This window comes from Python bivittatus, unplaced genomic scaffold, assembly GCF_059951505.1.
Source record: "Python bivittatus isolate LINGU-HERP-01145 unplaced genomic scaffold, Pbiv_v1 ctg000430_np1212, whole genome shotgun sequence".
Lineage (NCBI taxonomy): Eukaryota > Metazoa > Chordata > Lepidosauria > Squamata > Pythonidae > Python > Python bivittatus.
This window is the reverse complement of record NW_028277071.1, coordinates 3,560,742-3,692,500: the sequence shown is the minus strand read 5'-3', so window position 1 is coordinate 3,692,500 and position 131,759 is coordinate 3,560,742. Positions and strand designations below refer to the sequence as shown.

Here is a 131,759-nt window from a genome sequence, read left to right as displayed (position 1 = left end):
TGGATGTAGCATTACCAAGATATTCACCTGTCTCATTCTTTTGAAATCTGGCTGATTTTCTTGGTGCGCCTGAAATAAGGAGGTATGGCTTTTATGTGGCTTAAAATCAAACCTTAAATAAGGAAAAGATTTCTAACATAATACTATTACATAAAACCCGCCAAATTACATGTGTTCTTTATGAATGTGCTGACCCATTGAAAAAGGATATAATCCATTTCTATCTAGACTCACCTATAGTATATACGTGTTCAAATAATTCATCAAGTAGTGAAGGTTTTTTTTTTTTTAATGTGCTTCAAATTGTTCACATCTTTTTAAACAAAAGGTAATTCATCAGCAAGCTTATCATCAGTGTTTCTGAGAGATTAAGACTTCTTCCTCAAAGTCTATTCTATTACCACTTCAACAGGAGTCATTCCACAAGACTGAAAGAAAGTCTCATCCATTTACTCCCTTTAGGGTCTATAATTATAATTTCATGAGTAAATTGTCCTTCGAGGAAATCCTTCTGCAGTGATTTCTAACTATTATTTTTCCTACTTTTTTTTTTTTTTTTGGTGAAGCTGTTTCAGAGGATTAGCCTTGTTGGTTATAGAAACCCCAGCAAAGACTGAAATAGCATTTAAAGATCTAAGAAGCACTCTATATTAGATACTGTTAAATATATTATATACTGTGTTCCAGTCACAGAGAATTTGGGGGCAGCGGCATTTGTGAGACATCTGCTTATACAGATACAAAAACTGACCTACAAAAAAATCTCATGGAATCACCAATTCTTAAAAAGAGTAGTAGCATAGGACGAGGGTCTCCCCAAGTCGCATGACATTTTGTCGTTTCATAAGATTTCAAACAGCGGGGGGGGGGGATGTTGACATCTTACATATGAGTTCATATGATTGGAAATCTTTCTCAAACCTTCAGAACTCCATGTGCATTCATATTATGAATAGAAGGCTCCTGAATACCTTCATGTATTAAAGTAACCTGAGAGTTATGTAATGCCACAATGCACGTAACCATTACGAAACAAAAACCCTGTGTGCTTGCGATCCAGATTGAAAATAAAGTAATTGAAATCAATGGCATATAGATGAATTTATAGCTACCTTTGAAATGAATGTTTTCAATGATTATGAAGTATGAAAATGATCCTATATTCATAAAAAAGGTAAAAAACTCAAGAGCCAAAGTGGAAGCCTGAAATTGTAAAAAGGAGGAGGAGCAGAAAATGTGTTTTTTACTTATAAATATAAAGTTAGGCATAGAGCAAAGTAGTGGGAAGAAAATGAAAAGTTCACATAGAGAAGAAGAAAAGCATGAACTAAAAATAGTTAGAAAATTCAATCAGCAGATTATTCTTTGTTTGTCTTTTCAATAAATATCAATGTACAATTCCTTTGGGAAGGATACACATTTTGAACAGAAAACTCTATCTTTCGTATCATTTCCTTTTTAATATTTCTCTTTAGATGATATTTGGTTCTTCCCCAGTAATGAATAATAAAGACGCAGCTCACTTTTTTCACCAGATGTTCCCAAATGCCAGTCATCAGGATATGGGAATTCTCAGATTGCTGCTTCATTTTAATTGGGTCTGGATTGGGGTCATTGCTCTTGATGATGACAATGGAGAAAGATTTGTACAAAATGTCCTTCCTCTATATGCCCAGAGAGGAATCTGCTTTGAGTTCATAGAAAGATGTTGCATTAAATCTGGTTCCAAGGATGGTGCAGAGGTACTGTTAGATTGGTTTCCAATATCCAAAGTCATTCTCACAAGCACTTCCAATGTGATTGTTGTATATGGTGAAATGCAGACTATGATAGCATTAAGAGTGTTGATTGTGTTACCACAAATGGACGATCAAGAAATGAAATCAAAAGTATGGCTTATGACAGCCCAGATGGAATTCACATCACTTCCCTTTCAAAGAAATTGGGATCTAGATTTTATCCATGGTTCTTTGTCATTAGCAGTTCATCGGCAGGAAATGGTAGGATTCCAGACATTTCTTAAAGTCAGAAATCATACTGCAGAAAAAAAGGATGGCTTTGTGAGAGACTTCTGGGAACATGCATTTAATTGTTCCTTCCCTAACTCTAATGAATATGGGGAAGCCTGCACTGGGGAGGAGAAGCTGGAAATGCTTCCTGGATCTGTTTTTGAGATGAGCATGACTGGTCAAAGCTACAACCTCTACAATACGGTCCATGCTGTGGCACATGCTTTGCATGACATGCTTTCACTCAAATCCAAACACCGAACAATCACAGAGGAAAAAAAATGGAACCTTCCAAATATAAAGACTTGGCAGGTAAAGTCCTGAGCCAATCATTTATTTTATTACATTAGAGTTTTCTAGACTCATTAGTCTTGTACTTTACATGGTTTGAACTAAAAACCTCAGTCTCTCTCATAAGGGGTTTGCAAATCAGTCAAGATCCATGTTGAATTCAAGATTTGAAATGGGCAAGATTTGATTGTAACTTGCAATAAATATTTGAAGACAGCAAAACTTGATTTGAATGAACTGAAGGTTCAATTTGATAGAAGAGTGAACCACAGGATGTAATAGGAAAACATTAGACACCTTTAACTGCAACATTTTGGGCAGAATGAAATTTAAATAGGAGGGAAAAGTGATCCTTTAAGACATAGGCACTGCATAATCTTCACAGGACTTCCCTGCCCTTTTGGACTAGTAGTCCTCTTGACTTTGCCTACTACTTCAGCAGTAGAATATATGTGAATTGTTTTCTCTCTCCCACCAAGCAAATAAATTCTAGAAGACAGCAGAGTAACATTTCCTCAATGCTCCAATAGACATGGTTTATGACATGAACATCAGAGAAGCTTTATTCATATATGGAAGAAAAGCCATATATAATTTTTGAGCCTATGCAAAGCTAGAAAGTCTATCATATTTATCCTTCCAAACTGATTCAAAGACTCAAGATACATTTAGATGCATAGAATCAGTTCAAATGTTCAATTCAAGTTCATGCTATCATTGAATATTCTTTTCATTCAATCACTCCACCAAAGCCTCGCCCAGACCTGACCATTCCACAGAAAGTGTGAAAAGTTATGAAAATGGTCTCTTTGTATTTTTGCTGAATTCTTTGTGAATTCTTACCTGTCATTTTAGGAACCATTCATTACTAGACCTTTGCAAATCATTTGAATCATTTGATTTCCCCAGTAGGGAAATCGATGCAGATCATTTCAGGAAATCAATTTGTTACAGTTGTTGAAACTGAATTGTCAAACCAACTCAGTTTGATGCAGAATTCTGAAAAGTTTTGGGGGGAAATGTGCACAACTCCTCCAAATTGATATAGAATCATTGAATTCAATTTGATGATCCAGTCTCAATGTTTGATTAAATTATCTTCAAATGAAAACTCCAAATGGAATATTTGCATAGCCTTATGAATTCTGTCTCCTGTAGGTGGGATTCTGCAATGGACCTGACTATGACTTTTAGTAGTTTCCCTTGCTCTCTATTTCTTCCTTTTCTTTTAGTTACATATTAATAAAGCTCTATATGTCAAACCACAAAAGTAATTTTATATTCCATCTTTTCTCTTTCCTACTCTGCATCTTGGCTTCTTTGCCATGATGATCACAATTGCTTTAATTCCTTGTACCATTGCTACTGTTATTTCTAAAATCTGTGTTTAAACCTGTTGAAATCTTTTAAAAATCTCATCTTGTCACTTAAAAGAGAATTCTTTAGATGTATGTTTTTCCATGTCCTTATACATTTGTTATCTCCCCAACTCAGCTACACTACTTTTTAAGACAAGTATCATTTAACAACAATGCCGGGGAAAAAGTTTCCTTTGACCAAACTGGGGAATTTGAAGCTGGTTTTGATATTGTCAACTGGGTCACCTTTCCAAACCAGTCTTTTTTTAGAAACAAAGTTGGAAAGATTGATCCCATGGCTTCCCCAGAAAACATGTTCACCATTCACGAAGACGTTTTTGTGTGGCCTAAGAGATTCAACCAGGTAGGTCCTGGGTACATTTTGGGGTATCTGAAATAGTTCATCACTGCCTTGCTAAGGAATCAGATTGAACTGGAAAGCCATTCATTATGCAAATATTGCAATGATTCCTTGTGTTTTCTCTGATAGATAAAGCACTTTTAAATAATAGTTTCTAATCCTCTCCCAATTTCTTACATAATAAGATCCATATAACACGGTCTCATATTTCTGGGTATCTGTCAAAACTGGGAAGACATTTGGTGTTTGTCACCCTTCCTTCTACCCAATACTATTCCTTGTGAATAAGTCAAGATAGTATCTATGGAAGTAATATACTCCTCCCATCTACCATGCTGTGGTGCTTAAACATGATGACAATATTTTCTTGAGAGAACTTCAGAACTTATTGCTTAAAATACTGTCACACTCTACTAATGGTAGGGCTGGCCCTGACTTTACCAGATTTATGCAGAAATGTTCTTAGATTTGATTGGCTAAAGTGCTACATCCTCTCATTTTGGAGAGACACTGATCCAAAGAAAAGCATTTTTCCATGTACAGTTCCAACAGCCAAATGAGTAAGGAATGTACTTTATAATCTATGATAATGTCTTTGCCAGATCAATTAACTTATTGGCTATAGCTGTAATGCTAATTGATAAAATTCAAAAGGATATCTCTGTTCTCCACTTTTTCACAGACACAACCTTTGTCTCTGTGTAATAACTATTGTCCTTTAGGTCATTTTAAAGCAAAGAAAGAAGATCAGCCATTTTGCTGTTATGATTGTTTTCCATGTCCAGCAGAAAAAATTTCAAACCAGGAAGGTAAAAATATTTCTAAGTACAATAGCTGAGAATTCTATGTTCCCTAAGAATGTCTGGCCTGTTTTGGGATGGGATGTAGAAAAATGTCAAAGTCAATGCTACCATCCAATAGTGACCTGTACGTGTGAACCCTACATGTGGAATATAGAATTGAACCATATTTCATTTCCCAGAGATTTGAAAGTATTTTCACATGCTAGTACCATTGTCATTCCTGCATTTATTTCACAATGAGCTGGTCCAGGAGGGTGTGAAAATGTCCTATCTTTTTACTGAGCAATCTCCCACAAGTGTTCTGCTGCTTCCTTAGCTTCCTAAAGTTTCCCTCAATCTTTATATCTAAACATCAAGGGAATATTCTCCCATTAGCCTTTTTTCAGATTGGGAATTATAGCCTCAGGGAGGCTTCAGAACAATGGAATGATCTCTGAAACAAAACAACATGTTCCTCTGCCACAGTTCAGGCATAATAGATCCAGAGTTCTGCATCAGTTGATTACTTCCAAATGTTTGGTATCTTGCTTAGTATTATCATAACATTTTAAAACCTTACTCCATTTTTAAGCACTGTATTAATTGACTTACAGATATTAAATCTACATGAGGCAACTTTGGAGCAGGCCCAAAAGAATATTTCTTCTACTATCTTAAATTTCAAAGAAATTCAGGCTGACACATTTCCCTAATTAAATACTGTCTTCTCTGAGATATCCAATATATTCAAAGCAATTCTATTCCACTGAAGGAAGGAAGGAAGGAAGGAAGGAAGGAAGGAAGGAAGGAAGGAAGGAAGGAAGGAAGGAAGATAGATAGATAGATAGATAGATAGATAGATAGATAGATAGATAGATAGATAGATAGATAGATAGATAGATGATAGATAGAGCTAGCCTTCAGGAAGAAGGTGAAATCTTGCTATGCCAGGTGGCCTGGGGGGCTGATAGGGGCACACATCATTGGAACTGGCTCATGGAGTGATTGGTTCTACCCCCCCCCCATCATCTTGAATTGTATAGCCTTCTTATGTATATAGTCTTTTTATCTAGTATGATTTTTTAATCTAATTTAATGTGGATATTTCTATTTTTTACGGTTTTTGATGTGGTGTGATTTTAATTTTGAGCTGCCCAGAGTCACCCTTTGGGGGAGATGGGCAGCATATAAATTTAATAAATAAATAGTAAAACACACACCCACACATAAAACCATAATCAACTTATTTCTTACCAAGGAATATTCCAATACTTTATTCCAAATTTATTGGAAAGTAGTGTCTTATCTTCATAATGCTGTTTAGTTGTTATAAAAGTGACCTGTAGGTTTGGAATTATCCAATACTCTTTAGGAAAATCAATCAATCAATCCTCAATATGAGTATAAACCAAGTTTTCTTTTTCAGATATGACTAATTGTTTTGAGTGCCCAGAAGATCAATATCCAAACAGTTTCCAAGATTCCTGTATCCCAAAAGATATAACTTTCTTATCCTATGAAGAACCACTGGGGATCATTTTAACTGTTCTTGCTCTTTGCTTGTCATTCATCACAATTTTAGTGCTTCTAATTTTCATTAAATGTAGGAACACTCCTATTGTCAAAGCCAACAACCGGAACCTCACCTACATTCTTCTTATTTCCCTCCTTCTCTCTTTCCTTTGCACTTTGCTATTCATTGGCAGATCTCAGAAGGCCACCTGTCTTCTTCGGCAAACTTCTTTCAATATTATCTTCTCAGTGGCTATTTCTTGTGTGCTTGCTAAAACCATCACAGTGGTTTTAGCTTTTCTGGCCACCAAGCCCAGCTCCAAGATGAGGAAATGGGTGGGAAAGAGATTGGCTAACTTTATTGTTCTTTCTTGCTCCTTTATTCAAACCACTATTTGCACTGTCTGGTTGTCAGCCTTTCCCCCCTTCCCAGATTTTGATATGCATTCAGTGACCAAAGCAATTGTACTTGGATGTAATGAAGGCTCAGCTCGCATGTTCTATTGTGTCCTGGGCTTTATGGGCTTCCTGGCCATGGTCAGCTTTACAGTGGCCTTCTTAGCAAGGAAGTTACCTGATAGCTTCAATGAAGCCAAGTTCATCACCTTCAGCATGCTGGTCTTCTGTAGCGTTTGGTTGTCTTTTGTTCCAACCTACTTAAGTACCAAGGGAAAGTACATGGTGGCTGTGGAGATTTTCTCTATTCTCAGTTCCAGTGCTGGGTTACTGAGCTGCATCTTCTTCCCCAAATGCTACATTATGTTGTTGAGACCTGACTTAAATAATAGAGAACAGTTAATAAGAAATAGGAAGTCAATAAACTGATGTTCTCAGGAGATCAATTGCAAAGAGAGCAATGGAAATTATTTTTTTTAATGTAACATTGGTCCATACATTTATGTGGTGGCAGAGAATTAATTGGTATGTATGTATACGTCGGTGCCTGTCTAGACAGAGATATAGATATAAACATAGACATAAACATGGATATGTATATTAACATAGATGTAAACAGTCTTCCAGGGTCTGTACAATATGTATTACAATGATACAGTGACATTGACATATAGAAGGGAAAAATGTCTTTATATCATTTTTATAGATAGATAGATAGATAGATAGATAGATAGATAGATAGATAGATAGATAGATAGATAGATGATAGATAGAGCTAGCCTTCAGGAAGAAGGTGAAATCTTGCTATGCCAGGTGGCCTGGGGGGCTGATAGGGGCACACATCATTGGAACTGGCTCATGGAGTGATTGGTTCTGCCCCCCTCCCCCATCATCTTGAATTGTATAGCCTTCTTATGTATATAGTCTTTTTATCTAGTATGATTTTTTAATCTAATTTAATGTGGATATTTCTATTTTTTACGGTTTTTGATGTGGTGTGATTTTAATTTTGAGCTGCCCAGAGTCACCCTTTGGGGGAGATGGGCAGCATATAAATTTAATAAATAAATAGTTCTTTTGATCAGCAGCCCTATTAAAGGTTTGATGATCCTTAGAGAAGAAGAATGTTTCTGCCCTCTAAATTGGAAATTATTGGACCAGTCGGTTTTTTTTTTTTTTTACATGTTACAGCTACTTGGAGCCACAGGTGGGAGCTGATCATCAGGTGGGGACTAAAGGTGTCTAGGGAGCAATCCCTCCCTGGATATCCGATACACAGGATCAGCAAGGCCAGCCAGGCTCTGGGGTGGCTGTGTACTAGAGTACTCAACCAACACAACATCCATATCTCCACAAAGCTGACACTCTACAGAGCTGGGGTTATCCCTTCTCTCCTATAGGGATGTGAGTCCTGGACTCTGTACTGAAGCCACATTAAACAACTGGAGAAATTTCACATGCATGCACGCTCTCTGCTCCATCCTTAGCATTTGTTGGCAAGATTGTGTCTCCAATCTGGAGGATTGGATTGCACGGAAACTACCAACACTGAGTCCCTGATTATCAGAGCCCAGATGTGGTGGGTGAGACACATCATCAGCATGGACAACCACTGTATGCTTTGCCAGTTGCTCTATGGTGAACTAGAGACTAGAAAGAGACCTCAAGGTCATCCATGCAAGTGCTATAAAGACATTGTGAGGGAAATCCTATGCCACTGTGACATCAAGCCAAGGGAACTAGAAGCTGTGCCTGCTGACAGACCCCACTGGTGAGCCCTGTGCTATGAAGCCTACACCAGCTCTGACAATGGCTACTGCCAAAAACTGATGGAAAACTATGAGCAGCATCACAGAGTAACTCCCACAGTTATTTTAACAATGGACTTCCAGTGCACCCATTGTCCTAGACTCTGTGCTTCCAGACTGGGACCACAGAGCCACCTCCTTGTTCACAGCTGTACTACACAACAATGTGTCTTCTTCAGACCCAAAGGACTACCATATACTATTGCCTGAGATTACTATTAGCCTCAGAATAGTAGAACATTTAGGTCAGAAGGGCCTGATTACATTCCATCCTCATTTGAAGGCAGGCACCGGAGGGAGGCAAAAAAGAGAACTAACGGCCTTTTAGTTACATTAACTGAGATCTGCTGGCTTCATTATTTGACTAAAAAAGTCAGTTTTGCCAGAAAGCGAACCTCTTTCTACACTTGGTATACTAAAAATAAAGGGAAAAGATATGGTTAACAGGAAGGTCCATGCATGTTCTATTTTGTCAGAAAGGAAAGAATCCAAAACTTATGGTTCAATGCATCTGAATTTAATCAAATATAACTCTTCATGGGAGACGTTAAATGGGTAGAAACTAATCTGTGCCATTAGTTTCAATGCAATGTTGCAATAGTACTGCTTGATTTAATCCATTTGGAACACTTTAAGCAATGTTGCTCAATTGTATAACCATCCCCAATCCAGTAGTCAGTTTGTATCATTAGAAAATATATATGAGATGTGTCTTCACTGTAAATGAAACGTTATGGACATAACTATTTTGCAGAAATATCTTTGTCCTTGAAATGGGACAATTTATCCTTCTTTATTTCTTAATCTTCTCCCTTCCCATTTTCTTTTAGACACCAAGAAAGACCCAAAGTTGCTCATTGAGTGAGATGGGCAGTGAATAAATTTGAAATATAAATAAACAAACAAACAAATAAAGCTAAAGAGCTACCTGGAGACTTGGTTGTTTGGGCCATCTGATGAGAAATTGTACTTGCATAAAAATTTGCCTCATCATTCTGAAATCACACAAAGATAAAAACTCAGAAAATATTATTGAGCTGCAAAAATGCTGATTCTTAATATTCTTCTAGACTACAATTCCTTTGCCTAAGTACTGGAACCCTGAACAGGAACAGGTATTTTAAATGAATTTGTGATGGAAACACATAATTGTGATTTTATACTGAGTACAGAATGAGTATGAGAGGCTTACATTGATGCAACTACTGGGAACCTGTGGAATCAAATCACAAGACCCAAAAGCAAATAATGAAGGGTTCACTGCAGTGTTTAGTAAACAGTATGTACTGGAGGGGACCCCACCAAGGGATAGTGAGAGACACCCCTGCAAACAAAAGAGATGCACTGATATTTATACATTTCACAAAAGGGGAAGGAAGCAATAACGCATACATAGTCATATGGTGATACAGGCATACATAAGTCATAGATCTCAACTTTCTTCCTGCTCCTCTGCTATCTACTATGAAAGCGATAGTCTTACTGAGAAGAAGAAATCAATTCAGGGTGCCAAAAGCCAGAAGGAACCCATCCTCCTTCAAGAAAGATTCCAATGTTGCTATAGGGACGTTCTGATCAGGTCTTTACAACCAGCCTAGTTCACCCCAGCTCCAAGGCTGCTGCATGTTCTTTTATGTTTCAATTTTGCTTAATTGCACCCATTCATCTGAAGACTCTGAAAACTTATTTTCCTCACCTAAAAAAGTATTTTCCTCACAGAGTCCTTCCCAATGACCTGTGATAGCCAGATGTAGTTGCATTGGTGGCAGTCAGCCAGATGTTTAGACTGGGTTTGACACTTTTATCCACCTGTTGAGTCCTTCCCAAGGACCTGGGATAGGCAGATGTTGCTGTTTGATGGTGTTAGAGGTATCATTGCAGGATATAAGCTGTTCCAAGTAAAGCTGCCTTTTGCAATTCGTTGATGGTGCTATTTTGGGATTGCACCTAAGCCACCTATAACTATTGGTACTATGTTTCCTTTTTTTTCTCATAGTTCTTCTATTTCTATTTTCAAGTCTTTGGACTTTGTGATTTTCCCCAGCTATTTCTCTTCTATTCTGCTGTCTCCAGGTATTACAATGTCCACTATCCAGACTTTTTTTGTCTTTCTTATCAATAATTGTTAAGTCTGGGGTATTGTGTGGCAGGTGCTGGTCTGTTTTAATTCTAAAGTCCCAGAGCACTTTAGCTTCTTCATTTTTTATTACTCTGTCTGTTTGGTGCTCCCACCAGTTCTTGCTTGCAGGCAAATGGTATTTCTTGCAGATATTCCAAGGAACCATTGTTGCTACTTTGTCAAGCCATTGTTTGTAGTCAGTCTGTGAGATCTTCTTGCAGCAGCTAACTAGGTAATCTACTGTTTCTTCAGCTTTTTTGTAGAGGCAGCATTTGCTGTCTGTTGCTTATTATTATTGTTGTTATTTATTTATTTATTTATTTTATTGGATTTCTCCCCCACCCATCTCCCTCACAACAGGGGACTCTGGGTGACTTACAAAAAACATTAAAATTATAAATACATCTAAAACACATAAAACATCCAAAATTTAAAATTTAAAATTTTATTATTACTATTATTACTTTTAGGAACATTTTTATGGCCCTATTAAACCCACACAAAATGTACAGTTTTTTTTAAACTTAATTTTCCTTTCCTTTCCTTTCCTTTCCTTTCCTTTCCTTTCCTTTCCTTTCCTTTCCTTTCCTTTCCTTTCCTTTCCTTTCCTTTCCTTTCCTTTCCTTTCCTTTCCTACTTGAAATACTTTGAAGATAGGACACACACAGAGACAAAAAAAATTCCTGTCAGGCCAATAACTTCCAAGCCAATGTATTACAACAGATCTCTCTCTCTCTCTCTCTCTCTCCCTCCCTCCCTCCCACACACACACACACACCCAGGCAGAAAGTACATGGATACTGCCAGATGATTGCAATGATGGATTGGACTTCTACAATGATTGCTTTCACCATCAAGATAAAGCCACAATCAACAATTAAAAACAAACACAAAAAAATCCAAAAACACAACAAAGCTTTAAGAAAAATGAACCCTCTCTTTATGCCACAATCTCAGCAGGGCAAAATGAGGTGTCATCCAAGGCTCACAAAAAAAAGTGACATCATAATTGAACAATTTGCCAAAGACAGGGCACTTGTCATCATGAATAACATGAATTATATGAGGGAAGTTGAGAAGCAATTCTTCAACATCATCTTCATCCAACTTCTCTCCTTAGTTCCCACAACAACTTAACACCTAGGCTTTCATGCCTAATGGAGAACCAGAATTCATGGTTTCCCAGTTTCTGGCCCAGCAGTTTCCCCAGTACACCTAAGTGGCTCTCAAATTTTCAGATTTGAGGTAGAGGGATATTAGTATGGATTTTCCTCTACATTAAAAAAATGCTTCTGGAGAATATTGTGAAGGCTTTTGGTTCTTTTTTTGGCAGGGGTGTTACATAGCTCATGGGTTACAGGACTCGAACCTTTCATTTTGAAATTAGTGCACATTATATTAAAACCCGATTTTCACACAGCATTGTCTTCTTGATTAGCTACTCCTTTCTACTCTGATTGGAGTTCAAAATTATTATCTAACATTTCAAACAAAAGATGAGGATCAGTTCTCCAGGTTCTGAAGTGAACTTGGAAGAGATTGTCAGAGCTACTGCCTTGTATGTCACCTTGATGTGCTGATATGAGGAAAGAATACAGAACCTCAAACTGCAAGAAACCAACCAAATGGGCTTTATTCAGGGGGTCTGGTATAAAAATCACTTTCATTTCTTTATTAGTTGCTCCTTCCTATTCAGATCAGGTCTCAGAATAATGATATAACATTTGGGGGAAAAGATGCAGCCCAGTAATCCAGCTGCTGAAGCCAAAATGGAAAAGATCTCCACTGCGACCATGTACTTCCCCTTGCTGCTCAGATAGGTGGGAACAAATGACACCCAAACACTGCAAAAGACCAACATGCTGAAGGTGATAAATTTGGCTTCGTTGAAGCTGTCAGGTAAATTCCTAGCTAGGAAGGCCACAGTGAAGCTGACAGCAGTCAAGAACCCCATAAAGCCAAGGACAACACAAAACATTGTGGTTGAACCTTCATTACATTGTAGGACAATTTCTTCAGCTATAGAGTGCATGTCAGAATCTGGGAATGGGGGAGAAATTGCCAGCCACACTACACAATTGAAGAATTGTGCCAGGGAGCAAGATAGGACAATAGAAATCGCCAGCCTTTTCCCCACCCACTTCCTCATTTGGGAGCCTGGCTTGGTGGCCATGAAAGCAAGAACCACAATGGTGGTTTTCCCCAAGATACAAGAAAGAGCTACAGAGAAGATGATGCCAAAAGCCGTTTGTTGCAAGAGACATTTCCCTTGGTCAGGTTGCCCAATGAAGAGAAAAGTGCAAAGGAAGGAGAGCAGGAGAGCAATGAGAAGAGTGTAGGTGAGGTCCCTGTTGTTGGCTTTGACAATGGGTGTGTCCTGGTGTTTAATGAAGATCGCCAGCACCAGAGCTGAGATGAAAGAAAAGGACACTGCGATCACTACCAAAAAAATCCCCAAAGGCTCCTGATAAGTCAAGTAAGTTATGCTTTTTGGAAGGCAACCATCCCGATCCTTGTTTGAATATTGATCTTCTGGACATGGGAAACAATCATCTAAGTCTGGAAAGAAAGAAACAGGCAACAAAACCTTTAAAAAAAACACTATTATTTTGAAGCAACGTCAGTTCCATTTTTATGAGATAACCACAATGGAAAATTATGAAACAATTCAAAGGTGAGAAATCTATTGATCCTCCTAGTTAGAGTCAACTGATTCATTTTATCATCTAATATCTTACTGAACTATGAACAATTAGTTCAAATAATTCATTGCCGACCTGTATAATATGATGTAAAGTTCAAGATTTTAAGTCACCATAATATCGATTAAAAGTTTAGCCCCCATTTATATTTATTTGATCATTGGTATATTCAGTATATTCCTTCGCTTACCCATCTGGTCAGCTATCTTCCCTTCTGGACACAGTCTACAGTCATAGCAGCAAGATAATTTCCCTTCCACTTTTATCTTGCTATGGCCCAAAGGACATTTCTTGTTACAGATGGAAAGAGGTAATGTCTGTTAATAAATCAAATTGAAATTTTTTCACATGAAGAATTTATGTTTTGGGATTGTTCTTTTTATCGCTTATATATACCCAAACTCTTCATATCTAATCCAAACCTTGGTGCATGATTTTTCAGTTTTCTTTCTGGTTTAAGTTCTCCACTGAATTCCTCGACTCTTCCTTATCTCACACAAATTATACTAATGGTCTGATCATGCCTAACATAGCATCCTAAAGATCTGTTCTGAGGAAATCAGTTCCAGAGTCTGACCACAGACTCAAGAATTTAGTGGGTATGATTCTCTGAAATTATAAGGCTGAACTGGGATATAATGTTCATTCTAAAATTCTGTCTTAGAAATGGAGAAACAGGTAAGAAAGAAGTTTTTTGTGTCATATTCCTTTCCTCATTGATTACTTTGTTTTATTTTTAGGAAAAAAATGCCTTCCCCCTCTCCTTTAATGAATTTTATAGATAGGGTGCAATCATATTTGAAACGTTGCCACACTTTGATTAGATAGATAGATGATTGATTGATTGATTGAGAGAGAGAGAGAGAGAGAGAGAGAGAGATCGAATCTGCCACAGAAAGTCTTTGCTTTTGAATCATATATTTCAATATAATTTGATATATATTTTCAATATATTTGAAACATATTTGATAAACAGAGTTTCTGCAAGCTATTTCTGGAAACCCATTTGAATTCTGGATAGTACGCAATCATATTACTCCACATGGATTAGCGGAACTAGTTAGCTAGTTAGACAGATAGAATCTCCAGCAGAAACCCGTTGTTTTTGGAATATATTCCAGGACGTGGTGGAGTAGGGTCTTAATGACACTGGAGTTTGCTGGCGAGAAATGGTTGGCACTCGGTTCGATCCCAGCTCCGCGTGTCAGGGTGAGCTCCAGTCATTCGTCCCTAGCTGCTGCCATCCTAGCAGTTCGAAAGCATACCATCCAAGAGTAGATAAATAGGTACTCCCATTTCAGTGGGAGGAAACACTGGCAGCGCTTTGTTCGGGGAAGCAGGAACCAGTGCTGGATCCGATCGGCAGAAAAAAGCCAGACGCTGGATGCGACTGACGCAATGGGTGGGAAAAGATCATTGGTGGAAGAAAGCCCAGATGAGCTAACTCCTTGTGACCCTGCTGGCCACAATAGAGTAGGGCTGTAATTGTAATAGAGTAGACTTGTAATTGTAATTGTAACTGTAACTGTTAGATGTTGTACTATGTGACCCACCCAGAGTCCCCATTAGGGGAGATGGGTAGAGATAAATCCAATGTAGTAGTAATAATAATAATAACTACATAGTTTCTGCTCATTATTTCATCTATTTCAGAGGAGGCTCTTAAAAATTTAACTCTAAGGAGATGAACTCATGAACCATGTATATGCCATTTTTTAAAATATTTCCATTCTGTTTCAATAAACTGTTTCTGTTAAGGTATATACTTTTCTAGAGTGTCATTATTTTACTAATGAAGTCAGAAAAACATCTTGCATATTATTTACCTATTTTATTTGTCTATTTAACAAATATATATGGCTGCCCAATTCATATACAGTGACCCTGGGTGCCTTACAAAGTAAAACCCCGAAAAAAAAAAAAAAACATCGACACCCATTCCCTACGGCAGCCAAAAACACAATCAACACAACCACTTGATGGGCTGCTTTTCAGCTTGGGGTTGCATCTTCAGGGCCTTCTAGAACAAGATCAAGGTGGGGGCCAATCTTCACTGAGAGGGAATAACATTCCACAAGGAGGGAGCCACAACAAAAAGGGCCCTTCTTCGTGATCCCATCAGATGTACTTCCTTCAGTGATGGGACCTGCAACATACCCAGCCTCCCCACTCTGGTGGGCTGGGTAGATGTAACTGGGGAAAGATGATTCTGCAGATAACCAGGCCCCAAGCCATTTGTGGGTTTAAGGGTTGTAATCAGCACCTTGGATTGAACCCTGAGGCAGATCATCAACCGATGCAGCTCCCACAAAAGAGGTGACACATGCACAAATCTGGACTTGTGCAGATCTATGCGGGCCCTGCATTTTGAACTAACCAAAGCTTCTGAATCCTCTTCAAGGGCAGCCCCCTGCACAGTGCGTTACAGTAGTCCTAGCAGGAGGTGACTAGGATGGGTAACAGTGAGAACAGCATGTTGGTCCAGGAATGGGTGTGACTGATACACAATTGGTAGTTGTGCAAAGGCCCTCCTGGACATGACTGCCACGTGCCCCTTGAGGAGGACTTGTGAGTCCAGGAGAACCCCCAGATTGTGCACTGGGTCGATCTGGGGCAATGCCATCCCATCCACAAGCAAAGATAGTAATTCTCTGAGAACCAATGAGCCCTAAATCCAAAGCCACTCTGTCTTGCCAGGGTTGAACAGGTTCAACAGGTTGCTCCCCATCCAGACCTCAAGAGCCTCTGGGCACTGTGAAAGGGCAATCATGGCATCACTTAACCCACCATGGGCAGAGATGCATAACTGAGTATCATCAGCATATTGATATCTCAACCCATGTGACAGATGATCTTATCCAGTGGCTTCATGTAGATGTTAAACTGGAGTGGAGAAAGCACTGACCCCTGCGGGACCCTGCAAATCAGGGGCCATGGGTCGGACCTCTCGCTCCCGACCAACACTGATTGAAAATGGCCTCGGAGGAAGAAAGTGAACCAAGACAGCACAGTGCCCTCCATTCCCAACCCCTGGAGTGCTCCAGAAGGATACAATGTTCGATGGTATCGAAAGCCACGGAGAGGTCAAGTAGACAAAGGTTAGATGCACTGTCCCCATCCCACTCCCACCAAATAACATTAAAAACCTTGACCAATGCTATTTCCATCCCATAACCAGGCCTGAATCCTGAAAGGGGTCCAGATAATCCATTTCATCTATGATCCTCTGGAGCTTCAGTGCAACAACCTGTTCAACAACCTTCCCCAAGAAGGGGAGGTTGGAGACAGAACAAAATTTGTCCATCAGGGTGGGGTCTAGCAATGGCTTCTTAAGAAGGGGGCAGAGCACAGCCTCATTGAAGGGCTATGACACCACCCCCTCACTCAAGGATGCATTAAATGCTGCCATTACCCACCCACTCATCACCTCCCAAGAGGCCTTTACCAGCCAGGTGGGGCACGGGTCTAAAACACAGGTGGTTATGCTCACACTCCCTAGGATCCTGTCCACTCCCTTGAGAGAAACAAGATGAAACCATTCCCATTTAACCAGGCAAGAGCCTGCCCCAGGCACCTCCACTAGACCAACAAGAACATTTAAAAAGGGTGTGACCACTATTTCTAGTGGGCTCCTGGATGACCTGGGATAGGCCCATGCCACACTTGATAGCCAGCTGGGCATATTTCATAGAGGAACTCCTCCCTCTGGCCCCAGCCAAGAGTCAGTGACATATGCCAGATCAGTCTTCTCTGTGATGGTCATATCAGCAATAAGGGGGGCCTTATTACACGTTCATCTGGCATTTAAAGCAACACCCTAAGACCCAAGCTTCTGTTGATCTGCTGACAAGGTAAATAGGTTGAGGTCAGGGGACTGGAACACCAAACTGGTATAAGATGTTGAGGTTCCATTCCCTGTGAGCACTGCACCCCCTCCCCCATATTTCCCCATATCCGACACCACCAAAACACCATATTTCCCATATCCAACACCACCGAAACCCAATGCCCTGCCCCCTTCACCCACCAATCTCTCCATCCCCCATCCTTAACCTCTCCTCTCACTCTAAGGGAACCCCCCACCAACACCAGGGGTAGAGGTAAAACCCAACTGTGCCAAAAGAGTAGTTCTCAGCACCTTGGGTCACCACACCCTCCACACGCACACCATATCCTACAGGAGCACCTCCTACCCAGTTGCTCTCATCCACCCAGCAGGGAGCCGCTCCACCAGCCCTTCCCTCCAGCTCTCACACAGAGGAGAGGGTCTAATCACATTCCTGTCACCTTCTTCCACCACTCCACCACCCCAGATCCCCATTAAACCTCCTCACAGGACAAAATCATGGTATTGAAAACAAAGCAGTTTGAGATTAGCTTCATCTATGGATGATAAAATGATGTTATCCTGCAAAATCTCCAGCAGCAAGAGAAGGAAACACATCTCGCAAAAGTTGCTGCAGCTGCCAGCCAATCACCACATGATGCAAAGTCATTCAGATGCCGCCTCTGCTGTCTTCACCAGCTCCAAATGTCTATAGTTTCCAATGTCCAAAAATCAGATGGAAAGTCCAGCCAGCAGCCTACCATTCCCCACACCAGTAGGTCCAGCTGCCCCCCTCAGTGGAGGCCAGGGGAGCTCTTCTTCCCCACTACCTCTGTCGCCTCTATCGCCATCACGCAGCCAGCACCACCTTAAAACAGCCACAGCTTCACTCCGGCTCCTGGACACCAGCCACTCTGAATCGCTAATGCCCAGAGCGTGCTAAGGTAATACTTGTGGGATTCGCAATAGGGGGGGGGGGTACTAAGATAGCTTTGCATTGGAACTAAAGAAATGTTGTAGGTATAGAAACTTTAAACCAACTCTTTCAGTTTAGTAGTTTATATTCATAGCACATCCAAAAGAAAACTTTAGTCTGATGCTGCTTAATAGCTTAATCTAAGTTTTTTTTTTTTTTTTAAGCATTTAGTTGCATGGATCAGTGGCTAAATGATTTCATAAAAATTGAAAAATGAGACAGACCTGGTTAAATATGTGGGGCCAAACAGCATCCTTGGCAGAAATGGTGAGAAGATTGTTTGGGGGAGCTGTGGGGTTGATCTTTCCAACTTGGACTCTCAGAAAGGACTGGTTTGGGAATGTGACCCAACTGAAAATATCAAATCCAGTTTCTAATTCGCCTTTTGGGTTAAAAGAAACCTGTTCTCCAGCACTGTTGTTAAAGGAGACTTGCTGCAAAAAGTGATGGAGCTGAATGAAGAAACAAAGAAATAGAAATATTAACTGGATTCCTTGAATGATAAAGACAAATTTCAGTTCTTTCAGTTTGGCCTATGCTCAATGGAAAGTAAAATTTTGCATCAATCTACACTATAAAAAATCAGAAAAGAAGTGTGTCCCCAGTCACATGCATTTTCTCCCTTATCACCTAATTAAATATTTCAGTTGAAAATTTTCCAGATGAGACTTCAATCACAAAATTAAGAAAGGGAGAAATCCAACAGATCACCTTTCTCAGATCAGTTGAGCAATCCAATTCTGTTTACGTGACCAGGTTACATTCCTGAATTTTGCATTAGTGAATATTACCTGCCATGGTGATCGAACGAAGAAATTCAATCTGTTCTTATCAATTATTTGACCCCCTTTGAGTTTGGAGGAGTGCATGGCCCTCAGAGCATGTTCCACAGCATAGACTGCATTGTAGATGCTGTAACTGATTCCACTCATGGTGGTCTCAAAGACAGAATTAGGAAGAGTCTCTAGCTTCTCTTCTCCAGTGCAGATCCTTTCAGCATTCCCGTCTATCATCTCACTTGAAAATGAGCATTCAAATGCATCTTTCCAGAAATCCCTAATAAAGCCATCTTCTTTTTCAAAGTTTGGGTTTCTCTTCTGCATAAATTGTTGGAATCCTGTCAGCTCTTTTGAGTGTATTGCAAAGGACAGAGCACCATGGAGAAAATCAATGGGCAACTGTCTTTGCATAAGAATGGAGGTGAATTCCATCTGGGCTGTCATGATCCAAACTTTGGCTTTTCTCTCCTTTGGAGTATCATCAGAATCTAAAATATAAATCATTACTCTCAAAGTCACCACGCCTGTAATTTCAGTATTCAAGATCACTGCAATGACTGTACTCCCCATGATGACTTTGTATAATTTATCTGCCTCCTCCACCATTTCAGCAGCTTGATTTCCATACATCGTTTGGGGGATACATTGTATAAAGTCAAAGCAGATTCCTCTCTCTGTAAACATGGAAAGACTCTTTTGAATGAACCTCTCTCTATCTTCCTCATACAGAGAAACCAACCCCACCCAGGTCCATCCAAAATGCAATAGTAAGTGCAGTATTCCTTGAAGCTGATACAGCTCACCTGGGAACATCCATTTGACAAAATGTGCTGCTGCTTCATTATTCATTAATGGAGCTGATCCATATGTGATCTAAATAGGGAAAAAATAGAAGAATACAAGCAAAGAGGTATATTTCAAACGAAAAATGTGCAACATTCATTTTTGTTTTTTGGCACCCTTGCTTAATTTTTGAAGACAGTCCCCAAGACTTAGTATATGCCAACTTTCTGGTTTGGGTAGAAAGGGCATAAGAGCCTTCCTTATCAGTTGACCAACTTAGCATCAGGAAGTTTCATACTGTGTTAAAGAACGGTAGTCATGGTGATCTGCCATGTAGGTCAATAATTGGTTGTATTCTTGCCATTTGTTATGGGATACTTTGGGGAAGAGTTGTCATGAGGACTCAATATCTGAAAGTAATAAAAAGCTCATGAACTTCCCATCTTGCTCCATTTTTGTGTCTCACCTGGGGAAATTTGTAGTTGCACAGAATGGTTGCCATGTTGAGACAGGTCTGAGAACGGGGTCCTCCAATGACAGCCACTGTGGTGGTCTGGTCATTACACTTGTAGTTGGGGATAAATTTATCTTTTGTAGATAGAAACTCCATTGTTAAAAGATAAGTTGAACTTTCCTCCAGATGGTCGGTAGCGATGTGGAAACCCAGGCTAATATTGGGTAAAATCTCAGAATGTTCATTGGTCTCCTGTACAGCAAATGCCAGAGCCAACATGTGTTGGTAATTATGAGTGAGGAACCTTCAGTGAGAATTATAAACTATGTCAATGTATTTCTGGTGCAGAATCCGACATTTGCTATCTTTAATTGTGATATGTATTCACACACACAGAAAATGTAGTACTTATTGTTTACTTTAGACACCTGGAATTTATTTATTTATTTATTTATGTATTTATTTTTCAAATTTCAAACAAAAAGTGACTCTGGGTGGAATATTGGCCTTTAGCAAACAATAGCCCTAGATTATATGGATTGCAAAGCACTGATGTGGCAGGGGGTGGGGGATACCTAACATTGAGCTGAGACAGCTTTTGTAGCCTGGTCTTTCCTTTCATTAAGATTCTTCTTCTAGAAAATTGTAAAATTCATGGTGAGATTTCTCTTCCAGGATTAATTTGTATGTTTGCAATAACATTCCAATTCAGAGTAACAAAAGGGGAGGATTTGTATGATTTCAAACTTATGGACACAACATTCTGGAATTAAATTTAACATTTGGGCCTTGTATCCTGTAAAAAGGGTAATTCAGTTCCATTGTCCCACAGACTGCTTCATTCCCTGGTTAAATGAAAGGGAGAAAAAACCAGAAAATTCTAAGATAGTTTTTCTATTTTCATGACAACGCCATAGCCTAGATTAGTCATATTTTTCCCCTCATGAAGCAGAGGACTGTGAATATTCCTGAGGAAAAATAACCGATGTAGTATTATGAGTGAAAAGAAGGATACTTGCCTCATTTGAGTCTCTACTATTAGGGGACAATATGTTTCTCTGAGCTCTAGAATTTAGACATGACTAAGGGCCTTTGCAATCAGTAATAGAGTAACCATTTTACATTTGAGCAGAAAAGGAAAGTAGAAGAAAGAAAGAAAGAAAGAAAGAAATAAAGAAAGAAAGAAAGAAAGAAAGAAAGAAAGAAAGAAAGAGAGAGAGAGAGAGAGAGAGAGAGGAAGAAAGAAAGAAAGAAAGAAAGAAAGAAAGAAAGAAAGAAAGAAAGAAAGAAAGAAAGAAAGAAAGAAAGAAAGAAAGAAAGAAGATACAGCATTTAGGTGGTGATGGTGGTGAGTATGAGATGAGGATGAGGATACTTACAGGTACTGATCAAGCACATCATGAGAAGGAACACTTTGAAAAGTGACCTCATTTGAAAGAAAGAAGACCTGATAAATAATAGCCCCAATGATTAAGTCTCCAGACTGATAATACTTGTGAACATTTGGAAGAGGATGAGTGAGGTTGCAGTTGTGAACAGGAGAAATGCACATCATCGTAGGAGAAAAGAATAAAACCAGAGTTCTGAAAAGAAAGAACTCAGTATAAAATATGGTCATTGTAGACATCAAAGTGTAGCTCCAATGTTACCATTCAACTGAGGAGCTGGGTTGGAATTAACCAGCCTCTCATGAAAGTGAAGATCATGAAGTATCTCACCTCAAACAGGCATTCCTGTTCTCCCTTCAGGCAGTTGTCTATTTCTGAGCTTATTTTAATGGAATGGATTGTAATGTTTGAGCCTGAGCTCATTGTTTTTTCAGAGTCTACTGGGATTCCCTGGAGACATGGAGAAGGAGGGACAATGGTGATACTAATTTTATAATTACTTGGGAGATAATAGCTTACTTTCAATAGTACTTTCTTTGAAAAATGTCAAAAGGAAACATGTTCGTTTTATCTCCATAGAACACCCGCACTGCTGTTAACTTTTAAAACTTAGACATGAAGCAGAAAGTGCTGCACCGTATGCACAAAGAGAGGAAAACTTTGGGACACTTTTTTTCCAAAGATGCTACCATGTTGGGCAGGTCCATGTCTATAACCAGGTTCCAAACTTTCTTGATTGATGCACCCTTTAAAAAGAACAGAAGTTCATTTGCTGAGGTCGTTTTGTCATTCCTCTGCTTAATGCAGGATCTGCTATGAAGAGTGGCTGAATAATAGGACTGCTTCAGGTCTAGGATGGTTTGAAAGAGGGAAATAATGCTGAAGTCATGCTATGAGCCAATGAATTAAGATGTACTTATGCTCTCCTTAAAGAGCAGGTCTATCTGTGACTCTCTCTCCCTCTCTCTGAAATCTATCATCAATCATCATTTACCCATTTCTCTTGATCTCTAGCTATCTACATATCCTGATAATTAGGAAAGGAAAGAGGTTTATGGAGGAGAAAAGTTCCCTGGACATTGAAAGGACCCTTCAGCCACAAGTGTTATGTGTATCTTTACTTTCTTGGTGCTGTCCAACTTCCTGACTTGTCTGCCTTTCATGGGACTCTTCATGCAGAGGAAAAAAGAGACAAGTTACATTATCTGTCATGGTGTCATAGAGCAAGAGTAAGTTACATACCTGTGTCCTTTTCCTTCATGGCATAGAGTGACCAATGTTTGTGGAAGTGTTCCATGGCGTCACTTTACATTATGGGGGCCTTGACTGGATGCCTAAGTTGCTTTCCATCCAAGAATCTGCAAGACTGAAGGACTGTTGTGTCTTCCTCCAGATAGACCAAGAGAGAGAGATGAGAGGGAGGTAGAGGGAGAGGGAGAGAGATTTAGTTTTAGAGGTGTGTAGGGAGGGGCATATATAGATAAAGATTCCCTGAATAACCGCATGTCCTTAGTAAGATGTTAGTGCACATGTAAGGGTATGGATATGAATAGGAGTGAGTAGGGATAGGAACAGAAGTAGAGATTCATCAAATAATTTCATGAGACAATTTTGTGTACTGGCTAAGGCATTAGGCTAGAAACCAGGAGACTCTGAGTTCAAGTCCCACCTTCAGCATAAATCCAGCTGTGTGACCTTGGGCCAGTCACTCTCTCTCTTGGCCCTAGGAAGAAACCAATGACACTTCCCCATATCTTGCCAAGAAAATTTCAGAGACTAGTCCAGAGAGTCACAAGGAGTTAACACTGAATTGAGGGAATAATAATACAGTAAGAATAAAGATTTCATGTCCTTAATGCTCGTATCACCATTACTTCAAGAGTTATAAGGATTACCACTGGTTTTACTAGGTGCACTTCAAGTAGCTGAATATCATCTATAAAGCTGTCCATAACTCAGAAACCAAGAAAGAGAGACTACACCCTTTTTTTTTTGCAAGGTATCAGTCATACTCCAGAATAGGTATATGTTGGGTCTCCAAGACCTTAACACCATCCATCAAAGAACTACAAGTTCTCCGAATGATTTATGCAAATCACAACCCAATCTCAAAAATAGGGAGCTGTGGGGAAAGACTACACTTCAGGTGAAAAATGAATGATGGCTTATTACTTCATGATACTGTCCTACAAAAATGTAAAAAGGAATTGAATTTCTGCTTTAAAACGAATACAACACCAGGAAACCCCCTTACCACCATATTGGAAACTAGTAAAGCATATAGGAGGGGCCTTTTAACTCAATTAGCGGCTAAACATTAAAAAAGAGAGAGAGAAGATGATTAATGAAAAGAACAATTCAATGCCAAAATAGGAGAATGAAAATATGAGAGGCATGATGAACCTGATGAAAAGGTGATTAAAAAACTTTATGGACATTTACTAGAATTTAGGTTAAAGAAACAATGATTACATGGGGGAAAAATTTTGGATATGGAATTGATTTAGAGAGGTGGCAAAAACTATGGTCTCAAAACTATAAAATGACAATGTCAACTGCATATAAAGAAAACTTGTATAAGAAGTTTTATAGGTGGCATTTACCCCCAGCGAGGATCGCAAGAATGTGTAAGAACAAGTCTGATAAATGTTGGAAGTGTTATCAGATACCTGGCTCATATTACCATATGTGGTCGACATGTTCAGAAGCCAAAAGATATTGGATTAAAATCCACACATGGTTGGAAAAAATGACAAAACAACACATAGACTTTAAACCAGAGACATTTTTACTGGAAATTATACCAGAAACATACAGTAAAGAATTGAAATATCTGATTGTAAATGTCTTGACAGCGGCTAGAATTGTATTTGCTAAAAACTGGAAAAATGAAAAAGTACCTATGCAGGAGGAAGTTATTAAGAAAATTATGGAATGTGCTGAGATGAGTAAATTGACATTTGAAATTAGAGAGCAAGAAGACAAACAATTTTATATGATATGGGATTTGTTTTACCAATGGTTGGACGAAAAGATACAGTAATGTAATAGATTAGGAAATTTTACTATAGAAACTCGATAAATTGATATACATTACTATATATATATATATATATATATATAAATATATATATATATATAAAATCAATGGACAAAAATGATACAAATCTTATAATGAAAGCTATAATTTCTCGTAATAAATGGTGTTATAGATAGACTAGTCATAAATGATTAATAATTGATAACTGATAAATATACAAATATACGTTGCATAGATAACATGAGAATCTATATAAATGGTGAGTGAAGACTATGAAAGGATGGCACAAATGACTGGTAACTGGCTGACACACGGTATAAGATGGAAGATGGTTTTTATGTTTTTTATGTTTTTGTTTGTTTATGTATGTCTGTGTTTGCTGTAAAAAAATAAAAAACTTTAAAAAAAAAGAAAGTATGAGAGGCATACATGACCCTGATTTATAAAGAAGGAAATGAACTGGAGGAACTACAATCACACCACCAAATTTCCCTGATGAATATAGATTACAAAATTATCATAACTAAATTACCTAATTGACTGAAGGAATGTGTCACAGACATAATACATATCAATGAAGCAGGCTACATCCCAAAGAGGAACATTAAGGACAATAGTAAGTTTTTAATCAACATAATAGAACATGTCAAGAAAAGAAAGGAAGAAAGCTGCACTAATTTCTGTGGACACAGAAAAGGCCGTTGAGAATTTGCAGTGGTAATTCCTGCTGGCAGCAGTGAATAAAATGAAACCCGGAGAAAAGTTTCAGTTTTGGGTTAAAAGCATATGCTAATGGCAAAAAGTTAAGATCACGGCTAATGGAGTTCTCTCCACAGATTTTCAAATCACTAAAGGCACAAGACAAGGTGTCCAATCTCACTCATTATTCATCATTGCTCTCGAAATATTGGCAGAAAAGGTCCAAGGTGATAAATAAATATCAAGTCTTAAAAATCTGTGGAGAAGATAAGCTTAAATGTTATGCTGATGATGTAGTATTAACTATCACAGAGTCACAAAGGGCAATGAAACAGTTGAGGAAAACAATTCACAGCTTACAAAATCAATGTCCAAAAAAGAAAAATAATTACAAGATATTTAATGGTAGAAGTTAATCTCTTGCGGGAAGAATCTGGCTGCCAGATAGCCCATTCACTGAAATCTCTTGGTCTGCACTGAGTGGTAATAATGAAGAAATGTATCAAAATAACTATGCCAAATTATGGCAAGAAATCCAAAGTGATCTCAAAAGGTGGAGAAATCTAAAGCCAACTTGGTTAGGATCAATTGCAATTAATAAATTGAATGTATTACCCAAGGTAAATTACTTGTTCCAAATGGCAGCAATTGCAATCTCAGAGAAAATCTTAAAAGAAATTCATAAGAAGTTGTCAGCAAATTTATATGGAGTGAGAAAAGACCTGGAATTAAAATAAAAGTTGTACAAGATGCAAAAGATAGACAAGACCAACAACGTCACCCCTGACCTCCCCTTTAAATGCTTTCCATGTTGGAGACAATTATTGGAAGGAAAATGTAAATTATGTATCCAGAGTTTAAATTATTTATTTATTTATTTATTTATTTATTTATTATTACATTTCTATGCTGCCCATCTTCCCCAGAAAGTGTCTCTATGTGGCTTACAATTAAAAACCAAGGCAATAAAAGCAATAAAAATGTAAATGTCCCTCACTTCCAAACTCCATTGGAAGAATATGAAATCTGATGACATACTTGTACACTAATTTAAATATTCTGCCAAGATATGTCAGAGTGACCTAAAACATTATTTTTTATGAAAGGGAAAATGCTCTTGGGGAAAACATAAAAAAAAAATTTTTTTTCAGTGGATCTAGGCTGGCTGTTATGAATTCCTTTCATTCATTATAAACAGTTTTCAGTAGGAAACAGATGAATTGCTAGAAGGAACATGAATAATAATATTATGATCTACCTTTAATTCTTAGACTTACTTCTAGTCTTTAGTTCTTCTATCTTCCACTTGAGTGTTTCTTTGGTGGGGGGGAGGGAGAATGAGTTTTGAAGCATGCTTGAGGACAAATGATGAATATTACTTTTTTCTGGGATGATGATAGTCCTACAGAGAGCTTCCTTATCCTAGGAAAAGTTGTAGCTGTTTCATTAGGTCATACAGGCCCTACATCCCCATGGATGCTGAAGCAGATGTTTAGAAACAAATTCCAAGTGCTACAGAGCACCATTGTTCCCTAATATTCAGAGAAACGACTGAACCATTAAATGTTGACATTCAGTTAGCTACAAACAGTGATTCAATAGTATAGCATTGATGAATCATTCCACAGTAAGTAAATGAGAAAAGCTCAATACAGAAATTGAATAAAAACACTGGGGAGAGATTTGTCATAACTGTGTGTGTGTGTGTGTGTGTGTGTGTGTGGTGTATTTATTATTTATTTGCCAGGTAAGAAATATCAGTGGGAATCAATCTATATTAGCTTAAGAATGAAGGAACTAACCAGCAAGAAACAGGAGAAATAATTTGTGCTGCAAGTAATGACAGTCATTAACTCAGTCCAGGCATCATATTAGAGAAAGATGCCTGGTTTGAGATGTGCTACAGTTAGGAAGAGAAAGTCTTTACTTGAGCTCATCAACCAGTTCTTCAGATGGATGCCTTGTGAAACCCACTGGGTCAGATATCATGTAGAACTGAGATAGGATACCAGCGAGTATGAAATCCCCTGACAGAAAATACTTGTGCTTAATAAGGTGTGGTTTCCCCACAGCACATACTGTAGTAGCAGGAATAAGGCATGTAACCCCTGACAGTAACGCTGCCATCACTGCCATGAAAAATAACATCTTCTTTGAGAAAACATACATCACCACATATGAACCAGTTTGGTCTGCAACAATGAAACCTAAGAAAAAACTCTCACTAATTAGAATAGGCTGCATATATATGCTTTCCCAAAGAGCAGATGGCTACATCTCTAGCTCTCTGGTCCCACACTTAATAGCTCCTTTCAGTCTTGAGCTGTTCTTTTGCATTGTCCCTTGGAATTCCTCAAGGAATTGAGAAGAAGCTACATTACAATTACAGAGGAAACCAATGGACGTTCAGTGAAACTCCTTGGAGACTTTGAGTAGAAAATAGAATGATGATATTTATGGAAAAAGGCTCATAACTGAAAACAGTATAGGAGCTGGAGAAAAAGAAAAAAGAAAAAGGAAATCCCAATGAACAAATGCCAAACAAGCAACATTTTGCTGGTTCTGTAGCTGTAAAGATGGAATTCTCTGGAACAATAGAATTACCCAACTTACACCGGCTGGATTCTAGGAAGTACATTAAAACATGACTTTGCCAAAGAGCCAAAGAGAAGTGGACCCACCATGTTATAGGCTCCCATCCCCCTTTAGTTTTGTTTGGTGAGATCTTTAAACACTTGGATTTTTGTATTTGCCATTTAATTATCTTATGACATTAGCTTTGAACCTTCCTAACAGAAGCAGGTCTGTAAGCTGCTCAGAGTCCTTTGGGATGGGAGCAGAATGTAATGCTTGGAAAATAAGCAAATAATAAACAAATATCCTTGGAGACAAGTTTTTAATTGGGCTATATTTACAAAGTCAATACATTTTAGAATAGAAAGTTCTAAAACCTGGGAGAGCCACGTTTTTCATTGCTGCTTTTACTGCAAAGTAAAAATGCTGATTGGTTCTTTTCACTCATTTCAAATGATTTTCAATCAATATCCTCATAGTCACATGATCTGGGCCATAAATTTGTTTCCAGCTTGGTGACTGACATGAGCCTCCACCTTATCAAACCAATCAACTTATCCACAATTGATATTTTATAGCCCTGCAGCAAGGCCTCTTGATCAGTGATGTGGGAAATGGAAAGAGTGGACCCATCCTTCAGACTACTCCTTCCTATTTAATGTGGAATTTAATTGGTACTACAAAAACATTTTCCAGTGAGATGGCAGAGACAGCAGGAGTCACAGAAAGACTGTCCTTGTAGTTATATGGTTGCATGGCAAAGGATTCTTTGAATGACACTTACCTGGATTGAGTTTGGACTTGATTTGGACATGGTTTGGCAGTTTGGGCTCTATTCCTGGAGAAGCAGGCCTGAGGATGGGCCACACTTGTTACCCTGGCCATGCTGGTTGCACCTGTGGGGCTGGAGGTGGTTTTGGAGGTGGTCCCTCTGTGCTCTTGTCTGCTGCCATCTCTCCCTCTGTGGATGTCTTTCTTTGGTGGAGGTTAATTGGCAGTTCTGTTGGAGGGATGGTTAGGAGGCCTAGGCTGCGTGCTGGGCCAGCTGGGCCAGTGTTTTTTGTTTTGTTTTGTTTTGGTATGTATGTATTTATTTATTTAGGCCAGCAGCTGGCAGCAGTGGAGGACTGGACTTTGCTTACCGCCAGTCGGCGATGCTGAAGGATTGCAGTTACATGCTGCTGACAGAGGTCCTGTGCTTGCTATGATGTGGTGTGACCCTGATGGCTGAGGCTGGGAGTTGTCCCTTGGCAACTTTCCATTTGGCAACTTTTCACCTGAGAGACCAACCAGGACACTGAGACACTGGAGGTATTGGCAGTGGCTAGGTGCAGGAGGGGGATAACAGTAGAGTGGCAGGCTAGTGTGAAACCTTCCTCCCCTGGAAGCCATCTTGCCTTCCCTTCTATCAGGCCTGGAGAGGAAGAAGAACAAGATGACACAATGATTGTGGATCACTTTGTTGTGGATTCTCTCTACTGGCTAGGTGTGTATGATTGTGGGCTGGCCCCTAGGAAGAGGTACAACTGGTGCACAATATAAAGTTGTGCAACAGCCCTCCTAGCTAGAAATGCCACCTGCTTTTTGAGCAGGAGTCCTGGGTGCAGGAGGATCCCCAGGTTGCACACCAGGTCTATTTGGGTTCACTGCACCCACTCCAGCCCCAAAGATGACATCCCAAAGCCACTCGGTCTTGCCATGGTTCAGCTGAATCCTGTTGCTCCCCATCTAGACCCAGGCACCAGGATCAGATGTCCACGGCATTGGATGTCACATGTATAACCTGCTAGTCATCAGATATCCTACCGGTATAGTGAGCTGGCCAAAGAATGACATGTCACCTCCCGACTACCTCCTGACTGTAATGTATTCTATGTGGGGCTGCCACGGAAGACTATCCAGAAACTTCAGCTGGTGCAAAATGAAGTAGCACGGGCAGTTATGTGGGTTTCTAGAACAACACATCTTACACTTCTACTTTGCAAGCTGCATTGGTTACCAGTTTGTTGGTACATGTTGATGGCATGGATCTTGTTCTTCCCATTGAGCTGGCTCTTCAGGACCTGTCTTATACCTCAATGGTACTTGGATGTTGCTGTCTTCCTTTCCTCTTCATCGTGGTTCCCATGTGACTGTGGGATACCAAGGTACTTGTAGCTGGTCTCTACTGTATGTCTGCTATGTGGCCCACTGGTAGTTCAGCCCAATCATTCTTAACTACCTTCCCTCTCTTTACTACCATCTGCCACACTTCTCCAGTCTGAATGACATCCCAATATCCTCACTGTAGATCCATGTCAGGTGGATCAGCGAGTCGATGTTTCGTTCACTCTTAGCATACAGCTTGATGTCATCCATGTAGAGGAGGTGGCTGCTGGTAGTTCCACTCTTGAACTTGTCCATCTGGCTGAGGGGGCTCAAGCCTATGCAGAACAGCAGCAAGGGCAATGCATCACCTTGGTATATGCTGCATTTGATGGCCACGTGTATGAGCTGTCTTGAGTTGAGTTCCACTTTTCCCTTCCACAGTCCCATTGAAAGTGAGTGTTAGGCAGTCTGGTGGGAGCCTGCTGCTAGCAGCTGGTTTATCTGCACTGCTAGGTGTACATGCACTGCTGTGTAATGGATGGCATGAGCGGGGAAGATTCTGGAATGGAAGTTCAAGGTTGTCAGAAGGGGGGAGAGACATTCGAGGGCAAGCACCTCTGCAGCCCGCAACAAGAATGTGGGAAGATGAAGAGGATGAGGCTGGCCCCTCCCTAGAGTCTCACGGGGTATATCCACTAGTTGCTTTAGCATAGGTTTAGTCTGGCGAGATTCTGTCCATTAGGTGCAAGCTAATAAAGGAACTGAACTGTATTGGATGGCCTTGTTGTTGTTCTTGGGCTGAACCCTGACATCAATCTCGCCATGTCTCTCCCCCTTCCTGACAACCTTGAACTTCCATTCCAGAATCTTCCCCACTCATACCACCTATTACAGCTGTTAGTTTCTTTAGCCAGTAGATGTGGATCATGTCTGGGCCAGTGCTGCCCAGCTCTTCATGTTCTTGAGCCGTTGTTGGAAGTCTGCTACTGTGATGGTGACAGGTTCCTGTTCTTGGAGATTGCTATGGTCTGCTCTCAGCCACTTTGCACTGGTGTTATGTGTCTTCTCTTTCTCCCCTATGTTGTTCCAGTACTGTTCTGTTTCTGCTGTTGGTGGCTCTGCTGTTACTATGTTGTTGCACTGCAGTTGGGAGTACCCCTTGGTTCTTTGGAGAAAAGGGCATTCATCTTCTTGGCCTCTGCTTCTCTAGTTTATCTCCTTAGCCTGGCAGCCAGTGCTATGAGCCTTTGTCTAGCAGACTCTAGGGCTTCAGATAAAGTCAGGGCCTTGTATTTTTTGTTCCATAGCTGAGTCCTATCTCTTCTCTCCACACCCTTCTGTAGTTCCACCAGTTGAACTTCTCTCTGAGTTCCCTTGATCTTAGCATCCAACCTCATTTTCTGGGGGGGGGGGGGTATGCACTGCTGTTCTTCTTGATCATGTAACCAAGCATCTCCAGGAGTACAGTAGCTGTAGTGTATACCAGTTCAGTGGTTTGAAATATGGTGGCAGTAGAGATTGTCGTGAGGTCTCATTGGCATCTTCTAGCATACTATCTGATGGTACTTCTCCACTGAGCCTTGCTAATTGGTCTTGAGGGTTGACTGTAGCTGGTTTATCCATGATCTTATGCCTCATATCAACTGCTGTGCTCTGCAGTGGAGGGGGTGGCAGTGTGTTCCACCTTCAGATGTTGGCTGCACATTAAGTTGTTCTTCCGGGTCTTCTTGAGTCTGGGATGGTATTCTTCTTTCTCACTTTCTCCTCCTTCTCTTCCTCTTAGATGGGAAATTCTTGCAATGTTGTAGAAGTGCTCTGACATTGCTCCTGGGATTTTCCCCCCAACTTTCTAGTTCTAGATTGCACTTTGGAATACTGCATTTCATTTAAACATCCACTTCATGTAAAAACTGCTGCCCCTCCTCCTCCTGCTACAACAACAACTCCTTTTCCTTCTTTTTTAGTCCACTACTAAAATAGGTCGTGTGGATGTCAAACGGTTTAATTTTGGCCAAATCTGATTCTACCTTCTCTAACTCACCCAATGCAGCAAGGGTCCCAAATTTCATAAAATGGAAATGCATACTTCCTGAGAAGATAATAATGCAAAGAAACTCCAAATTCTTTCAAAGGCATGCCTTTCAAGATAAAAAATGTGATTAATGCTTCATTTGAACATGTGTTGTACAGTGTCCTATAATGGTTCCTTACGTGTATTAACTCAGCTGTGAGACAAGATTTAGTATACTCAGATTTTCATATTGTTTTTGAATGATATCTCCATTGCACTGAACTAGACTTCTGGAAAGGAGACTTTGTCTTCAACATTGGAAGGATTATAATGATTATAATGAAACATGGTTACCACTGATTGCAATATTTATGCAGAAATACTAACACATCTACGAATATGTGCCTTGAATTGTTTTATATAGCTTTCTTTCATTTTCTTTTTTTATAACAAGTTGTGTATTATTTTTCCTATTGTATTGTCTTTATTTATGAGAGCAAAATGATGATGATGCTTTCATTCACAGCCTTGAAGATTCTAATTTTTCCACAAAGCCTCATATCTCTGGGATATCTCCTCATATTGAAATCATCTTTTCCTTCTATCCTTTAAGGAGGAATTTGTTTTTCTATGAAATAAGTTGCCCCAGCTGCTTGCTTGCTTGCTTGCTTGCTTGCTTGCTTTCTTTCTTTCTTTCTTTCTTTCTTTCTTTCTTTCTTTCTTTCTTTCTTTCTTTCTTTCTTTCTTTCTTTCTTTCTTTCTGAAACTCGTGATAGCATACAACAATCAAATAAACCAATCATATAGAAACAGTCATTATAAAAACAATAATTATAAACATATGAACAATCATTATTAAAAATTAAAATATTATTAAAAATTAAAATATACAAATACCCCTTACCTGTAAAATATCATTATTATTTAGACACATTCCTTACACTGTGTTTCTCATTCACTTCTTCAGGAAAACCTGAGAGCAGCTTTTTCTGCAGGAGACTAAAGCTAGCACTACAAGAGTTTACAATTTACAGAGCCATAATTCATTTTTCTCTCTTTATTAGTTGTTCCTTTTTGTTCAAGTCTGGCCTCAGCACAATAACATAGCATTTAGGGGAAAAGATGCAGCCCAGTAATCCAGCTGCAGAAGCCAAAATAGAGAAGATCTCCACAGCCACCATGTATTTGCCCTTGGTGCTTAGATAGGCGGGAACAAAGGATATCCAGACACTGCAAAAGACCAACATGCTGAAAGTGATAAATTTAGCTTCGTTGAAGCTGTCAGGTAAATTCCTAGCAAGGAAGGCCACGGTGAAGCTGACCGCAGTCAAGAACCCCATAAAGCCAAGGACAGTATAAAACATAGTGGTTGAACCTTCATTACATTGCAGGAAAATTTCTTCAGCCATGGAGTAAATATCTGAATCTGGAAATGGGGGAGAAATTGCCAACCACACAGCACAAATTATGACTTGCACCAGGGAGCAAGATAGGACAATAGTGTTGGCCAGCCTTTTCCCCACCCATTTCCTCATTTGGGAGCCTGGCTTGGTGGCCATGAAAGCAAGAACCACAATGGTTGTTTTCCCCAATATGCAAGAAAGGGCTACAGAGAAGATGATACCAAAAGCAGTTTGTTGCAAGAGACATTTCACCTGGTTAGGTTGACCAATGAAGAGTAAGCTGCAAAGGAAAGAGAGCAGGAGAGCAATGAGAAGAAAGTAGGTGAGGTTCCTGTTGTTGGCTTTGACTATGGGAGTGTCCCGCTGTTTAATAAAGATCCCCAGCACCAAAGCTGTGATGAAAGAAAAGAAGAGACTTAGAGTGGCCAAGGCAATTCCTAATGGTTCTTCATAGGACAAGAAATTTGCACCCTTCAAAATGCAAACATTTTGAGCTTTGTTTGGGTATTGATCTTCTGCACAGTAAAGACAGTCATCTGCATCTGAAAAATAAAACACTGTTGTCTGTCTTTAAAATTGTATGAGTTAGATCGGTGTTTCTTAAAGTGTGGTCCAAGGAAGCCTGGGTTTCCCCCAAGACCCTCTCAAGGTACATGAATTCAAAATTATTGGCCACATATTAAGGATATTTTCAAAAAATTAAAAATTTAAAACAATGTCACTCTTCTCATTAGTTTTTTTAAATTTATTAAAAATACATAAGTTTTTTTCTTGAAAAATATTTTATTTAGGCTAATACCTTATGTAATTAATAGTTATTCTTTTTTAGTTATTCTTACATGATTCAATAAAGAAGCATTCTATAAATTCATCAATTTTAAGATTTGATACTGTAAATATTAATAAATATAACCCATAAGAATAAAAGCTCTTTTGGGTTCCTCCATAATTTTTAAAAGTGAGAAGGGATTTGGAGAGGAATATGTTTAAGAAACCCTGAGTTAGATGAATTGTGAGTTAAGGAATGTTTTATTTATTCCAAATGAAGTTATGCTATGAAAAACATAGAGTAATTCAAATGGTAATTCAAATGGATTTTCATTTATGTACAGTGCATAGATGTACAAAGGTAGACAGATAGACGGATAGATGGATAGATAGATAGAATTAAACACCCCAATCATCTAAAACAGTTTTGGGTAAATACAATGGACAGGTCCCAAAGAGAATGGCCTTTGGTTATTCTAGCCTTAATCCTTTTATATACATAACAGCAGCAGCATAGACATGGCAGAAAAACACCAAGAGATTCCTCCTCTATTCTGTACCATGAAAGAAATAATTTGGTGGATGGGGATGATGGTGATACAGATGTGAAAAGGAAGAGAGGGAGAGAGAGAACTCCACTCCTCATTGTTCACAAATTCAGAATAAGAAAATAGTGAATATAGCAGATGAAATTTTCTCTATCTACTCCCTCAAAAATAGCAAACATATTCTTGGCTGTCCATGGTATTCTCAGGAGTCTTCTTCAACACCAATGTTCAAAAACGTCAATACTCTTCTTATCCTGCTTCTTCAAAGTCCAACTTTTGCTTCCATAGAGCGTCACAGGGAATACCATGGCTTGCATGATTCTGATCTTTCTAGGTGTAGACACATCACAGCATTTGAATATCTTTTCCAAGACCTTCATGGCTACTGTACCAAATATTAGACTGTGGTGTATTTCTTAAGTGCTTCTTCCTTTACTGTTGATGGTTGATCCTAAATACAGAAGCTATCCACCACTTCAATATCTTCACTGCCAATTCTAAGGCTTGTTGTTGTACCTGTTGTCATTAGCTTGGTCTTCTTTATGTTTAATTTTAATCCCATTTTTTCACTGTGCTCCTTAACTTGTATTACTAGAGTTTTCAGATCCTTTGCATTTTTAGCTATCAGGGTAGTGTCATCAACATAGTGTAGACTATTGATGTTTCTACTTCCAATTTTAAAACCATTCTCATCTTCTTCCAACCCAGCTTCCTTTAATATATATTCTGCATATAGGTTGAATAAATGAGGGGAGAGTATACAGCCTTTCTCACTCCTTTGCCAACCTGAAGCCAATCTTTTTCACCATGTTCATACTGTGGCTTCCTGACCTGTATATACGTTTCTCATGAGGACAATGAGATGATCTGGGATTCCCATTTTTCTGAGCACTTTCCACATCTTGACATAACAAGGCCTTTCTATAATCAACAAAGCATATAATGACTTCTTTTTGGTACTCTTTGGCTTTCTCAATTATCCAGTGTGCATCTGCAATAATGTCTCATGCTCCTTGGCCTTGAACATCTGGCATCTCTTTTTCCATATAGGGTTCTAATCTGCATTGGATGATCCAAACCATTATTTTGCTAGTGTGTGAAATTAAGGATATTATACAATAGTTGTACTCTCTGTTAATTCTTCTTTTTTGGGGGTATTGGAATGTAGACTGACCTCTTCCAATCTATTGGCCACTGTGTCATTCTCCAGATTTGCTGGCATAACTTCGTTAGAAACCTGACTGATTCTTCTTCTGTTGCTTGCCATATTTCAGTGGGTATTCCGTCAGTTCCCATAACCTTCTGACTTGGTAATAACCAGAGTGCTGATCTAACTTCATCTTCTCGTACTAGAAATTCTTGTAAGTAGGGAATATTTTCTAAGCTATTTTGTATGTTGACATTTCTACTGAATGGTGCTTTTTCATTCAAAATCTTTGTGGTTCTGTACTATTGAGCTAGTAGATCCTATTCTTCACAAACAATCAACTGCCCACCAGCTTCACAGATCCTCCCTTGGGCCAAAGCTCTACCTTGTGTCTTATTGCTGTGCTCAGTCTTGCTATGGTGTATGATCTGTGACATGAAACTGTCTTCCACAACCTCACCTTAGTAGCAGAGTCTGGCTGTTCCTCACCCAGTTTTAAGCCTCCTACACAGCTGTTTCTGTTTCAGTTAATGATTTTTTTCAACCTACATATGAAATTGATGATCATTAGCACCTGCTTGGTATAACTGGTTAATCATACACCTGACTCTAATGTTACAAGATCCCTGGCTTTGTGCAAGTGTAAGAACTGATGCTGGTTTAAAGCCAAAGGGTGGTCACACCAAATATTGATTTGATTTAGATTTTTCTTCTGTTTGCTCACCTTGCATTTTGTAAATTGATAAACATAAACAATTACAATATATATTGTTGAAAGCATTCTTACTTTACAGCATTTTTTGCACACCTGCCTAACACTTTTGCACAGTACTGTATGTTACCTGTTTGGTTTGCAATCTTTCCTTTAGGACAACGAAGGCAATCATAGCAGCAGAATGGCTTCCCTTCTACTTTTATCTTGCTATAACCTGGAGAGCAATTGTTGTTGCAAACAGAAAGGGGACATGTCTGTTGAAAATTTAAAAATTGAAAGCTGAAATTATTCTTTAACATTCAAAAATAATCGTTATTCAGTAATCTCATCAAACTCATCAAAGCTTACTTGCTCCATGCAATTAAACCAGGTAGTTCTCCACATATCTTTGAATAGCCCTAATTCCAGTCGATGGGTCTCCAAAAGAGCAACTGTAACCTCTCTGGGACAGCTTCTTCGCTGCCACCATCGGCAAATGCATTTGTGCATCGTTGAGTGGCTCTCAAGCTTGGTGGCAGCAAACAAATCTTACTGACTTTTAAGCAATCTATGATACCTCATATGTTACTTCAAATGAATTTTTTTTCTTGCTACCTTTCAGATTGTTCCAATCAGAGTGTTTCGCAATGGAGGGGCAACCCCTTTTTTCAGCTCTGCTACTGTTGATTTACACAGTCTTTCAGATAAGAAGCCTGTTGTTACCAAGAGTACCTCCTCTCCCTGTTTGTCCTTGGCTAAGCAAGGCCTTGGGAGTAAGGTGGATATGCAGAATGAGGCCAAGTCTGATCTGGATGAAGTTGCACTTATCAATGCCTTTGGAGCCTTGCCCAAGGTCCAGATTTAAGAAAAATCTGTTAGCTATTATTGGTACTGCTGAGCCATTTATTGAACTTGTGTCACCTAAAACTTTGCATCATCTGTTTTCTATGGGTGAGGAGGAGTTGGCTGGAATACACCAGGCTTTTCCAGATGATCAGAGGACTGAGTTCTCAGTCCTTTGCAATGATGCTGAAGACAGCCTCTCAGGTCCTAGCAAGCCAAGCTCAGCCAGAAATCTTGTTGAGCCTTCTCACACTGTGCCCATTCTTCTAATTTTGATATTCTTATAGAAACACACTCCATATCCCAACTGAAGGCTACTCCCCAATCTCAAATTGCATCAAACTCTGCACCAGCTGAGCCAGTTCCACCTGTGAGCAAATGTTTCTCCCAGGTTTCTGTTCCTGCAAAGCAATCTTGAAACACCCCTATCTGCTGTAATCGAAGACCACATGGGCCTAACCAGATCATCAATGGAGGTATTGGACAACAACTGACCCTTTTATAATAATAGCTCAATCTCCATTCTTTCTAGGAACATAGACAAATGCCTCTTTTCTGGAGTATATTAGCTCCTTTGATATTTTGTTGCTCCAGGAAACATGGGCCATGGATGATATATCTCTTTCTGGATACACTTTGTGCATACTCAAGGCACTACCCAGTGTTAAAAATGGAAGACCCTCAGGAGGTTTGAGCATAATGGTCACTACAGCAATTCACATTTCTTTGACTGTGTTGGAGCCATGTGCCAGAATGGCCCTAGCCCTTTTGTTTCATCTCAAGCCACAGAATATGTCATTCATCAATATATATTTTCCCCCATTACACAGATATAATGACAATAATATTTGGGATCTTCTTGGCAACTATATCTCTAGTTTGCTTTGCCAGTACCCAGATGCATTAATAATTGTTGCTGGTGATTTCAGTGCTCATATTGGAGAGTCAGATGCTTTTTTACAAGCTCATTTTAATTGGTCTCTGCCCTCAGATGATGTAGTCTGCCCTTGACAGGCTCGACAATCTAAAGGTGAACACTGTAATATGATCGGCTTCCGACTGGCCCAATTTATAGACAGCCTGGACTTGGTCATACTAAATGGCTCTGCTAGAGGAGACTTAAATGGGGAACTAACCTTCTGGGGCTCCAAAGGAGCAAGAGGGTCAATTATTTTATGGTTCCATGTACTTATGCCCATCTAATAACCTATTTCTATGCAGGGAATCTCCCAGATCTTCCATCAGAATCCTAAAGTAACTATTAAGTTCCTAGCTGTAGCTCACTGTCCCCCCAGGGCCACAACAAAAAGACTCATTTGGGATAAATGGTCTTCTAGAGGGGCAAAAATCACATTCACTCTGTTAAATTCAGAACCCTTCTTTCAACTCTGCTCCCATATTTGTTTAGCAGACTCCTCTGAACAGATATTATCACATTACCAGTCTATTATCCACACTCTCTGGGCCCCAGTATCTAGCGTTTCATCAATTAGTTCTAGCCCCACTCATGTGAGATCCAAACTTTGGTTTGACACAGATTGTATAAAGCAAAAAGGCTTCTTAGTGCAGTCTATACTTTTTGATCTGACAACTCATCAGGTTCCTTTCAATCTCTCGGAGTGCATAAGAAGTTTTATAAAGCATAAAATCTAAGAAAGAACAAGTGCTGAGAGAGGACTGGGGGAGATTAATTGCAGCAGCAATTCAAGCAAGGTGAAGAACCTGCTTGGTTCTGGCACCTAGTTAAGGAATCTCCTGTGGGTAGTCGCTTAGGTCCCATCTGTCAAAATGCTGCAGATATTTGGGAGAGTTACTTTCAGAACATTTTTAATCCAGAACTATTAAATAATCCACTGGTGGTTCCTCACCCAATGGTGACTTCTCCCAAATGGCCTCCTGTGTCTAGAGCCAAGGCTAAGGATCTCATTGTACAGTTGAAATCTGGGAAAGCTCCTGGAGGTGATTTCATCCCTCCAGAGTTGCTAAAAGAAAATAAAGATTGGTGGGCCCCAGTGCTGGCTGCTTTTTTTACTTATATTAATGGTACAGCACGTTTTCCATTTGACTGGAATGAGGCTATAATTCTCTATATAAATACAGGAAGTAGACTTAACCCTGCCAGCTATAGACCAATTAGCTTGGTTAATACAATAACTATATTGTATGCAAACTATTTGCAAAGTATCTTTATTTAAGGCTGTTGGATTGGGTCCAAAGTGAAAATAGTCTTGTTGGGGAACTGGAAGGCTTTAGAGGGGACCATTCAACCTTAGACCACTGTCTGGTCTTGCACCATTTAGCTGAAAAATACCCAAAGGCACCCTTTTTACAGCCTTTGTGGATTCCAAATCAGCTTTTGATCTGATTCCAAGGGAGAGGCTATGGCAAAAACTTCAGGAATCTTCAATGGATAAAAGATTGCTCCTTCTCATCCAGATTCTTTATTCTAACACCTCACTGGGAGTCAGATGTTCCCCTTGGGGTCACCTTTCTGGAGCTGTTTCCACCAGAAGAGGGGTAAGGCAAGGGAGTATTCTAGCCCCCTTACTTTTTAATTTGTACATCATTTCAACAATTCAGTCTCTCTCATCTTCTAATCATCACACTCCAATGTTAGCAGGTCATGCAGTTTCAGCCTTGCTATATGCAGACAATGTACTAATTTTGTCTGTCTCCCAGGTGGGAATGAGAAGGGCATTGGCTTCCTTTTGCCTAAAAGAACAACTTGTAGTAAATTATTAACAACCCCCCCCCCCAAAGTGCTAGTGTTTGCACAACACAACAGTAGGTTATATATATGGCAAATTAATGGGACCAGTAGAGCAGGTATGTACTTATAAATAGCTTGGGGTTCAGTTCCAGGCACCCTTATCTTGGAGCATACATTTCTCTCATCGGACAATATGGAGACAGCTCTATGGAATCCCTAAGCCAGATGCTCCTTTGTTGCTCCTTCTATAGAGAATCAAGGAAGATATATATTTATTCCATTTTAAAGAATTATCTTGGTAGAGAGCACAATACCTATCTGTCACTGCTTCTATCTGACCAGGACCCTGACCTGTCTTTCCAGGTTGCCCAATTTGGTACTATCATTTGTTTTATCTGTCCTACCTACAGTTGACATTTAGCACAAATTTTTGGTGATCATCACTGCTATTTGTACTATAGTTACTATAATAATGTAATTTATATAATTTTATTGCATTTTTTAAAGTTGTATTAATAATTACAGGTCTATTTTATTCTTGTGCTTTCTGGCCCAAAGGCTGTAATAATGGTAGAATAAAAAACATTGTGACAGTCTTTTATCCATGCAGTTGATTTAAGAAGATAACATCACCTGCCCAGAAGTAGCATTCTGTTGAAATGATGAACATTGCTTGATATTGCTTGGAATATTACTTTTTTTTTTTTTTTTGGTAAATATTGACAAAGTTGCCAGTTAAAGAACACCCAAGCTTAAAGGCTGTTTTTTCGGACAGACATATGGTAAGGTGAAGATGTGCTTAGTCCCTGTTTATTTCTTTCTCCTCTGCAAATAAATCATGGATTATGCATGCATTGTTTTGCATGTCAGCAGTTTTGAGATTCTAGTCATGTTACCATTAATAAATGGTCCCCTCTCAAAATATTCTGCACACGCACACACTGTCAGATTGAGAAGTTAAACAAAAAAGAAGCTAAGCTTGAAACAAATGAGAAATTAATTTTTTAAGACATATCAACACATAGCAAATTAGTGGCCTACCAAGAAGCCTTAGATTGTATCCAAGGACTGGACAATTCCAAAACCAGTCATCTGCTTCTATTCATTAAGAGACTAACAGAAGATATAACAACATGTTTATGGGGCTTGTTTCTGATAAACTGTGAAGACTCTGCTGAGGCCACTTTTTGTGTGCCAGTAGAATCCTGTCCTCAATCTCCAGATCCTATTGTTATTGAATTTCTTCACAGCTCTGTTTCATATACTTTCTCATTTGTTCCAAGCTTAGCTTCTTTTTTGTTTCAGATCTAGCTTCTGGAGTGGTACAGAATTAGATCTACCTTCTGGAGTGGTACAGAAGTGCAGATTTTCACAAGGTTTTCCTTTTGGCAAGAAAACAAGGGATAAAGAATTGTTTGTTCTACCTACAGTTGTTTGATTTATCCATAGATACTGCCATAAATAAATTTTATGATCAAGAAATGGAATATCTATCATCTATCAATTAATTTTCAAAGTTTGAATTCTACGCAAACTGATATGTTTCTAAGTATATTCTACACAAACTGATATGTTTAGTGAGGAGATAGATGCTTTTTAAAAGGTAATACATCCTCAAGAAATTGTGGATGTGCAGTCAAGGTATTTAGCAACCCCAACATTCAGAAAAATCTATAATATTAATATGATGAAGATTGAAAACTCCTCAGGTCAGAAACCTTTGGAGATATTTCAGGCATTTCTTGAAAATAAAGCCCTGCCACATTAATATTATGCATGGCTGCAATTTTAAAGGCTGATAAGGATCCTGCCCTTTGTAGAAGCTATCACCCAGTAGAGGTTAGGTAATTTCATATATACAGTTTTTTATATAGTATTAAAATGCCTAGACATGTTAATACAATATCACATATTAATAAGTAATGCTTTTAAAAGAAATGTTATTTTTTAACATTTCTTGAAAATGTTTTTAAACTTTCTTTTTTAAAGTTCAGCAAAATCAGGAGGAGGAGGAGGAGGAGGAAGAAGGCTGCATTCTGTTGCCATGGAATGAAAATTGTCTTATTCACCCTAAGAAATGTAGGTGAGGTCAGGTTTCTTATGTTGTTTTTAACATTATGGTGATCATGCTTATGAGTTACTTTGAGAAAAGAGTCAATTTGTACCTGTAACTCCTGAAGAAACTGTCTTAACATTGAACTAGTAAGTACAAATAAAAGAAAGAAAAGAAATGATTCCCCATGGTTTGATATAGGCACGAAAAGTACCTGGTTAAACATGGTGGGCCAGATTATTTCCTCTGCAGAAATAGTAAGAATTTTATCTGGGGGACCCATTGGAGCTATGTTTCCAACTTTGATTCGATGAAACGATTGGTTGGGGAACGTGACCCAGTTGATAATGTCAAATCCAGTTGCTAGTTCTCCTCTTTCATCAAAGGAAACCATTTCTCCAGCACTGTTGTTAAATGAAACAGTTCTCAGATACCAATGAAACTAAATGGAAATTATTGAAAAGAATATTGAAAGATTGGAAATAATGAGTATTATGTATTAGGTGTGAATAAAGGATCTTTCATAAGCTATGCGTTAGCCTTTTGAGGCAGACCAGTCAGCAAACAAAGTGCAAAGAGTCGACTTTTACTGTTCTAGGCTATAACATAAACTTGAAAGCCTGCTACAGTTTCCCTCTAAGGCAGGATTATTTGGAGTCGCTTTCAATTTCACTTCACTTTATTTACTGTTTTAACCACAGGTCATAACTGGAGTCTCTTTCTCACACACCCTCGTTTCCCAGGAGAAAGTTGTGATTTACTTTCTCTTAACAGTCCTTCTGATGACTTTTGCATCCTTTGTCAAGGCATCTCTGCCCTCTTCTACATTATTTTTAGAATTCCTTTAGCATTGCCATGCATGCAGGAAGCAATAATTTCATCTATGTCAGCTGAAGACACAGGGTTAACCTAACCCTTCATGAAATCCTGGTTACTTTCTAGTGCTCTGGAACTGTGGTGTACTACAAATGTCATGTGTGACTTGCCTATCAGGAACAAAAAAACAACACTCTTCATCCTTGTGTGGTCTGCCTGTTGATCACTGCTCAATGCCATCCTCTTTCTTTTTTATTTCCCATCTCATACTCTCCTCCTCACTGACCCCTACCATCAGCCTTGTCTTCCTCCTAAAAGTCATTTTCCTCTTGAATTAACATTTGATATTGCCTCCTTCTCATCATTGTTGCACACCATGTTTAGGTATAGTATATGACCCTGAACTATTAAGGCAAAATCCACCCCTCTTTGAAGGACTGACATATCACCTTGATCTTATTTGCTATACATCCCAAAACACCAGCTGAACACTTATATGACTGGCTTTTGGATGAAGGGATATTTACATTCATTCCATTTTTACCTGCCATGACTGTTGATTTAGAGGTCTGAGTTCCCAAGCATTTCTTCTTTTTCTGTGTTTGGATTTGGATGAAAGCATGGCTTGCAGAGCATGGGCCACTGCATAGACGGCATTGTAGACACTATAACTTTGCCCAGTTATGCTAGTTTCAAACACAGATTCAGGAAGGGTCTCCATTGCCTCCTCACCAGTGCATTCATTGCCACTGTCCTCATCTAACATAGCATTTGGAAAAGAACAGTCGAATGCACGTTCCCAAAATAGTCTTGTCAAACTGTCTTCTTCAGAAGTAGGCTTTCTCATCTGAATAAAAATTTTAAACCCTAATATCTCCTTTGAGGAAACTGCCAAAGATAGTGTACCATGGATGAAGTCCAGACCCATATTTCTTTGAAAGGGGAATGATGTGAATTCCATCTTTGCTGGCATTATCCAAACTTTATCTTTTCTCTTCATTGGCATATATTCTGAAATATATGGCAACATTCTAAAAAAGGGCATGTCCTCATTTTCACAATATATGATCACAACATTAGCAGTACTTCTCATAATATCCTCGTACATCGTTAAATAGCCATTAATTTGAACGTCAATGTCATTGGCAATGGATTCCTTTGGCATTTCTTCCATGAAGTCAAAACAGATCCCTTTCTTAGAAAACATATCAAGCCTATTCTGAATAAAACTCTTTCCTCTTTCAGGGTTTTGGACAATGAGCCCAATCCATTTCCACTGGAAGTGAAGCAACAATTGGATGATCCCCATAATCTGAAGATCTTCATTTGGAAATAACTGATGGAAGAAAGCAGCTTGTATGTTGCCATTCATATCTGCAGCTGAACCATATATGAGCTAAGACAAATGAAGAAATTGGAGCATATATTTCCAAATCAAAACATTTTTAAGGCTGTGTACTGATACAAATATTAATATTTTCCAAACAAGAGGAGAGTTGATTTCTAATTGCATATTCCAATAACATTTCTATAGAAACTTTTTTTTTTTTTTTAACATGGTGCTTTTCTAAAGCTTCAGAAATACATGAACTGCAAAGATCCATATGAACTACTGGATTATGCTGTATTTAAACATATGGTTCAATGAAATAATTTTCCATGGAATTAGGAATAAGCATCTTTTTAGCATTAACAATGTTGGTTATCCTTTGTTTTGAAGGTTTCCGACAAAAACAATATTCATCATCTAGATAAAACTTTGGAATATAAATCAAACTAAATCAAGCAAGTGACCATAAGTATTTTTAATTTTAAAAAGTGTTCATATATTTTGATTACAATTCTTCTGTTGTTATCCAATAGGTGAATAATACTCTCACATTTTACTTCATTATATTAACTGAATATATAAACTAGGGGATAAAACTGTTCTGACAATTAAAAATTGGAACCTGCCTGATATTTTGGTGAATAAATAAATCTAGTCCTTCCTGAAATTAACTTTAAATAGAATGAGAAAACATACTGATATGCTCCATTTAATATCCGTATGTATTCATATTAAGAAAGGAACATCCATACATTGTATTTGGGCTAGATCTACATTTAACTATATTTAGAGTGAGCAAGTTTATTGGATAGTCCTTATTTCTGTTTCATTTATCAATATGCACAAACCACAATGATCACCTAAATGTGTGAATGGATTGTTGGATTTGACTCCTATCTTAGGTGTGGGATCATGTAATTGCTCAAGGCATCTTACATTGTTGTCTATTTCTTTATTTTTTTATTTACCATTTTCTATGTCCAAACAACAGATTTTCTGTAGTGTACTAATCTTTTAAGAAAATGTCTTACCTGTGGGATCTTGTAAATGCTCAGAATATTTGACATGAACTGACCAATGTAAGCATTATGTCCTGCAATCACAGATATTACATAGTCCTTCAGATCACACTTGTAGTTCGGGATGAACCTTCCCTTTGTAGAGAGAAGCTCCATGGAAGCAAAATAGATCCATCTTGCCAGGATATAGCTATTGGAGATATGGATACCAAGGGTGATATTAGGCAGGATCCAGGAATTTTCATTGATTTCTTTGATTGCAAATTCCAAAGCCAAGATGTGCTGGTAGTTTTGCATATAAAACCTGAAATGAGTGTTAGAACATTTGTTTCCAGATTTGGAATTGGCTGCATCCTAATTTATGTTTTCTAATTGTATCACATGAGATAAGATGATACAGTCCATGAGCACTGAAACAGGTGGGTACTTTAACATTCAAGCAAGGATTTCTTTGAATATTTAAGACAACTAGTCTCAAGAAAGACAGAAAAGTTATATAGTAATAGAAAAAAAAAAAAAACTCTTCCTGGAATACTGGGGTTTAACACTCCACTTTTTTTTACCCATTGGAGATGGCCCTAAAGAGTGGTGATGGTGAGGGCTGAATTGCAAAATGGAGTAATCATCAATAATTACAGAAGTTTTCCTTAATTTAGGGGTCCTGATTTAATTTTACCTCCTACCCTAAAGTTCTACTTCACTATTTCCACCTCCTCTTCCTTTTCCTGGTTCTTCTTCCCCACAGTTGTGCTTCTCAGGGTATTGAAAAAGGAAATTCAGTTGTCACTATATTGTACTTTAAGACACTGGAAATTTCTGAGAACCATTTGATGCAGTATCTGCCTGCAGGACTAACTGCAGTCATGCACACCTTCTACAAATGATCAGTATTATGAAGCAATAAGATGCCATTGCATACATTTATTTCTTTTGTGCTTCACCTCGTTATAACCGCATGAACAAGAAATGTATCAAAATTAAAGTGTTATCTAATAACAATGGATCAGGGAGGAGGGTGTTGGAAGCTATCGAAATAAAAACACATTGGAAAATACTTTGTGTAAGAGACATCAGATGATCATTGAAGTAATAATAGTAATGTTAACAAGAGAAATAATAATGCAGCATAGGCAATCTAGCATTCATACCCCACCCTAACTCAATCATGCCACAGAGTTTAACTATTTCTGTATTTGCATTGCTTGAAACTAATAATTACATACAGGGAATTCTCAACCAGTTCATTGGATGGATTTCTTGTGAATGTTACTTTTTCAGGTATCATGTAAATTTGAGAAGAAATGCCAGCAATGACCAAATCTTCTGAATGATACTGCTTGTGCTTAATAAGAGGCTGGTTTCCTACAGAACATTTACCAAGAGGCGTATGACATTCTACATAAAAGAACAGCATGGCTACAGATGCTAAGAATAATACCATCTTGCAGACCAATTTATCTCTCAGCCCCCTGTTCAGTCTATTAGAATTAGGCATTTGAAATCAGACAACCTGATATACATTATTCCAGGAGGTTGCTTTTAAGTCAGAAGCATACCGTCTTAGAAATCAGAATGAAAGGCCTTTGCCTTCCAGCTGTACCCCTGGGAAAAAAGAATATAATATTTTTGTTGCTGTTGAAATACATTACTTTGTAATATTTTCTTTAATTCTTTAGGGATTGAAAATAATGATGGATACTTGATAATGATTGTACAGATCTATACATGCTCAGGTGCATATCCTAATCAGTGATACACAGGGAATTGAAGCCTGGAATTAAGGACCAAATAATAGTGGCAGGGAAAAACAAAAAAGAACTAAATTCAAAAAGTAAAATGTTTCCTTCTCCAATATCTGTAGTTGGTTTTCCAAGTGAGAAAACAGCTGAATTCAAATGGAAATTTCAGTCATCATGAATTAAACAACAAATTAATTCAAAATAAAATTGTGTTAAATCAAATTTGGATCTCACTCTTAAGAAGTGTCTTTCTCTTCAGCTACTCTAAATAAATAATTAATCAAAGTACAGCTATTGTTTGCATTTTGGTTGGAGTGCATATTTGTCACCAGTGTGTTTATTTGGGGCATATTGTTGTTGCTGTTGTTATTGTTGTAATATTAGCATTTTAGAGAACATGTCTATTGCATTCATAATTCTTCAACTACCTGTTTCCCTTTTCTGTGAAATCAGTAATAGATGCAGAATAACATTGGGGTATTTCCTCCTCTCCTACTTGGGCCCATGATTGAAGCCCAAATCTGGAAGATGCCATTTTTGGAAAAATATCTCTTAACATAATCAGTTAGAACCAGTAATTGATTTATTGATTATATGCCATCAAGCTGTTTTTGACTCCAAACAATGATGTAGGTAGATTTTCTCTATGACATCTGTCCCTAATGTGGTAATACCCACAAGGAATTAATGGCAAATGCATAGCTTTTAGGTATATGCATTAGACATTCTAGATATACTGTATGTGCAAACATATATGTTTAATCTAATATTAATTAGAGCTCAAATAAATAACCTGAGTAAGTAAAGAAGAATGTTCTATAGGTTCTAATATCTAAGTTATCGATTGAGTGTGTATTTCTGTGGGAAATGACATAATTAGGCTTCGTTGATCAAATAAGCAGAGAAGGGGCATTCTTATGAGCTTCCTTTCCTAGATATTTTCCCAGTTATAGGCACCTTTCTCCTATGGGCCACTGCATATTGCAAGAGTGCTTTGCATGACTTGGGTAACAGCCAGTTAACCTAAATCACCAGGAGTGGAACATTTAAGCTAAGCAGTTCATATTTTACTCTGTGTTTGGGACAGCGGGTTCTCATGAGGTAAACAGCCTGATTCCAGATCTGAACATCCCACTTAAAAGAGAAAGGTGTCTAGCCCTTTGTATCACTAGGTGGGAAAAAAACAGACATGATAATTTGAACTTTCATTTCAGCATAAAAAGGGCTCAGATTTGATACATAACAGTTGTGGGAATTATTTTGTAATGGGTTCATAGCTTTTTTATAAAACACCTATATATTTGAGTTCTTTTGTCCATAGACATCTATTTTTGAAGTTTTTGTTTGTCAGCCATGGTAAGCTTGAGACACCACTCTCAAAGCCAATGTCCTCAAAGGCACAGAAATCAGGGTAACTGTATAATAAAGGTACAGGTTTTTCTGCACTGTAGGTCTATCCATTTAAACTTCACTATTGAAAAGAACATGCCAAATCCTCCTCTTTCTCCTTCCCTTCCCTTCCCTTCCCTTCCCTTCCCTTCCCTTCCCTTCCCTTCCCTCCCCTCCCCTCCCCTCCCCTCCCCTCCCTGCCCTCCTCCTCCTCCTCTTCTTCTTCTCCTCCTCCTCCTCCTTATCTCATCAAATTGTTAAGACTTTTATCTCTGAGTCTACAAATGGGAGAGGAAAAGGGATCAGGGACCTTCTGCGCATAATCAATCTTGCATATTTATTCTGGGACTCTAACTGATCCTAAAGAGGAATAGAATCAATTCTATACTGTGCTAAATCAGCAAGGAAAACAAACTCCATCAGTGCAGAAAAAAATAGTGTAATTTCTTTATTAATTTTTCCTTTTTATCCAAATCAGTCCTCAAGATAATGATGTAACGTTTTGGGGGAAAGATGCAGCCCAGTAATCCTGCTGCAAAAGCCAAAATGGAGAAGATCTCCACAGCCACCATGTACTTCCCCTTGGTGCTCAGATAAGTTGGAACAAATGACATCCAAACACTGCAAAAGACCAACATGCTGAAGGTGATAAATTTGGCTTCATTGAAGCTGTCAGGTAAATTCCTAGCAAGGAAAGCCACTGTGAAACTAGTAGTAGTCAAGAACCCCATAAATCCAAGGACAGTATAAAACATAGTGGTTGAACCTTCATTACATTCCAAGACAATGTCTTCAGCCATTGAATGAATGTCAGAGTCCAGGAATTGTGAAGAAATTGCTAGCCACAAAACACAAATTGTGACCTGAACAAGGCAGCAAGAAACAATAATGGAGTTGGCCAGCCCTTTCCCCACCCATTTCCTCATTTTGGAGCCTGGCTTGTGGGCCATGAAAGCAAGAACAACTATAGTCGTTTTCCCCAGTACACATGAAATGGCTACAGAGAAGATGATGCCAAAAGCAGTTTGTCGCATGAGACATTTCCCTTGGTCAGGTTGCCCAATGAAGAGCAAACTGCAAAGGAAGGAGAGGAGGAGAGCAATGAGAAGGGTATATGTGAGATTCCTATTGTTGGCTTTGACTATGGGGGTGTCTCTCTGTTTAATGAAGATCCCCAGTACCAAAGTTGTGATGAAAGAAAAGGAGACTGCAATTATTACCAAGGAAATGCCCAAAGGATCTTGGAAAGACAAGTAAACTATATTTTTTTGAAGATGACTACCCTGATCCTTGCTTGGATATTGGTCCTCTGGACATGGGAAACAATCTTCTGAATCTAAAAACAAAATGAAACAAAACATGTTCATAGAAACACTATACATTTTAAGGATAAAGACTTAACCATAATCTTAATGCATTAAAATCCGGGGATTCATTTCACCTGTAACTTTGGACATATAAATTATTCTAACTTTTCATATTTTTCCCTTAAAAATGGCAAATTCATGTTCCTGTCATTAACATATCATTTCAACTATTTTTTTAGAAATACTTTCTGCTTCTTCCACACAGAAAGAAAGAATCTCGAGCTATGATGTGGAATATGTCCATTTTGGTCCTATTAATGTCCATGGTAGCTTTCTTTTATATATCCATTCATAACTTAGTATAATCTCATTGATAGTTCTGGAATTACTTGAAATATAAGCTAACTGATTCTGCATTTCATTTCTTCCAGTGCACAACAACTGCTGAATATTATAATCACAAAGTATGGTCATATTTTGGAGATTCCTTTGGAAATATATAAAAGAAAATCCTTTTCTTCTGGAAAACTTCTGTGACAACACACATTTATTATGTGCTGCCATGATGTGGATATTGATATTTTGTTACCATTAATATGTATTGTAGCTTCAGATATTAAGACCAACATTCTTTTGGTCAGCCATGCGAGGTAATCCAGACAAGTTTAGACAAGAAGCACACCCAGAAGCACTAGCTCTGTCTTTATTGTAAAGTTACATTAACAGAATCTTGCAAGTCTGAAACAAGATCTCTCCTCCCTCACCTTTACAGCCTAAGATACTAAGGAGGATCCCTTCTGAGGTGTTGCAATGCCCCCATTCTTTCTGAGGGCTCAGCTGCCTCTTATCTGACTGTTGCCTAGTCTGTGTCTCTTCCTTCTTCTTTTTTTTTTCCCAGAAAAACATAAGAAAGAACAATCTGAATCTAATGACCCTTAAGAAAGATAACACTGTTTACAATAAACATATTGGCTTTGTCATCTACTATCTCCAACACTAAACTATGAACAATTAGATCATTTTTTCATTGCTGAACTATATAGCATGATGTAAAGCTCAAGATTGTCAGTCACTGTAATATTTATTAAATAATCCATACCTTCCTTCTCTTACCCATTTGGTTGGCAATCTTCCCTTCTGGACACAGCGCACAGTCATAGCAGCAAGATAATTTCCCTTCTAGTTTTATCTTGTTATAGCCTAAGTGACATTTGTCATTACATATGGAAAGAGGTAACGCCTGTTAATAAAAAAAGATTTAGAATTCTTTCACATGAATAAATGAGTTTTGGGGGTTGTCCTTTTCATTATCTATATGTACATAAAATGTTTGTATGCAAATAAACCACTGAGCAATACATTTTCCAGATTTCTTTCTTTTTTATATTCACCACTGAATCCTTTTACTGTTGTTGTCTCACAGATATTATACGAAGATGTTTCATCAACAAATAGGACACATTCATATTTAATTTGGTTTCCATGTAAGGATGAGTAAATGTGGACTTAATCTAGTATCATAGGTTGGAAATATATTTAAATGAAAGTTGCGATTGGATTTTCTGAGATTCTTACTAGAATTCTTTCTAGACTTAGTTCAATGTAATGAAGTTCACCCAGAATCAGTGATGATGTTGGTTGGCAAGCTCAGTATTTTGTGCAGTATTTGGAGGTCATCTTGGTTAGGTTTATCATATGTAAATATGTCCTATATGGGTCATGCTACACTTAAATCTGGAAATATCGGAAACTACAGTCTGTGGTCTCTTTAGTATCAAATGCAATGAGTGAGTGTGAACGCTGCACCTCCCTGCTATTCATTAAAGCAACCTGACTTTTTTTTTCAAGATGCTTTTGCCTTACTTAATAATCAGATTAACTATACTGAATGGATTCCTGCAGGCAAATACACTGGAGGACCTGTTCTTTGATCTAGTCTAACATCTGTGTTGGTTTTCATGCATTCAAAAATGGTTCATGCCACATAGTGTTTTGAGAAGTAATCTGTCTCAGACAATTTTATCCTGATCCCTTATCACTGCAGCTCTAAAGGTAACAACTTGTGTGAAATCTCGGTTCCATTCATCCATATAAACATTGAAATACATTACTTTTGGAGCTCTGAAATGCTGTTTTCCAATCCGGCAATTGTTTTTCTTTTAAAAATAAATTTTATACCATAGCAGTTATCAAACATAGTAACATGAATGCAACAGATTAAATGGAGATTAAATAATAAGAAAAATGCTTAGGGTGGATTTGTCTTTACTAATGAAATATATTGACTAATAAAATGTACCAAGTGATGCAACTTATAAATAATTGTTGGGTTGGTAAATCTTTTAATTCATTGTATTTCATGTGTTAATTTTTCCATAGACACTAGGAAATTCATGTGTCATACTTTATCTGAAGTTTTGTGAAATGATGGAATTCATCTTATTTTCCAACGGGAGCTATTGTCCAACTGGTTGCTAAGAGCAAGGTACCTAAGATTTTCCTTGACACAGTTGTTAAAATCGACTTGGAACAGAAAAAAAAAATTCCTCTGTTGCAAATGATTTGCAGATTATACTGCTTATTACCACACTCACCTTTTTCCAAAATATATTCATTTTAGACATTCCGACCACACTTAAAAATGTTCCTTCTTGTGGCAGGGGAGGGGGGGAGGAGAGTATGATTCTGTGAAATTATTAAGATGAAATAAATTTATGAATTAGCATTAGAGAGTTTTCCCTTACAAATGTGGGAACAGGTCAGAAAACTTTTTTTTTTCCTGACATATTCCTTCCCAGATTGATTGATCTATGTTTATTTTTTCAAAAAAAAAAAAACTGCCTCCTTGTTTTAAGGGCTTTTATAGATAATATACCATCATGTTAAGAATGGCGTTTATTTTAGAAACTGCTCCACTTAGGTTACCAGTGAGAGAGGGAGACAGAGATTCTAAAACTAAGTAATTTCTGATGCCTCTTCCTTTATTTCAGGGAGCTAAATAAAAAATAAACTCCAAATAGATATATTTTGTTTCAATGTATGGTTTGTTTTCAATTTAGAAATCTCCTAATATATATAAATGTTGAGATGGCGATGATGATTTTACTATTATACTTAGAAACACATTCTGCAGATTGGCATAGCTTTGTAGTGGAATTAAAGAAAACAGTAGGTTCTGTTCATATTTCACCCAAAAGAAAGATTAGTCTGAGGCTGCTTAATAGATTAATCCAACTCTTTTTAACCCCATTTACACTGTCAAAGGTTTAAAGATTTCACAAAAAGTAAACTATGAAACACATCTGATTAAACATTTGGGACCAAATGATATCCTTCTCAGAAATTGCGAGAAGATTGTCTGGGACAGCCATGGGATCGATCTTTCCCACTTGGACTCTTAGAAAGGACTTGTTTGGGAATGTGACCCAATTGAGAATATCAAAACCAGTTAGGAATTCCCCCCTGGGGCCAAAAGAAATCTGTTCTGCAGCACTGTTGTTGAAGGTCACTTGCTGCAAAAAATGGTGGAGCTGAATGGAGAAAGAAAGAAATAGAAAAGTTATCAGGATTCCTTGAAGAGTATGGAGGAATTTCAATGTGTTCTCAGTTTGGCCTATGCTCAGTGAAAATTAACCCGTCAGATTTTGCATCAGTCTACACCTTTTAAATCTGAAAGGGAAATAAGTTCTCTCTCACATGCAATTTCTACACTATTGTTAACCAATGCATTTCATTTAATAAGTTCACAAAATCACAAAATCCAGAAAAGAAGAAATCCTACAGACCACATTGGTCTGCTCAATAGAGCAATCCAGGAATTGTAAACTGAAATACAGACCAAATAAAATTCTCCACCATAGAAAAGGTTGCTTCCTTTCCATCTAGAAGTAACCTTTAAGAAACATTGACCATTGACCATTTTCTATTTTATAAATTTCCTTCCTACCAGTTTATAAGCAAATTTGTTCCTTTTTTGAATGAACCCTATTCAAATATTCACAAGATTTGTTGTCATCTCTTTTACCAACTTAGCTAATGTTGAGAATTAGGAGATACATGTATTAAATAGCCTTAAGGAATTGTTCACGTTTTTACTGAGATGTGGAATACAGTAGCAGCTAGAACATTGTATTATGGATGAGGAAAGACAGAATCCTGGTATTTGGCTTGACTCTCTTTTAGGAAAAATATCCATATGCTCAGCAATGGCTACTTTAGGAAAAATATTTTGAGTTCAAATGGTAACAAATAATGCTGTTAAGTTACATGGTTGTTGTAAAGATTTTACATTTAAAACTGCCAAATATCATATCATGCACTAAATATACATACCAGTTCCATCTCAAATATTCCAATAGTTTGTTATGTTCACCTTTTATATATATTGGACTTTCCATACTTTTTAAAGTAATTCCTTTTCAACTTCTGTCCAACTTCTACCCAGTATTACATGGATGACCTGAACATTTGTAACACCATTGGAGCAGCATAACATGGATGTGTATGTATGTATGTATTTTATATGACATTATCAATTGTTTCCAAGTAGCACTCAAAATTATATGTAAATTACATTTCATATTATATGCAAAAAAAATTATCTCTTTTTAAAGGTTGACTATGGTTTAGCTTGTTTAAGGATGCAGTCTTCTCTCCCTGATTTATACTCTACTACAGGGGACATGTCATGATGACCTTCCTGAATTTTGCATTAGCCAACCTTACTTGCCATGGAGATTAAAGCAACAGCTTCCATCTCCTCTCATGAATTATTCGACCCCCTTTGATTTTGGAGGAGTGCATGGCCCTCAAAGCATGTGCCACAGCATAGACCGCATTGTAGATGCTGTAACTGAGTCCACTCATGGTGGTCTCAAAGACAGAATTCGGAAGAGTCTCCAGCTTCTCTTCTCCAGTGCAGATCCTTTCAGCATTCCCATCCATCATCTCACTGGAGAATGAACATTCAAATGCATCTTTCCAGAAATACCTAATAAAACCATCTTCTTTTTCAAAGTTTGGGTTTCTCTTCTGCATAAATTGTTGGAATCCTGTCACCTCTTTTGAGTGAATTGTGAAGGAAAGAGCACCATGGAGAAAATCAATGGGCAACTGTCTTTGCATAAGAATGGAGGTGAATTCCATCTGGGCTGACATGATCCAAACTTTGGCTTTTCTCCCCTTTGGAATATCATCAGAATCTAAAACATAGATCATTACTCTGAAAGTCATTATGGTCCAAATTTCACCATTCAAGATCACTGCACTAACTGTACTCCTCATGATCACATTATATAATTTATCTTCCTCTTCCACCATCTTAGCAGCTTCATCAGCATGCATCATTTGGGGGAAAGATTCGATAAAGTCAAAGCAGATTTCTCTCTCAGAAAACATGGAAAGCCTATTTTGAATGAACCTCTGTTTATTGTCCTTATTCACAGAAACTATCCCTACCCATGTCCATCCAAAATGTAAGAGTAAGTATAGTATTCCATTAAATTGATGGATCTCATTTGGGAACATCCAATTGAAGAAAACTGTAACTGCTTCATTATTCATCAAGGAAGGTGATCCGTATGTGATCTAAATAAGTGGAGGAAAATATTAGAGGGAAAAAACGATTTCTTCGAAGAAATAATTCCAATATGTGCATACTTATTTGCATTCTGGCTTAATATGTGGAGTCTCTGTATAACCCAATTTTCTGGTTTAGGTGGGATTGGTAAAAACTGTTCGTTAACAGATTTACACTATGTATCTGGAAGCTTAGTACTGTATGCTGAGCATTAAAAGACAGTAGTGATGGGTATTTCCATCCATTTCATAAATTGATCATCATCTGGCTTTAAGGATTTCATGCATTTGGGATACTTCTGAGAAAAAGTATCATGAGGACCATTTGTTTTTTTTTTTATGTGGGGGGGGGGGGGAGAAGAATGGGAAAAAGGCAGAAAAGAACCAAGCATTGGACACCTGATGAAAGAAGTAGGAGGAATATTCCTTCTTAAAATAAATATATTATATTAGTAAAACATTCCAAAAACCTTCAGAAGAAGAACAAAGAAATTACAGTACTTCATTTCTACCATACTACTTTCTGAAATGACATCTGAAATAAATGTATGAAATGCCATCGAGAATAAATTAATAAGTAACTTTTCTTACTTTGTTCCATATTTATATCTCACCTGTGGAAACTTATAGTTGTATAGGATAGTCGCCATTTTGAGACATGTCTTTCTCTGTGGTCCTGCAATGACAACTATTGCATTGTTCTGGATATCACATTTGTAGTTAAGGATAAATCTGTCTTTGGTAGAGAGAAATTCCATTGGTAAAAGATATGTTGAGCTTTCCCCAGAATTTTCACTAGCAATGTGGAAACCAAGGCTAACATTTGGCAAGATCCAGAAATGTTCATTGATTTCCTGATTTCCTCCAGCAAATGCCAGAGCCAACGTGTGTTGGTAATTATGAGTGTGGAACCTTCAGTGAGAGTTATAAACCATGTCAAAATATGTCTTCTTTACAATCTGACAGCAGTTCCATTTTCTTGTTACATACATTCACACCAAAACACTGAGTTTTGTGCTTGATGTTTGCTATGGACAGCTGGAGTCTCATGGTTACTAAATAATAATTTTAAGGAACTGACCTGGTTGTGGTTAGCTAACACTGAGAAAAGAAAGAAATTTCAGCTTGGTCTATGATCTCTTTAGAATTCTTAAACTGATGAATTTCAGGTTCATGGTAAAATTGCTCTGTCAGGATTTATTCAGGATGTAACATTTGCAGTGACATCCCAAAGAAGAGTGAAGGGAAGGGGAGCAGTTATATTTTAGGGACAGAACATTCCTCAGTTAACTTATATTGGAGGTTTGTCTCAATGATAAAGTTTGTAAATCAGTTCAGATATCCCACCATAGACTTGTGATAGATAGAAGTCATTTTTCAAATGCCCCTGAGAGTTTTCTACTTCATTTCTTGATGAGATAAAGGAGAGGAAAGCTTAGTGTGAATCAAAACCCATGTAGATTATTTTGAGGTCATCTGCATGATGTGATCTACATCATGGTTTTTACCTCATGAATAGAATGGTGGGGAAGATGATATAGAAGACTTTAAATTTCTTTGTGGGGGACAAAACATGTACTTGCATGTATAAAATCAGTAAGATTTGTCTCAATCTAGACCAATGTCAAAGGAAGTCAGCTTGGTGTATGCTTGGTAGCTGCTTGTTCATTTGATTGATGATTTTTTTTTTAATATTCTGGATTTCAAATATGTATAGATGGTGTTAAGCATGAAAATGTCTTTGATCTTGTGATTCCTGGCTAAGTAAATAGACCTTATCGGGAAAGGCTCCACTGAATATCTGCTTGTGACAGAACCTAATCACTATTCTTCAAAGAAGTAATTGCAAGATGCTTACCAAAGAAAACTTTATTTCCGAAGTAATAAAGAAGATGGGGGACTTATATTTTAGGAACATCTATAGGATCCTAATGTTCTCAAATAATTTCAAGCCAGTTTTCAGGTTAATATGGTACTAAGCCAAATTCATTCACCTTAATGTATGTCCTATCCAAGGAACCTGATGGGGAGAGTGTAGAATATTTATCCTGAATTTCACAGAGTGTTTGCATTCCTTATCCATGGCATCCTTGTAGATCCCCTTCAAAGATCTTCCACTATAATAATTCCAGTCCTTCTCCTTAAGCCATATTCAGAGAAAGAGGGCAAAATATGATGCCAGGCTGTTGGTTCTATTTTACTTTTCCTCTTGATCTTTGCCTAAAAACACTGGAAGAGTCTTTACAGAGCACTGGAATTCAAAAGCACTCAAATATAGCAATTGCTAATAGCAGTAGTATGACCAACACCTTTGAGCACAAAAAGTGAAAGAAGCAAAATAGTACTAAACAAATATCATCTAGAAGATAATGATGATGAAGATGATGATGGAGGTGATGATGAAAATACTTACAGATACTGATCAAACAATTCATGAGAAGGAAAACTTCGAAAAGTGATCTGGGGTGAAAAAAAAAAGAGCTGATGAATAATGGCAGCAATGGTGAAATCTCCAGACTGATAATACTTGTGAACAATTTGAAGAGGATCACTGAGGTTGCAGACGAGAAGAGGAAAAATGCACATCACCTTAGGTAGAAACACTAAAACCACTCCAATGAATATCACCATCTCAACATAATTTATATATAATATATAAATATATAAAATTCTAGACACCCAACAATGGCTCCTATGCTACCATTCAACAGGTTTTGAGGACCAGGGTCTGAATTAACTAGCCATTCATTAATAGTGTCAGGTTCGGTCAGCACGGGGCTTCGGGGAAGGCATGACCAGTGACTAATACAGCCATGACTAATACAGGCATGACCAGTGACGAAGAATCCATGGGTCAGCTGGAGCACGAGGAACCCGGACTCGAGGAAGGACGGTCAGAGCCACCCGGGAGGGCCGGGGACCCTCCAACGGAGCGGTGGTCGATATGCGTGCACCAAGGGCCAGACAGCTCAGGCATCACGATGACCCGGGGTTCGGGGGCCCGGAATCGCGAGCGGGACGAGAAGCTCGCCCGACTAGAGGAGAGGATCGAGCGGCGCCTAGACCCCGTGGAGGCGATGCTCCAGACCTTGCTACAGAGAGCGGGACCATCGGCGGTGAGCGATGGCACAAGCAACAAGGGTGGCACCCCGGCACCCCAGCTAGCACTGACCATGATGCCCCGGTTGGTGGACCAATGGGCGGCAGACACCCTGAGACTTCGAGGCATCACCGGGAAGTTCTCAGGGGACCCTGAACAGCTGCCGCACTTCTTGACGCACGTCAGGGGTTTCATGCAGAGGGGTAGTCACCTATTCGCTAGGGACGAGGATAGAGTATCCTACATGGCCGAGCTGTTAGACGGCAAAGCGGCTAGCTGGGTGATCGGACTGTATGACGCCAACGCGGCGGAACTGCGGAGTTTCCCGGACTTCATGCAGGCGCTCCGGGACAGATTCAAGGACACATTGAGAACCAAGCAGGAGGAAGACAACATCCTGCAGTTCAGACAGTGGGACAAGTCAGTATCAGAGTACGCCCTGGAGTTCTGGAGATTGGTAGAAAAGCTCACGGACTGGCCGGAGTCCCTGAGGGTGAAGTATTTTAAGAGGGGGCTCAATCCGGAGATCCTAGAGCGGGCACTGGGGCGGGATGACCCGTCCACAGTGAAAGATTGGATCTGGCTGGCCGGAATGGCGGAATCAGCGTGGCAGCAGATTCAACAAAGCATGAGGCGACGGGACCAGACGAGGGACTGGCCAAGGTAGAGACCCCCAGAGGAAAGGCGGAGCAGTCGGCGGCAGTCCACTGGGGGGCGAGAGGCAACCAAAACCCCGAACCTGTGCTTCCAGTGCAGAGGCAGAGGCCACCAAGCAGCGCACTGCCCGATGGAGCGGGAAGGAGCCTCACCACGGCCCGAAGTCAAGCCCCCGCATCCTACCGGGAAAAGGGCCGGCAACTGACTGCGGAAGAGTGCAGTGGCGGCAGTGACCGAAAGAGGATGGATGGGGTGGTCGACCCCAGAGACGGCGTCCTCTGGAGAGGACTCGGAGCCGGCGGGAAACGAGGCACGCTCGCACTGAACGGCGTCCCAGTGGGAGCAGGGGAACCGAGGCGCGCGGACCCAATCGGGGATGAGGACTGCCCTCTGTTCCAGGTGAGGATACACATCCGGGGGGGTGAGATCCGGAGGGGAGGCACAGCTGCAGGCGCTGCTGGATTCAGGCTACACCCACTGCTTGATGCACCCAGCTGTGGTCTCGGGACTCGGACTACAGCTGAGGCGCCTCCGGAAACCCATTGCATTCAGCCAGCTAGACGGCTCGCTGGCGGGGGGGGGGCCAGCTCAGTATTACACCGAGCCGGTCCAGATGATGATCGGGAGTCACCGGGAAGAACTAAGATTTGTGGTGGTCCCGGTGACCGACTACGCAGTGGTACTCGGCTTGGCGTGGCTGCGGCGACGGAACCCACGGGTCGACTGGACAGCGGAGGCGGTGCGATTCGGGGTCGAGAGGCCGGCGGAGTGCGAGAGCAGACGGGACCGGGCCGTGGCGACGGGCGCGACCGCAACCACAGAAGGGCAAGTGGAGGATCCGAGGCACAGGGAGGCGAGATGAGAGCAGACGAAGCCCGAGACCCGGGCGGCGACAGCAGCAACAGCAGCGCCGGAGACCCGGAGACTCGCAACAATCCCAAGGTGTGGGAAGGCAGCGGCGACTGGCGGAACAGCTGCAAAACGAGGGCCAGAGTCCGGGGAACCCACGACGAGCGGCGGAATCCCGAGGCAATATCGAGACCTGGCGGCGGCGTTCGGGGAGAAGGAGTCCGACCAGCTCCCCCCACACCGACCCAGTGACTACGCCATCGAGCTAGAGCCAGGGGCAAAGCTGCCCAAACCGAAAATGTACTCCCTGTCAATGAGGGAGATGGGGGCTCTGCGGGAGTTCATAGACAAGAACCTAGCGCGGAGATTCATGCAACCCGCGAAGTCACCATTAGCGGCCCCGGTACTATTCTGGGAGAAGAAGGATGGCTCGCTCCGGATGTGCGTGGACTACCAGAGGCTGAACGCAATCAGCACCGAATACAAATACCCCCTCCCCCTGATGAAGGACCTAATGTCGCACCTATCCAAGGGGAGGGTGTTCACAAACCTGGACTTGCGCGAAGCTTACTTTAGGGTCAGGATCCGCGCAAAAGATGAGTGGAAGACGGCGTTCAACACGCCACTCGGAAGCTACCAATTTCCCGTGATGCCGTTCGGATTAAAAGGGGCCCCGGGGGTGTTTATGCAGCTAATAAACGAGGTGCTGCACGACCTACTCTACCGGGGCGTCCTGGTCTACCTGGACGACATCCTCATCTACACCGAAACCCTGGCGGAGCACGTGAGCCTGGTGCGCACGGTGCTCCAGAGACTGCTGAAGGCGCAGCTGTACGCAAAGCTATCAAAATGCGAGTTTCATCGGGAGCAGCTGGACTACCTCGGCTACCGAATATCCAGTCGGGGAATTGAGATGGACCCGGCGAAAGTAAAAGATGTTCTGGGCTAGGAAGCGCCACGAACCCGGAGGCAACTTCAAAGCTTCTTGGGGTTTGTGAACTTCTACAGACAGTTCATCCCGAACTTCGCCCAAATCGCCCTTCCCCTGACAGACTTACTAAAAACCAAGGGCAATGGAAAACCCCCCAAGCCCAGCATGGCACTCGCGTGGACTGCAGAATGCCAGGGGGCGTTTGAGGAGCTAAAACGGCGGTTCACAGTAGAGCTGATCCTGCGCCATCCCGACCCAGATCGGCGGTTTATCATACAAGTAGATGCGTCAGACGTGGCAATGGGGGTGGTCCTGCTCCAGCCCAGCCCGGAGGGGGCCATCCACCCATGCGCCTATGCCTCCCGCAAATTCACGGAGACAGAGAGAAGGTGGATGGTGTGGGAGAAAGAGGCGTACGCCATCAAGTGGGTGCTAGCCACGTGGAGGCATCTATTGGAGGGGGCAGCTGAACCATTCGAGGTGTGGATGGACCACAAGAACCTCGAGGCCCTGAAGGCCCCGCGTAAGCTATCCCCCAAACAGGCGCGGTGGTCCCAATACTTCGGGAGGTTCAGGTTCATCCTAAAACACATCCCCGGGAAGCGCAAGTTCCTAGCAGACGGGTTGTCTCGCATGCCCCAGCACGCCAGCCTACGAGAGGAGATCATGGACTCCATCATCCCTGCCAGCAGGTTGGCTGCAAAGGCGGTGACCTGGAGCCAGACCAAGGGGGAGCGACGGGATGCGGCGCCTGAGGTAAAGCAAGGGTTTGCGGAGGCGGTGGAGCGGGACGCTTGGCTCAAGCAAAACCGAGAAGCGCTAACCAGCCAAGAGGGTTTGTGGTGGCATGAAGGGAAGTTGTATGTGCCCGAGGGGTGCTGACGGGGGGTCATGGAAAGAGCCCACGACAGCCGGAACGCGGGGCATTACGGCTTCGTGAAGACGCTCCACTTAATTCGGCGGCAGTTCTGGTGGCCAATGCTCCGGAAGGATGTGGAGGCATACTTGGGGGGTTGCCCGGTGTGCGCGACGGTGAAAGGGGCCAAAGGCAAGCCTAGGGGGTTACTCCAGTCGGTAGTGGACCCCGACAGCCCATGGCAAGAGATCGCCATGGACTTCATAGTAGAGTTCCCGGAGAGTAAGGGGAAGACCGCCATTTGGGTCATTACAGACTTATTCTCCAAACAAGCGCACTTTGTAGTGTGCCGGCGAGTCCCCACGGCAGAGAGGTTGGCGAGGCTGTTCGTGCAACATATTTACCAGCTGCACGGCGTGCCCCAACGGGTCGTCAGCGATCGGGGCAGCTTCATCGCGCGGTTCTGGAGGGAGTTCCTGAAGCGGGTGGGGACGAAGCAAGCCCTTTCCTCCGCGGTGCACCCGCAGACAGACGGAGCCACGGAACGCCTGAACGGGGGGCTCGAACAGTACCTGCGCTGTTACATGGGACACCAACAGGACGATTGGGCGGAGCTACTGCCATTCGTGGAAATAGCATACAATAACGCCGTCCACAAAAGTACCGGCTTTTCTCCATTCAAAGTAGCCACCGGGAGAGACTTCGTCCCCATGCCGGAGTTGCCTCAGCTGGAATCCCAGGTCAACTCCCTGGACGCCTGCTTCGCCCAAATCGACACCACCCGGCGAGCGGCGCACGCGGCATTGCAAAGAGCCAAAGCCGATTACAAAAAACACGCAGATTGCAAGAGACTCCCCAAGGGGCAGTGGAAGGTGGGGGACCAGGTGTATTTGTCAACCAAAAACCTAAAGACACACGAGACATCGAAGAAACTCAGCCCGAGGTTTGTGGGGCCGTTCCCCATTGCAGAGGTTATCAATCCAGTAACCGTCAGGCTGACGCTCCTGAAAAGCCTCGGGAAGATCCACCCGGTGTTCCACTGTAGCCTGCTAAAGCTGCACCAGCCGGGGAATGCCTGGCACAAGGCAGAGGGGGTGCCACCACCCATCATGGTCGGTGGGGAGCAGCATTTCGAGATCAACCAGATACTGGATGCCAGGAGGCACAAGAGGCAGGTCCAGCTCCTAGTGCAATGGAAACATTTTCCCAAGTCCCACAGCGAATGGGTAAGCAAAACCCACATAAGAGCGCCGGACCTAGTGCGGGACTTTTACAACAAATACCCCGGGAAACCGAAATAAAGTTGGGGGGGGATTTGTTTTCAGGGGGGCGGTATGTCAGGTTCAGTCAGCACGGGGCTTCGGGGAAGCTCGCAGCCAGACCACGCGAACTCCACCGGCGGTAGCTAGCGAGGGAAAGAGGAACTGAAAGCACCGCTAATTAATGGGCCACCTGCGCCCAGCCAAACAGGAAAACCGCAGCGGAAGTTTTAACTCTACACTGATAACGGCGCGAGCCAACAATGAACGGGGCCGCAGGCAGCGAAACAAGATCGCCATGCAACACAGAACCCTCGGGCTTGCACGTAACGGAGGGGGGACCAACCCAAGCCGGAGGGGGACTGTCAATCAAGAACAATGGACCCTGACTGAACCTGCCATCATGGACAATTAAGAGGGATTATTGGGGGGCCGATAATCCGCAACGGTAACGCGATCACGGGGCGGAAAAAGCGCGGGAAGGGGGGAATATAACGAGTGATGCAATTGTACCAAGCCAGTCCTGGCTTTGCTTGTGACTGCTACGTTACGCATGAGTAAACCTCTTTTGTGAACCACACGTGTCACGGGAGTTTCTCTGTCGAACGGGGCAAACCTTACAAATAGAACATAAAATGAAGACAGTAAGAGTTCAAGTAGACGAATCCTTCTTTCTGTCTCTACCTCCAGTTCTGTATTTCTGAGTAGATATTAATGTAAGGTTTATTCTGGCTATTCCCTTGAGGTTAGTTACTATACTTAATTTGATCATTACAGGGGAGATAATGACTTACTTAAAGTAGCAGTTTCTTTGCAAAATGTCAAAAGAAAACATGTTTAGCAATTCTCAGTAAACACTACTGAATTCTTGTGAACTTTGCAGACTAAATTATGAAGTAGAAAATGGATGGGGAGGACCATATGTAGAAGAGAAGAAAAATCTGGAACTTTTCTATTATGAGAGTTGGGCAGAAATATATCTAAAACTATATTCAGAAGTTTTTATATTATTATTCAGGTAGAAAATTTTTTTTGTAAAAAAGAGAAATGCATCTGTTGAGGTTGTTTTTCTATCCCTCAGCTTAATGTAGTACCTAAGGTGGAGGATGGTATTATAACATGTGCTGGGAAAAAATACTCACTATAAATAAGAAACCAAAGCAACTGGAGATATATGCAACAAAGTATATTTTTACTGGCATGAACAAAGTACAGTGATCAAAGGGGTTCCTCCCTAAAGAACTGCTGAACAGCCCTGAGCCAAGCAAGGCTACAGATTATATACCCTTGGATTGTTTGGTTATCCTACAGAAAGAAAGATAAAAGGAATAGTGCAAATTACAGTATGACCCTCAGACCAGAATGCTTTTGATAAATTATTGGAATGTCCTTTCTTTTTACACATCTATCCTTTAGATAATATCAGCATGCAGAATGAACAGCACTGTTGATTGTGTCTGTATTCTTTCACACCATTCCATTCACATCCTGTCTGGAAGGACAGCTGTCTGGTTTCTGTTCTCCATGCCAGGGTCACAGCAGTGAACTACAAGCTTTTTAACAGTTCAGCCAATAGAATATATATGATCTATTTCTAAGGCATGAAAATGAATGCACGAATTAGACCTCCGCATGTGATTGCTTAATCTCAAGGAAGGATTGAATCAGAAAGACCCTGCTGAAAATATACTAAGAGAAAGTCAATAGGAAATAGAGTTCAGGGATGAGGCTTCAGCCTGTTATGGGGGGCTTGTTCTCCCCCAAAAGAGAAGGTTTGCATTTTTAGAGTGCCCCTCTCCTGCCCTCTTTTGTTCTCCAGATATGGTACTTTGTACTTGCTGGTGGCTTGTAGTTACCTAAATACTTGAGGGATTGAACCTGTTTATTTGCTTGCCACCCATAGTTCTTGGGAAGCTTGACAGGCTCCATGACCTTAGCTCCAGAGCAACTCTTTTTGAGCATTTCTTTGCAGCAGCAAATAGGCCCAAAGAGCACTGTCTCAAGTCAAGCTGGGTCTGTAAGAGAAGTACTGCATCTTCAGCCCAGAGGAGAATTGAAACATGTCTACTACTCAGTTTTGGAGGATGAATGACTGGATTATTCAATTTGGCTACAAGACGATTAATGAACAGATTAAATAATAAAGGTGCGGAATGCAACCTTCTCTGATACCTATTCTGACTGGAATTCCCACTGTATAGTGTCTATTCCATTGTATAGTGCCCCTTACATCACACCGTCATGCAGGAGTTTTCATACAGTTCATAGATTAGTAGAAGAAGCCACCTGTCTATAAAAGAATTCTTCAGTTTCTCCCATAATTTAGGTCTGGATACTAGGTCATCGACATATCTGAGATCAATAAAGGGAGCATAAAGCACTGAACATGTTCTAAAGTGTATTTTTCTACTCAAAGTTATGGAGTTAAAGCATGGTTTTCTTGCTGTATGGCCATAATGAACATTAAGATTCCGAAGGGCAGGCACCACAACAGAGAAGGCACGCTTGCTGGATCCCCATAGGTGGCATTGTTTAACTGAAGGCATCTAAAGCACATCGACTTTGCCCGATCTTACTGGGTGGGAAGAAACCATGGAGATAGGCAGTCCCTGCAATAACCTGGCCCTATGCCATGAAGGGCTTTAAAGATTATCACCTGCACCCTGATTTGCACCTGGAAACTCACTGGCAGCCAGCGCAGTGCCACATGAGCTATACCAAAGCATATCCAATACTGCCCATGCTGTTGCGTTCTGGACCAGCTGTTGCTTCTGAGTGTTCTTTAATGGCACCCTGATGCAGCGTCCGTTGTATTAGTCCACATGTGAGATAACCAAGGTTGGAATGACCATGAACAGATCTTCCTGACCAAGAAAATGGCACAATGGCATAGACCTGATGAATCTGTATAAAGCCTTTCCTAGCCACGGTTGCTGTCAAACATTTGGTCAAAGATAAAGACATCAACACCAGACTTGTAGACTTGCACAACAGGATATAAAATTTGGGTTCAAGATTCTAAATGGGCCAACAGCTGATCAAATCCCTTTCTAGGGAGGGAGGTGTTCCAGCAATATTGATTTAAACTTGTCTATTTTCCATATGGATTTTATCCACTCCAAAAATGATCCTTTCCTCCTAAGAGGAGGGTAAAAGGAATAAGACATAGATGTTGACAAAATGTTGGCAGTCAGATATTTGTTTCTAAAATAGTTGAAAAAATGTACAAAAATACTTTGTTTTGTATAATATAGGTAGTCCTCACTTAACTACGACAATAGAGACCAGAAAATTTGTCATTATTTGAAGCCGTTGTTAAACGAATCATCACATGACCAGACCCGATTTTACAACCTTTTTTGCAGTGGTTGTCAAGCAAATCTCACAGTCGTTAAGCAAATCTCATGGTCGTTAAGTGAATCATGTTCCCACAATTGATTTTGCTTGCCAGAAGCCTGCTGGGAAGGTTGCAAACGGTGATGAAATGACCATGGGATGCTGCAACCGTTGTAAGTGTAAGCTGGTTGCCAAATGCCTGAATTTTGATCATGTGACCATGGGGTGCTGCTACAGTCATAAGTATGAGGACTTTTCATAAGTCACTTTTTTCAGTGCCACTTCTGGAATTCAGAAATTATTATTGTTGTATATTTCTCCTCAACCCTTATTTTGGATTTCTATGTTGTTTCAAGGGGTTATTCTGTTATTTTAAACCTTTTGAGGCACATGGAATCAAGGGTGGCCAGAGAACATTCACTTATAAACTAAAACAAACATGTTCTGCTTTGCCAAAGACTAAACTTTGGTTTGCCTCCATAATATCAAAACCTCCTCCTTTGCACCTATTTCCATACTTTTTTTTTCAATTATGCACCAATGTCAAAAAAAATGGATGTAATAAAAATAACAGGTTTTTAACTATAAATAACTTGTTTACAAATACAGTGAAATTCCAAAAAGAAGAAAGTGTGATATCATGTATGAAGAAGTGGGGTAAAGAATCAGTGAGGGGGATGCACAGAGGAGGTATCCTAAAATTTTAAAAAAGGGGAGAGGCCTACAGGACTGAAGAGGAGGAAGATTCTGAACTTCACCTCCAATGTCAGATTGTCCTGTTTATTCCTATTTTCTGAAGCACCTCTTCTTCATCTTCAGCTTTGTACTTCAAGGAAATGTCCATTGTACCAGTGATTGTTGTGATTTCTTCTGAAAACAGAAAGGGGACAGTTATTGTGTCTAGGAATTTAAACTTAAAAAAAAAAAAGTTTTGGGGAGGAGATGTGAGTGGTATTTCCACTAAAGGAAAAAAAAAAGGAGATTGTGGGATATTGGGAGGAGTTGAAATATAAGATAAGTTTTTTTAATATACCATTAAAAAAAAGAAATGAGAAGACGAGATTTTTGGCACCATCAGCTCAGAGAATGCTTTGGGTGTTAAGGATGATAAAGAAGAGATTAAAAGGAGAGATAATGAAGATAATAAGCTTCAAGTTGTCAAATCCTTTATTAGGAGATTAGTGCACATTAGAAAATTAACAACTAATTTCAAGTATTTTCTTTATTAACTGTTTGGGGCTCAGCACTATTATCTAATATTGAAAAGAAAAAAAAAATGCAGAGAAGCTGTGTACGTTCAGAAGAGTTCTTCATAGTTACCACAGTGCATATGACCTTGGTATTCTGAAGTGATGGAACAGAGAAGACCAAAACACAACAAAAAACCAACATGATGAAGTAGTGAATTTTACTTCATTCAAGTTGTCTGATAAAAAACAACAACTACACTTTTATTTCTTTGTTAGTTGTTCCTTCTTATTGAAATCAGGTCTCAGAATAATGCTATAGCATTTGGGAGAAAACCCATCAATCCAGCTGCGGAAGTGAAAATGGAGAAAATCTCCACAACCACCATGCATTTCCCCTTCGTAATCACATAAGTTGGAACAAATGACACCCAGGCACTGCAAAAGACTAACATGCTGATAGTGATAAATCTGGCTTTGTTGAAGCTGTCAGGAATATTCTTAGCAGGGAAAGCCACTATGATAAAAAGTTGAACAATAATGGCAGCAATGATGAGGTCTCCAGACTGACAATACTTGTGAACAGTTGGAAAAGGACTATTGACATTGCAGTTAACAACAGGAGAAATACATATCATCATAGGAAGAAAAATTAGCACTAGTGTTCTGAATATAATCATCTCAATATAAACTATGGCTATTAAAAAATGAAACAGTAGATCTTTCTGAGGAGCAGGGTCTGAATTAACCAATCACTCATTACTATAATATGACATGTAGACAATCAAACATCAGAGATCAGACATGAAATGTTGTCTGCCTCTATTTAGCAGATATTAATGTAATCTGGGACCACTGTTTTGTCAGTGGCAACTGGGATTCCCTTAAGAAATGAAGAAGAAAGGACAATGATTATACCTAATTTGATAATTAATGGGGAACTAATAGTTTACTTACAATAGTACTTTCTTTGCAAATTGTCCTATGTATGAAATGTGTGTTTCTTTTATCTTAGTAGAATAGCTGCACTGCTGTGAACTTTTAAAACTTAGATATGAAGCAGAAAATTAGAGGAGCACCATATGCACAAAAAAAGAAAGTGAGGTTAATATATAACTAAAGATCTCACATACACATCAACACAAAAATTGCATGGATACTCCCAGATGAATGCAACAATGAGTTGAATTTCTACAATGATTGCTTTCACCAACAAGCTTTTTAAATATTCCCTTTTATTTTAATATTAATTTTAATATTAATTCCACTTATTTTTTTGAGGGGCAACAGCATAATTACATAATGCCAAAGGCAGGTCAGCTGTCATCCTGAACAAGGTAAATTACATCTGGGAAGCCAAGAAGCAATTCTCAAATACCATGTTCAACCAACTTCTTTCCTCAAATCCCACAATATATCACCTAGGCTGTCATGCCTAAGGGAGGACTGGAATTCTTTGGTTTTCCAGTTTCCCAGCACCTGACCCACTACACCAATATATCTCACAAATTTTCAGATTTGAGGCAGGGGATATTAGTGGGAATTTTCCTGTACATTTAAATTATCATTAGGGAGAATATTGGGAGGGGTTTAAATGACAGATACATCACAAAAATCCATTTTTTTCCCCTAACACTATCTCAAAAAAAAAAAAAAAAAAAGGTAAACCTTTGGCCCCATGCACACTAGGGATGTTTTAGTGTTATGGGTGATAGAGAAGACAGTTTTTCTTTCCTTTCTGGCAGGGGTGTTGTGACACTCCTAGGCTGCAGGACATGAACTCTTTCACTTTGAGATTAGTGCATATTATGAGATTAAAAACTGATGTTCATATAGTATTTTCATCTTAATTAGCTATTCCCTTCTATTCTGATTAGAGCTCAGAATAATTATGTAACATTTGAAAGAAAAGATGAAGAGCAGCTGTCTAGGTTCTGAAGTGAACTTGGAAGAGATTGTCAGAGCTACCACATTGTATGTCACCTTGATGTGGCAATATGAGCAAAGAATGCAGAACCACAAACTGCAAATAATGAACATGCTGAAAGTAATCAGTCTGACTTAATTCAAGAGGTCTGGTACAAAAATCACTTTCATTTCTTTATCAGTTGCTCCTTCTTATTTAAATCAGGTCTCAAAATAATGATATAGCATTTGGGAGAAAAGATGCAGCCCAGCAATCCAGCTGCTGAAGCCAAAATGGAGAAGATCTCCACAGCCACCATGTATTTCCCCTTCGTACTCAGATAGGTGGGAACAAATGATACCCAGACACTACAAAAGACCAACATGCTGAAGGTGATAAATTTGGCTTCATTGAAGCTGTCAGGTAAATTCCTAGCTAGGAAGGCCAACGTGAAGCTGACAGCAGTCAAGAATCCCATAAACCCAAGGACAAAATAAAACATTGTAGTTGAACCTTCATTACATTCCAGGACAATTTCTTCAGCCACTGAATGCATGTCAGAATCTGGAAATGGGGGAGAAAGTGCCAGCCACACAACACAGATTGTTGTTTGCGCCAGGGAGAAAGAAAGGACAATGAAGTTGCCCAGACTTTTCCCTAACCATTTTTTCATTTTGGAGCCTGGCTTGGTAGCCATGAAAGCAAGAACCACTATGGTTGTTTTACCCAAGATACAAGAAAGGGCGACTGAGAAGGTGATGCTAAAAGCGGTTTGTCGCATGAGACATTTCCCTTGGTCAGGTTGCCCAATGAAGAGGAAAGTACAAAAGAAGGAGAGCAGGAGAGCAACAAGAAGAACATAGGTGAGGTTCCTATTGTTGGCTTTGACGATGGGAGTGTCCCTGTGTTTAATGAAGATCCCCAGCAACAAAGTTGAGATGACAGAAAAGGAGACTGCGATCATTACCAAGGAAATGCCCAAAGGTTCTTGGAAAGACAGGTAAGTTATACTTTTTGCAAGGCAACTATCCCGATCCTTGTTTGGATATTGATCCTCTGGACATGGGAAACAGTCATCTACGTCTAGGGGGAAAAAATTGTTGATGGAATCACTATGTGTTTTCAGCATCAAGTTCAACTAAAGTTTTGTGATTTATATAATATATAAATATGCAAATTACTCTAAAGTTTTCTTAAAAATTAAAAAATTCATGGTTCTATCATTGCTAAGTTTGCACATTACTGTAAAAACAGATTTTTATAAAAATATTTCCTGGTTTTCCAAGAGCTTGTGAGAGAATGTTTAGCTAAGATATGGATGTTGACAGTTTGTTCCCTTTAATACCCATGGTAGCTTTCTTTTACATCCCTACACATGACTTGGTAATGTCTCAATGCTTGTTTTGGAACTACTTCAAATGTATGTTGGTTTTCGTTTTGCATTTCATTGTTGTTGTTGTTATCTTGGTTTTGAAACATATGCTGAAAGTTTGGAGATATCCTTTCCTTCTAGAAAACAATCAGGATTATTTTTTGAAGAAAATATAACCCATAATGAGCTACACTGCCTAATTTAACAAAGGCTTGAGTTATACAGCTATTTCCAAATTAAATCTGATACTTCTACTCTCTATACTCCACCACACAAAGAGAAATTGTCTAGAGTAGGAAATGAAAACCAGTAGAAACCAGTTACAAAACTTTCCCGGAACACTGCAAAGAAAACAGAATAGATGCCATAGCATAGCATAGCATAGCATAGCATAGCATAGCATAGCATAGCATAGCATAGCATAGCATAGCATAGGATAATTCTACCGTATAGATAAAATAATCAGGAGTCTAATTTACTCAAAGTTACTATATCTATCAACAAAGGACACTTTCCTGGAAATGATTTTTTTTTCCAGGAAAAATATGAAAAGAACAATCCAAATGTAATAACACTATTGATTCACAGAAAAGTTTACATTCTATAGAATTAACCTACTGGCTTTATCCTCAACTATCTCCAACCAGAACTATGAAAAATTTGTTCAGATTATTCATGCCTGAACTATTCAGCTTGTGGAAAGCTCACAAACTGCAATCCCCATAATATTTATTCAATAATCGATATACTCTACTTTCCCTCACTTACCCATTTGGTTGGTCATCTTCCCTTCTGGGCACAGGACACAGTCATAGCAGCAAGATGATTTCCCTTCTATTTTTAGCTTGCTATAGCCTAAATGACATGGGTCATTGCACATGGAAAGAGGCATTGTCTGTTAATAAATAACATTAGAAGTCTTAGTACAATCGTCTAAGGATAATGAAGTGATTCATCCAATTCCTCCCCCCCCCCCAAGGATATGTTTAAAAGCTAAATTAATTCACAAAAAGTGAAAAATGAGACACACCTGGTTGAAGATGTTGGGCCAAATGATATCCTTTGCAGAAACGGAGAGAAGATTGCCTGGGGGAGCCATGGGGTCGATCTTTCCAACTTGGACTCTCAGAAAGGACTTGTTTGGGAATGTGACCCAATTGAGAATATCAAATCCAGTGAGTAATTCCCCCTTTGGTCCAAAAGAGATCCGTTCCCCAACACTGTTGTTAAAGGAGACCTGCTGCAAAAAATGGTGGAGCTGAATGTAGAAAAAAGAAAAAGGAAAGGATTACCTGAAAGATGTTGATTGTCCCTTTCTTATTCTTCTTGATTGTATTTATTGAAGCATGTACATGACTACCCAAGTCAAACTATGTGACAGCCTGTCAGGTTAGCCTATGCTCAATGAAAAATAATCTCTCAAATTTTGTACGTAGACTATTTAAAATTGGAGAAGAACTATATCACATGCATTTTGTATACTATTACCCAATCAATGCATTTCAGCTTGCATGCTTTGAGATGAGAGCTCCATCACAAAATGCAGAAAGGGAGGAATCCAAGAGACCTCTTTGGTCAATAGAAAATTCCAGGAAAAGTGAAATGATTTTGTTTGTATAAAATGTGGACAAAATCAAAACACGATCACCTCAAAATCAAGGTAGCCATGAAAAAATAATGCCATTGAGTTAAAAGATAAAGATTTTACGTTGAATAGTTTTTGTCCATTATATGTTTTTGATCTTCCATACATTTCACAAGAATCACTTCTCAGGTTGTATCCAGGATTGATGAACATTTGAAACAGTAATAGAAAAGGACAGTAAGTCTTTTGGTTGTTGTTGTTGTTATTATTATTATTTCATTTTCTCCTGCCAAGTACTCCCTGATTACATTCAAAATTGTATGTAAATAATATATTATCTCTGTGACATTTTAAGATTAAGAATCCTTTAGCTATTTTAAGGAAGAAATCTCTCCCTGATATATACTCTGGTACTAAGCACATGTCATGATAACTTTCCTGAATTTTGCATTAGCCAACATTACCTGCCATGGTGATTGAAGCAACAGCTTCCATCTCCTCCCATTAATTATTCGACCCCCTTTGATTTTGGAGAAGTGCATGGCCCTCAGAGTATGTGCCACAGCATAGACTGCATTGTAGAGGCTGTAGCTGTGGCCAGTCATGCTCATTTCAAACACAGATTGAGAAAGAGTCTCCAGCTTCTCTTCTCCAGTGCAGAACCTTTCAGCATTCCCATCTATCATCTCACTGGAGAATGAGCATTCAAATGCGTCTTTCCAGAAATCCCTAATAAAGCCATCTTCTTTTTCAAGGTTTGGGTTTCTCTTCTGCACAAATTTCTGGAATCCTGTCAGCTCCTTTGAGTGAATTGCAAAGGAAAGAGCACCATGGAGAAAAGCAATGGGCCACTGTCTTTGCATAAGAATGGAGGTGAATTCCATCTGGGCTGACATGATCCAAACTTTGGCTTTTCTCTCCTTAGGAATATCATCAGAATCTAAAAGATAGATCATTACTCTCAAAGCCATTATAGTCCAAATTTCACCATTCAAGAACACTGCACTGACTCTACTCCTCATGATCACTTTACCTAATTTATCTGTCTCTTCAATCATTTCAGCAGCTTCATTTCCATACATCATTTTGGGCATACATTCTATAAAGTCAAAGCAAATGCCTCTCTCAGAAAACATAGAAAGCCTATTTTGAATGAATCTCTCTTTATCTTCCTCATCAAAGTAAACTAACCCAACCCAGGTCCATCCAAAACGCAACAGTAAGTGTAGCATTCCTTTAAGCTGGTGGATCTCATCTGGGAACATCCATTTGAAGAAAACTGTTTCAGCTTCATTATTCATCAGTGCAGCTGATCCGTATATCAGCTAAATGGGGGGGAGGGGGAGAGGGAGAAAAGAACATAAATTGTTTTTCTCTCAAAAAGAGGAGGAAAAATCCTTCCAATATGTGTTTGTTGATTGACACACATTTTGAATTTCTGAAAGTACTCCCCAAGACCTATTATAAACCACTTTCTTGAATACTTTAGAAGATGGAAGATATAGTTGGGTTGATGGTTGAACATTAAAGTACAGCAGTAGCCATAATTCATTTTATAGATCAAAAATTGCTCATGTTCTTGCCTCAAAATTTCATGCTTCTAGGAAATACCTGGGAAAATTTGTTAGGAGGTTCTAAACAATGTTGGAGACAGGGGAAAAAGGCAGAAAAAGGATGAAGACCCAATGAAAGAAATAGGTGTACTATTCCATCCTGAGGTAAATAAAGAACATTTCCTTTCTTATATCGGGAAAATATTTCATAAGCACAGAAGGAAATGAAACATCAAAAGTAATTTTATCATTATTATCCTTGGTTCTGTCTGAAGCAACATCTGAATAAATAAGTACTTAACATCCTCTACCTTGAGCTACTTCTACATCTCACCTGTGGAAATTTGTAGTTGTACAGCATGGTTGCCATATTGAGACAAGTCTTAGTACGGGGTCCTCCAATGACAGCTACTACATTGTTCTGGATATCACACCTGTAGTTAGGGACAAATCTGTCTTTTGTAGATAGAAATTCCATTGCTAAATGGTAAGTTGACCTTGCCTCAAAATTATCACTAGCGATATGGAAGCCAAGGGTAACATTTTGCAAGAGCTGGGAATGTTCATTGATCTCCTTTACAGCAAATGCCAGAGCCAAAGTGTGCTGGTAGTTATGAGTGAGGAACCTTCAAGTGGATTATAAACTAGGTCAATATATTTGTGCTATAGAATCCGACATGTACCACTTTTTATTGTTACATATATTCATGCACAGAAAAAAGAAATGGTGCTAAATATTTCTCTGGATACCTGGAAGTGTGGCTTTATAAAACAATCGCTCAGTGCTGTATGGATGTGGAAACCGTGACTGAGACAGGTTACCTACGTTTGAGATAAGAGAGCACTTTTAGCCTGCTTTCTTCTGTCTTTAGGATTCCCATTCTGGGAAATTTCTAAATTGATTGAGATTGCTCTTTTGGGATTGCTGTGGGATGCAATACTTTTCCAACTAAGTGTGAATGGAAGGGGGAGAAGTTGCATGTGATTTCAATTTTATGAGCAAAACATTGCAGGTTACCCAGTATTTTTGTATGGTTGATACTTTAAATAGCCCACCATAAACTTTTAAAAGTTTGAAATAATTTCTCAAGGGTACTTGAGGATTTTCTTGCTTCATTTCCTGTGTGAGATGAAGAAGAGGAAGCTCAAGATGAGTCAGAATATCCAGTCTCTTTTGAGGGTATCTGAATGCCCTAGATCGGGCATGCTATTGACCTCATGATTAATCATAGTGGGGAGGGAAGGCAGAGGTCTTGACATTTCCTGGGGTGTGTGTGTGTGTTTGTGTGTGGCAGAATCCATAAAGTTTTGTGGATGAAAAACAGAAATATTTGTCTCATTTTACATTCAAGTGTTAGGAAAGGTTAAATGTGCGTAATCCTAAGAATTTAGAAATGGCTCACTAGGGAAAGTGCAACTCATAATACATTTGAGCACAAAAGGTGATATCTTTACAGAATAGCATCTGGGGTGAAGGCAGGGGCTGGTATTGCTGGCGATTAAAATTTGATACTTACAGGTGCTGATCAGGCACTTCATGAGAAGGAAGACTTTGAAAAGTGATGTCATTTGAAAGAAAGAAGAGTTGGAAAATAATGGCAGCAACGATGAGGTCTCCGGACTGATAATACTTGTGAACAATTGGAAGAGGACCACTGATATTGCAGTGAAGAACAGGAGAAATGTACATCAGTGCAGGAAGAAAAATTAACTCTAGTGCTCTTAATATAATCATCTCAATATAAACAATGGCTATTTAGAGATGAAACAGTAGATCCCATGTTTCTCAGGAGCAGGGTCTGAACTAACCAGTCACTCATGGTTATAATATGAAGTGAAGACAATCAAGTATCAGAGCTCAGACAATTATTTTCTAATATTTATGTAAGGAGGGACCACTGTTTCATCAGTGGCTACGGGGATTCCCTGAGACCTGGGGGAGAAAGAACAATGACTATACTTAAACTGATAATTACCTGGGAGATAATAGCTTAGTTACAATGATACTTTCTTTGAAAATTCTCCTAAGGATGAAACATGCTTACTTTAGCTTAGTAGAATAGTTGCACTCCTGTGAACTTTTAAAACTTAGATACGAAGCAGAAAATGAGGGGAGCACCATATGCACAAAAGAAGAAAAACTTGGGAAATTCTTTATTCCAGAGACATTATCATGTTGGGCAGATACATATCTATAATCAGGTTCTGAATATTCTTGATCCAAAACAAAGTTTAAAAAGAATAGAAGTTCATTTCCTGAGATCATTTTGTCAGTCTTTCAGCTTAATGCAGTGTCCTCAATGAAAAGTGGCAGTATAGTATGTTTGCTTCAATCAAGGATGGATTGAAAGAGGGAGATAATGCTCTTGTTTTGGCATGAGTCAATTGGAAATGAGGATCAGCAGTGAGGGTGCAATCTGTAATGCTCTCCCTATGTATCTGTCTGCCTCTATCTATCTATCTATCTATCTATCTATCTATCTATCTATTTATCTATCTATGTTCTTTAACCTCCTGATTTACCTCTCTTTCACTGGAATCTCCATGCAGAGCAAGAGGGACATGTTACAGGTTGGGGGAGAGAAGCACATTTAGACTTGCCAGATTTTGTTACTACAGGTAGTCTTCAAGTTACGATGGTAATTGGGCCCAGAATTTCCATCGGTAAGAGTTGCAGTCATAAAGCGTGATGTCACATGACTACATTGCTTAGTGATGGCAAACCCAGCAGTCCCTATTGCCATAGTTAACTGAATCTCATTGGTTGTTTAGCGAGGATCCACCCTTCCACCCACTCTGCTCACCCTGTTGCCCACCCACTCACCCTGCCACCCTGCCATTCTGGGATCCACCCTGCCACTCTACTGCCCTATGCTCCATTCGCCCTGCAGCTTTGGGCTCTGCTGACCTTCCTGCTTTGCTCCCCCCAGCTGAAAAGGCACACCTGACTTGGCCCTTCAAGAGGCAGCTGCTGGCTGCACCAGGCCTTCTTCCCAAGGCTTCATGCGGCCTTGTCCAAATTGCATACGGCTTTCTCCTGGGGGCTCGGAAGGCTTCAAAGCCTTCTGAGAAGGCTGCTGTCAGGTTCAGCCCAAGAAACTCAGTGGGACGATTCTGGAACAGTTCAGTTACTTTTTTAGCTTACACCTACTAGACAGAATCTTGCCAGACTAACTCTAACTCCCAAAGACTGCAACTAAACACTCCGAATTCCTTAGGGTGGTGCCAGTCTCATCCTCTTGGCTTTCACACGCTCAGGCTGCAGGCTGAGGAGATGCTTGAGATTCTTCTCACTCTCCCCATGACCTTGGACCTCCTCACTCAAGTCTTCGATCACATCACCCTTCTCCCCAATTTCATCCTCCCCCTCTGAGTTCTCATGAGAGCTAGGCAGTGGTGGCAGAGATGAAAGCACAGGTGATGAGGCTCTATCTGTGTCTCCTTGTGCCTCCCCCAATTCATCTGATTGGTCCTGCAAAACAGCTACAGCATTACTAGAATCAGTCCCCCTCCCCCCTAAAAAATGTAAACCATAAGTGGAAGGCTATGGGCTCCGTGCCCCAGCCCTCTCTGACCCAAAGGCCCTCACCAAACCTTCCATACTTTTCAGGCATGCTTCCAGGAGAATGCAACAACAACGGAAGGGCCACTGCAACATTCTGCCCAGCTTGCCCGAGTCTCTGGGCCATTTGGGCCATCACCGCTTGTAAATTATTTATCTGGGTGTTGACTTGTTGATGTTATAATAATGCCGCCGCCAAAAGCTGAGGTGTCAAATTAGCCCCCTGGGGATCCATTGCCGTACTTTAAAATTCCTCCCTCATAATGGGAGTAGGGGTCTGACAAAATTGATGTCAGGTTCAGCCTAAGAAACTCAGTGGGATTATTCTGGAACAGTTCAGTTACTTTATTAGCTTATACCTACTAGACAGAATCTTGCCAGACTAACTCTAACTCCCAAAGACTGCAACTAAACACTCTGAATTCCTTAGGGTGCTGCCAGTATCATCCTCTTGGTTTTCATATGCTCAGACTGTGGGGTGAGGAGATGCTGGAGATTCTTCTCATTCTCTCCATGACCTTGGACCTCCTCACTCAAATCTTCCACGACAGCCACCCAGGGTTGCACATTGCCCAAATCAAGCAGAGCCCAGGGCAGCTGGGTCAGCAGAGGGCAGCGGACTGCTGGTCAGAGTTGGGGGACAGATCAGCGGGTTGAGGGAGTTGAAACGCCCCTCCGGTGTTAAGTGCGGGCAGGCTGCCAAGTGCCTAAATTTTGATCATGTGACCACAGGGAAGATGCAAAAGCTGTAACTTTGGGGACCAGGCATAACTACCATTTGTTCAGCATTGCTGTAATTTTGAATGATCACTAAATAAATGGTTGTTAAGCAAGGACTACATTTATAACCTTATAATAAAAGTAGTATGGCCTGCATGAGTTTGATTTCCTACTATGGTCTACCTTGAAGGACTGAGAAAATCTTGCCAGTCTGTGGATTAGTCCGGGGCCTGGTGGGAAAGGCATTAAATAAAAAAATAAATAAATAAATAAATAAATAAATAAATAAATGAATTCCTACATTTATGAGCTGTGGTGAGCTGCCGAGGATCATAATATGAAATAGAAAACCATATATGTTCTATAAATAAACAAACAAATAAATCTGGGTAGAAAAGGGAGTGTCACCCCCCACCCACCGCCAAGTCATGCCATGCTGCCTCATCATGGCAGGGTGGTATCCCTGGGGGGGATGAGCGAAGATTGTCAGGAGTGTATGCCAAAAGTCCATATTTCCAGCAGGATCGCCCAAGGTGTGGAAGTCATTCCAGCACGCAGGCAGCTTATACTTGGCAGCAGTGATACAGGAAGAAGCTGAAGGCAGATGATCATGTTAGTGACAATGGCAAAGGCATTAATTCATATTGCCTGGGAGAAAGCAACGCTAAACCACAGTAAGCTCAGCACAGTGAAAGATGAAATGAAGTGACTACAAATTGGCACCTTAGGCATCAACAAATTGAGATGGATTGATTTGGGACACTTTCAGTCAGAAGATTATACTGTTTATTACTCAGGACATGAAAAACAAAGAGAAATGGCATGCTTTTAATGTTAGGAAGGGTATAGCAAGAACAGTACTTGGCTACAATATAATCAATGATCAAACAATATCAATTAGATCTGGTGGACAACCCTTTAATATGATGACCTTCAACTTTATGCTCCAACCAATAGTGCAGAAGAAGAGGAGGTTGATGAGTTTTATGATCGGTTCAAACTGGTATCAACAGAACATGCAAGCAAGATGTGCTACTTGAGATTGGGGACTGGGATGCCAAAGTTGGAAACATGAAAGTGGAAAATGTATTTGGATCATATGGCTTAAGAACTGAAATGCAGCAGGAGACCAACTGATCAATTTCTGCCACTCCAATAATCTCTTCATAGCTAACACTGTCTTCAGACAACCAAAATGATGCTCTATATACACCAGATGGAGTATATAGAATTTAAATTAACTTTATTTTGCTAAAAGGAAGTGGAGGAGCTCAATTATACCATCAAAGACATGTCCAGGTGCTGACTCTGGAATAGTTCACAAACTGATCATGTGCAAGTTCCAAGTCAAGCTAAAGAAGAAGAAGAAGAAAGCCAGTTGGTTTCCACAATATGATCTTGAACATATGTCCACCATTTTCAAGGAGAACATCAGGAATCACTTTGAAGTCCTGAATCTTATCAACAGAGACCAGAGAAATCATGGAATGAACTTACAGAAGTCATTAAGGATGAATGTAAAAAGAGACAAAGAGACTGCCAAAAATGAAGAAAGAGAAGAAAGCAAACTGGATATCAGAACAAACCACTGAAATTGCCAAGAAGAGAAGCCTAAGCCAAGGAAGACTAAGTTCTCAGAAAGGAACAGAAAGAGTCCAGAAAGCTGTTAGAAGAGAGAAGAAGCAGTATTACAACAACATCTGTAAAGATATTGAAGATAGAAACAGACATGGAAAAACAATGAAAATCTTTCAAAAGATCTCTGAACTCAGAAGGAGGTTCCAACTTCAAATTGGTATGCTAAAGGGCGCCAATGAACAGATAGTAACTGATTCAAAGGAGAGCAAACTAAGATGGAAAGTGTATACAGAAACACTGTACAGCAGAAATGTCAAAATCCAAGATAACTTAGAAGATATTCCCTTCTTACAAGAACCTCTAGTACTAGAAGATGAAGTTAGGTTTGCACTCCCGTCATTACCAAGTAGGAAGGCTACAGGAACTGATGGAATACCCACAGAAATATAGCAAGAAGCAGAAGAAGAATCAGTCAAGGTTCTAACCAAGCTATGCCAGCAAAGAATGACATAGTGGCCAAAAGATTGGAAGAGGCCAGTCTACATTCCATTTCCAACAAAAGATGAGTTACCGGTGTGTGCAAACTATCATACACTATCATTAATTTCACACACTAACAAAATAATGCTATAACACAGATTAGAGCCCTGCATGAAAAAAAGGCTCCCAGATGTTCAAGCAGGCTTTAGAAAACACCGAGGAACACAAGGCGTTACTGTTGACGCATGCTGGATAATTGAGAATGCCAAAGAATATCAAAAGAAGTCATTCTTTTGTACTTCATTGAAGGCATTCAATTGTGTTGATCACATCAAGTTGTGAAATGTGCTCAGAAAAATGGGAATCCCAGAATATCTCATTGTCTCATGAGAAACTTATATACAGATCAGGAAGCCACAGTATGGACAAAACATGGTGAAAGAGACCAGCTCCAGGTTGGCAAGGAGTGTGACAAGGCTGTATCCTCTCTCCTTATTTATTCAACCTATCTGCTGAATATATATTAATGGAAGCTGAATTGAAAGAAGATGAGTGTGGTTCTAAAATTGGAGGAAGAAACATCAATAATCTCTATTATGGTGATGACACTACCATCACATCTGAAAATTTAATTACATCTTCAAACTCTAGTAATTAAAGTCAAGTAGCACAGTGAAAAACATGGGACTAAAATTAAATATAAAGAAGACCAAACTAATGACAACAGGTACAAAACCAGCCTTAGAACTGACAATGAAGATATCAAAGTGGTGGATAGCTTCTGCCTTTTAGGATCAACCATCAACAGTAAAGGAACCAGCAGTCAAGACATACACCACAGACTAACACTTTGTAGAGCAGCTATGAAGGCCTTGGTAAAGATATTCGAATGCTGTGATGTCTCTGTGTTTACCAAGATCAGAATTGTGCATTCCATGGCATTCCCTGTGGCACACTATGGGAAAAAATTGGAGTTGGAAGAAACAGGATAGGAACAGTGCTGACATTTTTGAACTTCGATGTTGGAAAAGATTCCTGAGAATACTGTGGACAGCCAAGAAAACAAACTGATGGATCCTCAAACAAATCAACCCCCAGTTCTCACTCAAGGCACAAATGACCAGGGTCAAATTATCCTAGTTCAGACATATTAGGTGAAGATCTAGCTCTCTGGGAAGTCTCTAATGCTGGGAAACATGGAAGGAAAGAAAAGAAAAGGACAACCAGCAGCAAGGTGGATGAAGTCAGTTACAGTGGTGATGAGTGCACCCTTGGGAGTCCTCAAAGGACAGGTTAGGGATAGATAGACATGGAGAAAATCTATGCAGTTCTTAAGAGTCAACAATGACTGAATGTCACATAATCAATAACGAAAGAGAGTTTAGTCCAAAGCTGAGTCAGACATGAATAAGTGCACACTAGAACAGTCCAAGGGCCCAGGTTTCATGGAGGTTACTCAGTCGTTTTTCAGTCAAAGAGCTGAGGTTCTGGAAGCACATAAATTTCACCTAGAGTAGAGCATAAATCTGAAATTGGTGCAAATATTTCTAACAAAGTCTAGCAATTGGAAGTGAGGGGGACTCAAGCTGTTGACTCCCCTTTTTTAAGCAGCCAACCAGTGGGGGTCTGTTTGGCTCTCCAAATTTCTCCAAATGTCCTCAGGCTGGTGGCTGTTGTGTTCGAGGCCCTCGTCAGCTGACTTCTCTTGCACCTATTCTGGCTGATAAGTGATGGAGTCATTCCTAAGTAGCTGATTGTTCCCGGCATTCTGACACTGTGCTGAGAGAAGCTTACAGAAGCTCTCCTACTTCTCCAAGTCAGGGAGAATCATGACCTATACAGCCATAATGCATATTGTCCAGCTTTCAAAACTCAGGAAACAAGGATCACTTGGATTTCTGGAATGACCTTTATTGTTAGTGAAGTAAGGGAAGAACATCTTGAAAGCCTGCCAAAGCTATTTTATGGATCAACGTATCCCTAACATAATTTGGGCAGAGATACTCTGAGTTTTCTTTCTCACCCATCCCCTTTCCCTGTATGAAGGAATCTCTTCTATAACAGTCTGGCCTGCACCTCTGTGTTCCTGGGATCTAGTAACCATTCTTTTGCATGCATACATCTTTGGTAGCTCCGTTACATATGGAATGTGTGCCAATACAGGCTGTCCATTATAAAATGCCTGTAGAATTTATGCCCTTAGCTGAAATTGTATGTTCAAAGATGTGTTTGCGGTGGTTCTTTTTTCTCTCCCACCTTCTACATCTTACTGAAATGACAATTAGAGATCTGGTACCTCTCGTATATCAAAGCTCCTATGTTGCATTTCAAAGAACGTGTCTGTAAAACCTTCACACTTTGAATGATAGCCACATCTCCCTTTCTGTTACGTCCTTTTCAGCTGGAAACCAATTCTTTCTGCATTTGGGGTCCCCTGTTAGCATATACTGATGATCAGTGTGTCTTTGATCAACATTTTGCATAAGACCTTGGGGCTCAAGAATAACAGTGACATCAAAATTAAACAAGCTGACAATGGTGGGGCGGTTGTCATCATCACTAAGTTCAATTACATCAGGGAAGCTGAGAAGCAGTTCTCCAACACCATCTTCTTCTTCCTCCAACTTCTTTCCTTAGTTCCCAACTTCTTTCCTCGGTTCCCGCAACAACATATCACTAGGCTTTCATGTCTGGGGGAAGACTGGAACCTATAGTTTCCCAGTTTAAGCTGAGCACCACACACATTACACCAAAGTGTCTCTCAAGTTTTCAGGATTGGGACAGGGAATATTAGTGTGGATTTTCTGTAGTTAAAAAAAAAATGAGTAGGAGAATATTGGGAGGGCTTTTAATGGCACTCCCATAACATAAGGCACTCATGTTACCCCTTAGTTTTTTCCTAGCAACATCTGAATATGCGCAAAAAGAGGAGAAACATTTGGCCCCACCCACACCAAGGATGCTTTCATTGTTATGGGTGATACAGAAGAGTGTTTTTCTTTCTTTTTGGCTGGAGGAGTATAATGCTTCTGGGCTGCGGGATGCGAACCCTTTTATTTTGATATGAATGCACATTATATCACTAAAAATGATTTTCATATCTTCTTCACTAATATTCTATTCTATTCTTTTTTAAATTAATTTTTATTAACAATCACAGTATAAAGAGAAAACTAATATGAAGTGTAAAAAAAAAGTAAAAATAAAAAACAAAAAGTGCAAAGAAAAAAAACCTTAAAAAAAGAAAGAAAACAAAAGAAGTAATGTCCCCCTTCTTCCCAGCAAGTATAAACAACTTTAACAACTTATCACTATCTCTTCAAACAGAACAAACAAATTCTTCATCCCATATCTCAGCTCATTCTCTATAGAGCAATCTTTAAGACCTCATCATCCATCCTAATCAGCAAAAGTCCATAAAGGGTTACCAGAAATAATGATCTATATATCATAGACTTGATCCAATAAACCCACTTGAATTCCTTCCTTTTACATTTACATATCAGTTTGTATCGTTAAACAAATCCCCCAAACCTCATCATTCAAATCTACTCAATTGAAAAATCCTATGAAAGTTACCATAGATAACAACAAAACTGTCTTAACCTTAGTCAGATTAATTTAAAATATAGCAGATGAACTCTTTCCTATAAAACACTTACCTATAAACAAATCCTTAAAACATCATTGTCCAGTCCTGGTCAGAAAAGAATCTATTATAATTTTCCACAAATAGCAACCTATCTATTTTAACCTTGGTTAGATAAACCAACTTCATATTCCTTCCCCTTGCTGCCAACAATCTTAATCTTTAGTCCCTTAATTAATGTCCAAACTCTTGGTTTCTTTTCATTCTGTCTTTGCCTCTTCTCACAAAATCGCTGACAACATTAACAAATCCCATTTCTACATCCAATAGAGAAAGGTTATCCATGACACTCTTCTGCTCTGTCCTTTGTATATCCTTTTTTGTTACCAGGAAATCTGCTGGTTTTGTTTGTATATTCAAGATTTCATCTTTTTCCATCTCCTTCTTGAAGCTTTTCATTTCCTTCTTGGAGGACTTCCAGTAAGTACCATGCTGAGCTAGACATCCCTGCCGAACTGGGACAGCATTTATGGCAGACATCAGCAGCTGGATGCAGGATCATAGCTGGCAAAATCTCTCTGGAGAAAGGAGAGATCATGAGATTGCCCACACCACTTCAGACAGCCGCTCCTCGTAAGTAGACCACAGGAACCAAGGTTTTGCAGTCGGCTTATGAGTTGAGCGGCTGGGAGTCAAGGGATACCATCTAAGCTCACAGTAGTAATGCAGCTTTTTATGGTTGATCAACTATTCATGCTTTTGCATCTGGTGGAAAAAATAACATGATAAGATGGGACTTTGAAGAATAGACAGGAGAGTGCACTTGAAGGAAATAAAGATTATAATTAAAGGGGAAGAATACTTAAACATGACCTGATAAAGCAGAAGGGAGCAAAATCTTTTAACAAATGATGCATTGAGAATTTTTTGTCAGAAGTTAATTTTAAAGATCTCTTCTATTATTCATAGACTAAGTGATGTTACTGAAGAGGAACAAGTTTCACTGGACAAGACTGAAAATGATTCAAATATGGGCTCAGAATAATTACCTAACATTTCAAAGAAAAGATCCAGGGCAGCTCACTAGGTTCTGTAGTGAATTTGGAAGATATCTGTATAGCTACTGCCTTGTATGTCACCTTGATGTGCCACTGGAGGGAAGAATGGGATAAAAATAAGTTTCATTTCTTTATTAATTGCTCCTTCTTGTTCAAATCAGGTCTCAGAATAATGATATACAATTTGGGGGAAAAAATGCAGCCCAATAATCCTGCTGCTGAAGCCAAAATGGAGAAGATCTCCACTGCCACCATATATTTCCCTTTGGTGCTCAGATAGGTGGGAACAAATGATATCCAGACACTACAGAAGACCAACATACTGAAGGTGATAAATTTGGCTTCGTTGAAGCTGTCAGGTAACTTCCTGGCTAGGAAGGCCATCATGAAGCTGATAGTGGTCAAGAACCCCATAAAGCCAAGGACACTGTAAAACATTGTAGTTGAACCTTCATTACATTCCAGAACAATTTCTTCATCCACTGAATGCATGTCAGAACCTGGGAATGGGGGAGAAAGTGCCAGCCACACTACACAAATAGTGAATTGAGCCATTAAGCAAGATAGGACAATCGTGTTGGCCAGCCTTTTCCCCACCCACTTCCTCATTTTTGAGCCGGGCTTGGTGGCCATGAAAGCAAGAACCACCATGGTTGTTTTCCCCAATATACAAGAAAGAGCTGCAGAGAAGATGATGCCAAAAGCAGGCTGTCTCAAGAGACATTTCCCTTGGTCAGGTTGCCCAATGAAGAGCAAAGTGCAAAGGAAGGAGAGGAGGAGAGCAATGAGAAGAATGTAGGTGAGGTTCCTGTTGTTGGCTTTGACGATGGGAGTGTCCTGGTGTTTAATGAAGATCCCCAGCACCACAGCTGAGATGACAGAAAAGGAGAGTGCGATCATTACCAAGGAAATGCCCAAAGGCTCTTGGAAAGACAGGTAAGTTATACTTTTTGGAAGGCAGCTCTCCTGATCCTTGTTTGGATATTGATCCTCTGGACACGGGAAACAGTCATCTAGGTCTGGGGGGGGGGGGAGAACCCTTGTTCATGGAATCATTATGGATTTTCAGCATGAAGAATTAATCACAGATTATATTCACTAAGGAATATGACTTACATAGGAGTTCATATAATTTTTTCTTAAAATAATTTATAATGCAATGTATAATGTGTTGCAGTGTTCAGTTTCAATATGCCCTGAGTTATACAGCTATCTCTAAATCTTAATATGATCCTTCTATTCTCTATTATAGCCCACAGCAAGGGAAACTGGGTAGAATAGGAAGCAAAAACAGTAGAAACAAGAGGAAAAATGTTGCATGGATAGAATTATTAGAGTCGAGCTTAATGTAACGTTACCTTTGCTTCCAAAATGAAGATAGAAAGGAAGCATTGTGGATTGTCTACCAATAAGCATTGGTTTCCTGCAAAACTCTTTCTAATTATTCAAGGAAACATTAGAAGAGACAATCCAAATCTTAGAAATGTATTGATCCTTAATGAAGATTATGCTATTTAGAATGAACTGATTCATCTTATCATCAAATATCTCACTGAACTATTAAGATGTAGTTCAGGTTTTCAATGCTAAATTATGCAACTTGAGGTAAAGCTCCAAATGTTCAGTCCCCTTAATATTGATTAAAAATTTAGACCCCATTTATATTTATTAAATCATTGATATATTGAATATATTCCTTTGCTTACCCATTTGGTCAGCTATCTTCCCTACTAGACACAGTCTGCAGTGATAGCAGCAAGATAATTTCCCTTCCACTTTTATCTTGCTATGGCCCAAAGGACATTTCTCATTACAGATGGAAACAGGTAATACCTGTTAATAAATGAAATCAGAATTCTTTCACATGAAGAATTTATGTTTTCAGAATGTTCCTTTCATCAGTTATAGATATCCAAACTCTTCATATTCTAATCCAAACTGTAGTGTTCCATTTTCCAGTTTTCTTCTGTTTTAAATTCACCACTGAATCCTTACACCTAGTGTTTCTCAAGCTTCAGTAACTTGAAGAGGTGTGGACTTCTAGTCCCAGAATTCCCCAGCCAGTATGTTGAAGATGGGTTTGAAGTCCACACCTCTTCAAGTTACTGAGGTTGAGAAACACTGACTTAATGGTTTCTTATCTCACACCTATTACACTAATGGTGTGATTGTGCCCAACATAGTATTCTAAAGATCGGTTCCGAGGAAATCGGTACCAGAAGCTGGTGTGGGAGAGCTTGTAATTCTGGAGCCCTTGAGACACACTTTCCTTAAGATTCCTTTTTTTTCCTCCCAGGGTGTGGGTGTGCGGGTTCATATTCTTACCAAGAGCTCTTGCTATGCTTGGTGCAATGTGGTGAAGTTCATATAGAATAAATATACAAAACAAATTATAATTAATGATAGTTAAAAAAAAAACCAGATTACAGTGAAATCAACAGACTAAATGGCAGAAGAACCTAATCTTTATTGTCTCTTCTAATAAAATGTACGAAATGATGCTACTGATGTTGTATATCTTTACTTTTCCATTGATTCCCAGTGCCATATTTCATTTTAACTTTTATGAACTTTTCATGGCAGCAATCAGAAATCCTAAATGAGCTATTTTCAATCAGGCTGCTAATAGCAGGGTAACTTAAGTTTTCTGAGCTTTAGTTGATTTCTTTGAAGCTTGGAGCAGATTGAGAAAAAATGGATTTGGTCTTCTCTTAAATGATTTGCAGATAATAGCGATCATTGCCTCATTCACCTGTTTCCACAAGATGCTTCCTTTAGGGACAGGCACCAAAGATTAAAAAGAGGTCTTTTTGTCCACAGACTCAACAATTTGGGGAATATGATTCTGTGAAATTATTAAGGTGGAGTATAATGCCATTTATAAATCAAATTCAGAGTTCTCTCTTAGAAATGTGGAATCTCGTCAGAAAGCAGTTTTCTGTGTCATATTCTTTCCCCCATTGACTGGCACATGTTTTATTTTTAAACATATCTTCCTCCCGCACCCTTTTTTAATGACTTTGATGGATAGCATGCAATCATACTCCTCTACTTGGATTAGCATAACCAGTTAGCTAATCAGAGAGATAGATAGAATCTCCGGCAGATACTCTTTGATCATGTTATATATTCCACGAACAAAGAGTTTCTGCTCCCTATTTCATTTCTTCCTGGGGAGGCAATTTCAAATTTAGCTCTACGGAGATGAAATCATGAACCATGGGTATGCCATTTTAAAAACAATTTCTTTCTCTTTCAATAAATGCTTTGTTTCTGTTAAGCTATATACATTTCTAGAGTGGCATTATTTTACTCAAGCAGTTAGAAACACATCTTGCATACTAAGATAGCTTTGCTTTGGTACTAAAGATATATTGTGGATATAGAAACCTTAACCCACCTGTTTTATTTCAGTAGTTTATGTTCATTTCACATCCAAAATGGGTGGGGGGGGGGAAGAGTCTGAGGTTGCTGAATAAGTTAATCCATGTTTTGTTGGGTTTTTTTAAAATCATGTATTGACATGGGTCAATGGATGAAGGATTTAATAAACATTCAAAAATGAGACACACCTGGTTAAATATGTGGGGCCAAACAGCATCCTTGTCCGAAATGGTGAGAAGGTTGTTTGGGGGCGCCATGGGATCAATTTTTCCAACTTGGACTCTCAGAAAGGTCTGGTTTGGGAACGTGATCCAACTGAAAATGTCAAATCCAGTTCCTATTTCCCCACTGGGGCCAAAAGAAACCTCATCCCCAGCGCTATTGTTGAAGGAGACCTGCTGCAAAAAATGGTGGAGCTGAATGAAGAAACAAAGAAATAGAAATATTAATTGGATTCCTGGAATTATAAGGACAAATCTCAGTTCTTTCAGTTTGACCTATGCTCAATGGAAAGTAAACTTTTGCATCAATCTACACTGTTTAACATCGGAAAAGAAATGTGTTCCAAGATGCATTTTCTACTCTGTTGCCTGTTTTTCAGTTGAAAAACTGTCAGATGAGAATTCCAACAGAAAATTGAAAAAGGGAGAAATCTGGCAGATCACTGTGCTTTGATCAACTGAGCATTTCAGGAATTGTGAATTCAATTTGCTGGTATAAAATGTAGATAAGATAAAATTCTCCATCATAGAAAATGTTAGGCCAAAATGCCCTTTCCTTCCATCTAAGGGGTCACTTTTTTAAAACAAAAAAAAAGGAAAGATAATATTAAACAAATTAAAATTGAAATTTCCTTCATGTAATTGATTAACAGATTTGCTATCGACTCGAACTAAAACAATTCATATTTTCACAAGATTTGTTGTCATTTCTCTTTTTATTCTCTTTGAGTCTTTGTCTCTCCAAAATTAAGTTGGTGAGGAATAATAATGCTACTAAGTAACAAAGCAGCTTTTGAGGTTTACATTTGAAATTCTCAGATATAATGGATTGAATAAGTTCTGGTATAGGTCATTTCATACATAAAAATAGTTTCCAAGGTTCATATCTTATATATTTTTAACCGTATCCCTATTTTAAAGAAATTCCGAATTCTATCTGGTACTGCACAAATCACTTGAACATTAAAATAAATTTTGAAAAAGAAAGTATTTTTTCTTTTCTTTTTTTCATATGACAGTACCAAGTACTTCCAAATAGCATTCAAAACTATCTCTAAAATATCCTTCCTATTAAGTGCAAAAATAAAACAAAACAAAACAATCTGCTTCTCTTGTACTGTGGACATGACATGATGACCTTGACACATTTTGCATTAGCCAACATTACCTGCCATGGAGATTGAAGCAACAGCTTCCAACTTCTTCCATCAATTATTTGATCCCCTTTGGGTTTGGAGGAGCGCATGGCCCTCAGAGCATATGCCACAGCATAGACCGCATTGTAGATGCTGTAACTCAGACCTCTCATGGTGCTCTCAAACACAGAATTTGGAAGAGTCTCCAGCTTCTCTTCTCCAGTGCAGATCCTCTCAGCATTCCCATCTATCATCTCACTGGAGAATGAGCATTCAAATGCATCTTTCCAAAAATCTCTAATAAAGCCATCTTCTTTTTCAAAGTTTGGGTTTCTCTTCTGCATAAATTGTTGGAATCCTGCTAGCTCCTTTGAGTGAATTGCAAAGGAAAGAGCACCATGGAGAAAATCAATGGGCAGCTGTCTTTGCATAAGAATGGAGGTGAATTCCATCTGGGCTGTCATGATCCAAACTTTGGCTTTTCTCTCCTTAGGAATATCATCAGAATCTAAAACATAGATCATTATTCTCAAAGGCACCATGCCTGTAATTTCAGCATTCAAGATCACTGCAATGACTGTACTCCCCATGATCACTTTGTATAATTTATCTGCCTTTTCCATCATTTCAGCTGCTTCACCACCATACATTATTTGGGGGATGCAATCTATAAAATCAAAGCAGATTCCTCTCTCTGAAAACATGGAAAGACTGTTTTGAACAAACCTCTCTTTATCCTCCTGATACATAGAAATTAACCCCACCCAGGTCCATCCAAAATGCAACAGTAAGTGCAGGATTCCTTTAAGCTGGTGCATCTCATCTGGGAACATCCATTTGACAAACAGTGCTCCTGTTTCATGTTTCATCAATGGAGTTGATCCATATGTGATCTAAATGATGGGAAGAAAGAACAAAGGCAAAAAAAAAAAAACCTTTAAAAAAATATGTGCAATGCATGTGTGTTTATTTAACCCGATCTCTGGATCTGAGTGGAATATCAAAAGAGCGTTCCTTAAAACTACAGTTTTACAACTCGATATCTGGAAGTTAAGTACTGCTCATGAAGCTAAAAGGGACAGCCCTTTGGTGATATTCTTTATATCTCTAGAATTTCTCATCTTCTTGCCTCAAAAATTTCATGCTTCTTTGGTCTTTCTAAAAAGAGTTTTCATGAACATCTAACACCTGAATTTAATAAATAGCAAATAAACTTCACATCTTGCTCTGTTTTTGTTTCTCACCTGGGGAAATTTGTAGTTGCACAGAATGGTTGCCATGCAGAGGCAGGTCTGAGAACGGGGTCCTCCAATGGCAGCTATTGTATTGGTCTGGTCATTACACTTGTAGTTGGGGATAAACTTATCTTTTGTAGATAGAAATTCCAGGGCTAAAAGATAAGTTGAACTTTCCTCCAGATAGTCGGTAGCGATGTGGAAACCGAGGCTAACATTGGGTAAAATCTCAGAATGTTCATTGATCTCCTTTACAGCAAATGCCAGAGCCAACGTGTGTTGGTAATTATGAGTGAGGAACCTTCAATGAGAGTTATAAACTATGTCAATATCTCTATGCTTTAGAATCAGGCAGTTGCTATTTTTGTTTTATATGTATACATGCACACACTTGGCTCTGGACCCCTGGAATTTGGCCTTTAGCAAACAATAGCCCTACATTGTATGGACTGGGTACCACTGATGTGGTGGTGGGGGTAGCAAACATTGAGCTAAGATAGCATTTGATTTTAGTTCTACATGTATTTTGTGTGTCTTTTTCTAAGGGTGGGAAGCCAGTTCCATTTGCCCAACCTAGACTTGTAACAGAATGAACTAGTTTCTTAAAGGAAATTGAGGGTTTCCTGCTTCATTTGTGGGTGAGATGAAAGGAAGAAAATCTCAGGAATGAGCAGCGGGCATCTGCAAAGCCTAGATTAGTCAAACCTTTTCCTTGCAACAGAGGACTTTGTTGAAGGAAGGAAGTTTCCTGACGAAAAAGTAATTCATATAGTTCATGGTTCAAATCAATAGTATTCGTCTCAATTTATACTTCAGTATTAGGACAAGCTAAGTTTCTGTGAGCTCCAGAGCTAAAAATGGCTAAATATGGCCATTGGAACTAGTCATATCGATCAACTAGCAACCAGTACATCTGAGCAGAAAACTTACAGAAAGAAAACACAGCATTTAGGTGGGAATTGGGAGCGGGGGAGGAGGAGGAGGAGGAGGCGGAGGAGGATACTTACAGGTACTGATCAAGCACTTCATGAGAAGGAACACTTTGAAAAGTGATCTTGTTTGAAAGAAAGGAAACCTGATAAATAATAGCAGCAATGATTAAGTCTCCAGGCTGATAATACTTGTGAACAATTGGGAGAGGACCACTGAGGTTGCAATTGCGAATGGGAGAAATGAACATCATGTTAGGAAAAAAGAGTAAAACCAGTGTCCTAATTATTACCAACTCACTATAATATATGATCATTTTAGAATGAAATGGTACCTCCTGTGTTACCATGCAACTGAGTTATTGGGTTGGTGCCTCATGAACATTATCTGAAGTGAAGACAATGAAGTATCACAGATCAAGCACAAATCCTCCTCCTCCTCCTCCTTCTTTTTCCTACATGCAGTTCTGTATTTCTGAGCAGATATTAATGTACTGTAATATCTTACTCTGGGGTCATAGTTTTGTCAGTGTCTGCTGGAATTCCCTTGAGACATGGAGAAGAAGGGACAATGACTATACTTAATTAGTAATTAGTACTATTGCTTGCAATAGCACTATGTTTGAAAAATATCAGAAGGAAACATGCTTATCATATCTCAGTAGACACTGTTGCACTCTATGAACCTTTGGAACTAAGACATGAAGTAGGAAATGGGGGATTGAGAAGTTATATACACAGAACAGGAAAACAAAACTTAGTTAGAGAAAAATAAAGGAATGAAAATGCATCCGTTGGGCTCAGTTTACCCACCCCTTTCCTTAATACAGGATCTACCTTGAAAAGTAGTACTGTAACAATTGTTGAAATTCTAGATTGAGATAATCCTGGAAGTATGTTGGAGGAGATGGGCGGCATACAAATTCAATAAATAAATAAATAAATAAATAAATAAATAAATAAATAAATAAATAAAGTGTAGCAAGATAGAATTGATAGGAAATAGGGCTCAGGAATGGGGGTTGAGCCTGTTATGGTGGATTTATGCTCCCCCAAAGAGCAGGTGAGCATTTTCAGAGTGCTCCTTGATCTTCTGTTGTCTCTTGTTCTCCAGATCCTTCAGCAAATCAGGAGAATATTTGTGGTACCACACCTGGCATGCCAGCTATGACCACTCCAATGGCAGACTGGTTAGGCCATGTTTATCACTTCCCTAGCTTTCCTCACTCATCAGTTTACTCTAATTCTTGACACTCTGAAAGATACAGTGGTGCTTTAATGTTTGTGAACATGTTTGAATTTTCAATATTTCTCCATAAATATGACCTAAAACATTATGGGTTCTCCACACAAGTCCTAAAACTAGATAAAGAGAACCCAATGGAACAAATGAGTCAAAAACATTATACTTGTTCGATTATTTATTGAGGAAAATGATCCAAAGCTACCTATTTGCGTGTGGCAAAAGTATATGAAACTTTGCTTTTCAGTAACTGGTGTGCCCCCCTTGGGCAGCAATAACTCGGTGGTTGGAGCATAAACTGGAATGATTGTCATATTAAAGGGTTGTCCATTAATCTTACTGATATGATCTGGTCATTGATTTTCCTTGGGTGCTCAGGTAAATTGGAGTAAAAGATATCCAAACACGGCAAAACAGCAGCATGCTGAAGGTGATGAACGTGGCTTCATTAAAAGTGTCTGGTGGATTTCTGCTTAGGGAAGCCACAGTGAAGCTGACAATGGCCAGGAAACCCATCAATCCCAAGACACAATAGAACATGGGAGGGGAACCTTCATTGCATTCTAGTACAAAGTCTTCCTTTATGGATGCACATCAAAATCTGGAAAAGGGGGATAAGCTGCCACTCATATGGTACAGATAGTTATTTGAACAAAGGAGCATTAAACAACAATGGTTTAGATTGTTTAGCAATTGTTTAAACAACAATGGCTCAGTCTCCCTCCCCACCCATTTCATCATTCTAGATCCTGGCTTGGTAGCCAGGAAAGCAAGAACCACAATGATTGTTTTAGCCAATTTGCCAGAAACTGCCTTGGAGAAGACAATGCCAAAAGCAATTTGTCGAAAGGGACATACCTGCTTGTCTGGTTGGGCAATGAACATAAAAGGACATAGAAAGGAGAGCAAGAGTGCTATTAGGAGGGTATAAGTAAGGTTCTGGTTGTTGGCTTTGACAATGGGAGTGTCTCTATACTTAAGGAAAATTGCAAGTATTAGAGCTGTTAAAGAAGTAAAGACAATTGGCCCAGTGGCCAAACTGATTCCCAAGGGCTCCTTATTAAACAAAAAAACTTAAAACTTTTGGAATGCAGCCATCATTTTTATTGCTTAGATAGTGATCTTCTGGGCTATTAAAACACTCATTCATGTCTGGAAGTGGGAGGGGGAAGAAACAAGGCATTTATATTTTCAGTGCAGGATTCAACAATTAAGCTCAAATCAATGTCCTTTCAAAATTTTCAGTCTCCCTCAAACTTTCTTGCTTCTAAGGAAAGACCTGGGAAAATTTATTGGGAGGGCCTAAACAATATTGGAGACAGCGAAAAAAAAAAAACAGAAAAAAAAGGAACTTCTGAAGAAGCAAAGAAAGAAATATGTGTACTATTCCATCCTAAGCTAAATAAAGAGCATTACCTTTCTTATATCAGGAAATCATTTCATAAACACAGAAGAAAATGACATCGCAAAACCAATTTTGTCATTACTATCCCTGGTTCTGTATGAAGCAACATCTGAATAAATAAGTACTTAACATCTGCTACTTGGAGCTACTTCTTTGTCTCAGCAGTGGAAACTTGTAGTTGTACAGCATGGTTGCCATGTTGAGACAGGTCTTAGTACGGGGTCCTCCAATGAGAGCTACTTCATTGTTCTGGATATCACACTTGTAATTAGGGACAAACCTGTCTTTAGTAGATAAATATTTCCAGCAGGATCACCCAAGGTGTGAAAGTCATTCCGGCTGCCCAGCTAAAGCAAGCAGGCACCTATATTGGGCAGCAGTGATATAGGAAGATGCTGGAGGCAGATGATCATGTTACTGACAATGGGAAAAGTATCAGTTCATACTGCCTTGGAGAAGCAACAGTAAACCACTCCTGTATTTTTACCACGAAAACCACATGAATAAAAAATGTAAAATGATTGATAACATAGTGTTGCATGATGGGCCCCTCAGGTTGGATGGCACTCAACATGCTACTGAGGATCTTTCAGAAACCCAATGATGTTTATAACATGGCTAGATTAAAGCTTTGGGATATCTAGTGCTGATGTTGCCATACAGGAAAGTAAATCTGAAGCTGTAAAGGTAGAATTACAATACGAACATGGAACATAAAAAGCATGAAAACAAGAAAGCTCAGCACAGTGAACGATGAAATACGGTAACTACAAATTGGCATCTTAGGCATCAACAAATTGAGATGGATTGGATTGGGACACTTTCAGTCAGAAGATTATCCTGTTTATTACTCAGGACATGAAAAACAAAGAGAAAAGGCATTGTATTGTCGAAGGCTTTCACGGCCGGCATACGATGGCTGGTGTGGGTCTTCCGGGCTGTGTGGCCGTGGTCTTGAGGTCTTGGGCACAGAGAGAACTGCTCCTGTCTGTGCTCCTGCACTCTGAAGATGCCGGTCACAGGTGCTGGCGAAACGTTAGGAAACAAGACCTCAAGACCACGGCCACACAGCCCGGAAGACCCACACCAGCCACCAGAAAAGGCATTGCTTTTATAGTTAGGAAGGGTATAGCAAGAACAGTACTTGGTTATAATGCAGTCAATGATCAAATAATATCAATTAGATTTTTGCGGACAAACTTTAATATGAGTGCACTGAAGGAAATAAAAATTATAACTCAAGGGGAAGAATACTTACACATGACCTGATAAGGCAAAATGGAGCAAAATCTTTTAACAAATGATGCACTGTGAGATTTTTGTCAGAAGTTAGTTTTAAAGACCTCTGCTATTATTGATAGACTAAATGATGTTATGGAAGAGGAACAAGTTTCAGTGGACAAGACTGATACTGATTCAAATATGGATTTAAGCTATTCCCTTCTATTCTGATTAGGGCTCAGAATAATTATCTAACATTTCAAAGAAAGATTCAGGGCAGCTCTCTAGGTTCTGAAGTGAACTTGGAAGATATCTTTATAGTTACTGCCTTGTATGTCACTTTGATATGCCAGTGGAGGGAAGAATGTAGAACCCCCAAACTGCAAAAGCCCAATATGCTTAAAGTAACAAATTTGGCTTCATACAAGGGGTCTGGTATGAAAATCAGTTTCATTTCTTTATTAATTGCTCCTTCTTATTCAAATCCGGTCTCAGAATAATGATATACAGTTTAGGGAAAAAAATACAGCCCAATAATCCTGCTGCAGAAGCCAAAATGGAGAAGATCTCCACTGCCACCATGTACTTGCCCTTGGTGCTCAGATAGGTGGGAAGAAATGATATCCAAACACTACAAAAGACCAACATACTGAAGGTGATAAATTTGGCTTCATTGAAGCTGTCAGGTAACTTCCTAGCTAGGAAGGCCACGGTGAAGCTGATAGTGGTCAAGAACGCCATAAAGCCAAGGACAACATAAAACATAGTGGCTGAACCTTCATTACATTCCACGACAATTTCTTCAGCCACTGAATGCATGTCAGAATCTGGGAATGGGGAAGAAAGTGCCAGCCACACAACACAAATGGTGAATTGTGCCATGGAGCAAGATAAGACAATAAAAATAGCCAGCCTTTTCCCCACCCACTTCCTCATTTTGGAGCCTGGCTTGGTGGCCATGAAAGCAAGAACCACCATGGTTGTTTTCCCCAATATACAAGAAAGAGCTACAGAGAAGATGATGCCAAAAGCAGGCTGTCTCAAGAGACATTTCCCTTGGTCAGGTTGCCCAATGAAGAGCAAAGTGCAAAGGAAGGAGAGGAGGAGAGCAATGAGAAGAATGTAGGTGAGGTTCCTGTTGTTGGCTTTGACGTTAAGAGTGTCCTGGTGTTTAATGAAGATCCCCAGTACCAAAGTTGTGATGAAAGAAAAGGAGACTGCAATCATTACCAAGGAAATGCCCAAAGGCTCTTGGAAAGACAGGTAAGTTATACTTTTTTGAAGGCAACTCTCCCGATCGTTGTTTGGATATTGATCCTCTGGACATGGGAAACAATCATCTATGTCTGGGGGCAAAAAGAAAACATATCTCTTCACAGAACCACGATTGGTTTTAAGCATGAAGAATTAATCACAGACTACATCCACTAAGGAACTATGACTTACATAGGGGTTCATACTATTTTTTTCTTAAAATAATTTATAATGCAATGTACTGTATATTGTGTTGCAGTGTTCAGTTTCAATATGCCCCGAGTTATACAGCTATCTCTAAATCTGAATATTTCTCCTCTCTATTATAGCCCACATGGAGGGACTCTGGCTAGAATAAGAAGTAAAAAGAGTAGAAATAAGAAGAAAAATGTTGCATGGATAGAATTATTAGAATCGAGCTTTATGCAAATTTACCTTTACTCCCAAAAATAAGAAACAAAGGAAGCATTCTGGATTGTCTACCAATAAGCATTGGTTTCCTGCAAAACTGTTTACAATTCTTCAAGGAAACATAAGAGACACTCCAAATCTGAGAAATCCTTTCATCCTTGAGAAAGATTATGCTATTTAGACTGACCTGTAGCATCAAATACTTCACTGTACTATGAACAAAGAAATAATCCAAGTTTTCCGTTGCTCAACTATACAACTTGAAGTAAAGCTCAAGATTTTCAGTCATCATAGTATTGATTAAAAATTCACCCCCCTCCCATTTATACTTATTCAATCATTGATATATTTAATATACTCCTTCACTTACCCGTTTGTTCAGCTATCTTCCCTTCTGGACACAGCCTACAGTCGTAGCAGCAAGATAATTTCCCTTCCACTTTTATCTTGCTATGGCCTAAAGGACATTTCTTGTTACAGATGGAAAGAGGTAATGTCTGTTAATAAATAAAATTGGATTTTTTTCACATGAAGAATTTATGCTTTGGGATTGTTCTTTTCATCAGTTATATATGCTCAAACTCTTCATATCTAATCCAACTTTTGGTGTTCAATTTTCCACTTTTCTTTCTGGTTTAAATTTTCAACTGAATCTCTTAACTGCTCCTTATCTCACACCTATTACAGTAAAGGATTGATCATGCCAGACATAGTAGTTTTTTAATATATATAATACCAGGAACTAATATTCAGTTAGAGAAAAAGTAAAGAAAGAAAAAACAAAGCCAAAAGTGAAAGAAAGAAAGAAAGAAAGAAAGAAAGAAAGAAAGAAAGAAAGAAAGAAAGAAAGAAAGAAAGAAAGGAAGAAGAAATATAAAGACATGCCATGTGATTTTCTTTTACAACAGTTATAGGTATAAATTTAAACAGACCTCTTACTGTATGGTTACAACATAACTTTCATTTTCTTTGTCATCTACTATTATTTCTAATCATCAAACTCATATATCATAATTTCATTTTTTCTATTTCATGCAAAATGTCCAAAAGGGGTTTCCAATTGACATTAAACATAATTGGTGTCTTTTCTCTAATCAAGGCTGTCAATTTAGCCATCTTAACAAGTTCCATCATCTTCACCATCCACTCTTCCATTGTGGGTATTATAAAATCTTTCCACTGTTTTGCATATAAATGTTTTGCTGCTGTTATCATATATAAAAACAAAGTTCCATGAGTTTTTTCCAACTTTTTGTCAATCAATCCCAAAACAAACATTTATTTATGTTTATTTATTTATATATCAAATTTGTCACTGTCCATCTTCTTAAAAAGCAACTCTGGACGTTTACAGAACATCTCTGGTTTCAGCTGTATATTAATCTTTAAAATCTTCTGAATTAATGTATGTATTTGAATCCAAAATGTTTTACCTTTTTTACATGTCCACCAAGCATGATCAAGAGTCTCCCCTTGTTCACACTTCCAGCATAAATTTGAAGAACCTTTATACATTTTAGATTATTTTTCTGGTGTCAAATACCAACGGTACATCATTTTATAAAAATTCTCTTTAACCTTATAACCCAATATAAATGTTGATCCTTTCATCCACATATTCTTCCATTTTTCCATTTGCATGTTATAAACAAACATTTTACCCCATTTTATCATAATTATTTTCACTTCTTCTTCTGTTCCAAATTTTAATAAAGGTTTATACATATTAGCAATCACATGTTCATCATTTACACACATTCCATTTCACAGTCTTATAATAATTAAAACCAAAAATAATTTTATCTTCTTTAAGTCTTTCTAATAATTGTACATAGGAAAACAACCAACATGTGTATCATTCTAATGCTAAATCGTGTCTTGATTTTATTTTGAAATGTCCCTGGGAAAATTTTAATATGTCACCATGAGTTAACCATTTATGTTTAGTTATAATTTCTCTTCTATAATAAGCTTCTTGTGGTGAAAGCCACAAAGGTATTTTTGGACACAGCCTGGACTTATATCTACTCCATATTCTCAATATGGTACATCTAACAAAATTATGTTTAAAATCTACATTGACTTTAGCTTTATCATACCATAAATAACCATGCCACCCAAACCTCAAAGCATGCTCTTCTAACTCTAATAATCTTTTATTTCTCAGTATCACCCATTCTTTCATCCAAAGTAAAAAACAAGCTGCAAAGTATAATTTCAAATGAGGTAAACCAAACCTTCTCTTTCTTTAGTATCTCTAACACCTTGTACTTGACTTGTGGTTTTTCTTCCCTGCCACACAAATTTAGATATATCTTTCTGCCATTGTTTAATTGGAACATCAGTTGTCAAAACAGGTGTTGTCTGGAACAAAAATAACATTCTAGACAAAACATTCATCTTAATCACAGAAATTCTCCCCAATAATGACAGTTGTAGTTTCTTCCATCTTAACATATCTTTTTTAAACTACGTTACATGGCTTAAGATAATTATTTTGAAATAACAGACAACTCATATTTGTCAAATTAAAACAATCAAATATTTAATCTTTTTGTCAATCTTGAAACCCATTTTGTTCATCAATTCTGTTTGATCTTGTATCTTCATATTTTTTATTAACATCTTTGTCTTCTGTTTATTAATCTAAAAACCAGCTAATGCACCAAATTCTTTTAATTTTCTCATTAGTAATTCAATACCCTTTAAAGGATCTTCCAACATCAGCACCAAATCATCTGCAAAAGCTTTCAACCTGGAAGTCTCTTTTTTGTACCTGTTATCCTCTCATCCTACCTTCTAACTCTGTCCAAAACATCAAGAACCAGAATAAACAGAAGGTGGGATCATGAGCAACCTTGTTTTGTTCCTTTTTGTATCTCACAAGGTTTTGTTAGATTTCCATGAACAATAATTTGTGCTTTCTGTGAGGTGTAAATTGTTTTTACCCATTTTATTTCTCTCCAAAATTCATATCTTCCAAAACTTTAAATAAAAGAGCCCAATTTAAACTGTGAAAAGCTTTATCTGCATGGAAAAAAATAGTTAATGCAGCTTGTTTTTCATCATGATCTTTCAAGTATTCTATAATGTCCAACACTTTTCTGACATTGCCTTTTAACTGTCTTTTAGGTAAAACTTCACATTGATCTTTATAAATAAATTCTTGCAGAATTATTTCCAATCTATCTGCTAAAATTGTTGTGAACAACTTATCATCATTATTCAGTAATGATATTGTCTATAATTTCTTGTTAGAGTTAGATCCTACCCCTCTTTAGGTATTAAGGCTATATTAGGATTACATATTAAGATCTGTGTCTTTCCTCCCCATAGTATAGAATTCATCATATTCTGTAGGGGTTGTAGAAGTTTATCCTCAAAACATTTAATAAGATACATATTTAATAAGAAACTGGTAATTCATCTGGTCCAGGTACTTTTCCTGGTTTAATCTTTTTTTATAGCTTCAGAAACTTCCCTTATTGTTATAGGTCCATTCATAATCTGCTCTGGTTCTCTGTAAGCCTTGGTAAGTTTTGTTTTTTTAAGTATTCATCCGTTTTTTTCCCCCAAAGATATATCTGTTCCTTTATACAAGTTAGAATAATATTGGTAAAAAGTTTTTTGTATAGCTATATTGTTGGTTAATACAGTATCTCCTTCTTGAAGTTTCAAAGTCTTTTTCTTTACTTTCTCTTTCCTTAATTTATATGCTAACCATTTCCCTGGTCTGTTTACAAATTCAGAGTTCTTTTGCTTCACATAGTTTATCTTCATTTCCATTTCTCTTACTGTTAACGTAGATAACTGTTGCTATAAAAGTTTAATTTGTTGTGAAATGCTTATCTTTTCTAGCAATTTCTTTTATTCTTTCACTTTTCTTTTTGTCTCATCCAGAACAGCCTGTGTTTTCTCTTGAGTCTTCTTTTTAAGTTCAATATTATGTCCAAACTGAGTATTCTAAAGATCTGTTCTGGGGAAATCAGAACTGAAAGCTGGTGTGGGAGAGATTTTAAGTCCTTAAGAGTCTTTTTTTTTTTTTTAAGCAGGGGGTGGGTAGGGGGGTTACCAAGAGCTATTTCTATGCTTGGTACAAAGCGGTGAAGTTCATATTGAATAAATATACAAAACAATTCATAATTATAATTAAAAACAACAGAGTACCATGAAATCCACAGACTCTATGACAGAAGAATTTTAAGTTTATTGTCTTTTCTAATGAAATGTATGAAATGATGTTATTGATGTTGTGTGTGTTTACTTTTCCATTGATACCCAATGCCGTATTTCATTTTAACTTTCATGAACTTTTCATGACAGTCATCTGATTTTCAAAACTGAGCTATTTTCAAACTGGCTGCTACTAGCAGAGTAATTATGTTTTCTGAAGGTTTGTGGGTTTCTTTGAAGCTTGGAGCAGATTGGAAACAAATGGATTTTGGCCTTCTCTTAAATGATTTGCAGATATTAGTCACCATTGCCTCACTCACCTGTTTCCAAAACATGCTTCTTTAGGGACAGCCACCAAAGATTAAATAGAGTTTCTTTTTATCCAAAGACTCAACAATTTGGGAATATGACTCTGAGAAATTATTAAGCTGATACCATTTATAAATCAATTTCAGAATTCTCTTTTAGAAATGTGGAATCAGGTCAGAAAGCAGTTGTCATATTCCTTCCTTCACTGGCTGGTGTATGTTTCATTTTAACAAAATATCTGCCCCCCCCTTTTTTTAAATGACTTTTATGGATAGTATGCAATCATATTACTCCACTTGGATTAGAATTATTTAGCTAGATAGACAGACAGAATCTCAAGTAGATATTTGTTATTTTTGTTTTGTTTTGTTGTTTTTCTATTTCAAAAACAAAGAGTTTCTGCTCCCTATTTTGTCTATCTCAGGAGAGGCAATTATGAATTTAACTCCCAGGAGATGAAATCATGAACCGTGTATGTGCCATTTTTTTAAAAAAAAATCCATTTTGTTTCAATCAATGGTTTGTTTCTGTCAAGCTATGCACATTTCTAGAGTCTCGTTATTTTACTAATGTAGTTGGAAACACATCCTGCATATTAACATAGCTTTGCATTGGAACTAAAGAAATATTGTTGGTATAGAAATCTTAAGCCATTACGTTAGTAGTTTATGTTCATATCACATCCAAAAGAAAACATTAATATGAGGCTTTTAAATGGCTTAATCAAAGTGTTGTTGGCTTTAAAAAAATAATTTATTGACATGGATCAGTGGCTAAATGATTTCATAAAAATTGAAAACATGAGACTCACTTGGTTAAATATGTGGGGCCAAATGGCATCCTCAGCAGAAATGGTGACAAGATTCCCCAGGGGAGCCATGGGGTCGATCTTTCCAACTTGGACTCTCAGAAAGGAGTTGTTTGGGAATGTGACCCAACTGAAAATATCAAATCCAGTTAATAATTCTCCATTAGGGCCAAAAGAAATCTGTTCTCCAGCACTGTTGTTAAAGGAGACTTGCTGCAGAAAATGGTGAAGCTGAATGAAGAAAGAAAGAAAGAAACAGAAATATTAACTGTACTCCTTGAATTATATGGGCAAATCTCAGTTCTTTCAGTTTGGCTTATGCTCAATGGAAAGTGAAATTTTGCATCAATCTACAGTATTGACAATTGGAAAAGAAGTGCATTCTCTATCACATGCATTTTCTACTCTATTGTCTAAATTATTTCAGCTGAAAATTTGTCAGGTGAGATTTCTAGCACAAAATCATGAAAGGGAGAAATCTGACAGATCACTTTGCTCCAATCAGCTGAGCATTTCAGGAGTTGTGAATTCAGTTTGCTAGGATAAAATGTAGATAAGATAAAATTCTCCAACATAGAAAATGCTAGGGCATGATGGCCTTTCCTTCCAGCTAAGGGGTTACCTTTAAACAAAAATTAAAAGGTAATTTAAAACAAATTGAAATTGAAATTTCCTTCATGCAATTCCTTGACAAATACGCTATACTCTTGAACTAACAGTATTCATATTTTCACAAGATTTGTTGTCATCTCTCTTTTTATTCCTTTTGACTTAATTTCTCTGAAATTAAGTGGGTGAGGAATAATAATGCTACTAAGCAGCAAAGCCACTTTCAAGGATTTGCATTTGAAATTGTCAGATATCATGGATTGAATAAGTTCTGGTATATGCCATTTCATACATAAAATACTTTCTAAGGTTCATATCTTACATATTTTTAACTGGCCCAATATTTTCAAAAAAATTCCTTTTCAAATTCTATCTGTTACTGCACAAATGACCTGAACATTGAAATAGCAATAGAAAAGATAATGTGTTTCAATTTTTTTTTCTTTCATATTGACAGTACCAAGTACTTGCAAATAGCATTCAGAACTATCTGTAAAATATCTTAACTATTAAGTTCAAAAACAAAACAAAACAACTTCCTACTCCAGTACTGGGTACATGAGATGATTACCTTCCCAAATTTTGCGTTAGCCAGCATTACCTGCCATGGTGACTGAAGCAAGAGCTTCCATCTCCTCTCATCAATTATTCGACCCCCTTTGGGTTTGGAGGAGCGCATGGCCCTCAGAGCATGTGCCACAGCATAGGCTGCATTGTAGATGCTGTAACTGAATCCACTCATGGTGCTCTCAAACACAGAATTAGGAAGAGTCTCCAGCTTCTCTTCTCCAGTGCATGTTCTTTCAGCATTCCCATCCATCATCTCACTGGAGAATGAGCATACAAATGCATCTTTCCAGAAATCCCCAATAAAGCCATCTTCTTTTTTAAAGCTTGGGTTTCTCTTCTGCACAAATGGTTGGAATCCTGTCAGCTCTTTTGAGTGAATTGCAAAGGAAAGAGCACCATGGAGAAAATCAATGGGCAGCTGTCTTTGCATAAGAATGGAGGTGAATTCCATCTGGGCTGTCATGATCCAAACTTTGGCTTTTCTCTCCTTTGGAATATCATCAGAATCAAAAAGATAGATCATTACTCTCAAAGTCACCATGCCTGTAATTTCTGCATTCAAAATCACTGCAGTGACTGTACTCCCCATGATCACTTTGTATAATTTATCTGCCTTTTCCATCATTTCAGCTGCTTCACCACCATACATTATTTGGGGGATGCAATCTATAAAATCAAAGCAGATTCCTCTCTCTGAAAACACGGAAAGACGGTTTTGAATGAACCTTTCTTTATCCTCCTGATACAGAGAAACCAACCCCACCCAGGTCCATCCAAAATGCAAGAGTAAGTGCAGTATTCCTTTAAGCTGGTGCATCTCATCTGGGAACATCCATTTGACAAACAATGCTGCTGTTTCATTATTTATTAATGGTGCTGATCCATACGTGATCTAAATGGTGGGAAGAAAGAAGAACAAAGGCAAAAAGGGACTTTTCCCCTCCCCCCCAAAAAATGTTCAATGCTTTATTTAATCAAATCTCTGGTTTTAGTGGGATAGAGAAAGAGGGTTTGTTAAAAGTACAGTTTTACAACTCAACATCTGCAAGTTAAGTACTGCTCATCCAGCAAAAAGGGATAGCCCTTTGTTGATATTCTTCATATCTCATGAACTTCTCATCTTACCTCAAATCTTTTGTGCTTCTGGAATTGTTTTCACAAGAGTTCTCATGAGGACAACATCTGAAATAATAAATAGCTTGTGAACTTCCCATCTTGCTCCATTTTTGTTCTCACCTGAGGAAACTTGTAGTTGCACAGAGTGGTTGCCATGCTGAGGCAGGTCTGAGAATGGGGTCCTCCAATGACAGCTATTGTATGGGTCTGGTCATTACACTTGTAGTTGGGGATAAATTTATCTTTTGTAGATAGAAATTCCAGGGCTAAAAGATAAGTTGAACTTTCCTCCAGATAGTCGGTAGCGATGTGGAAACCGAGGCTAACATTGGGTAAAATCTCAGAATGTTCATTGATCTCCTTTACAGCAAATGCCAGAGCCAACGTGTGTTGGTAATTATGAGTGAGGAACCTTCAGTGAGAGGTATAAACTATGTCAATATATTTCTGGTTCAGTATTGTGCAGTTGCTATCTTTAATTGTGATATATATTCATACACATGCAGACAAGTTGGCACTTGTTGTTTGCCCTGGACATCTGGAATTTGGTCTTTAGCAAACAGTAGCCGTAGATTGTATGAACTGGGAAACATTGATTTGGGGGGCAGGAAACATTGGGCTAAGGTAGTATTCTTTTTCTAAGCCAGTTGCATTTTCCCACACTAGACTTGTAATAAACTGAACTAGTTTCTCAAAGGCAATTGAAGGTTTCATGCTTCATTTCTGGGTGAGATAAAAAGGAGTAAAGCTCAGGATTACCAGAGGGCATCTGCCAAGCCTAGATTAGTCAAACTTTTTCCTTGCAACAGAGGACTTTGTTGAAGGAAGGAAGTTTCCTGACGAAAAAGTAATTCATATAGTTCATGGTTCAAATCAATAGTATTCGTCTCAATTTATACTTCAGTGTTAGGACAAGCTAAGTTTCTGTGAGCTCCAGAATTAAAAATGGCTAAACATGGCCATTGGAACTAGTCATACTGACCAACTAGCAACCAATATGTTTGAGTAGAAAACTGAGAGAAAGAAAATACAACATTTAGGTGGCAATGGGGTGGAGAAGAGGAGGAGGAAGAGGAGGAGGAGGAGGCGGATACTTACAGGTACTGATCAAGCACTTCATGAGAAGGAACACTTTGAAAAGTGATCTTGTTTGAAAGAAAGGAAACCTGATAAATAATAGCAGCAATGATTAAGTCTCCAGGCTGATAATACTTGTGAACAATTGGAAGAGGACCACTGAGGTTGCAGTTGCGAATGGGAGAAATTAACATCCTGTTAGGAAAAAAGAGTAAAACCAGTGTTCTAAATATTACCAACTCAGTATAATATGTGATCATTTTAGAATGAAATGGTAGCTCCTATGTTATCATTCACCTGAGGTACTGGGTTGGCCCCTCATTAACATTATCTAAATTTAAGACAATGAAGTATCACAGATCAAACATGAATCCTTCTTTTTCCCCCCTACATGCAGTTCTGTATTACTGAACAGATATTAATATAATGTAATGTCTTAGTCTGGGATCATCGTTTTGTCAGTGTCTGCTTGGATTCCCTTGAGACATGGAGCAGAAGGGACAATGACTATACTTAATTAGTAATTAGTACTATTAGTTGCAAAAGTACTTTGAAAAATGTCAGAAGGAAACATGCTTATCATATCTCAGTAGACACTGCTGCACTGCTACGAACCTTTGGAACTTAAGACATGAACTAGAAAATGGGGGAATGAGAGATCATATGCACAGAAGAAGAAAACAAAACACAGAGATGGAAAAAAAAAATGAAAATGCATCTGTTGGGGTCATTTTGCCCACCCCTTTGCTTAATACAGGATCTACCTTGAAAAGTAGTACTATAACAATTACTTTAACTTTAGAAAGGCATCATCCTGGAAGTATAGCATGCTAGATTCAATAGGGAATGGGGCTCAGGAATGGGGGTTGAGCCTGTTATGGTGGATTTATGCTCCCCCAAAGAGCAGGTGAGCATTTTCAGAGTGCTTCTTGATCTTCTGTTGTCTCTTGTTCTCCAGATCCTTCAGCAAATCAGGAGAATATTTGTGGTCCCACACCTGGCATGCCAGCTATGACCACTCCAATGGCAGACTGGTTAGGCCATGTTTATCACTTCCCTAGCTTTCCTCACTCATCAGTTTACTCTAATTCTTGACACTCTGAAAGATACAGTGGTGCTTTAATGTTTGTGAACACATTTGAATTTTCAATATTTCTCCATAAATATGACCTAAAATGTGATCTGTTCTCCACACAGGTCCTAAAACTAGGTAAAGAGAACCCAATTAAACAAATAAGTCATTGTCATATTAAAGGGTTGTCCATGAAATCTAATTGATATTATTTGGTCATTGATTGCATTGTAGGCAAGTACTGTTGTGCTGTATGCTCACTGACTGTAAAAGGAACACTTTCTTCTTTGTTTTTCATGTCCTGAGTAACAAACAATGCGATCTTCTGACTGAAAGTGTTCGATCCAAGTCCACCTCAATTCACTAACCCTTAAGAGGTCAATCCTTAGTTGTTTCCTTTCATCTTTCACTGTGTTGAGCTTTCCCATGTTCATACTTCTGATGTTCCACATTCCTGCTCTAATTCTGTCTTTGCAGACATTTGCTTTTCCAGCATGGCAACATCACAAAGGCTTTAATCTACAATAGGCATGTTATAAACACCATTAGTACTTGGAAGCTTCTTCAGCTCTTCTTCAGTAGCATGTTGAGTGCCATCTGACCTGAGGGGCTCATAATCCGGCACTACATTTTCAATTATTTTGTATTCTTATCCAAGTGGCTTTCTTGGTAAAAATACAGGAGTGGTGTATCATTGCCTTTTCCTGTGATGTATTAATTGATGCCTTTGTCACTGTCACTAAAGTGATCATCTGTCTCTGGCATCTTCCTATATTGCTGCCACCCAATCTAAGTGCCTGCTTGTTTGAACTGAGAAGCTGGGATGACCTTTAGATGTTGGGTGACCTTGCTGGGAATAGATACTCATGGCATACACTCCCAATATTTTTCTCTCATCCCACCCAGGAACACCCACCACCACCATTATGAGGCAGCATGGCAGGACTTGGGGGGGGGGCATTTAATACTTCTGCTATATGAGTTACACTGCTTACCAGTGTCACATCTATTAAGCAATGTCCCTTATGGGACCTAGGAAGCATTTCTGTGTTGCAGAGACTGCACCTGGAATAGTATCAACCCAGGGGTTTGGAGTGCTCCAATCCTGCAAGACTTTAGATGGTCTTTAAAAAGCTGTCCCCCCGCCCCAGCTCTGTGATAGGTCAGTGATGTGCCCATTTGTTATGTACTGTTTGCTTTGGTTACAATATGTATTTCCTTTTGTCACATGAAGTGTCATCTAGGTGGTTGTTGTTTAGATATTATACTGGGTTTAATTGTATGCTGTTAGTCAGTTTTGGAGTGGCCTTATAAATTCAAAGGAAGGAAGGAAGGAAGGAAGGAAGGAAGGAAGGAAGGAAGGAAGGAAGGAAGGAAGGAAGGAAGGAAGGAAGGAAGGAAGGAAGGAAGGAAGGTCCTTTCCAATTCAACAACATTTTGAAAAAGAAATTTTGTAAAGGGATTGGAGCACTACCCATTACTCTGCAAAAACTGAATGAAATGGAACCAAATCTGCTGTGAGGAGAGAAATTGGCAAAAGAAAAACATGAGCCCAACAATGACCTAGATCAGACTAGAGTCTGCAGAGTGAGAGAAAAGAAATCCAGACAAATTTCCCCAACGGATCCCCTATGGAAGAGGTAGCCATGCAGTGCCTTGTAATGTGGGTGACTAAATAATTCTGAGCACCCTTTCTCTTCCGTCCTTATCTCATGATCCATAGCATAGGCATCAGCCCATCCTGTGTTTTCCAGTGCAGCTATACACACAAACACACACACAGTAGATTCAAGACACTTCTTTATTTAGCAGATAATTTCCATGGCCTCTGCTGATAAAGTGTTGGAAAGAATTCAGAAGTCATGTTCTGCATGCTTTCCCTATTTTGGTTTATTATCAGGAAATATATCAAGTTCAGCATATCATTACAGTCAGGACCAGAAATATTGGAGCAAGGATAATGTTGTTTTGGTATTTGGCCTCTGCACACCACCACATTGAAGTTGAAAGGAAACACACCCAGATGGGAGCGAAGTCAGGACTTTCAGCTGTAATTCAAGGGGGTTGACAAAAGTGGGACATAGCCATTCAGGAAGTACAGCCAGTGGCATACACACACACCCATCATTGGTGGCTCACCAAGGGATAGTGAGAGACACCCCTGCAAACAAAAGAGATGCACTAGTATTTATACATTTCACAAAAGGGGAAGGAAGCAATGACGCATACATAGTCATTTGGTGATACAGGCATACATAAGTCATAGATCTCAACTTTCTTCCTGCTCCTCTGCTATCTACTATGAAAGCGATAGTCTTACTGAGAAGAAGAAATCAATTCAGGGTGCCAAAAGCCAGGAGGAACCCATCCTCCTTCAAGAAAGATGCCAATGTTGCTATAGGGATGTTCTGATCAGGTCTTTACAACCAGCCTAGTTCACCCCAGCTCCAAGGCTGCTGCACGTTCTTTTATGTTTCAATTTTGTTTAAATGTTCCCATTCATCTGAAGACTCTGAAAACTTATTTTCCTCACCTAAAATAGTATTTTCATCACAGAGTCCTTTCCAATGACCTGTGATAGGCAGATGTACTAGTTGCATTGGTTGGTTGCACAGTTAGCCAGATGTTTAGCCTGGGTTTGACACTTTTATCCACCTATGGAGTCCTTCCCAAGGACCTGGGATAAGCAGATGTTGCTGTTTGATGATGTTAGAGGTATCGTCGCAGGATATAAGCTGTTCCAAGTAAAGCTGGCTTTTGCAATTCATTGATGGTGATGTTTTGGGATTGCATCTAAGCTGCCTATAACTATTGGTACTATGTTTCCTTTCTTTTCTCATAGTTCTTCTATTTCTATTTTCAGGTCTTTGTATTTTGGGATTTCTCCGGTTATTTCTCTTCTATTCTACTGTCTCCAGATATTGCAATATCCAATATCCAGACTTTTTTGTCTTTCTTATCAATAATTGTTAAGTCTGGAGTGTTGTGTGGCAGGTGTTGGTCTGTTTGAATTCTAAAGTCCAAGAGCGCTTTAGCTTCTTCATTTTCTATTACTTTGTCTGTTTTGTGGTCCCATCAGTTCTTGCTTGCAGGCCACGGTATTTCTTGCAGATATTCCAATGCACCATTGTTGCTATTTTGTCATGCCGTTGTTTGTAGTCAGTCTGTGCGATCTTCTTGCAGCAGCTAACTAGGTAGCCCACTGTTTCTTCACCTTCAGAGGTGGCATTTGCTGTTGATGATGATGAAGATGACGATGACAATGACGATGATGATTTTGGCAGACATTTTTATGGCCCTGCTAAACCCACACAAAACATAACTTTTTTGGGCGGGGGCACTTCAAATAGCCCCTTCATGGATCACTGCCTTGTTGTGGCGAAGGGGCTTGCGTAACTCAATGAAGCCATGAGCTATATAGTGCAGGGCCACCCAAGACGGACAGGTCATGACAGAGAGTTCTGACAAAATGTGGTCCACTGGAGAAGGAAATGGCAACCCACTCCAGTATCCTTGCCAAGAAAACCCCATGGACAATGTTAAAAGGCTAAAAGATATGATGCCGGAAGATGAGCCCCTCAGGTCGGAAGGTGTCCAATATGCTACTGGGGAAGAGCGGAGGGCATTTCCAAGTAGCTCCAGAAAGAGTGAAGCGGCTGGGCCAAAGTCGAAAGGACGTTCAGCTGTGGATGTATCTGGAAGCGAAAAGAAGGTCCGATGCTGTAAAGAACAATATTGTATAGGTACCTGGAATGTAAGATCTATGAACCAAGGCAAGCTGGATGTGGTCAAACATGAGATGACAAGATTGAACATCGACATCTTGGGAATCAGCGAACTGAAATGGACGGGAATGGGTGAATTTAATTCGGGTGACCATTATATCTACTACTGTGGGCAAGAAACTCTTAGAAGAAATGGAGTTGTACTCATAGTCAATAAGAGAGTGGGAAAGACAGTAATGGGGTACAACCTCAAAAATGACAGAATGATCTCAGTGCGTATTCAAGGCAAACCATTCAACATCACAGTCATCCAAGTCTATGCCCCAACCACTGATGCTGACGAAGCTGAAGTTGACCGCTTCTATGAAGACCTACAACACCTTCTAGAACTAGCACCAAAAAAAGATGTCCTTTTCATCATAGGGGATTAGAATGCTAAAGTAGGAAGTCAAGGAGTAATCGGAATAACAGGCAAGTTTGGCCTTGGAGTACAAAATGAAGCAGGGCAAAGGCTAATAGAGTTCTGTCAAGAGAACAAGCTAGTCATAGCAAACACTCTTTTCCAACAACACAAGAGACGACTCTACACATGGACATCACCAGATGGTCAATACCGAAACCAGATTGATTATATACTTTGCAGCCAAAGATGGAGAAGCTCTATACAGACAGCAAAAACAAGACCAGGAGCTGACTGTGGCTCAGATCATGAGCTTCTTACTGCAAAATTTAGGCTTAAATTGAAGAATGTAGGGAAAACCACTAGACCGCTCAGGTATGACTTAGATCATATTCCTTGTGAGTACACAGTGAAGGTGATGAATAGATTTAGAGGATTAGATTTGTTAGACAGAGTGCCTGAAGAACTATGGACGGAGGTTTGTAACATTGTACAGGAGGCAGCAACTAAAACCATCCCAAAGAAAAAGAAATGCAAGAAAGCAAAATGGCTGTCTGATGAGGCTTTACAAATAGCTGTGGAAAGAAGAAATGCGAAAAGCAAGGGTGAAAGGGAAAGATATAAGCAACTGAATGCAGATTTCCAGAGAATAGCAAGGAGAGATAAGAAGGCCTTCTTAAATGAACAATGCAAAGAAATCGAGGAAAACAGAATGGGGAAGACTAGAGATCTCTACAAGAAAATTGGAGATATGAAAGGAACGTTTAGTGCAAAGATGGGCATGATAAAGGACAAAAAAGGCAGGGACCTAACAGAAGCAGAAGAGATTAAGAAGAGGTGGCAAGAATACACAGAAGAACTATACAAGAAAGATCTTAATGTCCCTGATGTCCACACTGGTGTGGTCACTGACCTTGAGCCAGACATCCTAGAGAGTGAAGTCAAGTGGGCCTTAGGAAGCATTGCTAACAACAAAGCTAGTGGAGATGACAGTATTCCAGCTGAGTTATTTAAAATACTAAAAGATGATGGTGTTAAAGTGCTGCACTCAATATGCCAGCAAGTTTGGAAAACGCAACAATGGCCACGGGATTGGAAAAGGTCAGTTTATGTTCCAATTCCAAAGAAGGGCAATGCCAAAGAATGCTCAAACTATCGCACAATTGCACTCATTTCACATGCTAGCAAGGTTATGCTCAAAATCCTACAAGCTAGGCTTCAGCAATACATGAACCGAGAACTACCGGATGTACAAGCTGGGTTTCGAAGAGGCAGAGGAACTAGAGATCAAATCGCCAACATTCGCTGGATCATGGAGAAAGCACGAGAGTTCCAGAAAAATATCTACTTCTGCTTCATTGACTATGCAAAAGCCTTTGATTGTGTGGATCACAACAAACTGTGGCAAATTCTTAAAGAGATGGGAGTACCAGACCACCTTACCTGTCTCCTGAGAAATCTGTATGCGGGCCAAGAAGCAACAGTTAGAACCGGTCATGGAACAACCGATTGGTTCAAAGTAGGGAAAGGTGTACGACAAGGCTGTATACTGTCACCCTGCTTATTTAACCTATATGCAGAGTACATCATGAGAAATGCCAGGCTGGAAGAATCACAAGCCGGAATTAAGATTGCAGGGAGAATCATCAACAACCTCAGATATGCGGACGATACCACCCTAATGGCAGAAAGTGAAGAAGAACTAAAGAGCCTCTTGATGAGGGTGAAAGAGGAGAGTGCAAAAGCTGGCTTGAAACTCAACATTAAAAAAACTAAGATCATGGCATCTGGACCCATCAATTCCTGGCAGATAGAAGGGGTAGCAGTAACAGACTTCATTTATTTGGGCTCCAAGATCACCGCAGACGGAGACTGCAGCCATGAAATTAAAAGACGCTTGCTCCTTGGGAGGAAAGCTATGGCAAGCCTAGATAGCATATTAAAAAGCAGAGACGTCACCTTGCCGACAAAGATCCGCGTAGTCAAAGCTATGGTTTTTCCAGTAGTAATGTATGGCTGTGAGAGCTGGACCATAAAGAAGGCTGAGCGCCGAAGAATTGATGCCTTTGAACTGTGGTGCTGGAGAAGACTCTTGAGAGTCCCCTGGACTGCTAGGAAGTCAAACCAGTCAGTCTTAAAGGAAATCAACCCTGATTGCTCATTGGAAGGATCGATAATGAAGCTCGAGCTCAGATACTTTGGTCACCTAATGCGAAGAGAGATCTCTTTGGAGAAGACCCTGATGCTGGGAAAGATTGAAGGCAAAAGGAGAAGAGGACGGCAGAGGATGAGATGGTTAGATAGCATCACTGAAGCAATGAGCATGAAACTGAGCAAACTCAGGGAGGCAGTGAAGGACAGGAAGGCCTGGCGCAATATGGTTCATGGGGTCACGAAGAGTCGGACACGACTTAACGACTAAACAACAACAACAACAATATACTTTACTAATTGTAGTGCACAAGCAAAAGTAAGGATCCATCTCATATTACCAGTTTTACATTTGTCAGTTGTGTTCCTCCAATGCTTTCAAGCATAGGAGTTTAAGCTTAGTTTTGCACAACTTACCAAGGAGGAGCCATTAACAAGTGTGTTTCATAGATTTCAAAATCAGGTTGTAAGAAAAAGATGCTTCTTGATTTCATTAGTGTTTATTTTTTCCCAGTGATCAAATCTTACATAAAAGGAATGAGATATTTAACTAGACTGTATCCATACTCCACATTCATGGTTACCTGAGGAAACTTATAGATGTGCAGAATGATGGCCATGTAAAGAAATACATCACTGTCAGGTCCTCCAATTATTGCTATTGGATATTTCTGGATGTCACAGTTGTAATTAGGGATTAATCTGCCTTTAGAGGAAAGGAGTTCCACTGAGGCATGATATACCCATTTTGGAGTGAAATGGCTGTTATAGATTTGGAAGCCGAGTGTAACATTAGGTAAAATCTGGGGATTAGTATTGATCTCCTTGACAGCAAATACCAAAGCCAGGATGTATTGGTAAATCTGAGTTATGACCCTGAAGATAGAGGTACATGATCTGCTGTAATGCACTTAACTAAGAAGATATCTATTTTGCCCTTCCTTTCAAGTATATTGTAAGGAGTTATTCAAGCCTATATATGTAAGAACCAATAGGTCTCAACCATGCCACTTATTTAAAGTAGTTAGCAATTAAACTAATCTCAGCACTTTATTAGAAAGATCTGGCAGCAGTCATATTAACCAGGTTTCTTCCACTCCTGCTTGGTATCCCATAATTTTTGTTCTAGGACAGTATTAGGAAAGGTTTAGTATATCAATTATGCTTTCACTATTGACCAGGGAGGCTACAGTGAACATCAATTTGTGGAGCATATTTTTTATCACTCCTTGTAAGGAGATCAGTAAAGGAGTTCTTTGCCTTTCAGCTGTTCTTCAATTCCATCTTTTCTCTGTAAAAGGTTTACATTGCAAGACTAGGACAATGCTGCATATTAGCTTAGGTTAGGATGTTCATCAAAACAAGTTACTAGGGAGGGAAACTTGGTTCCCAGCTCCCTTCATAAAGCGTTGGTGTTGTGACAGAGGAAGGACTAGTTGCATAAATTTGGCTGTATAAAAATATAATTGAATTAAATATGTTGTACAATATCTCCAAAGAAAAGACCCTGGCTTCTTCATGCCAAATCTAACACTGATGACATTCAGGAGAGGGATTGACAAACAGTTAAAAGACAAAAAGAAACATCCTTTCTCTAATATTCTCTGCTTGGCATTTGGTGGCACCAGATCAATCAAACAGGTAAAGACAATCAATATGGAGAAAGTCATAAAATCATTATGCATAGGAAAGCCAGCATACATATGACACAACCAGCAATTATTTTACACTCTATGTACAGATGTCTCAAGACCAAATGGCACACTCTATGCTAGACATCCACCCACGTGTGAGCATACCACATACATAATACAACTCAAACAATGCTGTTACTTTCTCACATCTTCTGGTCTATTTTACATGTATGTCTCTGGGCATGATTGAATACTTGCATAATATCCTCAAAGAGGTTGCTAGAAGGAGGTGTCTTGAAGTCCATCATTCTATAAAACAGATAGATCTGAGAAATGATGCCAGCAATGTTGATGTCCCCTGCCTGGTTTTGCTTGTGAAGAATAGGCAGAGGATCAGCAGTGCTGCAATTACTATGAGAAATGTTACATATTACTGTTGGCCAAAGCATTGATAGGAACACTGTGGACATACCACATAGAAGGAAACAATTCATTCTGGAACTCAGATCACCTTTTTCCATCTTACCTTTCCTTACGTATTCTTAGTTTAAGACCCAAAGAGTGACTTGGCGTGCATGTCTGTATGTGTGTGGATGGACAGGATGGGGACCTCAGACATTGAGATAACCATTGTGTGTGGTCAAGCACTGACTAACTTTAATTGCAGATACAAATGGAAATAGAGATAGCTAGATAGCTAGATAGCTAGCTAGATAGATAGATAGATAGATAGATAGATAGATAGATAGATAGATAGATAGATAGATAGATAGATAGATAGATAGATAGATAGATAGATAGATAGAGATAGAGATGATAGCTAGATAGATAGATAGAGACAGAGATGATAGCTAGCTAGCTAGCTAGCTAGCTAGCTAGATAGATAGATAGATAGATAGATAGATAGATAGAGATAGAGATGATAGATAGAGATAGATTGAGATATAGAGATAGAGATAGAGATGATAGATAGACAGATAGATAAAGATAGAGATAGAGATAGAGATAGAGATGATAGATAGATAGATAGATAGATAGATAGATAGATAGATAGATAGATAGATAGATAGATAGATAGATAGATAGATACAGACCTATTCTTTAAGGAGAGCATAAATACATCTTAACTCATTGGCTCACAATATGACTTCAGCATTACTTCCATGTTTCAAAGCATCCTTGACCTGAAGCAATCATGTTATTCTGCCATTCTCAAAGCAGATCCTGTATTAAATAGAGGATTGACAAAATGACCTCAGCAAATGAACTTCCATTCTTTCTAAACAGTGCTTCAATCAAGAAAGTTTGGAACCTGATTATAGACATGGACCTGCCCAACATGGTAGCATCTTTGAAAAAAAGTGTCCCAAAATTTTCCTTTTTTTTTTTTTGGTGCATATGGTGCAGCAGTTTCTGCTTCATGTCTAAGTTTTAAAAGTTAACAGCAGTGTGGCTGTTCTATGGAGATAAAATAAACATGTTTCCTTTTGACATTTTTCAAAGAAAGTACTATTGCAAGTAAGCTATTATCTCCTAGGTAATTATAAAATTAGTATCATCATTGTCCCTTCTTTTCCATGTCTCCAGGGAATCCCAATAGACACTGACAAAACAATGACCTCAGGCTCAAACATTACAATCCATTCCATTAAAATAAACTCAGAAATATAGAACTGCACAAGGGGAGATCAGGAATGCATGGTTGAACTGAGATACTTCATGATCTTCATTTTCTTGAGAGGCTGGTTAATTCCAACTCAGCTCCTCAGTTGAATGGTAACATTGGAGTTTCACTTTGATGTCTACAATGACCATATTTTATACTGAGTTGCTTCTATTCAGAACTCTGGTTTTATTCTTCTCTCCTACGATGATGTGCACTTCTCTTGTTTACAGCTGCAACCTCAGTGGTCCTCTTCCAATTGTTCACAAGTATTATCAGTCTGGAGACTTAATCATTGCAGCTATTATTTATCAGGTCTTCTTTCTTGCAAATGAGATCAATTTTGAAAGTGTCCCTTCTCATGATGTGCTTGATCAGTACCTGTAAGTATCCCCATCCTCATTCTCACACTCATCACCATCTAAATGCTGGATTTCCTTCCTTCCTTCCTTCCTTCCTTCCTTCCTTCCTTCCTTCCTTCCTTCCTTCCTTCCTTCCTTCCTTCCTTCCTTCCTTCCTTCCACATTTCTACTCAAATGTAAAATAGTTATTATTATATTATTGAATGCAAAGGCCTTTAGCCATGTCTAAATTCTACAGCTCAGAGAAATTTAGCCTCCCCTAGTATTACAGTGTAAAATGAGCCAAGTATTCTTGTTTTCAATCATAACACTACTTGAGTTATTTTTCCTCAGGAATGTTCATGGTCCTCTGCTTCATGAGAGGAAAAAAAACATGACTAATCTAGGCTGTGAGTTGTCCTGAAAATAGTAAATCTATCTGAGAATTTTCTGAATTTTCCTCCTTTTCATCTCACCAGGGAATGAAGCAGTCTGTGGTGGGACAATGGAACTGAATGACAATTTTTACAGAATACAAAGCCTAAATGTTAAGTTAATTCCAGAATGTTGTGTCCATAGGATTGAAATCACATAAATCCTCCCCCTTCTATTCCTTTGAATTGGAATGTTATTGCAAACATCCAAATTAATCCTGGAAGAGACATCTCACCATGAATTTGACAATTTTCTAGAAGAACCTTAAAGAGAGGAAAGACCAGGCTATAAATGGTGTCTCAGCTCAATGTTACATATCCCACCCCCACCCCCCACCACATCAGTGCTTCCCAATCCATATGATTTAGGGCTATTGTTTGCTAAAGACCAAATTCCAGGTGTCTACAGTAAACAATAAGTACTTTTTTTGTGTGTGTATGAATATATGTAACAAAGATAGCAACTGTCTGATTCTGAAGCAGAAATATATTGACATAGTTTGTAACTCTCACTGAAGGTTCCTCACTCATAATTACCAACACACGTTGGCTCTGGCATTTGCTGTAAAGGAGATCAATGAACATTCTGAGATTTTACCCAATGTTAGCCTCGGTTTCCACATTGCTACCGACTATCTTGAGGAAAGTTCAACTTATCATTTAGCCCTGGAATTTCTATCTACAAAAGATAAATTTATCCCCAACTACAAGTGTAATGACCAGACCACTACAGTGGCTGTCATTGGAGGACCCCGTTCTCAGACCTGTCTCAACATGGCAACCGCTCTGTGCAACTACAAATTTCCCCAGGTGAGACACAAAAATGGAGCAAGATGGGAAGTTCACAAGCTATTTATTACTTTGAGATACTGAGAACTTGTAACAACTCTTCTCAGAAGTATCCCAAAATATCTGGCAACAATACAACCAATTCATGATCTGCAATGAAAATGATCACCACTGCTGTTCTTTAACACAGTATGAAACGTCATGATGCTAAGTTGGTAAAATCATAAGGAAGGCTCTTATGCCCTTTCTACCCAAACCAGAAAGTTGGCTTACACTAAGGCTTCGAAACTGTCTTAAAGTCAAGCCGGAGTGCCAATAAACAAAAATACATGTTACACATTTTTCTTTCAAAATACCCCTTTTTGCCTGTATTCTTCTATTTTTTCCCTATTTAGATCACATATGGATCAGTTCCATTAATAAATAATGAAACAGGAGCATTGTTTGTCAAATGGATGTTTCCAGATGAGATGCACCAGCTTAAAGGAATACTGCACTTACTGTTGCATTTTGGATGGAGCTGGGTGGGGTTGGTTTCTCTCTATCTGGAGGATAAAGAGAGGTTCATTCAAAAGAGTCTTTCCATGTTTTCAGAGAAAGGAATCTGCTTTGATTTTATAGAATGTCTCCCCCAAATGATGTATGGAAGTAAAGCTGCTGAAATTGTGGAAGAGGCACGTAAATTATACAAAGTGATCATGGGGAGTACAGTCATTGCAGTGATCTTGAATACTGAAATTACAGGCATGGTGACATGGAGAGTAATGATCTGTGGTTTTGATTCTAATGCTTTTCCAAAGGAGAGAAAAGCCAAAGTTTGGATCATGACAGCCCAGATGGAATTCACCTCCATTCTTATGCAAAGACAGCTGCCCCTTGATTTTCTCCATGGTGCTCTTTCCTTTGCAATTCACTCAAAAGAGCTGACAGGATTCCAACAATTTATGCAGAAGAGAAACCCAAAGTTTGAAAAAGAAGATGGTTTTATTAGGGATTTCTGGAAAGATGCATTTGAATGCTCATTCTCCAGTGAGATGATAGATGGGAATGCTGAGAGGATCTGCACTGGAGAAGAGAACCTGGAGACTCTTTCCAATTCTGTGTTTGAGACCACCATGAGTGGATTCAGTTACAGCATCTACAATGCAGTCTATGCTGTGGCACATGCTCTGAAGGTCATCTATTCCTCCAAACTCAAAGAAGGTCGAATAATTGATGAGAACAGATTGAATTTCTTCCTTCAATCACCATGGCAGGTAATGTTCACTAATGCAAATTCAGGAATGTCACCAAGTCAGTTAAACTGTACTGGATTGTTCAGTTGATCACAGCAAAGTGATCTGTTGGATTTCTCCCTTTCTTAATTTTGTGATGGAAGTCTCATTTGAAACATATATTCAACTGAGATATTTTAGTTAGGTGATAAGGGAGAAAATGCATGTGATGGAGAACAAACTTCTTTTCCAATTTTATATAGTGTAGATTGATGCAAAATTTTACTTTCCATTGAGCATAGGCCAAACCGAAAGAACTGAGATTTGTCTTTATCATTCAAGGAATCCAGTTAATATTTCTATTTCTTTGTTTCTTCATTCAGCTCCATCACTTTTTGCAGCAAGTCTCCTTTAACAACAGTGCTGGAGAACAGGTTTCTTTTAGCCCAAAAGGTGAATTAGAAACTGGATTTGATATTTTCAGTTGGGTCACATTCCCAAACAACTCCTTTCTCAGAGTCCAAGTTGGAAAGATTGACCCTACAGCTCCCCCAGACAATCTTCTCACCATTTCTGCCAAGGATGCCGTTTGGCCCCACATATTTAACCAGGTCTGTCTCATTTTTCACTTTTTATGAAATCATTTAGCCACTGATCCATGCAATTAAATGCTTAAAAAAAAAACTTAGATAAAGCTACTAAGCAGCCTCAGGCTAATGTTTTCTTTTGGATATGATATGAACATACACTACTAAAGTAAAAGAGGTGGTTTAAGGTTTCTATATCTAAAATATTTCTTTAGTTCCAGTGCAAAGCTATCTTAGTACCCCCCCCCATTGTGAATCCCACAGGGATTACATTAGCACGCTCTGGGCGATTAGCGATTCCGAGTGACTGGTGTCCAGGAGCCGGAGTGTAGCTGTGGCTGTTTTAAGGTGGTGCTGGCTGCCTGATGGCGATAGAGGTGATAGAGGCGGTGGGGAAGAAGAGCTCCCCTGGCCTCCACTGTGGGGGGCAGCTGGACCTACTGGTATGGGGAATGGTAGGCTGCTGGCTGGACTTTCCATCTGATTTTTGGACATTGGAAACCCCAGACTTCTGGAGGTGGCGAAGACAGCAGAGACAGCCTCTCTATGACTTTGCATCATGTGATGATTGGCTGGCAAAAACTGCCAGAGTTTTTGTGAGATGTGTTTCCTTCTTTTACTGCTGGAGATTCTTCGTGATTACATCCTTTTTTCTTCCATAGGTGAAGCTACTCCCAAAGTGCTTTGTTTTCAATGCCATGATTTAGCCTGTGAGGAGGTTTTATGGGGATCTGGGGTTGTAGGGTGGTCAAAGAGAGTGAGGGGAATGTGATTAGACCCTCTTCTTTGGGTGACAGCCAGGGGGAGGGATGGTGGAATGGCTCCCTGCTGGGTGGATGAGAGCAACTGTGTAGGCAGTTCTCCTGTAGGATATGGTGTGCGTGTGGAGGGTGTGAAGACCCAAGGTGCTGAGAACTGCTCCTTTAGCACAGTTGAGTTTTACCTCTACCCTGGTGTAAGTAGGTTGGTGGGGGGTTCCCTTAGAGTGAGAGGAGAGGTTAAGGATGGGTGATGAAGAGATTGGTGGGTGAAGGTGGCAGGGCATTGTGTTTCAGTGGTGTCAGATACAGGAAAATATGGTGGTGGGGGTGCATTGCTCACAGGGAATGCGACCTCAAGTACCGGCTTGGTGTTCCAGTCCCCTGAGTCAACCCATTTACCTTCCAAGCAGATCAACAGAGGCTTGGGTCTTAGGCTGCTGCTTTGAATGACAGATTAATGTGAAATAAGGCACCCCCTTATTGCTGATTTGATCATCATGGAGATGGTTGATCTGGCATGTGTCACTGAGTCTTGGCTGGGGCCAGAGGGAAGAGTTCCTCTCTGAAATATGCCTGGCTGGGTATTGAGTGTGGCACCAGCCCAGATTACAGTGTAGGGAAGATTGTGTCACTATTTTTATCAGGAGTCTCTGGCAGTTACTAGGGGCATTACTCTGCAAGTTCCCAGTTGTGAGACCCTTCGTCTGTTCCTGGGCTCTAGGGATCAGTTGGGATTGCTGCTACTGTACCAGTCTCCCTGATGCATATCAGCCTCCCTGCCTGATGTCCTAGACCTCACTGCAAGGTTGGTGGTGAGTTTCCCAGGCTTATGATTCTGGGGGACTTCAATCTACCCTCCCTGGGAGTGGGGTTGGAGGTAGCTCAGGAATTCATGGAGACCATGACTTGCATGTGCCCAGATCATCCAGGGCCCAACTAGAAATAGTGGTCACACACCCGATTTGCTGTTCTTGTTGCAGCTGTTCCTTTCTGACCTGGAACTGGTGGACCTATTTCTGATCCCTGTGTCATGGTCAGATCACAACCTGATGTCTATCAGCTTCTCTAGCATGGCGCCCCTTTGCAGGGAGGCAGAACCTATTAGGTTGGTCCACCCCCAGTGACTGATGGACCTTGTTGGGTTTCAGAAGGAGCTGGGGGTTATGACTGAAGATCTGCTGCACTGTTCTGCCAAGACCCTAGTGGCCAGCTGGAATAGGAAGGTGATTAAGGCTTTGGACAGGATTGCAGCTATGTGACCCCTCCCAACCCATGGAGCTTATCACCTCCCTGTGGTATATGGAGGAACTGAGTGGGATGAAACAGATTAAGAGACATCTAGACTGCTGCTGGCAGAAGGCGAAGAATGAACTTGACCGAACATGGATAAGAGCTGCTATCAAAGCTTACCTTGTGGCAATCCATGCAGCAAAGCAGCAATACTTCTCTGTGCTAATTGCATCTGCAGAAAATCACCCAGCAGCCCTCTTTAAGATGACCCAATTTTCTCTGGGGAAGGAGGATACAGAGGTCTAGCTGCAGGGATACACTGAGGCATTTGCTGATTTTCTGGAAGACAACACGCTCGGATTCATTCCCAGTTAGTCGTAGGCGTGGCTGTTGGTCTAGTGGAGATGCATGGGGCAGGCTCTTGCCTGGTTAAATGGGAATGGTTTCATCCTATTGCTCTCAAGGGAGTGGACAGGATCCTAGGGAGTGTGAGCACAACCACCTGTGTTTTAGACCGTGCCCCACCTGGCTGGTAAAGGACTCTCAGGAGGTGATGAGTGGGTGGGTAATGGCAGCATTTAATGCATCCTTGAGTGAGGGGGTGGTGCCACAGCCCTTCAATAAGGCTGTGGTCTGCCCCCTTCTTAAGAAGCCATTGCTAGATCCCACCCTGATGGCCAAATTTTGTTCTGTCTCCAACCTCCCCTTCTTGGGGAAGGTTGTTGAAAAGGTGGTCTCACTGCAGCTCCAGAGGATCCTGGATGAAATAGATTATCTGGACCCCTTTCAGTTGGGATTCAGGCCTGGTTATGGGATGGAAATGCATTGGTCACCCTTTTCGATGATTGCTGGTGGGAGTGGAAGATGGGGGTAGTACATCTAACCTTTGCCTACTTGATCTCTCTGTGGGTTTCGATACGATCGACCACTGGATCCTTCTGGAGTGGCTCTGGAGGTTGGGAATGCTTTCTCCACTCCTGTTTAACATCTACATGAAGCCGCTGGGTGAGATCATCCATCACCATGGGGTGAGATATCATCAATATGCTGATGATACTCAGTAATACATCTCTGCCCCTGGTGAGTTGAGTGATGACGTGATTGCCCTTTCACAGGGCCGTAGGCTGTTTTGGTCTGGATGGGGAGCAAACTGTTGAACCTGTTGAACCCTGGCAAGACAGAGTGGCTTTGGATTTAGGGCTCATTGGTTCTGGGAGAATTACCATCTTTGGTTGTGGATGGGTTGGCACTGCCCCAGATGGATCTGGTGCACAATCTGGGGGTTCTTCTGGACTCAGGACTCCTGCTCCATCAACACAACCACTTGATTGGCTTCTTTTCAGCTTGGGGCTGCAGGCAAAACCATTACTTCAGGGCCTTCTGGAACAAGATCAAGGTGAGGACCAAACTTAATTGAGAGGGAATAACATTCCACAAGGAGGGGGCCACAGTGGAAAAGGCCCTTCTTCATGGTCCCATCAGATGTACTTCCCTCAGTGATGGGACCTGCAACATACCCAACCTCCCCACTCTGGTGGGCCGGGTAGATGTAACTGGGGAAAGATGATCCTGCAAATAACCAGGCCCCAAGCCATGTGTGGCTTTGAGGGTTGTAACCAGCACCTTGGATTGAACCCTGAAGCTGATCATCAACCAATGCAGCTCCCACAAAAGAGGTGACACATGCACAAATCTGGAATTGTGCAGATCTATGCAGGCCACTGCATTTTGAGCCAAGTGAGGCTTCCAAGTACTCTTCAAGGGCAGCCCTAGAGCGCATTACAATAGTCCAAGCGGGAGGTGACTAGGATGTGGGTGACTGTGAGAAGAGCACATTGGTCCAGGAATGGGTGCAACTGATGCACAACTGGTAGTTGTGCAAAGCCATCCTGGCAATGACTGCCAAGTGCTCGATTGTGTTTTTGGCCGCTGTGGGGGGTGGGGTGTTGATGGGTGTTTGTATTGGGGTTTTTGTTTATAAGCAACCCAGAGTCACTGTGTATAAATTGGGTGGCCATATCAATTTGTTAAATCAATAAATAAAATACATAAATAGTATGCAGGATGTTTTTCTAACTATATCAGTAAAATAATGACACTCTAGAAAAGTATATAGTTTATCAGAAACAAACCATTTATTGAAACAGAATGGAAATATTTTAAAAAATGGAATATACATGGTTCGTGATGTCATCTACTTAGAGTTAAATTTTTAATAGCCTCATCTGAAATAGATGAAATAGTGAGCAGAAATATATTCCAAAAACAGACTTTCTGCTGAAGATTCTCTCTGTCTCTTTAGCTAAGTAGTTATACTAATCGAAGTGGAATAATATCATTGCATACTATTGAGAATTTAAATGGCTTTCCAGAAATAGCCTGCATAAACTCTGTCAAATATATTTCAAATCCATTTCAAATATATATCAAATTATATTGAAATATATGATTCAAAAGCAAAGACTTTCTGTTGGAGATTCTATCTATATCTACATCAACATCAACATCAACATCAACATCAACATCAACATCTACATCTACATCTACATCTACATCTACATCTACATCTACATCTACATCTATCTATCTAATCTAACCAGAGCACCATTTCAAATATGATTGCACACTATCTATAAAATTCATTAAATGGGAGGGGGAGGCATATGGACTTTTTTTCCTAAAAATAAAACAAAGTAATCAATGAAGGAAGGAATATGACACAAAAAAACCTTTTTTCTTACCCGTTTCTTCATCTCTAAGACAGAATTCTAGAGTTGATTTAGAAACCATATTATATACCAGTTCAATCTAATAATTTCAGAGAATCATACCCACAAAATTCTTGAGTCTGTGGACAAAAAAGAACACTTTGAATTTTTGGTGGATGTGCCCTAAAGTAAACATCTTTTAGAAACAGGAGAGAGAGGGAATTATCAGTATTATCTGCAAATCATTAAAGAGAAGATCAAACTCCATTTGTTTTCAATCTGCTCCAAGATTCAAGCAAACAAAGAAAGCCCCCAAAACTAAATTACTCTGCAAGTAGTAGCCACAATAAAAATAGCTCAGTTTTGGAAATCAAATTGTTGCCATAAAAAGTTCACAAAAGTTTACATAAATGATGACCAAGTATTGAAAAAGCTCTAATAAAATTGTGACAACAACAACAACAACAACAACAACAACAACAACAGAACTCCAAGGAGACCATATTCCAAGGGCTCCAGAGTTAAAAGCTCTCCCAAACCAGCTTCTAGTACTGATTTCCTCAGAATAGATCTTTAGAATACTATGTTGGGCACAATCAGACCATTAGTGTAATTGGTGTGAGATAAGGAAGAGTCGAGGAATTCCATGGAGAATTTGAACCAGAAAGAAAACTGGAAAATGGAACACCAAGGTTTGGATTAGATATGAAGTGTTTGAGTATGTATAACTGATAAAAAGAACAATCCCAAAACATAAATCCTTCATGTGAAAAAAATTCAGTTTTATTTATTAACAGACATTACCTCTTTCCATCTGTAACAAGAAATGTCCTTTGGGCCATAGCAAGTTAAAAATGGAAGGGAAATTATCTTGCTGCTATGACTGTAGACTGTGTCCAGAAGGGAAGATAGCTGACCAAATGGGTAAGCAAAGGAATAGATTGAATGTATCAATGATTGAATAAATATAAATGGGGGCTGAATTTTTAATCAATATTATGGTGACTTAAAATCTTGAGCTTTACATCATATTATACAGGTCAGCAATGAATTATTTGAACTAATTGTTCATAGTTCAGTATGATATTAGATGATAAAATGAATCAGTTGACTCTAACTAGGAGGATCAATAGATTTCTCACCTTTGAATTGTTTCTTAATTTTCTTTGAAAATTATAAACAGTCTTTGAGGAAACCAAATTTTCTTGGGAGACTATCCAAAATGCTTCCTTCGTACCTTCTTTTTGGAAGTAAAGGTAACTTTGCAATGGTATTTTTTTTCCACTGGTTTCTACTTGTTTTTACTTTGTATTCCACCTGGATGGATGGATGGATGGATGGATGGATGGATAGATAGATAGATAGATAGATAGATAGATAGATAGATAGATAGATAGATAGATAGATAGGCTTATGGAACTTACATTGCTGCCTATCCCATAAAATGATCCTAGGCAGCTCACCACAACCCATAAAAACACTGGACCAGTCAGCCTCCTGACTCAACCCCCATTGTAGCCCAACACTTTGGGGAACAGCCAGTTCTTCCCAGTCCACTACAAGGATAAAAGTGCAGGTTTCCCTCGAAACTCAAATGGAAGATTATTGCAAAGGGCTGGTGCAGCTACAGAGAAGGTGCCCCTCCAAGGTCCCATCAGATGACAGCATTTAAAACAGAAAAATCTGGGCAGTGCCCACCTAGCTGACCTATTGGGCAGGCAGATACGCTTGGAGAGAGGTGTTACCCAGAACTGCACGTGCCACTGCACTGTGGACCAGTTACTGTTTTCAAATGGTCTTCAAGGGCAGCCTCATTGAGGGTGCATTCCAGTAATCTGCTTGGGAGCTCACTGAGGCTAGAGATAACTGTAAAAATTATAGCATGTTGAAATGGAATTGATGGTGCTTCAAATAATAGCATTTCTGTGAAAGGTTTTGTTGTTTGTTTCTTGTTTTCCAGACTTAGATGATTGTTTCCCATGTCCAGAAGATCAATATCCAACCAAGGATCGGGATAGTTGCCTTCGAAAAAGAATAACTTACTTGACTTATCAAGAGCCTTTGGGGATTTTTTTGGTAGTGATTGCAGTGTCCTTTTCTTTCATCTCAGCTTTGGTGCTAGGAATCTTCATTAAACATCAGGACACTCCCATTGTCAAAGCCAACAACAGGAACCTCACCTACATTCTTCTCATAGCTCTCTTTCTTTCCTTCTTTTGCACTTTGCTCTTCATTGGGCAACCTGACCAAGGGAAATGTCTCTTGAGACAAACAGCTTTTGGCATCACCTTCTCTGTAGCTCTTTCTTGTATCTTGGGGAAAACAACCATTGTTGTTCTTGCTTTCATGGCCACCAAGCCAGGCTCCCAAATGAGGAAGTGGGTGGGGAAAAGGCTGGCTATTTTTATTGTCCTATCTTGCTCCCTGGCACAATTCTCCATTTGTGTGGGGTGGCTGGCAATTTCTCCTCCATTCCCAGATTCCGACATGCACTCCATGGCTGAAGAAATTGTGCTGCAATGTAATGAGGGTTCAACCACAATGTTTTATGTTGTCCTTGGCTTTATGGGGTTCTTGACTGTGGTCAGCTTCACCGTGGCCTTCCTAGCTAGGAATTTACCTGACAGCTTCAATGAAGCCAAGTTTATCACCTTCAGCATGTTGGTCTTTTGCAGTGTTTGGATGTCATTTGTTCCAACTTATCTGAGCACCAAGGGCAAGTACACAGTGGCTGTGGAGATCTTCTCCATTTTGGCTTCAGCAGCTGGATTACTGGGCTGCATCTTTTCTCCCAAATTGTATATCATTATTCTGAGACCTGAACTGAATAAGAAGGAGCAACTAATAAAGAAATGAAACTGATTGTTATTCCAGACACCCTGCATAAAACCCAATATTCTCCAGAGCCATTTTTTTAATGTAGGGGAAAACCCCAGAGTCATCTATTGGGGGAGATGGGTGGCATACAAATTTAATCAATCAATCAATCAATCAATATCCCCTGCCTCCAATCTGAAAATGTGAGAACCACTTAGGTGTAGTGAGCAAAGTGCTGGGCTAGAAACTGAGAAACCATGAATTCTAGTTCTCCATTAGACATGAAAGCCTAGGTGTCATGTTGTTGTGGGAACTAAGGAGAGAAGTTGTAAGAAGATGCTGTTGAGGAATTGCTTCTCCCGCATATAATTCACCTTATTCATGATGACTAATGGCTCATTTTTGTCAGCTTGTTTAATTATGATGTCACTCTTATTTGTCAACTCTGGGTTGATTTGTTTGATGATCCAGTTATTTATTTTCTTGGCTGTCCATAGTATTTTCACCCATCTTCTCTAATAGCAATGTTCAAAAGCATCTTTCTATCCTGCTTCTTCAAAGTCCAGTTTTCCCTTCCATAGAGTGTCACAGGGATTACCATGGCTTGCAACATTCTGATCTTAGCAGGTATATTTTCCAAGACCTTCATGGCTGTTCTACTAAGGGATTCTCTAAAGCATATTTGCTGACTGGTTGTTCCTTTACTGTTGATGGCTGATACTAAAGGGAGAAGCTATCTACCACTTCAATATCTTCAGTGTCAATGCTAGGGCAGTCACATAGTCCACTGCATTTGTTCATTATTGCAGATGTTACAACTGAAAGGCCCCCTGTTACAATTCCTTGGTTAACCTGTATTTCACTGAATGTCATGCCTGTCAGTCATAATTAAATATTTGTGGCGAGAAGTAAATGATTTTATTTTTTCCTCTTTTGATTTAATAGAGGAAGAATAGAGGGATTTTGCTTTGTAGAACTTGAAATTTTCCTGACTTCCTTTTTCCATAAAAATAAATTCTGAAAGTCCATCCCTATTTTTAAGGAAACATGCTTTTTGGATGGTGAAGGAAGGAAGGAATTCAATACATATTTATCTGTAATTCCATTCTATTATTTTCATCATCAACCCCTTTAAATAATTCAATTTAGAAATATCAAATAGGGCTGTGCAGCGCATAGGATTTGATCTCCAAATGTGGCTATGGATGTGCAAAAGCACCAAACTATCTCCCCTCTGCATCATCTTAAAGCACTTTCTTTTCCTGGGATGACATGAGAGCTTGAAAATGTTGCAGGTGGGTGTGATGTTGGTGCTCATGTATAGTCTGAAGCAATTGTTAGAGATTTAGTGGTTGCACAGCCTGAATATCAAATATCTCAGTATCCCATCATTATCATTATGAGAGGCACCCAGAGAAAATAAATACGTAGATAGAGATCTTTTCACTATGTTATGAAATAGTGTTAAGATCTGTGGTCATATCAGATTACGCCCTGACATTGCAACTATCAACATATGAAACATATTTGGCTGCATAGAAGTGAATATCAACACCACCTAATATATCAGCACATCTGCAAACTCTGCATCACTCGTCTTTCACCACTCACCTATCAGATTGGAAATCTTCCCTTCTGGACAGCGAAGACAATCATAGCAACAAAATGGCTTCCCTTCTATTTTGCTCTTAGCATAACCCAACTGGCAATAGTTATTACACAGGGAAAGTGGCCGGGCCTGTTCATAAAGGAAAGAAATAATGCTTTGTTTTTTTCCAAGACTGTGTTGTAACAGTTATTCTCCATTTAGGCTCCCACTCCATATCAGATTTGGTGAGAGGTCTTGGGAGTGATGTCAATGAAAACAGGGAAGAGAGGAACATACTATGGGATTTACAGAGCTACTGGTCATTGTCTTTGCCATGTATTTTGGACAATGTTAAGGTAAAAATCTCCTGGAGTCAAGCTCATCTTCTGCTTGGCATATGAATATGTCCATGTAGTTTATTGACAACAGAATGAAAGTAGTTTGCCTCTGTCTTCTTTGTGGAAGATTTTTCAACTTCCTACAGCCTTGGGATTTTCTAGTATTCTGGAAACTAGCTATCAAGCCAGACCACTTGGCTTAGCTTTTTCATCATCAACCAAGGTCTGTTAGCTGCTGACCTCTGCTGTGATGTAAGATGATATATGATTGTACGATGATATAGATTATATACTGTAAAGGCCTTTATGGAATAGGTAGAAGTAATTTTCCTAATGTATGGATGCATATTGGATACAATGAATTTGTTCCCTTATTCAACACTATCTGGCTACTGTATATACAAGCTTTGTGCATGTGGTTCTGTTATTACATCACTTCTTACTTTTTTTTTTAACTTGGAGGGATTATTGCACACTAAACCTCCATCCCCATAACATTAAACAGTAGAAGGTTTTTGTGGCTCATCTTTTGATTGTTCGGACACTAGAAGGGAAGAAAAATTACTAGAACTCTTCCAGAGCTCACATTCATTCAGTTCAACATTGATAATGGGATCCTGGATGATCCAAACATGTGCTTTACCCTACCTGGTTAAACCTGCTTGGCCAAATGATGGCTTCCTCATAGATCGTTAACATGTCCTTTTGGGAAGTCACAGGCCCTATTCCACCAACTTTGACTTTCTTGAAGGACTTATTTGGGAATGTGACCCAATTGATGACATCAAACCCAGCCTCTAGTTCTCCATTTTGGTTGAAAGATAGTGTTTCTCCTGCAGTATTATTGAATGAGATTCTTCTTACAATTTCATTCAACTACAAAACACACACAGAGACACAGAGAGAGAGAGAGAAAATCAAAAATGTTGAATGAAGGGAAGAAACAAGCAATTCATGAGGAACTATAAAATGGTGAAGACCTATCTCCACTTCAGGAACATGGGAAATAAACTTTTTTATATGTAGCTTATATGTTAATGGAGGAGACAAATACTGTCTACTGTCTGTTACAAGTTCTTGAAGACATAGACACTTACTTGAATGTGATAATCTCAGTCGGGGAAAGAGCTGGGAGAGATATTGTTTTACTTGGAGAGATTGTGTTATGCCCAGCCAAGAACAACGGTGAAAGAGTCTAGTTGAGTACAGTTCCTTTATTGCTTACACCTTGTATAAAGAATCTTGCCAAACTAAATCTATACTATAGCAACTAGTGGATATGACTGGGAGATTCTAGGGAGTGGCTATCCTGAACTGCTTTCGCTTCCCAAACTCCCCTTGAGGACTACATTGTCTCTTGTCTCCTTCCCCCTTGGATTGCACCCCTCCCTCCTGATAGCCTTGGTCTCAACCATCACAGTCCTCCCTGTAGATACATTCCTTCACAAAGTGAGAATCTTTCATTGAGAGTTGGCGGAGGGAAGAAAGTTGAAATGGTCTAAGGAGCTTTCAGGAAGTGAGTGGTTAAAACAGAGAAAATTGTTAGAAAGCAAAGTGAACTTTTATTCAATTTCAGACTGCTGAAGAAACTTCCTCCATGGTACAATTTCACCAAAGAGGAGAAGGAAGGGAAGAAGACAGCCTGGTATGAGATCAAACCAATCCAACATAAATTCCAAAGAGGCAGAAGCAGATGTGTAACTCAACGTTCTGCTAGCCATGAGTGGTTCCAGCTAGGTTTTAGTTCAACATCTTGATTGATACTGTTGGGAATTTAATAATAGTTATATGCACAGTGATGGTCACACTTTGCACCCTCCCTTCCTCTTACAGACAGGAGATAGATAATCCATGTCTGTTAAAGCACTTTCATCCATATGTTAATTTCCAGTCTCTTCCGAAGTTAGAAGTGGGAAGAGGGAGTACTTATCTACTTTAACATATTGCAGAACTATTTAATAGAAAGAGTCAACCTCTTGCAGAAAACAGTGCATTTACAATTATTAAATGTTACAGATGAAAGGGGAAGAAAGAAATTGAACTGGTCCTTGCATACTATCATTTGATCAGTTATGAATGCACCCACATGACCCATAACAAAGCTAAAAGGGAAAAATAACAAGAACTGTTTAAATGTTTCTAGGCATAGTTTTGATCATGATGATGGCAATCATGATGATGAAGATGATGATGGTGCCATCACTAAAACTACATTTATAGGAAAATGCCGTTGAATTGTTAAAGTTAGTTAAAATAAATTATGAAACCCATAAAGATGAAGTAGAAGCCATATAAAATATCAGGCGGTTTCCTCCATTACAGTTCTGGA

The 131,759-nt window shown here is 39.4% G+C and overlaps 7 protein-coding genes across 7 annotated transcripts; 2 read left to right on the top strand and 5 right to left on the bottom strand.

The window, feature by feature from the left end:
- Positions 1 to 1,562: 1,562 nt before the first annotated feature.
- LOC112543397 (vomeronasal type-2 receptor 26-like) lies at positions 1,563 to 7,138 on the top strand. Its single transcript, XM_088144017.1, has 4 exons — positions 1,563 to 2,321; positions 3,795 to 4,022; positions 4,702 to 4,828; positions 6,228 to 7,138. Exons 1-4 carry the CDS (start codon positions 1,563 to 1,565, stop codon positions 7,136 to 7,138), a joined length of 2,025 nt encoding a protein of 674 aa, XP_088000143.1.
- Positions 7,139 to 12,299: 5,161 nt separating this feature from the next.
- On the bottom strand, positions 12,300 to 21,711 carry LOC103053484 (vomeronasal type-2 receptor 26-like). Its single transcript, XM_088144016.1, has 5 exons — positions 21,536 to 21,711; positions 20,169 to 20,460; positions 18,932 to 19,792; positions 13,529 to 13,655; positions 12,300 to 13,195 (listed from the first exon to the last, which is right to left on the bottom strand). Exons 1-5 carry the CDS (start codon positions 21,709 to 21,711, stop codon positions 12,300 to 12,302), a joined length of 2,352 nt encoding a protein of 783 aa, XP_088000142.1.
- An 11,288-nt stretch (positions 21,712 to 32,999) lies between these two features.
- Positions 33,000 to 55,949, bottom strand: LOC103053251 (vomeronasal type-2 receptor 26-like). The gene is made up of 9 exons (XM_088144015.1): positions 55,914 to 55,949; positions 50,836 to 50,962; positions 49,698 to 49,751; positions 46,511 to 46,649; positions 45,300 to 45,477; positions 43,483 to 44,334; positions 42,337 to 42,564; positions 36,665 to 36,791; positions 33,000 to 33,901 (listed from the first exon to the last, which is right to left on the bottom strand). Exons 1-9 carry the CDS (start codon positions 55,947 to 55,949, stop codon positions 33,000 to 33,002), a joined length of 2,643 nt encoding a protein of 880 aa, XP_088000141.1.
- Positions 55,950 to 69,567: 13,618 nt separating this feature from the next.
- Positions 69,568 to 75,580, bottom strand: LOC107326372 (vomeronasal type-2 receptor 26-like). Its single transcript, XM_088144014.1, has 5 exons — positions 75,408 to 75,580; positions 74,225 to 74,324; positions 71,783 to 72,010; positions 71,521 to 71,647; positions 69,568 to 70,463 (listed from the first exon to the last, which is right to left on the bottom strand). The coding sequence occupies exons 1-5, from the start codon at positions 75,578 to 75,580 to the stop codon at positions 69,568 to 69,570; spliced, it is 1,524 nt and encodes a 507-aa protein (XP_088000140.1).
- Positions 75,581 to 85,000: 9,420 nt separating this feature from the next.
- Positions 85,001 to 92,036, bottom strand: LOC148215281 (vomeronasal type-2 receptor 26-like). Its single transcript, XM_088144012.1, has 6 exons — positions 91,861 to 92,036; positions 90,863 to 91,154; positions 89,651 to 90,511; positions 88,450 to 88,677; positions 86,584 to 86,710; positions 85,001 to 85,896 (listed from the first exon to the last, which is right to left on the bottom strand). Exons 1-6 carry the CDS (start codon positions 92,034 to 92,036, stop codon positions 85,001 to 85,003), a joined length of 2,580 nt encoding a protein of 859 aa, XP_088000138.1.
- Positions 92,037 to 96,101: 4,065 nt separating this feature from the next.
- LOC112542645 (vomeronasal type-2 receptor 26-like) lies at positions 96,102 to 104,035 on the bottom strand. Its single transcript, XM_088144011.1, has 4 exons — positions 103,787 to 104,035; positions 102,610 to 102,837; positions 97,687 to 97,813; positions 96,102 to 96,997 (listed from the first exon to the last, which is right to left on the bottom strand). The coding sequence occupies exons 1-4, from the start codon at positions 104,033 to 104,035 to the stop codon at positions 96,102 to 96,104; spliced, it is 1,500 nt and encodes a 499-aa protein (XP_088000137.1).
- Positions 104,036 to 114,084: 10,049 nt separating this feature from the next.
- On the top strand, positions 114,085 to 127,543 carry LOC112542579 (vomeronasal type-2 receptor 26-like). The gene is made up of 5 exons (XM_088144010.1): positions 114,085 to 114,122; positions 116,857 to 117,006; positions 117,917 to 118,208; positions 119,297 to 119,443; positions 126,620 to 127,543. The coding sequence occupies exons 1-5, from the start codon at positions 114,085 to 114,087 to the stop codon at positions 127,541 to 127,543; spliced, it is 1,551 nt and encodes a 516-aa protein (XP_088000136.1).
- The last annotated feature ends 4,216 nt before the right edge of the window (positions 127,544 to 131,759 follow it).

Excerpts from the sequence above, each read along its gene's own strand:
- LOC148215281 (XM_088144012.1), bottom strand. The coding sequence starts at position 92,036 with ATGATGTTCATTTCTCCCATTCGCAATTGCAACCTCAGTGGTCCTCTC. Across the intron at positions 86,711-88,449 it reads GGCCCCACATATTTAACCAG|GTATTACCTGTTTCCATCTG; the intron begins GTGTGTCTCATT and ends ATTTATTAACAG. Across the intron at positions 85,897-86,583 it reads GAAGATAGCTGACCAAATGG|ACCTAGATGACTGTTTCCCG; the intron begins GTAAGCAAAGGA and ends CCCCCCCCCCAG.
- LOC103053484 (XM_088144016.1), bottom strand. The coding sequence starts at position 21,711 with ATGATGTGCATTTCTCCTGTTCACAACTGCAACCTCACTCATCCTCTT. Across the intron at positions 19,793-20,168 it reads GCAACTACAAATTTCCCCAG|ATCACATATGGATCAGCTCC; the intron begins GTGAGACACAAA and ends TTCCCTATTTAG. Across the intron at positions 13,196-13,528 it reads GAAGATAGCTGACCAGATGG|ACTTAGATGATTGTTTCCCA; the intron begins GTAAGCGAAGGA and ends CTTTCTTTCCAG.
- LOC107326372 (XM_088144014.1), bottom strand. The coding sequence starts at position 75,580 with ATGTACATTTCTCCTGTTCTTCACTGCAATATCAGTGGTCCTCTTCCA. Across the intron at positions 74,325-75,407 it reads GAAGTGCCTGATCAGCACCT|GTGTGATATCCAGAACAATG; the intron begins GTAAGTATCAAA and ends CCCTAACTACAG. Across the intron at positions 70,464-71,520 it reads GAAGATGACCAACCAAATGG|ACGTAGATGACTGTTTCCCA; the intron begins GTAAGTGAGGGA and ends TTTTCCCCCTAG.
- LOC103053251 (XM_088144015.1), bottom strand. The coding sequence starts at position 55,949 with ATGGCGACTATCCTATACAACTATAAGTTTCCACAG. Across the intron at positions 46,650-49,697 it reads ATATCCAAGCAAGGATCAGG|GAAACCAGCCTCTTATTAAG; the intron begins GTAGTCATCTTC and ends AATGTTCTGTAG. Across the intron at positions 44,335-45,299 it reads GCATTTACAAGATCCCACAG|CTCATATATGGTTCAGCTGC; the intron begins GTAAGACATTTT and ends CATTTGTCTTAG.
- LOC112542645 (XM_088144011.1), bottom strand. The coding sequence starts at position 104,035 with ATGGATGGGAATGCTGAAAGAACATGCACTGGAGAAGAGAAGCTGGAG. Across the intron at positions 102,838-103,786 it reads CTAACGCAAAATTTGGGAAG|CTTCACCATTTTCTGCAGCA; the intron begins GTAATCATCTCA and ends TTCTTCATTCAG. Across the intron at positions 96,998-97,686 it reads GAAGATAGCTGAACAAACGG|ACATAGATGATTGTTTCCCA; the intron begins GTAAGTGAAGGA and ends TTTTGCCCCCAG.
- LOC112542579 (XM_088144010.1), top strand. The coding sequence starts at position 114,085 with ATGGCTGTTATAGATTTGGAAGCCGAGTGTAACATTAG. Across the intron at positions 114,123-116,856 it reads GAAGCCGAGTGTAACATTAG|CTGCAACCTCAGTGGTCCTC; the intron begins GTAAAATCTGGG and ends TCTTGTTTACAG. Across the intron at positions 118,209-119,296 it reads GCAACTACAAATTTCCCCAG|ACCACCATGAGTGGATTCAG; the intron begins GTGAGACACAAA and ends TCTGTGTTTGAG.
- LOC112543397 (XM_088144017.1), top strand. The coding sequence starts at position 1,563 with ATGGGAATTCTCAGATTGCTGCTTCATTTTAATTGGGTCTGGATTGGG. Across the intron at positions 4,023-4,701 it reads GGCCTAAGAGATTCAACCAG|ACACAACCTTTGTCTCTGTG; the intron begins GTAGGTCCTGGG and ends ACTTTTTCACAG. Across the intron at positions 4,829-6,227 it reads AAAAATTTCAAACCAGGAAG|ATATGACTAATTGTTTTGAG; the intron begins GTAAAAATATTT and ends TTTCTTTTTCAG.